The 121,703-nt window shown below is 40.3% G+C and overlaps 5 protein-coding genes across 16 annotated transcripts; 3 read left to right on the top strand and 2 right to left on the bottom strand.

The window, feature by feature from the left end:
* Positions 1–8,926: 8,926 nt before the first annotated feature.
* tril (TLR4 interactor with leucine-rich repeats) lies at positions 8,927–12,733 on the top strand. Its single transcript, XM_032580125.1, has one exon. It carries the CDS (start codon positions 9,257–9,259, stop codon positions 11,735–11,737), a length of 2,481 nt encoding a protein of 826 aa, XP_032436016.1. The 5' UTR covers positions 8,927–9,256; the 3' UTR covers positions 11,738–12,733.
* Positions 12,734–13,477: 744 nt separating this feature from the next.
* LOC116730719 (cyclic AMP-responsive element-binding protein 5-like) lies at positions 13,478–32,552 on the bottom strand. Of its 7 annotated transcripts, none has more exons than XM_032580129.1 (12): positions 32,383–32,552; positions 29,953–29,969; positions 29,791–29,857; positions 29,391–29,484; positions 27,026–27,135; positions 26,463–26,686; positions 21,176–21,302; positions 20,818–20,889; positions 15,954–16,343; positions 15,567–15,851; positions 15,217–15,325; positions 13,478–14,609 (listed from the first exon to the last, which is right to left on the bottom strand). In XM_032580129.1, exons 2-12 carry the CDS (start codon positions 29,967–29,969, stop codon positions 14,473–14,475), a joined length of 1,632 nt encoding a protein of 543 aa, XP_032436020.1. In that variant the 5' UTR covers positions 32,383–32,552; the 3' UTR covers positions 13,478–14,472. The 7 variants fall into 7 exon arrangements, with proteins under 7 accessions (XP_032436020.1, XP_032436019.1, XP_032436024.1 ...); XM_032580128.1 differs by lacking the exon at positions 32,383–32,552 and adding an exon at positions 31,900–32,336; XM_032580133.1 differs by lacking the exon at positions 29,953–29,969 and having other exon boundaries at positions 32,387–32,552.
* Positions 32,553–38,148: 5,596 nt separating this feature from the next.
* jazf1a (JAZF zinc finger 1a) lies at positions 38,149–60,284 on the top strand. Its single transcript, XM_032580142.1, has 5 exons — positions 38,149–38,642; positions 48,540–48,612; positions 52,127–52,323; positions 54,544–54,713; positions 57,387–60,284. The coding sequence occupies exons 1-5, from the start codon at positions 38,528–38,530 to the stop codon at positions 57,561–57,563; spliced, it is 732 nt and encodes a 243-aa protein (XP_032436033.1). The 5' UTR covers positions 38,149–38,527; the 3' UTR covers positions 57,564–60,284.
* A 1,653-nt stretch (positions 60,285–61,937) lies between these two features.
* Positions 61,938–90,022, bottom strand: tax1bp1a (Tax1 (human T-cell leukemia virus type I) binding protein 1a). Of its 6 annotated transcripts, none has more exons than XM_032580121.1 (19): positions 89,885–90,022; positions 88,949–89,064; positions 88,417–88,480; positions 87,307–87,521; positions 82,413–82,515; positions 81,711–81,901; positions 79,676–79,831; positions 75,410–75,558; positions 74,303–74,393; positions 74,019–74,204; positions 72,828–73,079; positions 72,545–72,736; positions 72,350–72,422; positions 71,204–71,679; positions 69,088–69,174; positions 65,534–65,720; positions 65,224–65,453; positions 64,753–64,835; positions 61,938–63,342 (listed from the first exon to the last, which is right to left on the bottom strand). In XM_032580121.1, exons 4-19 carry the CDS (start codon positions 87,493–87,495, stop codon positions 63,132–63,134), a joined length of 2,856 nt encoding a protein of 951 aa, XP_032436012.1. In that variant the 5' UTR covers positions 87,496–87,521; positions 88,417–88,480; positions 88,949–89,064; positions 89,885–90,022; the 3' UTR covers positions 61,938–63,131. The 6 variants fall into 6 exon arrangements, with proteins under 6 accessions (XP_032436012.1, XP_032436011.1, XP_032436010.1 ...); XM_032580120.1 differs by having other exon boundaries at positions 88,417–88,471; XM_032580119.1 differs by lacking the exon at positions 88,417–88,480.
* Positions 90,023–90,435: 413 nt separating this feature from the next.
* On the top strand, positions 90,436–116,225 carry hibadha (3-hydroxyisobutyrate dehydrogenase a). Its single transcript, XM_032581425.1, has 8 exons — positions 90,436–90,558; positions 92,734–92,894; positions 93,019–93,128; positions 93,214–93,335; positions 108,977–109,110; positions 109,391–109,467; positions 114,037–114,193; positions 114,939–116,225. The coding sequence occupies exons 1-8, from the start codon at positions 90,498–90,500 to the stop codon at positions 115,095–115,097; spliced, it is 981 nt and encodes a 326-aa protein (XP_032437316.1). The 5' UTR covers positions 90,436–90,497; the 3' UTR covers positions 115,098–116,225.
* Positions 116,226–121,703: the final 5,478 nt, after the last annotated feature.

Genomic DNA, 121,703 nt, shown 5'->3' with positions numbered 1-121,703 from the left:
TGACAGACAGTGTGGCAGCTGTCTGCATTTGGGGTGGTGTTTGGAGTGGAAGGGTTATAAAAAGAGATTGTTCTCTGGGTTTATATTTCAGGTATTTCCATTGTTAAACAAGGTGGATTCCTGTGCTCTCATTTAAGGAGTGTGCACTTACATAGCCACAAGGGAACACACCCTAACCTGGCTTGCAACAAAGACACGCAGAATGTGGCTAATGTTTTTCCACATTTTCAAAGATTTTGACATCTGGACAAGGTCTCAATTAAGCAGAGCAAGCATACATGAATAAAGCTTTAAAATGAAACCTGTGGTTATTTATACCACAGGCCCTCTCTGTCACTTCAGAACCCATGGAAACGTACAAAGCCTCCTACAAATTGGGTGTTACAGTGACATCTGCAGGTTCACTTTGGTTACTGCACACTCAAGGGGCTTCTATTCAGGCTGGACGCTGTAAAACTAGGAGGACTTGCAGGAAACCCAACCACTTAGAAGCAAAACGTTCTTAGTGTTAGACCCCCAGGAGTCTGGACTGGAATTCCTTCAATGACATATGTCATCCCCAATGATTCTAAAATGGACTTTGTTCCTACAATTGTTTAGCATTTTTGATTTCTTTTTTCCACAAAAAAGAAATCTCATTAAAAGAAAAGAGTCAATCTGATGAAGGTATGTGATGGTGCCTGATAGTTGAGATTTTGTTTCTCGGAAATGGTCGATCACTGTCCATACCCGTTTCACGTCACAGATGTGAAAAAGCCAGATGTGTTTTATGAGCATTTGATGCTCAAAAGATGTAATGTAGTATCATGCCACAATAGGAATCTACTGGGAACAACATAGCTGTTTTTCTCTTTTCGTGTGTCCATAATCTTCTGCTCATCTAGAGTACCCCTGATATGACTCTCGCTAGCGGCATTCTCCACTTCATTCTTGGGCATCCCACGGTATTCCCAAACCAGAAGGCATAATATACCTTGCCCTCACCCCTCTGGAAAGTCTGTGTCTACTCTGGGGTCCCCCATCCACCTGAGAAGGAGGCCCCTCAGCTCCTTGCTTGATTTTTCAGCAGTGGTTTCAGAATGAGCTCCTTTTGAGGACAGTTGACATAGGACGAGAGATTCGACTCTTGTCAAAACTAGGATCTGTTTTTTATTTTTGTTTGTTTTTTTGTTGTTGTTTTTTTTTACCACAACCATAGTTGATGGTCAGAACATAGATAAAGAATCATGAAGAACAATCTATTTGGGTGAAATACACAAAATTTAAGCCATCATGAGCTGTCACACACAAGTATCAAAGACATGGGTGACTACTGTCACATTCTTGTCATTAAGCCCCAACTGAAGCAGCAACAACATCTTACCTACACCAAAGAGAAAAATACTGGGATGTTGTTCATGGTTCAAAGTACTTTTTCATATTAAAGTACATTTTTAATTCACTGGAAAATCAAGGTTTCACAGTCTGGCTAAAGAGTAAAGGGATGTATAAGCACAATTGAGGAGATGCTACGTCCAGTCAGTTACAAACTTATCAAGTCAGTTTACCAGGAAATTTTAGACCACTTCCTTAATCCTTCTGCCGACATGCTTCACTGAGATGCTGATTCAATTTTCCAGCAGGATGTGATACCTACCCACACTGTCAAAAATATTAGCACCTGTTTTAATGGTCATGGAATTACTGTTCTTCCTTGGCCAGAAACATTGCGTGATCTGAACCCCGTAGGGAATTAATGGAGTGTTGTCCAGAGGCACATAGTAAACACCAGACCCAAAGGTACAACCTGAGCTTCCTTAACACCTCACCAGAACCACATGTTGATTGTCTTAATGTCATGCAGCACTGATACTGTCCCAACTAAACAGTCCCACAGTGCAAAAAGTTGACAGTGCAAAGGACAAGCTGCTGCAGATAATGTTATTGAGATGTACTTGTCTAATACCCAGCTGGTAGTCCTTAGTGCACCACTTTTCCTGATTATCCAGGTTTTCCTCGCAAACTAATGTGCAAAGTAAAGCACAACTACGTTTGATGCAAGCAACAATCTGGAGATAAACGGTAAACTGCCTGACACATAACATTAGTCTTACCTGTAGAGAGAAAAGAGAAATCTTCAAGTGGCAGAACTGAAAGGATTATCCCTTCATGTGTCTGCAGAGGGCGACACAGCACACCATCAGACTCAGACAGCTGCTGCTCAGATGTCTCAACCTAAATTACCCACTGACGACTGTGCTTTAATGAGTCATAAAGGCCACATTTTTCTACGCTCTTGTTACTTGTACCACACCGACTTAGCCTGAGCGGCTCTAATCCCGAGATCATGTCCATATGGGCGCTTTTGGGATCGCTTTTATCCCTCTGTGTGTGCATGCATATCTCGCGCTGCTCTGAGTGTTTAAGATCCTGAGGGTTATCTTGTGAGCGGCTCAGCAGGCTTAACATGTCAGTGCAATCTGCCATGCCAGTGTCATTAAGTGATTGAGACTGATTATGGCTATTCATACACTTTCTATCAGGGCTCTGAGTTCAAAGCGTCTGCTTTTCAATCCACACACAAGCACACCCCCACATGATCCACTATACTACACTACTTTTTCCTTTATCTCCCCCTCCGCTCTCTCCTTTCAACAAGGGCTTTGCATGCTCTGTAATTTATTCCAGATGTGGACTACCTCCCGTCCTCCCTGCTCCGTTCCCTCCATTCTTTGCTCTCCCCGCGCTGACGGAAGCTGTAAAGGTTTGCCCTCCCCTCCTCTGGTCGTTCAACACGTTGGCCTCTGTAACCAAACGCGACCCCAGGAGGTCAGGCAGCAGACACTGGAGATTTTTCTAAATAGAAATCTCAATTCCCATGTTGCATGGCACAGTGCATTCAGCATCTTTGCTGTGTTTGGTTCTAAAATCCTCTTTTTTTTTTATCCAGCACTGACCTTGGTGAAGATACTTTTGTTGTTTTGATAAGGGCGAGATCATTGTCATTTTGTCCTTTTCCGTCTGTGCTGGCCTCTTTTCCTCCTGTCTGTGATGGGAACCAGCTGGGGTGGGGGGATAGCTGAGGGGGAGCAATGGGAATGTAGATGGCTGCAGGCATGGGGCCCAGGTGTTCCTCTCACTCTCAGTCCATCATTTATCCAACATTTTGGCATGCGTGTGATACATCCTGATGGTTGTGTTATCTTCTCTGAGGAAAATCTCTTTCACCATCGTCCTCTAAGTCCATAAACACACATATCTGTCAAACAACAAACACTTGCGCACACAGTTGTACTGGATCTCAGCTTTGGAAGCCTTAGCTCCAGCCCAGCTAAGGCAGGAGCACTTAATGACTGCTGCAGCTGTTGCTCATGTAAACTTCACATCCTCTCCTTTTTGAACCTTTCCTTTCCTCCTTTTGCTGCTTTAATCCTTGCATGTACGTTTTAGCCTAGAATGGTTTATATTATATTGATAAATGTACAAATATATGCATGCAAAAATGCAGCCACATATCTTTTCTGGCATTGTAACAGGTAAGGCAGTAGTAAATTTGTTTCAACCGTTTCCTGTTCGTCGGAGGTCACAGGATGAACTTGAAGAATCCAGAGGTCCTGCGATATTTTCACTATGCCACTCACTTTGTGTAATGCACCATACTTTGATGCCTCCAAATATAATTTAAATGATGATGGATCAACCTAATGGTTTCATAGTCAAAACATGGAAACAGCTGGAGGCTCCAAAAGGACAACAATCGCAAAGCCAACATGTGACACAATGTTATTCAAATGGATAAAGCAGATAAACACTAAGCTTCTGAAATTACCCGGACCTTAACCTTAACCACAGAGAAAAGCTGTAACCATGTCTCAGAAAACCAACTGATTTAAATAAGCTCAGCAACTTCCTCTTGTCAGTGGTCAAATATCTAACCAGTATAATAATAGAAGCTCCACAAATGTTGCAAAACGTTTTGCAAGACATTTACCCAAATATTGGAGGCGGTGTATGTATGTTTTTGACTGTGAAACAAAATGTACAATAAATTAAAAACTTCAAAACCCAAGAAGCTGGCACGCTTGGGTATAAAAGTTTGACCTGACGAAGATCCAAGAAGAATTTAAAGATCGGTAATAAATGCTGTGAATGTCAAAGGTGTAATAATTTCTCCATCCATTATTTGCTCTTCTACTACTGTACATGTGCAACATACAATACAAATCAGCATCTAGGTTGTGCTACCCACCATTATTAGTGCATGTGTGGTAATTCTCTGTTTATATTTAGACTGAAAATGAATATAATGTGTGGAGTGACCTACTAAGGTTTTAGCCCTCCAGAGAATGAATTCTAATTTATAGCTGAAGGGCTAATAATAGCTAAGTCAAAAGGAGGTGACCTCATTTTCAGCAGGCTTAAAGTAGAAGATTATGTAAATTAATTTTATTTTGGTTTTATATGAAATTTTAAAAAGAACTGTCGCTGCACTGTGAGCATCACATCCACTTTTCGTAGCTTCTTGAAGCTTCACAGGCTTCTATTTTGTGAGATTATGAGGCGGTGCTGCTTTTCGAACGTTGAACTGGAGATTTGTTGTTTTGCATGGGTTAGCACAGTGAGATGAAACCAAGATCAGCAGGTTCTCGTGGTGGTTTGTGTCTATTTTTGAAGCGTCCTGTGAATCATTATGGTAGCAGACGATAAATCTGCCTGGAATTTTGCACATGTGCTTTCTCCAGATGAAAGAAAATGCCATCTGTTTCGACATCTATCTGGAAACCTCTGCTGTCTGAGGAGTGCACCGTCTCAACAGATTCTGGCATCCAAGAGCTCCAACTAAACGTGGAACCGTAGCACTTATTCTCGAAAAGATTTTCGGTCCCTGTACAAAATCACATTTCTTGTAACGCAATCTCAAAACAAACAAGTGTAATTTTTTATTTTTTTGCATAGCTTCTCACACTTTATCGTCATTTTCTTTCTCAGTGGCTGCTGATTGTTCAGTAATACCTCAAAAAACTATAAAATGTAGATACTTCCTTGTACCCATTGCGCTCCTCTTTATCTACTCATTTATGTTTTACAAAACAATATTCTATGCAAAGGTAAAAATATTTTAGATATAAAATTCTGTCTTAAACTGACTAAATTATCCTCAACTAGAGACAGAACATCCGAACTTAAGCACTATCACTGACCTGTAGCACTTTATCAGATGGTTCTATTTATAATACTCAGGCTCGAGAACAAAGAATCCATTTTGTGTGCATGAAAATCAAAAATGAAGTTGAAGTCTCAGTAGTCTAAAAGCCTCATAAGGCGTCGGCTCATTCATATTGGTGAAGCAACATTGGCAAAATGTTGACATGATTTTAATTTGTGGTTGCAGAAAGCAGCCATCCTCTATCGTTCTCTGTTGGTTAGGTTACAACAATGCACACTGACCATAACTTTCTGGATGGTGTTAACTAAATTATCAAGTTTTGTCTTCTTTGATTGCAAGATTGAAGCACCAGAAATATAATACATACCTCTTTTTGGCACAAACTCCTGTGTGCAGGGCCCAACTTGAACCAACATCTTTCTTACTGTCATCTCACCCATACTCATTGGTTTGCGACACTTTGCTTTGCAAGAAGTATTTATACCCCTAGAGTCTCCCCCCCCCCCCCCCCCCCCCCCCCACCCAATTATTTACGTTACAATCACAAAACTCCAGTGTTTTTATTGGGATTTTGCTGGATAGAACAAGCCATTTTATAATCAAATCGAAAATCTTTGAAAAGACTTTGTGTAATTACAGCAAAAGGTTCGACGAAATGTTGACTCAGGCAGGCTGAATACAAATGCACTCCACAATTTTGACATTTTATTTGTAATTTTTAAAAATACACATTTATTCTTTGTATCCACGTCATTATGCGCCGTTTTGTGTGGATTTATAATGTAGAATTTCAATAAAATACATTGAACTTTGGGGCTGCAACACGAAATAATTTGGAAATAGATCACTGGGTATGACTATTTTTGAAAGATACTGTTTGTCTATCAGCTGTCGTTGGGTTAGGACCAAAAACTAGCTCAATTGTGTGTTTTGGTTTTTTGAATGCACCACCGAGCTCTAAAAAACACACCATGTTCTCTCCAAGAATAACCAGTAAAACAATATTCCCCCCTTGTAAGAGTCATATTCCCTTGGATATAAGTTTGACAAAGTTTAATGTGAAGGAAAAATATGAGCTTGTGTGACTGAAACTTAAACTTCCTCTTCCTGCCCCAACCATCTGCTTCTTCAATACGTCTGAGTCGACTGATCTTTCTAACTCTGAGAGCTTAGAGATTGCTTGAAAATCCCTTTAGTTCCTATTAATGTTACAATGTTTCAGCACCTGAATCCCCCGTGGGTGAAACCCAGCACTCACACAGAAAAGTTGGATCCAGCAATATAAATTACAACTTAATAACTGTTGGGTATGTACATTCGTGCAAAGTTATATTAGAAACACATACGTTTTCTACCATGTTTAGAGTTTTGCGTGTAGGTTAAAAAGTTAAAACGTTTCTTCTTGAGTTTCCAGCTGCGCCACACTCCTTCCAGATTTATGTGTGCTCTTATACCTTTTACTTTGTGCTGGTCTATGTCATAGAATTGCAACAGATATATTAATGTTTGTGATTCAAAGGGTATGAATACTTTTGCTATGCGTTGAGTATTAGCCAAACACAGTTTTGAGAGTTGTTCACCACACTCCTCTCAATGGAGTCTCTCTTTATTTCAGTGTGTTTATGAATCTGGGCCAGCCCAGACAGCAATCTGCTGTCTGGATCAGCCTAACGCTGCTCTTCCACTTTACCTTCGGTTACTTTATCAACGGAACTCCTTCAATAATGCATCGTGCTCCTTTTGGTCCTCTTTAGATGCGGAAGTTACTTCTGATCTTGAATTAAGAAGCGGGACGAAGATGAAACTTTTGCTTGTTTCTCTGAATCTTGGGGACAATTCAGGCAACTTCCGTACAAAGAAAGGGACCGGACCTGCCGAATCTGGGGCCAACTGTGTTCTCAATGTGCGTGTCCCCTAAGGGAGCGAGACCAAAATGGGCCTGACAGACATTCAGACAGATACACACACACACACACCGACACACACACACACACACACAGAGAGAGAGAGAGAGAGTGAGAAAAAGTAGAAGACATCCAGAGCAGTATAACATGGATATGGTCAGACAGGAAATGACCTCCAGGCAAAAAAAGAGGGGTAGTGGGGGGGCCTTCCCCTTGGGTTTGTATTTCTATCTGTTTCTCACAGACACTCACAACTCTATAATGTCTGATGATGTGTAGCAGAAGCTATGCATGGGAATACTGCTGGCCACGGAATGTTTTCAACATGTGCTGGGAATGCAAAAACGACAAAGCAGCAACAGTCAACCAAACACATCGGCTCTGGAAACCATTGCATCACTCGTATCTGGATGGCGGTGGAAGCAGGATCTGGAAATGTGTTGCATGTGCTTGAACATTTTTTGTTTAGTTTGATGCAGCTTTCAGATGCTTTTTGTTCTCAGGGTCCCAGGCGTTAACTTGAAACCTGGGAAACTCAACAGCAAACCTGTAGTTGAAGCAATGTGTCTGTAATAGGTGATATAAGAACTGCTGAGTCAAAATAAGCAAATAACATAAACAATATTTTTTTTTAATAAAAATAAATAATAATACCAAGTAATATTACCTAAATAAGTCAAGTACATATTTTTTAGCTTGGATTATTTACTCTTAGCATCATTATATCAACTTAATAGTATCCGTTAAATATCTATGATCTGAACATTTTTAACAACACATTAGATGGAAACATTGACTTGCTATTGCACCGAATTATAGTAAATTAATATACGTTGTGTCTTTTTTTTTTCCAATCTAAATTTAAACTATTTTGCTGGGGCCAACTCAGACTCTTGTGAAGTTACTGTTGTTAACTTTACAAGAAAATGCACCAAACCTTTTTTTGATCCTTTGAGCCCTGAAACCCAAATATATACTGGATTTTACATCTCTTTCTTTTATCTTTCCATCTTCATTGAAAATCACAACTGTCTTGGTAACTAAATGATTCCTTGCACTACTTTGAGTTAGTGTAAAGTCTCAATATGCTACATTGACGTTTATGGTTGGGATGTGACAAAACGTCAAGAGCTGGAAGGTGCAGTTGGCATCATTTCTCCGAGCCACTGACTCCCGTGTTTATCATAAAGGTGCAGATATCTTGTCATTGCGAGCTAAACATCTGGTTCCGAAAACTAATGCACAGGTTGAGTCATTCCTCTCTGTCTGTAAAATTATGGACTCAACCTTCATCCACCCCCCCTCAGACTGTATTTAGGCTCCCTGCGTCTCTCTAATTCACATTCGGTAAGTCTTTCCAGCAGTCTAGCAGCACGCCTTTGTTAATTCTTCAAAACAAATGCGAACCATCTGTGCTCCCCATGGCGTGTCCTCCCCAAACCCCGCAACAAACAGACGCTTTAATGAGAGAATGTAAATCACATTACAGACTTCGAGATGATAGTTACTGCACAGCGAGCATGCAGACTAAATGAGTGGACTCTTATTGAAGGCTTTCTGCTGGGTGTATCCTGGGGGACAGAAAAACACACCTCACGCTCAACTGATGCTAGGTTTGTTTTACCACAGTAGTGGTAAGTGCTTTTTTTTTTTTTTTATTAAAAAAAAGAGAGATCAGTTTGGAGAATTAAAAAAAAATAACAATAATAAATTCAAGGGGGTTTCTCCTGGGGTTCCGTGTGAAGGAAATCTTCCAGCGTCCGCTTTGGATCACCCCTCAGTGGGTTGCGGGGGAGCGCGCGCGCTCAAATGTCGGTCAGAGGGTCTTCCGCTCTTCCGGGGACGCGCGCGGGGTGCTGAATCTCGTGCTGAAAAGAGACGAGGCGTGCACATCTGGCTCCGGTGGGGTCGCAGAGTTGCAGGGGAGGGACTTCTTCAGCGTGTGTGTGTGTGTGTGTGGGTGTGTGTGCGCGTGCTGTGTAATTCGCAGCAGATGACCACTTGGGGGGATGGAGGGTGCATTCGGGTGGTGAGCAGCACCAGAGCACGTTGGACTAATGAAAGTGCTTTTTTTTTTTTTGACGCGTGCGGAGCAAATGCTCCTGAGTTGTGCGCCGCTTTTCGGATCACGGCGTGAGTCATGGAGGGGTCGCTCCGCAGCATGACAGAGGAGCGGGGCGCCTACACCTGAACAGCGAACGTGGAAATGGATACCAGCGGCTCCTCCTTGGTGGGAATATGCCTTTTCCTGCTGTCGCTCGGTGGGTTTTCATCTTCCTCCCCGGTGTTGGATTTTTGTCCCGAGCGCTGCGACTGCGTGCATGCGCTGCACCTCCTGTGCGCCAACCGCGGCTTGCGCGCTGTGCCCAGAGCAGCCGCGCGGGTGTCAGATGATGCGCTGATCTTGAGCCTTGGGGGCAACTTCATCACGAACATCTCCGCGTCAGATTTCGCACGGTACTGTAAGCTCGTAAGGCTGAATTTGCAGTATAATCAAATAGCAGCCATTCACCCACAAGCATTCGAGAAGCTGTCCAGGCTAGAGGAGCTTTACTTGGGGCATAATCTTTTAACAGCTTTGCCTGCTGGAAGTTTACAATCTTTGAATAAACTGTCTACTTTCTATGGGAATGACAACGCCATTAAGAAAGTCCTACCGGAGAACTTCTTGAACTTGGATAATCTTGTTAAACTGCGCCTGGATGGTAACTCATTAGAGGTTCTGCAGGACTCTGTTTTCACAAATTTGGCCAACCTTCAGTACCTTCACCTGGAGCACAACAAACTGCATCACATCCACAGAAACGCTTTCTTGAAACTGACCAACCTGCGCTTTCTTAACCTGGCCCACAACAAGCTGTCGGCCCTCACTAATGTTCTGAGTTTCTCTCACCTCAGATCTCTGACCGTTTTGTTGCTGTCTGAAAATGAAATTCGGCACATCGGAAACCACGTCTTCCAAAACCTGAAGAAGCTGTCCAAGCTTTCCCTCAGTAACAACAGGATTTCTGACGTGGACAGAGATGGACTGAGGGGACTGTCAAGCCTCAGGGAGTTTCTGATTGATGGCAATGAGCTGGAGGAAATTAATGCTGGATGGCTCGACCCTTTGGAGAGGGTTGAGGTGCTGGACTTCAGTCACAACCAGCTTGTCAGCGTGGACCCCTCCGCCTTTTCCAGACTTACATACTTAAAGGTGTTGAGGTTGAAGAACAACTTTCTCACCAGTCTGTCAGGTGAGATTTTTGCCTTCAACAGCGTTCTTCAGAACATCGATCTTCACGGCAACAACTGGACCTGCGACTGTCGCCTTGAGGATTTGAAAAGATGGATGACTGCTGCTCATTCTCAGCGAAAGCTTTTGTCTGTATTTGTGCAATGCCATTACCCGGAAACTCTGAGGGGGAAATATCTGGACTATGTGAACAGCTCCCAGCTGCATCCCCTCGGGAACTGGAACCATTCCTGTAAGAGTGGATCTGGGCCTGAGGACAGTCAGGGAGGAGGCCTACGTAAGAAACTGGATGGGAAAGATAGAACAAAGTTAGATCGAGAGGGGAAAGGTGAGGAGAATTGGATCGAGCTGGGTGACAGAAATAAAACAGAATTAGGAGAAAGAGACGGTTTAAGACAGCTTAACAGAGGCGGGATAGTGACAAGGAGAGAAGGGGAGAAAAGGAAAAGAGGTGGCCAGGAAGAGGTAGAAATCCAAGGAGACCAAGGAGGTCTGGAGGCAGCAGAACCTTCTATCCTGAAAGGAAAGCAAACAAAGAAAGAGTCACGACCTGCTACAGAGGCAGCTGGTAGACGTACCAAAGGAAGCCAAAGGTCAAATGTTATCCCTAAGATTGATCCATTAGTCACGTCCAAACCAAGTCATCCAACAAACACATGGCTCACTACCAGTGAGCCTGTCCAGCCAGGAGAAAAGTTTGATCTCCTGAGGTCAGATCGAGACGAGGCACTGCCCGTTATCTCAGATCCTTGTGTGTTCAACCGACATTTCATCACCAATGTTTCAGTTGATCAGGTGACATCTAGCACTGTCACCGTTTACTGGACAAGCAGAGATAACCATCGCTACTCTCCAGGACCAAAACCAGGCCTACATGAAGTTCACTACCGGATTCTGTTTGACCGGTTCGGCAACCCGGACCGTTTCCCTCGCTACGTCTATGCCGGAAGAGATTCTCGCTCTGTGACCCTTCGCGAACTCACCTCGGGAGTGACCTATGTGGTCTGTGTGGAAGGAGTAGTTGGCGGATTTGTGTGCCATGTGGCACCACGTGACCACTGTGCAGGACTGGTCACCCTCCCCGAGGTGGCCAGCCGTCAGAGCAGTACTTCTCTAACGTCTGACCTCCAGCTGGTGACGGTGGTGACACTGGTGGGAAATGCTTTGCTGCTGCTGGTCATCAGTGGCATCTGGCTTGGGCGGAGCCTCAGAAAGAGGCTGCAGAAGAGGAAGTCAGCCGTTCACGTGCGACACATGTACTCCACGAGGAGACCGTTCCGTCCCACGGTGGCAGCGACCTCCGTCTCCACGGACTTTACCAGCTACCAGAGCAGTCGATCAGCTCGTCTTGCTCCCCTGGAGGAAGGAGACCTGATTGAGTTCCCTTGTGATCGGTTTTTAGACAACTGTGGTGTTCGCAGAGATGGCAATATGCAGAGATTCTCTGACTAAAACAAAAATACATGGAAATGCACGGTATAGAAAGAAATATTTGATTTTGACCAAGTTGAATTCTTTGGAAAAACCCCCAAAACAAAACAAAACTGTTTTTCACTGTATACACCCTGCAAAACCAGACCAGGAACATTTGTTTTTGGTTGACTCTATTTACTGAGAACAATTTCCTTCAGCTGTAACACAGCTAAGCTCATAATGATCATTTCAGACTCCAAAGGAAGTCCATTTTTTCAGACTTCCTTTTTCCTTAATGAGGCCTTTTCCTCTGTCATTTCCTTGCACCTGAGAATGTCTCAACATATGTGATTTTTTTGAGTGGATGTGTGCACATATTGGATGTTGTACCACTGATTTCAGCGATGGTGCTAGTACCCAGTTGACAGACATGATATTGTCTAATATTTGTACAGTATGTGATGAGGGCTGCTGGTTGGCAGAGAAACACCTACCGTTTGTATTATGTTTTATACATTTTGTAAAAACAACTATGTCATTTCATATTATGCAGAAAACAAAACAAAAAAAGCACAAGGAAATCAGTATGCACACTGGGTTTCCTGTGTGGACAAGTGCGTACACCTCCAGATTGCGCATAAACTAGTTGCTGGGAGCAAATGTCTCCAACAATATGCCTAAATTGCAATGGAAGCATTTGTGGACAATTTAATTATGTATGATATATTTTGTGTCTATATGTATTGATTTATTTGGCAAAGCAAAAGAAGTGTAAATTTCTATACCCACATGGGACAGGTGAAACACATGTTGGAAGAGGACAGATTTGATATCTGGACTCTGCGGTCTCTTTTTTTTAATTTTTCATGTAATGCCATACTGTAACCTTTAGGCAATCAAAGTCCATTCATGTTGGCGATACTGCTGAAAACTATTAATATTTTAAACGTCTGTCACTCAGAGCTTAAATGTAGACTACCGTTTGTATTTCAGAAGGTGGAACAATAAATCTAAAGGTTTAAAGGAAAATCTGAATTGTGTGTGAGGCTCTTACAGTGTTAATGTTAGCGAAGTCTGGCAATGGTTAGTGTCTTTGTTTGAGTCAACAGGGTGGAGTGCCTCCAGCACTTAGTCCCAACAGACAAAAATCTGTGCACAACGAAGTATTTTAAGACCACCAAAAGGTCAAAGGGTCAATCATTCAAGTTTATCTAAACTCATTTTCAATGTTTTACATGAAAGATTTGGCTTAGTTTGAAATAAAGTTTTGAACACTTACATAGTTGAATACAAATGGCATGCCAATTGAACAAAAGGGAAAACACCACTTTAAAATGTTTGTGCAACAATATATTAAGAAATATTTATGAGTGCATGCTGGAAAAAAACCTAAAACTGCTTCAATGTCTTTCGGTTACTGTGGTCACAAGACGGTGTAACCACCGAAACGGACGCTAGGGGGCAGAGTGAACCGCACAGTTCCTCATGCAAATCTTTCCCCCAAACAACCAAACATTCCATCTTTTTTCATGAATGAAAATGACATAAAACCACGTGAAGATATATATATATATATATAGTATATAGATAGATAGATAGATAGATAGATAGATAGATAGATAGATAGATAGATAGATAGATAGATAGATAGATAGATAGATAGATAGATAGATAGATAGATAGATAGATAGATAGATAGATAGATAGATAGATAGATAAAAGTGCCATTCAAGAAAGCCTGTTTACAATCTTTCCATTTCTATGGCTCTGGAACACAGATTTCTGGTTTGATTGACTTTATTTACAAGAACACATTTGCAATGTTTAAAATAACATTTTGTAAAGAAGTGGTTTACTTATTAATAAACAACTACAGTTGTATTATTCATTGAAATGATTTTTTTTTTTTTGCTTCAAAACAAAAGGCATAAGGTGTGCAACCAGCAGCTGCAAAGTTAGTTACATATAAAAATATACAGGGCCTTGCAGATGTACTCATACTCCTTGAAATTTTCACATTTCAGTACACTTTCATTGCATTTTATGAGTTAGAACCACACAAAGCTGTGTAGAAATGTACAGAGGTAGGGGAGAGATTGCATTTAGCTGTCCTATTTCTGCAGTTCTGGCTTTAAGTCTCATGGGGTAAGTCTCAAGCAGGTTTTCCTTCAGAGTTGGTTTGTTTAGCTCCCTTCACATTTCCATCAACTCTGTCCAGTTTTCTTTTTCCTGCTGAAGAAAAACATCGCCACGGGATGATGCTGCTACCACCATGTTTTTGGAAATGGTCTGTTTGGAGGGGATGTACCTTTACAAAAAGTCCCATCATTTTTTTAGATTAAACTGGGCCCGAGTAGACTCTATTTAGAGTCTCCGACACTACTTTATATAGCAGTGTCAGAGTAAAGAGGAGTAGCCTTAATTTATTTTTAGTAAAACATTTTCGTTCTCCAACCTGTGTACATAAACATATGAATAGTTTTGCCGCCACCGTACCGCTTAGGAGTTGTTTTATTAAAGTTAGTGCAAAACATGCTTGTCTGTGTTTGGATCACCTGTGAGTTAGAAGTGCAGGTTGGATTCATGTAAACAGCCCCAGATGTTTTCCTCATCAACACAAGAGTCAAAGTTGACATCAGAGTTTTGCAAACAAGGCTTGTTTTAGCACCTGATATTAAAAAAAGGGCTGCTGATGATGCCGGTAAAACAGCTTTGAGTCCGTATGGATTTATGAATCCACTCGTCGAGTTCAGCGCTATTATCTGTAGCGGTGGTTAGAGTCCAGAGAGGGGGCCGTGCCCGATGTCGGATCCGGCTGTCGAGGAGGTGGAAACGCTGTTGTGCTGGATGGCGTGTGGCTGAGTCTCAGGGTCTGCAGGGGTGGGACTCCCTTCTGGATTCACCCCTGCAGCTGGACACAGAGACATCTGTCAAAGTCACCGATAATGTTCGGGTTGTCCACTGTTGGATTGAGCTTTGCTTTTGTATGTTAAACAACCAAATAAAAAATCAACTACAGCTCAGGTCATATGAAAACATCTCTTTTTTATTCTTTTAACAACTGAATACTGTACATACATGGTAAAAAGACAAGAATAGAAATATATGAATATAACACAGGCTATCATTGCATAATAGCCGCTTGTAAATCTTTTCTTATGACAGTCAGTTAAAGTTTATGTTGGACATACACTTTAGCCTGCCTGGAGTGCGACATGAAGGATCTTCCTAAGTGTTTGATCGGCTCTCCTGAGGAACAAAAGTGCATCGCTAATATTTGGAGAATGTGGGGTTAGAAGCTGATTTTATTCCAAAGTGCTGCGGGACACAGTTTAAGGTCTCTGAATGAACAGAAGAGTGCTTTATTATAGCGAAACAACATGCAGCCATGTGGCATTCGTCTATTAGCACTATGAAGGAACAATGTGCCTGTACAGTAACCTCAGCGGTCATTGATGATGATCTGGGAAAGCTGCTGGGCTGTTAGACAGAGGTGCAGGGTAAGGGGTTTTACTCACTGGGGTACCCCTGTGCCTCCCTCTGTCGAGCAGTGACGGGACAATCCTTGTGGGTGAGCAGGATCTGCTTCAACTGGCCAACCTCTGACCTCAGTGATGTCACCTCGTTCTGGGGATGCAGATAGATCTGATAAGTGTGATGCTTTGTAGAAATATGCTTACCCGCCAAACGGGTTTTTTTTATTTTTATTTTTTATTCAGAACTTTCAGATTTTTATTTGTTACAAATTTTCACCCACTACTCTATCTTTGTCTATCACATTCAATCACAATCATACACTTTGAAGTTTATTGTTCAAGTCCGCATTCTTTCAGTCTTAGAGCCTTGCAAAACGCAAAGCATTGCTCACCTGCAGCTGTAGGTTTGTGTGCGTAAGCTCTTCTGCCTTCTTCTCCAGTGACGACACCCACAGTTTCCTCTTTTGTCGGCAGCGGGTTGCTGCAGCCCGATTGCGCTCCAGGAACTTTTGCCTGCGCTCATCGGGGTCCTGCTCAGCCGATCTTCTTCGACGGCTGCTGCCTCCTCCTGCTCCTCCTCCCCCACCACCGCTGCCCCCGCTGCTGCTGCCGCTACAGCTTGCCTGTGCTGCGTGCTGAGAGTGGGATGGTTGCATCTGTTGTGCAACTGGTGATAACTGAAAAAAATGAAAAAAAAACATCAAAAAGTAACATCTCTTTGCTTGAAAGCACAAATACAACACCAACAGAAACTGTGTACTTTGTGTAATGCATTGCACCTGTGGTGGGGCAGATAGTGCGGGTGCAGGTGGGGAGTTCTGGTGCAGGCGTGATGGCGGTGATTGGTGAGAATGAGAGTGTGTTGCGTTCCCTGACTGGTGAAGTTGGAGGCTCTGAGTGCTTCGTAGGTGTTGTGGAGGTGGAGCATGGCATCGCTGCTGGTAGGTGTGAGGCGGAGCTGCAAGCTGTGGCGGTTGATTGGGTTGGTGATGATGATGGTGATGAGGGAGGTGGGGATGATGAGGATGGTGGTGTTGCTGTAGTGGAGGGGCGTGGTGGCGCTGTGACATCATCTCCATCATGTGACCCATGGATGTCACAGGATTGTTGATGGCGAGCATTCCTGGGTGTTGATGAGAGTAATGATGCCCCATCGTCTGTTTGGGTCTCTGAGCACAGGAAGAGAATTAATCAAAGAATAAGCCGTCAGGCTTGTGAAAAAAATGTTCAAGATGCTCTCAGTCACGCCAAACAGGACATGGTGAGGTGAGCGAATCTGCATAGGTGCAGGCAGAGTGTCAGAATAGCATAGCACAATAAGGGTAAAGGTAAGGCTAAGTAAGGGTATCATTACTTCATTTGGTTAGCATTCCATATCAGTTGTGTATATGTGCAAATAATGGTAATTATTGCTTAGTTAAATTTGAAACAAACTGAATGTGAATATGTGTATTTTCATTAGAACCTTTCAGCCACAATTTTGATGACACGACGATGTAACCACCGAAACGGACGCTAGGGGGCAGAGTGAACCGCACAGTTCCTCATGCAAATTTTCCCCCCAAACAACCAAACATTCCATCTTTTTTCATGAATGAAAAAAGAGGCATATATATATATATATATATATATATATATATATATATATATATATATATATATATATAAGGAAATAAGGAAAGTTGACTTTATTAAAATGTACTGTGAGTTAATAATTAGTTCATGTAATTAATTATACATAGTTATGTCTCACCTACAAATAGCTAAAGTAAATCAATATTCCTGTGAAAAAACAAAACAAAAAAACTACTGGGTTAAAGTACATTCCTAAAGGTATTCCCTATGGTTTTGTCCTTGGACCAATTCATCTCACAATTTCTATTATTAACATTGCATCTTAGTACAATTGTAAATCCCATAGTTATACTGATGACACAGTTCTTTAGTCTTGTGCAAATTATTATTTATTTTTAAACTGGGCTTCCTATTCTTCTTATTTACTTTGAAGTGACCTGCTGTCATGTGCCACAAAAAAACATAAATAATAATGATGAATAAATGATTTATTTATTTTGATATTTTTGCAAACGTTGATCGCCTACACAAAAATCTGGTATTTCATATTTACCTTAAATCTGTAAATTATCGTTAAATCTGTAGGACGCTCTTGGTTTAGTGTGAAAATGGACATACAGTACAGACCAAAAGTTTGGACACACCTCCTAATTCAATGGGTTTTCTTTATTTTCATGACTATTTATAGGGCAAGAAATCCCACTTATTAACCTGACAGGGCACACCTATGAAGTGAAAACCATTTCAGGTGACTACCTCTTGAAGCTCATCAAGAAAATGCAGAGTGTGTGCAAAGCAGTAATCACAGCAAAAGGTTGCTGCTTTGAAGAAACTAGAATATAAGGGGTATTTTCAGTTGTTTTACACTTTATTGTTTAGTGCATATTTCCACATGTGTTATTCATAGTTTTGATGCCTTCAGTGTAAATCTACAATGTCAACAGTCATGAAAATAAAGGAAACTCATTGAATTAAAAGGTGTGTCCAAACTTTTGGTCTGTACTGTAGGTACATGCTGAACCCTTTGGGTTCAGCATGTAATATACCTATAATATATATATTATATATATATAATATATTTTTTTTATATTATTTTGAAGTGTCTGAAAATATACTAAAGGTCTTTACAAAAGCAATTATTAGATCTTGTCCATAATTGGAGTTTCTTCTAACGATCTCCAACAGTGTTGACAAACACCGATAAGACTGATAATGTGTTCTCATACAAATGGTGCCATCTGCAGCTTGATCCCTTCACACTTTATTATTCCTGTGTATCATCTGACTAAAGCGACTGTACGAGCTAAATTAAACCTCATCTCACCTTTCTCCCACACTCAGCGAGATAGGGAGAGGTCATGTTTGGAGCATGACATCACCTTCCTCCCAACTCCCAATATTACTATCTGCTTGCTGTTACACAATATTTCTTTAAGAGAAGAGGCAGTCTTTCTCTCTCTTTCTCTGTGTCTGTCTCTCTTCACCATTCAGCTACAAAAAAAAAAGGGTACATTTAGTCGCTGCCAAGGATGAGGTCAGCGAAGTAACCGTGCCAACTTTACCAGCCAGCCAGGCCGCCAGTCAAACAAACACACACACACGTAGCAGGACGGGGCATGAGTATTTCAGCTCTGTTTACTACATACAAACACCATGACGCTGGGGCTGCTGATTACATCATGGGTCTTCTTGGCCTAGATGACACACCGCTTTGATATTTCTGTCTAGAGGGATCAGTGAATGAAGACATAAAACTTTACATGAAACACTGATCCACTTGTCAAATGTTTATTTTTCCACTTCAGGTGAGTGCACTGTTACTGTACAACAGAGGCATGTTAATGCACCTCCTGTGGTTTTAAAGAGGCAGTGTCCCGTTTCACACCTGGGAATGAATAGCAGCGCCTGATAACACTTGATTGTAGCTCAACTGCTGTGCTGAGGATCCGGAAAAGACTACTGACTTTATTACGGGTGTGCTGATATGAACGAGGAGCAGTTAAGAGTTTAGGATCATACGAGCTGGCCCGGGTGAAACGTTACTAAGCCTTGCAAAAATGTTGATACTGCTTTAACTTTTCCACATTTTTTCATGTTACTACCACAAGCTTCAATATGCATCATTACGGATTTATGTGATAAGGCAACATTAAGCAGTGGATCATTGTAAAGTTACCAAAGAGTCTTCAGAAGTCACCTAATTAGTAGATAGAACTAATTAGTAAATAGGTTCCAGCTGCATGTACTTAATGTAACTTTCCCAAAACAAAGAGGGAAAGCATGAAAAAATATATAAATGAGTCACCAGCTTCCAGCATAATTTGCCACTCTTTGTCGCCACTTGCAGAATGGCTTTACTTTATGGCCAAAAGAATGGATCTTCATGCATTGACTACAGAGGCCTCAATAAATTCACCATAAAGGACTTGTAGCCTTTGCTTCTTCTCATCTTTGCCTTCAAGCCGCTGCATGAGTATTGCCCAGCTTTTGACATCCGAATCATCGTGGATGTTCACAGCCAAGGCTATGGGTTCCAGTACATGCTGTACTGGAACTATGGGTTGAAAACAGCTCTTGTATTCAATAGCTGTTTTGAATACAGCTCTTGGGTCTCCAGGTTACTAATTTTTTATCCCACTTTTAACAGGTATTTTAAGGATCTTCAACTTTCTGGGTATTCTGGATTGCGCAAAGACATTAAAAGCCAGATGTGACTGTGAAAAGTGAGATTCCTTGACTTTTTCCTCAACTTTCCACCAGTGGTGGGGCAAGCTGCAGTGACAACACTTCACGATAACTATCACATCAGCTAACTATGGAATAATGGGAGCTGCTGGACGACTATTGAGCTAAAAAAAAAAATATCCAGCAGCTACTGATTGTTAAGTAACAGACATGTGTTACCTAGAGACATGGTTGCTCAATGTCTTTTTGTTCCCTTTATCATACAGATATCTGTAATTAAGGAAATTAGCTCAAATGTTATAAGTGACCTATAGCTAACTTTTGACTTTGACCATGTTTGCAGAAAGCTAATGTTTATGTGTTGCTAATGCTAGGTAAATCTTGGTAGTTCTCATTTATATCGACAAGTTAAGATAATCAAATCAATCAATCAATCAATCAAATTTTATTTGTATAGCACATTTCAGCAGCAAGGCATTTCAGAGTGCTTTACATCATATCAAACACAGAAACACAATGCAAACAATGATAACTGGCTTCACTGTATGAAACTCAGTGTCAACCTAGTTTTCTGAGAACTCACTATCAAAGTTCAGTGAGACTTTTGACGTCTTATTCCAAACAAAATTTGGGAATTATTTAAAAAATTCCCAAATCTTTAGGAATGAGGGTTGGATGAGTTCAGTGTACCAGCTTTCTGGGAAATTCATATTTGCTTTGGGATAGTGACTCATGTTAAATGGCAGTTTGTATCTTATGAAAGCAGCCAGATGTAGCAGTCTTCATGAACTGTGGGGACATGTTTATAGCAATGATCAAACTCGATTTGTTTTCTGTCTTCTAAAAACCGAGTGTAATTTCAAGATCTGAGTTTCACCCTTGGAGGAATGCTCCATAAACTGTGACTTGTGGTACGTTGAGATTTACAGCACTGCCCTCAAATGTGCGTCAAAATGGTCTGTGGTCAGTCACGGAAAACAAAACTTCATATCATATTGCGTCTTGTTACATAAATTTTTTTTATGTATTTATAGTTAAATGTCTGTAGGTTGAGAGCAAAGTGAAACCAAAGTCAAATTCCTTGTTTGTGTGCACAAACATAACTAATAATGCTAATTCTGATTCAACATATCATATTGGATCACATTATACTTAAACTATACATATCAGATCTCACTGTTATATATGTTGCATTGTATCATATCACATTGCTTAATGTAATTTTTGTATTGTATCTTTAAACCAAGAGAGAATGTATGCTGTAAAATACTGTATGTTAAGTTTACAATCTAATTCTACCATTAGTGCATAAAGATGTATTAGCTGACATCTTTTTTCATGAATACTGATGATTTTGTAGTAGTCAAAAACATTTAGTGGTACCTGAGGAGAACAACAGGAGGGGTTTTGAACAGGAGCTGGCATGCCCATTGCACAAGACATCTGTTTTTCTATCTGATGAAGAAAAAATATTGACACAAATATTTTTGTAGCTCTAAGAAAACAACACAATATCACCTCATTATTAAAAAATAGAAATGCCTCCCGCTTTGTCACGTCCGTTTAACATCCTACACTTTCAACAAATACATCCAAACGTCAAAAATTTCAAAGACGACAGCAAATATTTATAATTCTGCGAGCATGACCTACTTGTACAAGTGGTCACCCCATCACTTATAAATAATCAATCAAGCATAGACGAAACTGTGAGCATGACAATAAACCCTCCGATACTTACAGTCATGTGCTGAGCAGATGCCCCTTGCATGGCGGGGTCTGGCAGGGTGCCAGGTAATGAGGCTGGCAGAGGTTGCCTGTGTCTGTTCCGCATTTGAAGGAGGCAGGACAGCGCCCCAGGAGTCGGCCTGTGGTCGATCACACAGAAAGGAAAACAGGTCAGTCCAGGAAGCTCTGCTCAGCTAAAGTTTCATCGACCCTGGTTCAGAAAGAGGCACAAGTCGAAACATTTATGGTCGTGTCCACATGGGAGGTACCTGCTTAGTAAAACGTAAACAAATGCTCATGACAGGATAAGGCCTTTATGACGATGTTGGTTATTCTATAGAATAAAAGATGATTATCGGAGGCCCTGTCTTTAATAGCCAGACGTTGATAAGCAACAACAGCAAAAAATATTAGATCTTGATCTTGAACATTTTTTCCATATTTTTGGAAAGTTCATCTTTATTTCTAAGCACTTACGAAAACATTCCTTGTGCTGCACAAATACCATATTTGCAAAGATAAAAAAAAACAAATAAGAAATGTACACTGAGCAAGCAGTGTAATAAAGAAAACACAAACTAAACCCTTTTTGAAACATCACTTATTTCAAATAAATCTATAGAATTTTCATAAATTGTTTTAAAAGGTTATTTTCAAAGCATATCCCTATTTCTGTGTTTGATCAGTTGTTGCCCCTAACTTTTCAAGTCTGAATTTTAACTTTAGGAAGCTTTCTGTTTGTTTATTTTTTGTTTTTACTTGAAATTTAGGAATTTCAACTGCTGAACAGAGCATAAATACACCACCACCATGACAGACATTAAAGGAAAGAATATGCTGATTCAATATTGGTGTAAAGGATCTGTTCAGTTAAGTTTCATTTTACATTTATTCTTCCTTTAAAATATTTTTCGTAGAGCAAAGATTTTATCTGTGTGGATATCTTTGGGGTGTATATCTTTTATATTTCCTACCTTTGAGATTTTATTTTTACAGGTTCCAGTAGTGAGTCAATGCAATGTAATTTAATTCTGATATGCGCCAACTGGCCTATTTCTATTGCAAGACAAAATATTCTATTCTATTCTATTCTATTCTATTCTATTCTATTCTATTCTATTCTATTCTATTCTATTTTTCTTAGGGCAAAACATAAACAAAAGTTTGTTTTAGATAACTTTTACTACTTCTTTTTATTCCCAGAAAACCTTTTGGAAAAATAGAAATAATACAAGGGAGATATAGACTATGCCATTCGGTTACTAATAAAGACAAATTAATAAAACATGAAAATAACTTTCAAGCAGCCAAGAGATAAATGTCCTTCAACATACTGCGATGTGACACGGTGAAGCAACAAATTGGATAATAAGAATTCAAAATGGGAAAGCAAGGAGAAACACACTAAAGAAAACATAGTATATTGAAAGAAGTGACAGAGTGAAAGAGAGCATGGATGCTTGGGGATCACAGCAGGGAGGCAGAACCTTGGGTGTCATGTGCTGCTGACCTAACCGTTCTGGCTGAAAGCCAGTCGGATAGCGTGGGTCTCCATGGTTGCTCTGATGTCATCGGCGAGGATGTCATTATTGAATCTGGGAATTTACGTCTCCTTTAACATACAGGCAAGTGCAGACGAACCAAAACAGCTTTACATGGCATAGTGTCAGACACTCAAAAACCCGTTTGCCATGGTAACAGGTCATAAACATCACTGGATACAGTCAGAATAATATTACAGATAACACTTAATTGGTTTCACTGACTAGCACAACGTCTGGATTGAGTGGCACTGATTTACTGCGTCGTGACTGACTGTCAGCTCTCCCTCCATACTGTCCTGTCATGGCCTGCCTGAGCCACAACAGATGTTTGCAGCTTATTTTACTGACTCAGCTAATCATCAGCAGAGATGTAGCAGATGTTTTGTTTATGTTCCTCGCGTGATCCAGTCAGATATATAGGTCAGGAGATAGGAAGATCTAAATGTCAAACGGACATTTGGGATGAAAGACAAACAATGTCCTGTGTTACCCTGCAAGTATGATGTTAGTTTGCTTCTCTTTTTTTCCTTTTCCCAATTTAGGAACAACATATCTTTTTTTTTTTTTTTTTTTTTTAAAAAGCATGTTTTAAAATAAATAAAAGGGAATTATAAGTACATCATTTTAGGTTTTCAAAAATAATTATAGAATGTAAAGGCCAAAATGTCTGTATTTTTTCAAAACCCTTAGGATTCTAATTGCCCAGCCTAAATAACATCTTTTAGAATGTGAGGCACATTTTTAAGTTCAGAGACCACTGCCTTATTTTCTAGACCTAGTACCACTGCTTTTTCAGGACCTACAAGATTATTGAGATTATAAGGTAAGACTGCTGTTCTGCATGCATGCTTAAAGCACTTTTTATTTAGCCTCTGTGTTTTTGTGATGGAGAAATATATCTCACAAATCCAAATGATGAAATCCCTTGTACTGGTGGGGACAGGTTTGCTTTAAAAGTTTATTCATTTGCTGATCTTTTGCTTTGTGTCAGCTATTTGGACACAAATAAGCCTAAAATAGCAAAGAGACAGCAAAATATACCTTCATACACAGAGAGTCCCTGGTATTTGTGGCCCGTTAGAGATCACAACCCCCTCTGATTAGCTAAAATCCGCAAATAGTTGACAGTCCCTCTAAAAATGCTTGTAAGAGCCTGTTTTGACAGTTCAAACATCAAAAACACCTTTGATATTCATTAATATGCACAGCGGAAACTGTCTTAGCACTACCGCACAAGCTCACAACAGTCGTCCTTATCTCCGCTCTTTGGGTAACAGCCAATCACCGTCAAGAAAATTAAATCCTGATCCTGGATTGACTGGTTTACAAACAGCAGCCTAGCGCATGTCAAGTAGCATTGACGCTTCCCAAGCTGCTTTTCTTTTTCAGAAGAATCTGCACAAAGGCGATTTTTAATTTGAAGTTACGTGCCACTGAAAAAATACACAAAAAGGTGTATCTGCGAATACCGAACCACAAATAAGCAGGGGTCCACTGTGTACTAGAATCAAATCATGTCATATTGTATTGTATGGCATTGTGTCATATGATATATTACGGTATGACTTTATATCTCATGATTGTTTCATATTTTATCACATGTTATTTTAGAGCATTGCAATATGGTATATAATATAGTGGAGTATTGTACGGTTTTGTATTGCATCTTCTTATCTTGGTAACTTTACTGTGTGGAATTATTGTGCGTCATATGGTACTGAATTGTCTCATATTATGCAGTACACATCATATTTAGAAATTTGTTGCAGAAGTACAGACTGATTGATTGATTGGTAACATATCACAAATTCACCACCTGAAGCAAATAAAAAAATACTCTTAAATAATGCGGAAAAACTACTTGAAATCCAAATAGGGTAATCCACAGATTTATGCTGCGCCCACAGTCTTTCAAGCAAAAGTTCAATAACTGCATTCAAATTTGTGGTTGTAATCTGATCAAATATTTTAAAAAAAAATTAACATTAAAGTTTAACTAATTTATCATGACCTGGGTAAAGCTGGACATTTGGACATGAGTTTCTTCGGATAGAACCGATATGTTTTTTCTCTCCGTTTCGTTGTTCTTATAAAGCTACCTTTGCATCTATAATATAGTGTGTGCCTATGTTCTCAGAAATCCCAAAGATTGAGTTTCTCCTGAGTTAACAAATCTAGAGCCAAACTGTCTGGCAGAGTGGGAGCAGCTGTTGGGAGCTGGTCGGATGAAAGACAGGAACCTCCTCTAATCTGTCAGTTGAACTGGGTGATAACCAGGGAGCCAAGGAAGCTGCCCAGGCGCTGAGAGACTCCAGTCTGATTCTGAGTTTTTACAGACACAATAGAGGCGGTTAGTCGGGCACCGGGGCGGGTAGAGTCAACAGGACTGAGTGGGCGTTATGCAGCGGTTCTCCATCTGCACTTTGTTCCCTCAGAATGAATGTTTGATCTTTTTCTTCCTTGCTCGCACTTCATTAATGAGGTAATGAATTATGCAGAGGAAAATGCCAGTCGCTGCCCAACAGAATGAGTTATAATATGTCAAAAACAGGAACAGAAGAAAAAAATGTGTGTATGTTGTGCACTGTGCTATGCAGACAATAAAGTACAATGTCTTGCAAAGTTTGCATACATCATAAGTTTTTCAAATTTTGTCACATTCTAACCACAAACTGATTTCACTGGGTTTTTGTATTTGTCTCTGTCTTTCTGTCCACTTTGACTCATTTCCTTTCCAGTCATTTTTTCATTAAAGGGCTTATAGTATTGGGGTACAAAGTTAGTTTTCCACTGTACATTATTTGCATGTAAGCCAGAAAGTTTAGTTCTGGTCTCACCTGAGCACCCTCATTCACATATTAGCTGTAGATCATGCATGGCTAGATCCAAAATTTAAATAGGACTTATCAGGAATTCCTTTCAATGGCCTTCTTAATATTATATTTTAATAAAGACAAGACTTTAATATTTGTAGTTCATATTGAGTTCAATTACGGTAACACTGGGGGATTCTATTTACTAATTAGGTGACCTTTGAGACAAAATGGCTGGACTTGTAGGGGGACTGGAGTAAGCAGGTACTGAATGCTAGTCAGATTTTACTTTGTAAATATTTTATGAAACCATGTATTATTTTCTTTTACTTTACAGTTATGCCTTACATCCTTTGCCGGAATTAGAAGAATAAGGGGCCCTGGACTGGGGTCAGTTTTAGAGCCCTTTCCTAAAAAAAATTAAAATAAAAAAACGTTTTACTCATGCAAATTAAAGAACATTGTTAGGTAGGTCAACCCATTGGCAGGTACAAATTGGTGGATGGTCTGGCCCCATGTTGGTTCCAAAAAAATGTGCTACCACTTCATAATTTTCAAATATTTGAGTGCTGTTTAAATTCATAAAAATCTAAACACCACATGCAAAATGAGCCCATCTGTTTAATGTGAAGTGGAAAGTTTGTAAAACATACACAACACCAAAAAGTACATTTTCGTTTTGGGTGGGGATCCCCAAAACTCAGCACCCTGGGCCCTGTAAGCCCTTGCAAAAGTCTGACCCCTCATTACATTGTGCTGATTTACTACATTTAGCCCCAACAGCATAAATTCAAGTTTGTGGTTGCAAGGTGACATAATGTGAAAACGTTCAATGATCATGAAAGCCTTTGCGAGACGCTGCAAATAAATATGATACGGATATGTCATTTGGAATACAAGTGTCTGCGTGTCTATATATAAAGCAAAGTAAAGCTATACTCACCCTGAATGTGTTAAGGTGGAGGGAGCCTGGGTGATCACTGATCCAGATTGAGAGGCGCCAGAGGAGCAGGACAGTGCTTGCTGGGCAGCCAGGCTGCAGCTGGGTGCCATCATTGGGCCATGGCCCTGGGGATGATTGAGCGGCGGTTGGGGAGGGTGCTGAAGCTGAAGCTGGGGCTTTAGATGTTGCTGATTCATACAAGACGGCCCATTATGAGACAGTGTCTGCAGAGGATGAAGCAGAAGCAACAAACTGGCTTGGATCTTTTCGGAACTGAGAGCCAGCGTCAAGGTGTGCGCCTTTGCGTTTGAGGGCTGGCTGTTTAATTTAGAGGGTAGAATGTGATCTCCTGGTTTGTCTTTCCTGCAGCAGGTCGGATATCTGCAGTCGACTAATTGGGTCTGACTCCCTTTATCACCCCTCGCAAACAAACAACCGCCGCTCAAGGCACACACCGTTACAGACTCCACAACCAAACTTGCACAGGTCTGCACTGTGTCTCGCATGCTGATGGGACTTTTGTTTTCAAAGAGTAAGAAGAAGCTAATCCTTTGTTTATGTACCTGTTTGTTATTCTCCTCTTCCTGGGCTTGGAGAAACTCCTCCTCGATCTCCTTGAACAGACCAACCTCTTCACAGTTCTGCAGAAATCGCGTTGGGGTCGGAGTCTGGTCTGAAAACATCCCACGCAATCAGATGTTAGAAAAAAAAAAAAAAGAAGAGGATTTCAATTTTTAACATAAATTCATCCCTCGCTGCCCAACTTCTCGCGGCAGCCTCCACCGTTCGAGTCGATCCATGTTCTAAAACCAACTGTCATCCAGGGTGTAGTGCAAGGAGGAGAGAGACAAGCCGAGCTCCCAGCCTGACTCCCTGATAACATCAGTCTGTCTCTCTGAGCCGTCTAAACATGCAGGGGTCAGGGGTCAGCCGGGCTCATTGTTTTGACACCAGATTTCCTGCAGGAGGCGAGACAGACTACAGGACACGGGATCCGGGGCGACGGTCCCACAGGAGGGGGTGTGGGGGAGGGATCTGTGGAGGTTAGATCCCACTCTAATGTTTACATCCAGAGAGACAGCTGATCCTATGTTAACACATCTCACCGTGTGACAGCCTTTTGACTACATAGCTTGGATATTATTGGCTCACTGGGTCATTCAATTAGTAATCACAAAGTTACTCAACATTTTTTGAGAGATCTGGCACTGACACAACTATGAATTTGTCGCGTTAAATGCATAAAAAAGATCTGCTGCGCTGAATACGTACGTTTTTATTATTTTATTATTATTTTATAACAGCAACAATGACCCTGTTTAGACTATCACAAGACAATAAAAACCGCAGGGTGACTCCATAAGGAAATAGCAGACAGAAATGGAAAATGAAGAGGTCATGAGCCAATAAAAACGACTCAAAAGTGACTTAGATTTTACAGGTTTTATGTAAATGTGTTACCTAGGTGACTCTTTAAATGACCATGGTGAACAATGTCAACGGTGAATAATGTCAATGGTGACTAAAACATTTGAACTAAAATACTCCTTTTTCATACAACTATCCTAAAGATCATTAGTTATGTTTAAAATTACTTAAAAAGATGCCGAGGGTTCACTGAGGCAGTCTAAATTTTTCACTGGATGAAGAAAAAATGTTTTTAATACCTCAAGGTGGATGTAGCATTTTGCTTGCTGCTGGGCTTACTTCAACCATTATATCTGCTAATTGGTTCATCGTGTTCGTTCGTTAGAATGTTGTGTGCAAAAACGCATGAGGATCAAAGAAAACAGTAGTTTCACATTCGCCTTCAGTGTAAAACAGAATGTTCTGTAACTGCGAGGCCTGTTGTTCCACAAAATTACATGTTATTATTGTGCTGCTATTTATTTATTTATTTATTTATTTATTTATTTATTTATTTATTTATGTTTTCAGAATAGAAAATTAATCCACACAATTTACATAAGTTTGAAAAAAAAAAAATTGGATGCACAAGTTTAAATCTATTGTTGTGAATGCTGTCTAATTCATAGAAGGTTCTAAATCCTGCATACAGGATCAAGGGCCGTATACATATGTATATAAATTTAACTTAGAATTTAAATCATAAAGGGCCAGACAGACCACACACGTAGTCTGGCCAATAACAAAGTCCTGGTGTAATTATGGTTTTAAATTTAACCATTCTTTTTGAGAGAATAGAGCTCATTTAAAGTAATAGTTTAAGAATAGCCTGGAAATTTTCCATTGAGCTGAGATCAGGGATTTGGGGTTGCCATTCCAAACCATTAATGTGTGTTTGTGATCATTGGCCTGTTCGAATGCCCAACTGACCAAAACTAGCATTCCCAATCAAAGGAAATCGGTCCAAACGCTCCTGAACAGCCAAAAAACAACAAAGGAGTGTTATCTATGAGGGGGCATCATGTTGAATTTTAAAATGTTTGGACTGATTACAAAAAAAATCTAACCTGTGTATCAAATGCTTTTTACTTTAAATATAAATTAGAGACAAAAAGAAAAGAAAAAAAATCAGACATCAATCATCTTCCTGTTTTTGTTTCTGAATCAAGCCATGTTGTGCCTAACCCGGCGTGCTTTACTGTGCATGCTGCAACATGAGCCCCTCTGTTTCGCAGCGCGGACTACCTGAGGGAAGGAAACCTGCACCGGGGTTATCACATCATATATTGTGTAACGTATCGTTATCTTTTTTCTTTTTTTTTTTTTTCTTTTCATCGAGCTCTCAGTTTATAAAAGCAGGCCATATCATAAATGTGCAACTGGTAAAAACAGACATAAAAGCCGGTTTTATTAACGGCTTTTGATGATACATGTTTCCCCTCCCATGTTGAACCGGGGAGGAGAGAACAGAACGGCACGCAAGATGCGGTCACCTCAGGGAGGTGGACGATCTGACCTCACCTGAAAAACTTATGTCCGTCTTTATTGGGGGGAACTTCAGGGTCATCTCATGCTTGTGTCTGTGAATGAACAGGTGCTCCTCTAGCTGGAAGCGCTGTCGTCCACCGGAAAGAGGAAGCAAAAGAGTCGAGGCATAAATTGCTGAAGCACATCAGTTTATCTCTCTTATCGCAAATGGCCACAATACTCTTAATCTTATCAGCATTTAAGAAAATCCGACTCCTTTGATGAGAAAAGGATGATGTCACATATCTGGATGCTATTTTTAGAAGCTGTTTTTTTTTAAATTATTATTCTTAATAGGTCACGTAGATGCGTGATTCATTTCCATAAGAACATAAAGACATAAATCATCAAACTCGCCTTTACTAGAATGCAAGTCATGCTGTGTCCTACTGACCTGAGAGCAGCCGGGGGCGCCGCACACATAAGGCCTGTCCTGTTTGTCATTCATGTCATCCACACGCCTACACAGACAGAAGAATCAAGAACAATGTGTCAATGTGGAGCCTGGCCACCGAGAAGGGGAGCAATCGTCGTGCCTCACAGGTCAGATAATTACACTGCAGGAAGAATCATCTGAAGAGAAAAATAACACAATAAAGGCAAAACATTATTTACTCGAGTGTGGAACGTGTGTGTTATGTATTTCTGCAGATGATGGCTCTGTCTTTTTTTTTTTTAACAAAAAAAAATTGTGACACATAAAGGTGGCAGCGTCATGCTATGGGAAGACGTCAATCTACCAGACTAGGAATTTATGAGAAAATTATATAAAGTGTTGCCTCATTTTCAAGTAAAAGAAAAATTGATATGAGGAGGAAAACTGCATATTACCCTAAAAACACCCAGTAAAGCATGGTGGTGGCAGCATCACACTGTGGGGAAGCTTGATACTATTATTCTGTGATAAAAAAGATTACACAAAGTAGTGCGTTACTGTAAAGTAGAAGAAAAATCCTACTTTTTTTTACTGCGATGCCGCCAAATAGAACTTTTAAAAAATTAATCGTCTTGGTGTTTTTGGAAAACACTCTCTGTGGAGGAAAACTAACACTGTAGATCACCCTGAAAACACCGTCCCCATTATGAACTATGGCGGTGGCAGCATCATACTGTGGGTACGCTGCCACGGCGAAGCAGCTCAGAGTTGTTGGAAGTGTAAACGAGGCTCCAATTGTGAGCGAAAAGAGGTCGTATATGTGCACCCCAAATGTTTTAGAGTGTAAAAAAAAAAAAAAGGAAATAAAAGACTGAAATTTGGATTTCTACCGTAACAAAAGGAGGAAAAACCTTCAAAGCCGTAAGCACCGCATTCTGGATATTGAAGTCCTACAGCTTTCTGAGCCGTAAGACTTTTCACGGTTACTGTGCAGTGATGTGTTGCTGAGTGTAGTGCCTCCAATTATGCTTTCACCGGGTGCTCAGCTCACAATAAGAGCGCTGAAAGCACGAAGGCATACCGGGGCTTGCATCAAGCCCTCACAGGATGAAAGCATCAACACAAACGCGGGGCAGAGAAGATCACTTCTATCGGAGGGGCGCTATAAGTTTTTGCTAGTCCTTTTCTTTCCGTCTGACAGCAGAGGAAGAAAAATTGAAGTCTCCGGCATCAGGTGTAACCAGACGAGTTGAGTGTCGATGTAAAGGGGAAAGAGTGAGAGCTCTTGAAAACACGAAAGCAACAGAATATGCCTCCATAAGTGGTGCAAGGAGTCAGAAAGGGGTGGATGGGGGGTGGGGAGGAGGTTGGAGGAGCAACGCAAGGGTGATGGAGAGGGGAATGGAAAGGGCAAGGGGCAGTGACTACGGGTGGAAAAAGAGGCAGATAGAAGAAGGAAGGGTGAGGGAGGGCCACACTTCAGGGCCTATACACTCCTGACAGGTTTGAACCTGCCTCAGCCCCCATTTTCCAACCTAAGGCAAGCAGAGGTGACTTCATAGGTGCGTGTGTGTGTGTGTGGGTGTGTGTGTGGACGTCTGTGAGTACACACGAGTTACAAAATACGGCAAACAAGTTCACAAGGTCACGACAACAGATAGAAAATGGGCAATTTGCACGATCAGCTGAAGGAAAAAGATTACATAGCTGCACACCGACAGGGACATGAAGCATAAAAATTCTCCACTTTAGGTTCAGATCCTTGAACTTGTTTCAATCTTTTATCGCAGCGTCACATCAAGCAGTACTTGCATGAGATTATAGCAGACTCAGCACATTTTCAGCAAAATCCTTCTGTCAGAGTGATTACATCACTGCAGAATGATGTCATACACGCATAAATCCTACATACAACAACGGCCAATATGTTGCCACTTTAAGAGGGATTAATTTGAGTTCTGAGTATACTGGCAATCATTTTCCCAAACATTTAAGACAAATAAATCAAACGTTATAGTCCACCGTTTAATAATAACAAATGAAACAAAACACATAACTTTTAGTAATTTTGAGGATTAAAAAAATGTAAATACACTGTTCAGATGCGTTCAGAATGAACCAACTTACTGTCTTTTAAAGTTTCCATATTTGATTGAATCTGAAATTGAGCCGAGCCTGAGGTTCGCAGTTCATTCAAATCAAATTCAAGCAGTTGGTTCCGGCCGGTAAATCCAGTGTCAGAACAGGACCATGACCCGGTTCCGTCCCACAGCTCACTAAAAACAACCTGTTCAGAAAAACAAGCCCGGCCGGCCGGCCGGCACAGCTGTACGGAGAGTGCTGTCACACCCCCCTAAATAGACACGGAGCGCTCAAGCCCGTCCCGCTTGCTGATGAGACTTCACCAGGACACCTCGCCTTACAAAAAGTCCCGCTGCCGGTAACTTCTCCAGCTGGTTTTCACAAATGAACGGATAAATTTAGTCGACATGGGTTTTTGCCGTCCCGAGCCGCGAAGAGCTCACGAGAGAGCCGAGACCGGCGCCCGCTGCCGCTTGTTGCGCGGTTTCCAAAAGTTTTTTTGTGAATGAAAAGTAGACGCAGGCTTACCTACAAGTGGAGAGAGGGACGAGCGGCGCTCCAGAGAGGAACCACGTTGGACTGGAGCGCGATGACAATACGTTCTATTTACAGAAGCATTACATCACCCCTCCCGGTGACGTCACGTGGGATTCCTGAACTTCTAAATCATTGCGGTCCCGTACGGAGCGAAGGATTGAGGAGGAGAAAGGGGGCGGGGACAGGACGCGGGCCGGTAGGGGGACGGAACGGAACGGGAGCGTGCTGGCGTGCATGGCTCCGCCGACAGACAGAAAGGGGACAGACCGGGAGGGCGCTTTTTTCTTCTTCTTCTTTTTTTTTAATGTCTAGTCTATAGTCATTACAACTTGTGCGTTGACCCACAAAACGGTTTGGTTAATGGCTAAAGAAATCTTTTAAAACCATTATTATTATTATTATTATTATTATTATTATTATTATTATTATTATTATTACAATGTAGTCTTTTTATGACCAACATAAATAATGCATAATTGAATATAAATAAATAGCAGTAATGAATTATTGAATGAAGAAAAGAATGACCTGTCCCCCATCTTCTCCTGACTTAAATCCCAGCAAGGTTATTGGATTGGTCATATAATGCATGTTTACACAAACAGTCACTTTAATAAGCTTTTTATATATTATATAGTAAATAAATGAGGGGTGGCATCAGCCATCTTCTATGATGTACCATGTTGAAGCAGCAGCTATCTACGGGTGAGAGGAAGTGATTCCTCTCATACTTATACACCCAAATTAGTATGTTGTTTGTAATGACTGTACAGTTTTTATTTCCTTATACTGTTTCTTACTTTTATTTTGTGTAAATATGCAATGCTATATTCCCAATCTTACTTTAACTTACTGCTGTGATTTCTAGTCTTGGGACAATAAATAATTATTCTATTCTATTCTATTCTATTCTATTCTATTGTATTCTTGTTATCTGAATGTCACAAAAGGTGTCCCTCAAGGCTCTGAACTATGCCTAATACCTTTGCCAATTTATGTAAAAATTAGGTCAAAAATGATCATGATGCATCTAATATCATACAAAGACAATGTCCTGATGTTTGATCATCTGCAGGTTCAATTTGACACTATTTACTCTTATAGATGCTGAAAAAAACTAACGCTATGCCATTTCCAAGTACAAATTGCAAATTCACTGTACGTCTAGTTATAGATGCATTGATATTTTAATTAATGAAAAAAAGCATTTTAAATTACACACTGAACGTAATTAGAACAAATGCAAATGATAGGGTTCATTTATAGAAATAGGTCCTATTTTTCATTTTAAATAAAGAAAGGACTTATTGAGGTCACATTTCTACCTCACACTGGCCATGTTAACGTTATCTGAATGATCCTGTTTAGCTCTTTGCAGATGTTAGATGTTGTTTATCATGAAGCACTGAGATACATCACAGGATGTACCCTAACCTCTAACCGGCCATTGCATGTTGCATTTCTTGTTTAGATGGCCTTGATTCTCTATAAACAATCCTCTGAAAAAAAAAACATTTACTATCACTGACACTGTCACTTGTATTTACTATCAATGCATCTAACTTCACTATATACATCAGACTCTGCTTACAGGCTGACATATCGCGTTAGTGTTTCTCCAGTATGAACTGCCTTCTCTTACAATTTTAAGGACAGTGGATGGTTGTTCCTGTCTTTGATGTTATTCTTTGTGTCTCCTTCTTTAATTGAATATTTTCCATTTATTTGCCTATGCGTCATTTCCTATTGCCCATTTTAATAATGTTGTTGTTGTCTGTGACTGTTAAAACATATATTTCTATTGACAATTTGTCCTCTTAATGACATTTACTTGTAAAAGGAAAGGTTACAAAAAGTCATTGGCTGAAACAAGATGGAACTTTTGAAATAATTAGGAGAAGATTTCAATCTGCCTTTGGAAGGCTTACTCTAAGGATGGAAATAGAATCTTAAACATTTGCATTGTCAGTTTTATTTTTCCACCTAAAGAAGTTAAATAACTTAAAAGTTGTATTTTATGTAATGATTCTGATATGTTTAAGCTGCTATATTATTACTGCAGGAATTTATTAAATCAATAATTAATAGTCCTGTGAGGTGTAGAAAAACAGATAGTGAGAGAACCATGAGTCCCTCCACATTCCAAGTACTTCTGCTGATTTGCTATTTCTTATATACCTGTATGAAACAGCCAAAAAGGACTACAAACTGCTAAATATGCATATGATTAACAATTGTCCATAAAACATAAAAGAATGTACAGTAGTCATAAATGCTGTGTGATAAATGATGTTCCACTTGAAGAAGTTTCCCTTTAACACAGAGTTTCCATTGATTCACAGATTTCAGTCAGGCTGTCTAACTACTAATAAGTAGCCATTTTTTTCAAAATGTGTTTTTATGTGATGCTATATCCTACCAGCACATTACAGCATCAATTAGTAAAAGGAGTTTACGCTCTTTGTAATGAATCACATCACTGAATAACACCAGTGCCATGTTTGGTCAGGCTTTCCGGAGCTCCAGCCAGGACAGGGCTGAGCACTGGGGTATGGTTTTGTTGTGGTTGTGCTGAAGAAAAAAAAAATGAAAAAAAAGGAAATGGACCGGCCCTAACTGACTCACCATCCGCCAATCATTTAAAGCATGCAGATTTCCCCCCCACCTCCCCTGGTGCCATGGAAACTTGAAGAAACAGGAAGTTGTGATGATGTCATTCTGTGTTTTGGGCTCTTCCCTCATGTGGACGGCGAACCTCGGAGTTTTGTTTTCGGCGCAGATAAGGGGAGACATTTCACACCACGCGCATGCTCGTGAAGGGTGCGCAGTCACGCTGCAGAAGTCTCTGACGGCAGCCGGGAAGTCTGCTGCCCCTCGCAGCAGAGAAAGGGATAACAGCTGGGATAACAGCTACCTCCATAACTCAGGACTGCATATAGGCCACTTACCGTCTGGCATCTTCACCCTGCCAGGGCTTTTAACAGCCAGCCTGAGAGCTTTAGAGAGCTGCCTCATCGAAGCTTGAGGTCAGAATAATTGTACAAATACAATACTTAAGGCCAAAGGTCAAATCAAACTGACTGACGTCAGATTAACTGTACTGCAAAGCATACCAGTAAGTCTAACTCTAAATAGCAAACAATTCTGAAAGAAGATTCATCCTTTGCACTTTTTAGCTTTACTACGTCAAGACTTTAAGGTGAAGCTCAAGCTCACTTGTTCCAGTTCTTTTGTGTGTATGCAACTGGAAACATTTTCCAGTTGGGGAAAAAACTTGGTTCAGCTCAAAAATACCGCACAACACCGCATAGTACTTATGAATAACACTGATCTAAAATAAATATTTAAAACAATACATAGCACACAGTGAACACTAGGACTACAGACAAACTACTCGTTTTACTTCCTAAAATATGTAATATAAAAAGGAAAGAAATATCAGAAGCAACCCTTCATGTCACTACTCTCATAGTTTGGGTCAAAATGTATGGAACTATAAAATACTACTACAAGAAAAATTAGGGTTTTTTAAAAAAAAAAAACAATAAATAAGCATCTATATACGTGTGTCTGTATTTAGTTTTGTGCGTGTTTTTTTTTTCATGACATATTTTAGAAAATAAGCACACTACATTTGCGCAAAGCATATTCACTTAGAATTGACATGTAAGAGTATCATATTTTTGGCACAAATGGAACTCCATAATGCATGCCAGGAAGCTCAAAACCTCTCTAGTGGGGCTGAAATAAGAATGGTGGGGGGAAAAAAATGTCTTCACATTGATATGAAAGATTAATTGGCAAATTTCACAAATGCATTTTGCTGCTGCCAAGGGGGCACAAAACCACTGATTGGGTTTTGGGATCAAAAACATTTTAGCACAGGGCCAGATTGGTTCGCATAGCATTTTTCCATTAATAAATGAAGTCCTCATTCAAAAACTACGTTTTGTGCTGTTTGTACTCAAGTTGTTTTCATTTGATATAGAGATTTATCGAGTGACTTGAAACTCGCTCGTTTGGCAAAAAAAAAAAAAAAAAAAAAAAAGCAAAAACACAAAAAATATGTGTGCCTGTGTGTGTGGGGATACTTTTCATAGAAGTGTATTTTGAACAACTTCAGAGTTGGATAGTTAGATTATCAATAGGCGTGTGTTTGTGTATTTGTTTCAAACAACACAACCTTGTTAATGTTGGCAGAATTCTTCTTTCTGTTCGCGCCGCCTACTGACCTCAGATCAGATGATGTCATGCGCCACGAACCCACCCTGCGTGTCTCTCCCTTCTCTCGATTACATTAGCAACACATGCGACCACTTCTGATTTGCGCAATGGATCTCTGCAACTGCGTCACACTCACGGAGCCTATGTCCCGCGTGTGTGTAATGAGTGTGTTTGTGCCTGGTGTGTGTAAGGGAGCACATCTGTGATGAAGCTGATGAAATCACTGGGTTTCTCTACTGTACATGTGTGAAGGACTGTTCTCTGGTGATGTCGTGTTGTTTTGTGGGTGCACTTGCTTGTATTGCAATTTGGTGCAACTTTGAAAAGGTGTTTGTACATTTGTGTCTCATATGACTGTGTAAATGGTTGGCAGAGAAGAAAGGCTGAAAAAAAGAGTGTTCCCTGGTCTGGAGGTTATTTGCTGAAGTCATCTCCGCTGTTTTATGACGGTCTGTTTTAACGCTCGATTAACAAACCCAACAGAAGCCAGCTGAGTCTGGCTAGCTAAGTTGTTGATGAGAATGACATTCTCTTTTCTCTGGGAGAGCCACACACATAGCATCCTTCCAAAAAAAATATTGGTATCCCTCATCCAAAGATGCCCAAGCCTCCTGTACTAAACTCACGTGGTCTTGTAGAAGGTCACCGATTATCAAATTTCCATCGGCGGGAGAATATGCTACAATTGCCCTGGCGTAGATGTTTAATGGGAAACAGAAGCCCATTCGTCTTAGTGTTCCCAAATAGCAAAGACATGAGTACATGCCAGACAAGAAAGCCAGATGTGTGTTGATCTTCATAGGTCTGGAAATGGCAACAACAAAACATCTACTTGCCTACTTTGCAAGCAATAAATAAAACAGAAATGGTAACAAACTTGCCACTGTTAGAAGGAGAGAAGGATAGTCAAGAAGGTCAAAAAAATAATGTCTAAACTTCATTTTTGGAGAATTTTCATACCAGGTTATTATTTGGCCCTGCAATGGACTGGCAACCTGTCCAGGGTGTATCCCACCTCTTGCCCGTTGACCATAAGGAACTGAGTTGTATTTTTGCTGTCTCCATGTGTTTCATGAAAGGACCAATGTGGAGAAGGGGGTTGTAGTCAACCTACCTGTGTTATGACTCACCAGGCAGTGTAGTCACAGCCATCTGCTAAACTATATAAGAGCATGCGTAACAGACAGAAATAATGTCCGAGATTATGTCAATCATTTTTCTAGGAATAATCGACACTCTTTGCCACCATTTTTATAACTGGAAAAATGTTAAAAGCAAATGACATATTATTCCTGGTATTATGGAACTAACTTGCAAAGTATTTAATAAATTGCTTAAAAAACTTTATAAGTCCAGTGCATAAGTTACATTACTTTATTTTTAGTAAACTAATTACTTTATGAAATAGATAGCACATTGCATTTGATATAACTTAACATTTTTGAGATGATCTTCACGTTTTGCTATCTGTTTAGCAAATTAGTTATGAAAATCTAGCATTGCAGACAGAGGTAAAACAGAAAAAACAAAAAGATCGTCGAGATGATTTCTCCTTGATTTTCTCATTTCCTGTCTACTCAGTATATCAGTAAAGCATGAACATCTGCTCCTCCGACTGTAGTGTCTTTTGGTGCCATCGGTGATTCAAAGCTGTCTCTGACTCCAACAGGTAGGCACCACCGTGACGTAGCCTGCCACCAGCCACCCTTCCCTCCCTCCACCCCCACCGTCACCGCCAGCCTCCCAGCTGCGTCCGCCGCTGTCCTGTCTGGCCCCGGTGTCTGCTCCGCGCTCTGCCCCGCTCCGCTCCCAACCCCCGGATCCCTGAAGCCTGTGCCTCCTCGTTCACCATCCCGGCTCCCGGACCTACCCCCCTCTTCCCACCCGGTGAATGCGCCAGCGACCGTAAAGCATGACGGGCATCGCCGCCGCTTCTTTCTTCTCCAATTCCTGCAGGTTCGGGGGCTGCGGTCTGCAGTTCGAGTCTCTCGCCGAGCTCATCGTCCACATCGAGGACAATCACATCGGTGAGTTGGGGCCGGAGGGGGAGCGGCGGAGCCATCCAGCTAGCACTGATTTGCTAGTTAGCGTCCTAGCCAGTTAGCTTAATGCAGATAGGCTCGGCTTTGCATTCCGCTATTCCTGCTGCTCTGCTCGTCGTCGAGGTTCGCGGAGCTGCTCGTTCTTCGACATCTTGGACTTTTATTTTTATGTAACAAAATGCTTGCTTGTGTTATTGACTTGTATATTTGGTCATTATATGGGGGTTGCAGAGAGAGCCGTTACTCGGACGGAGCTTTTATAGGCATACCTAGCATCCTGGGCAGTCGGACAGCGGTTTTTCGGCTAACACACCGCTGAGCAGCAGTCTGTTTACATTTGCAGGCCTGATGATGCAGAGAAGCCGCAGCTCATCTAGCGGTGCTCTCGACTGAGTTGCGGAAGAGTCCATCACCCATTTTACCTGATATTTGTCGTTGAAGCGTCGCCTTTTATGCTACATCTTATCTAAATTATTGTCACTTACCAAGACTGTCACTACAGTACAAGTAACTTCTGGAATACGACTTGTTATATGATAAAGCACAAGCTTCAACTTGTTGCTCTAAATGCAAATGTTTATTTGACGTTAAGCCCAAAAATCTTATGGAACGCCAAAAGTGCCACAACCAAACACATAAGGTACTAAAAATATTAATATATCAAAAATACATTTGTAAATAAGTAACTATTTAATCTGAATAAATATATTTATTTAGCTATATTTTAAAAATAAATATATTTAAATATACATATATTTAATCTGCCTATTAATGAAATAATTTCATAATTAAATAAATTCTGAAATATACAATTTCAAATGGATTATACACAAAATGTATTATTACTAATATTATTTTTCCTTTTTTTTTTTTTTTTAGCTTGTTTGCTATTCTCTCATACACACATACAATATGCACTACCTCCCAAAAAAGTAACACTCTCCAATACTTTGGTAGATCTCCTAAAGCTTTGATTATGGCACACACTTCATTATTTCTGCAAGTTTCTGCATTGTTACAAGATGTATTTTCATCCAGAGTGGCATTAATCTTTCACCAACATCTTCTAGAGGAGATCAGTTGGACAGCTGCGCAAAATTTTTCAAGCACAGCTTAAGGATTCTCAATAGGGTCTGGCCAATCCATCACTGAAAATGATGCCTCGCGCTCCTTAAACCACTTTGGCACAGATTTAGCGTGATGAATCCTGCGGTTTTATCTTAGAATCATCTAAGCAGTCAGTGAAGAAGAAATGTATTGATAATATAATCTGGTCATTCGGTATGTTCAGGTAGCGAGCTGACCTCATTCTTTGGACACTTTGAGTCCAAAGAACTACTGCAATCCCAGATCACAACACTGCCCCCACAGTTCTCTTGGTATTGTGCATATAGAGAGGCTCTTAGCTTTGCTATTGAACAAAGCTGCGTGGCCTGCTGTTGTTATTTTAAAATTGATTACACCAATGATGATCATTCAAGATTTTCTGATCATATATCTTGTGCAAAGATGATGGCTCCCACGTTATTATCCATAATGCGATTGGCCAGCCTGCACAGCATGTAAACCTCAGACAAATCAGCTTTTCACCATGCACCGACTTCCTTTTCATTTCCACACAATTAAATAAGTGAATAATTAAGTAGATCATAAATCGATTCTTTAATGTCTCGTGAAATGATCTCCATTGTAAATAAATGCATGCACATTACAGTTAAAAGTAATTTGCTGCAAGTTAACCGATCAGATCTTGAAATCTATTTGTTGAGCTATTATATCAGTTTAAGCAATTTATGGTGGACAGCAAAAGAGCAACTTTTAGTTTTCTGTTATATTGTGAATTTTGAATGCATTTCAATTTTCAATGCAATATTTACTAAAATGTTTAATGAGTCATTTCTCTCAGAAAATCTTGTAGTGTAATTTATTAGTTTTTATTATTCTTATTATTTAATTAATGAGATGTATGCAAGAAGTTTTTGGAATGTTCATTTATTTAATGAATTTTGTCACTTTTAATTCGTGGTGCACCAATAAATCGGTCGACTGATTGATCAACTCCTTTTTTCTTTACTTTTCTGTGATCGATAATCGGTCGATACTTGCATGTGAAACCGATCTTGTCTAGCTCCACATAGGTCTGAAAATCAGCCACTGTCCCCTTTTGCTCTGCTTTGAGAGAGGGCTCACCGACAGACCCGCCCACCAGTTCACGTCCGGACATGCGTGGTTAACAATAGTCACCCCACCGTTGCAAACTCAGTGACTATGTCACATTGTCGGTTATACAAAAATCAGTCTCGGCCAAAATCTGAATCAGCAGGTCAGGCGTTTTCAAGATTGATGGGCCAGAAAACTGCAATCGGTGCACCCCTACTTTAATATCTACAGGGTAAACAGCCAAAAACTTGCTGATGGTAACAAAGCCATATGTGTGCAGCAGCTGTTAGAAGAGGTTCAATACATTGCTTGTTTTTAATACCTAGATTCAGCCTTTTCTTTTAATTATATACCAGAGAAAACGGCAATAAGTAACCTGCAGTGCTTGTTAATAATTAATTAACCTCTTCCAAATCATAGATATAGGACATAATCACCCTGCATAGCAGATTAAACATAAAACCGCCCCCCAAAAAAGTTGCACTATGGAACCATTAATTGAGGTATAAATAGCTTAAACAGTGCAGAGCGCATAGAAAAACGAATCGGGTCTGGAATTGTTGTTTGTGGCATGCGTCCATCTTCAGGAGGCCATTTGTAGGAGGTGAGGGGGTAAAATGGATGCTTCATTGAGCCAGTCTCCATGGCAACTGGCAGTCTAGGCTCTGTCGGGGTTGGGGGCAGCTTGTTGGCTGAGTTATGGCACACCTGCTGTCTCACTGACAAAGAGCTCTGCAGAGCCGCCAGCGGTGGCGATGACACCCGACATGATGAAGAGGTTTGGACTGGTCAGAAGTGTAAAAATGGGATGGACTGTCGGTGATGGTGATTAGAAGTAAAGAGTACAGCATTCCTCCAACTCGCCAATTATCTAATTAAACATAAACGCCGGCAAATATGCATAGACATGCTATTTTATCAGCCCACACTGCCCCATCTGGCTCTCAGTTTGACCTTTGACTCTGACCGTCATCTGAGCAGAGCAACGATTTACTAGCCAGATCTCTTAGATTAATGAAATTTGCGTCTCTGTTCACTTTATTCCACAGCCGGTCATCAGCAGTATCATGAACGTTTGCAATTTAATCAACATCGCTGATGCATTGGCGGGTACGGGGAGCAATCTGACAAATAAGGGGACGATTGAGGCAAGAGTGTGAGAGAAGAGGAGGTCGGTGACATCCGACTATGCCCTTTTTTTGAGTTCTAAAGTGGTTCAGTGGTGTGTGTGTGATCAGGATCCACCATGACATAAGCCGATTTGATCCTCCTGACGTTCTCATTTGAGATGTCAGTGAAGCTGTTTAAAGGCCGGCGCGTAACGGATTGCAGTGATTGGAAGCCGTCGGTGCTTATGGGGATTATGAACAGGCATGCAGAAGCTGTAAATCGGTTAGTTTAGGGGTTGGCACTAAGCTCGCTTTAAAATGTGTGAAGTAGTCAAATGGGACTTAAGTCAGGGTGTAGAAATCACTGCTCATCTGAACCTGAAATGTTTTGTCTCTGCCGCCCTCTAGTGACAGGGCATTAGACGTGGAGCTTCTGTAAAGTCTTGGGATTTTTATTTTCTCTTAGTAAGGAAAATCCATTCATGGCGAAGTTTTGCCTTTATCCTTTAATAGTTTTCTTTAAAAGAAAGTTGACAGAACTCTTAACTTTGAGGCTGTAAAAGTTTGGAAACGCCTTACTTCTGCCTCTGGTTTGAATAATCTCACTTTTGAATTCTTGCCGTTCTTGTCATTGCTAGCCAGCAGCAAACAGCCCAAATGAACCCATTGTGCACCTTTTCGTGACAAAAAAAAAAAGAGTTAATTCAGCACTGACCTCATCCCGGCAGAGAAGACGGCAGCTGTCCAATGACATACACCTCACTCCCCCCCCCCGTTTCCCCTCCTGCATTTTTAGATTACTGGAGGAAGCGGCTGAGGTGATCTGTGTTTACAGTGTGCGGTTTTTAGCTGTTGTTTAACGCTTTGCGCGCTGCGTCTAGGTAAGGCCTGAGGAATGCGATGATGTCAGGGCTGCCGTGCCCCTGTGCACGACTGCAGCAGGTCGTGTTCTCACCTGCACAAGTACGTACCTGCCTGTGGATCCAGTTGAGGACAAGGAGAGGAAACTGGGATTAAAAGAGTGACACTGGGAATACGCTGGAATTCTTGAATAAATTGGGTCTTTGGTGCAAGCAAACCCTGAACCCGCCACCTTTATTGGGACAGACTTGCACAAAGATTAGATTTTAAGCATGAAATGAGAATATTTTGAATTTCAGACAGGTGTACATGGGTGTAAATATGCAAAATGAAATAAAAAATGGCAGAACTTTTGCCAAAACCAATTGTGACGTATGGAGGTGGTAGCATCACATTGTGGAGCTGTTTTGTTGCAGGAGGAACATAAAATACAGTAGATGGCACCATGAAAAAAGAACATTATGTAGAAAATATATTGAAGTAACATCTAAAGACAGTAGCCAGGAAGTAAAAGCTTGGACACAGATTGGTGTTCTAATTGAACAATAACCTTAAGCATCCAGTCATAGTAGTTATAAAGTGGCTTAATGATAAAGTCAGTGTTTTGGTGTGACCATCACAAAGTCCTGATCTCAGTCCTGTGGAGAAGTTGTGAGTTTGTAAAAGCTGAAAAGTCGTGTGCGAGTGAGGAGGCCCACAAACCTGACTGAGTTCCTCCAGTTCTGTCAGGAGGAATGGGCCAGAACTCCAGCAAGATGCTGTGAGAAACTTGTAAAAGAAAACTCAAAAGGTTTGACTCAAGTCATACAGTGTAAGACGGCTATATCTGATACCGACCAATATGTAAACCTTTCAATTAGAAGAAAGCTACACAAGCTAAAAAAATGTTTATCACCGTGACTAGGTTTTCAGGCATAAAAAAAAAATAGAAATCATTTTGGTAATTCTAGCTAACCTAAAACAAGAAAAGCTTAGTCTGATTTAACTTTCAGTGAGGGAAAAAGTGTGCATGTGTCTTTATTCGGCATATGTAGCCATCTGGTTTTAAATCTATATGTGCAGCCGCCATATTGGAATGTAAACTTGGCCTTGTCTGGCAGCCTACAGCTTTCTGTGTGTGGATTTTGACTTTGCTGTTGTTCTGTTGGTCTCCTCAAACTAACACACAGTTCTAGACAAATGGTCATTATGTAGACGTACCACTTTAATGGTAATAAGTTACTTTCCCTTTGGGTTCAATAAAGTCTTGTTTTTAATTAAGCTCAAGCGCTCCTCTTTGCTACGAACTCTGTTTATGGTGGCAAACTGAACATGGTTCCTTATTTAGCCTTGTTCCCTATTGGACTTATTTAAAGCTAAAATGTCACATATTGTTAAATTCCTCAATGCACGGCTAAGAAATATTTAAACAAATTGATCAGAATATGGAAGGTTTGGTCTTATGTTTCTTGTTAATTAAAAACATTTCAGAGGTTTTGAAAATATCAAGCAGAAACTGAAATGATGGGATACGTTCCACCTTCTAAAATATCTTTTTTGCCCTTTGCTTTTATACAACGGTAGTATTCTGTACAGATGATAAAAATCTAAGCAGTCCACGATCGAAATGTTTGAAAACATGTAAATATTCGAACACTTCCGGTTTACATTTTTTTAATGTAATGTTTTATATAATTGACAGTGTTCCGTTTTCTGAAAGCACAGACAACAAGCAAGATTCCCTGTAGGGGGCGTCTCCTGAAAATGAATTTAATCATTTAGTCCCAGGCTCGGTTGCCAGGTCGTTTCCCATCCCACCTTGTGGAGGTGTGACACAGGAAGGAGTGCATGTGAGACCGTGTGCTGCTCACCATACTTCCCGAATGACCTGCAAGGGTGGAGCAGCAGGGCAATTACTGGACTGGCATCTCCAACTGGAATCTGCAGACCCCCTTTTTTCCACCCCACACACACACAGGTCCCCATGCACACACCGGTCCCACACATTAGCCTTTCAGAAGTCACAGGGCCTTAGAGCCCCTGAAAAACCTCTAGGAAGTGTAATTACAGAGAAGTATAACTCCAGCTCCCCACCCTCCCCCAGTTCCCCTCCTGTTCTCCAGCTCCTTCTCTCTTCTCCCTCCGTCCGGTTGCCTGCTGCTCTGGAAACACGTTAAAAGGCTCTCTGGGGCTTAATTAGCGGGCTACACAACAAGCCGTGCATTCTTGGCCTGGTTTGAACACATGCGAAGGTAAAGGCCCATGTGCACAGACCGTGACACAATTATCACGCACTAATGGCGGTGATCACCAGGGGGCAGCAGTGTTCCACTGGTACTAGTTGGATCCTGGTGTTGGGGGATGGGGGGGAGGGAGAGCATCTATGGCTGGGATTTAAAGCTACATTTAGATTCTGATATGCATGCATTATGTATGTGATATAAAAGCACAAACAAGCTCAAAGTGATGTATTAAGAGTTGGGAAGCTGAAGCTCTTAAGATGGGATTTTCAAATTTAAAAACTCCTGATCCTCCAGCGTCAGGATCAGGAGTTTTTTTTTTTTCTTTTAACTTCCTGTCCTGTTAGGTGAGTGGAAGTCATAAATTTGGTGAACATTTACTGCTGCTGCACCTGGTTCACTCCTTTACCACCATCCCCTCTTTCTCCACACACATGCATAAACGCTTCGTCCAGGACCCTCAGTACCTTGGGCATCCGAAGTGATTAAAATCTTCTTTCTTGCCCACTGTTTTGTCCCGTTCCCCCAGTACTTTATTGCTCCTGGTACTTTGAAAACTGAATCGCTGACGAAACGGTTTGGTTAATCATGTTAGACAGATTTATTTAGTCATTCGATTAGAAGCAAAACATTTATCGGAAAAAGTTTTCATGGAAACCCCCGGAGGCACCAGGAAGCATTTAAGTCATTGTTTGTGAAGGGCATGGTTTAAGTTTGGACTTTAAAGATGCCATCCAGTGGTGATTTTTTTTTCCCCTCACAAATGTCCACCAGAAGTATAAATGTAGCTTGGTAATGATGAATGAATTTACATTAGAATTTCAGAAAATAGATTCTTGTAAAGCACACCGTTGGAAAAACAAAAACTGGGAATTTTTGCTTTGCGCATATTTTGGTGAGCGACATCACAAGAGGCGTATTATTGGAGCGGATAAGCTATCTCTGCTGCATTTTGTGTTTTTGTCGCACAAAATACAAATAAACTTTGTTCAAAAACCCCCTGGCCAAACTTTAATTAATCTTAAGAAGTCCTTTTTTCATTTGTAGAAAAATATTTTTTTTTTGTTTGGCTCTGTTATCTTTTAATTTTTTTTATAGTGATTGTAATGCTTTTAAGATGTTCTCTTCTTTTTTTTTTTACAACCGTTGTGAAATGCCCCACATCTTATCATAAATTGACTTTATTTTATTGGTCTAAGTTACATTTTTTTTTCTAGTTTTGTAGTGTGACATTTTCCTCTTCATTTGAACTATCTTACTTATTTAGCTTCTTCATTCTTATTTTCGATTTTCCATTTTGACTTTATCGAGAATGCCGGTTAGAAAAAAAAAATCTGATTGATTTGAAGAAATTTGATTAAAAAACATGCAAATTCAGAGGGGGGGGGGGGAAACTTCATACAGATTCACATTGTCATTCTCAAGGAACTGGGATCACATGATGTCATCAGAGGCATGTGTACATAACAGCCTGCCTTCTGGAGAGTATGTTTTAATAACATTTTTAAACAAAATAGCAAATCAAATCAAAGAACTAATCATTATTTGTTTTTCTCTTGGTGATAAACTATATCTCAAGTAAGTTTGCATAATTTTACAGAGAAGTCTGGCTTGCAGGATTAAGATGCAAGCTTCTCTTGGTGACGTCTCACGTTTGGCACTATACGTCCGGTTGTTGCCTGCTCACTACCTAGTGTGCAGATCACTCTGGTGTTGAGCAGCGGCTATGATGGTTAAAGCTCAGCTATAAAATACTTTGAGAGACCACCTCTGTGGACCACCTCCCTTTTTAAGAGTGTACAAACGTCTTTGTGTTCGCAAATCTATAAGCTGCTTCTTTCGTCTCCCCTGGCTTTGCTCCTTCTCTAGGGAGTTGTGGTTTGTTGTTGTTGTGCAGCGGAAAGAGCAGAAGGGTGTGCGTCTTTCCTTGCCCTGTTGTTTGCTGGCCCTCTTTGGTGTTCTCCTGCATTGTGGGAAGTCTGCATTTTTTTAATTATGAGGTGTGAAAGCCTGAAAACCAAATGGGTGTGAAGGCCAGCACACAGAGCAGTGGGATTAGTTGGAAGGAGCGTCCAGGCGTTCTTAGATTTAGATTGGGATACATCTGCAAGCCATTAAATATGCAGCTAAAAAACACTCCTAAAGTGCTGCACAAAAGTGTTGATACTTGTTTAAGGTTTTTTTTTTTTTCTTCATTTTATATTATGACATGAAAATCACTGTACTTTAGTGGAATTTTATGTGATTGGCGGCAAAACAAAGTAGTGCATAATTGTGACCTGGAAAGAACGTGAAAAGTGGTATGAACTTTTGTTGTGAATTGGCACTATATAAATAAACCAAATTGAATTTTTAATGTGTATAATTATTTTTTTATTATTATCTGAAAAGTGTGGGGTTTATTTGTATTCAGCCTGTCTAAGTCAAGCTACATACATGTTGAGACTGATATTTTTGCTCTTCCACATTACAAAATGGCTTCGACTCCCTGCGATTGCTACAAAGGATCCCTTTTATGTGATTCTGGACTTTGACTGGACCATTTTAACGTAGCCATATGCTTGATCTAAATTATTGCATTGTTCCTCTAGCTGTGTTCCTCTAGAGTCTCGGCACTGCTCTCTTTATGAGACCATCTCTTATCAACTTCCTTCTCCCCACAGCATGGTAGTTCCATCACCATGCTTTGCTGTGCAGGTGTTGTTTGTTCGACAATATTGTCAATGGACGTTTTTTCGTTGCATATATATTTGCCACTCGTTTTTGAATTTTATTTTTATTAAAAAAACAAACAAAACCTTGATAACCATGTGTAACTTTCTTTCAATTTTCAAGTGCGCATTTTTTTTATGTTGGCCTACTGCATAAAATCATAATAAAAACACTAACTAGAGGGTGTAACATGGCAAAACATGAACACTTTTGCAAATGCCTTGTTAGCTGTAAATAGTTAAACTCTCCTAATTGTTTTAAACTTGGCTCTGGTTTTGAACGTTCCCCTGCTGAACACTTGATGGCACTGGTAGTTCACAGTTGCAAGCCACCAGCAGTGAGTTCCTGCACACACGCTCCTGTTTTCCAAGGATCAGGAGGCTGGACTTTGAAGTTAACAGTGCTAGCCTCAGGCACAGGAAGTTGCCTACTGTTGTGTTACTGACTTAGCAAGTCCGTTGGAGAGGAGGTTAAAAAAAAAAAAAAAAAAAGACCTGAGCACGCCTGTTGACTAATACACCACACATTCATCACTGACTCCTAGCAGTCGCTCCGATTTTCCTTTTTGTCATATTTTGGCAGCCAGTGTATCTTTTTGGGAGGGGGTGGGGGGGACATTGCTTTTAAATAAAGAGTATTGATTCCCTGCTTAATCAAAGTATATGACACTAATCTATCATAGTTATACATTAATACAGTGAAGCCATTGTGGGAAGCCTCCAGTTATCTACAGAGCGTGCCTGGGAGGGAGAATTAATTGATGACACAGTGTTCCTCCGGGAGCAGAGGTGATTAATCCAATCTGTCCTTTTCTGCCGCAGACACAGATCCGCGGGTTCTGGAGAAGCAGGAGCAACAGCAGCCCACCTACCTGGCCCTAAGCTACATCAACAGGTACGCACAGTCAATTACTCAAGTGCGCATCTAAAGAGGGCAGCATTGCTCCACTGTGAGAAATCGGCACTCATGCGTGCACTCATGTGACTTGGGAGATCTCAGATGAGTTATGTCTTCCCATAGCACTGACTCATCCACAAAACGAGCGCACAAAACCGCACGAGATAATCACTCTTGGCTCCCCAAGCTGCCAGAGGCAGCTTTTCAGGCTGCGTGTGTGTTTTTCTTTTTTTTTCTTTTTTTTTTTTGTGTGTGTTTGTGTGTGTGTGGTGAACCAAACTGTCACATCATACTTAATACCCCATCAAATTACTACAAGATGCAACTCTGAGCAGATTATGATAAGACAACGGAGCGCAGACGAGGGAGGTTTGTTTTCAGTCATAATTGCTCCAGCGGTGAGGTCGTAAATGTCATCCGTATTTATTGTCCGTGGTGTCAGGACAGCTCATTCAGTGGCTCAGTTTTGTTTTATGGCAAAATATGTGGTTGTCTCAAGGTAAAAGCAGAAAGGGAGATGAGATGAAGGCCTCCAAGCTGTTGCTGTTGTAACAGATGGGGGGGGGGGGGAAGTAAATCAAAGCGTACAAACAGCTGGAATATTGAGGAATTTGTTATTGGTATTTGGACGTCATGTACGTGTTCCCACCAAAGGGTTTCTGGGGGCGGGGAGGACAACTGACTAACAAACCCACCCACCACTCCCATCTCCACGTGAGTGGTTAATAATAGTCACCCCACAGTTGCAAACCTAGTAACTTTTTTTGCTATTCTTTGTATAAAAAAAGTTACTGATGTGGCCTAGTTGTTAGGGCAGCAGAGAGAACCATAGGCTGCCCCCCCCACTATGGAACAGATTTACACTTCCAGGCTCCACAAGAAAGTTATGGACATTTTAAATGACTCTTCACACCCTGGCCATGGTCTCTTCCAGCTGCTGCCATCAGGCAAGAGATACAGAGCAATAAAAACCAGGACAAATCGCCTAAAAAACAGTTTTTACCCGATGGCAATCATGGCACTAAATTCAAAGGCATAAGAACTTCTGCTCTTGACACCACTTTGTTAAAAATGTAAATTCTGTTGCGACACCTCCAGGCGCTGCAACCATCTTCTGATGTCTATTTATTTCTCATTTTGTACTATTTATTTCTTTATCTTTTTTATGTATATGTATATTGTATATTATGTATATACACATAACCTGCATTTTAACTCGAGTCGAGCAAATCTCAATCTCGTAATCTGTTGATGACAATGACAAATAAATCTTATCTTATCTTATCTTAAATGAGAATGAGCAAGTTTTTAAAATCAGTGATGGGCCAGAAAATTGCAATCGGTGCACTAATTCTTTCAATTATACGAATCACTAAATTGATTGTTCAAAGTATCAACAATTAACACACACACAAAAAAATATCGGTTACTGAAGAAGTACCTGAACAGGTTTTGTATACGTCTACCTATTGGACATAAGATTCCTATGAGAAAAAAAAAAAACTTGAAAAAATTCTGTATTCATCTTATATACTATACTTACACCTCTCTTAATTTCTATATTTCTTTTTCACCTTTCAATCTTTATCATTTCTCTGTATCTTGTATTTCCTTACCAAACTCAAACTCAGCATTATACAGTTAAGAGGTGTATTTCCCCTCTGACAGCCAAACCATGTGAAAAGTGTTTTATGTGGTGATGACTGGATAGTTGCTGCATGTCAGGGCATGAAGCACTTGGTTTATTTTGTATACTTGGACCACGTGCAGGTTAGTAAAGGCTAGTAAAGGTTTGCCTTGAGCGCTCGCAAGCCGTGCAAGCGGAGTGGCTGACTGTTATATTTGACCCGCACCAAATTTATTTTGCGGTATTTTTCGAAAATTAACCCCCATGTAAATACTGGAGTGATTCCGCTTCCAAATCGTCCAGTTTAAGTGACGTGTGGCGCACGCGATCCTCGCCGAGTTACAAAAATGTATAGGCGGACAACTAGGCAACTCGACAGCATGCAAGACCACCGCATAGGTACGCATGGCTTCGTTTGCGCTCATGAGTGTCATTTTTTTTTACGTTATTGACTCATATTCAAAGAAATTTTATGTGAGAAACAAATGATAAGAAAAGCAAATGCAATGAAAGTAAAATCTTTCATAAATTGTGGCATTTTACAGCACCCACCAAAGCTGGGCGCTTTTACATCACCCATCTTTTACAGCCACCTCCCCTTTTCAAAGTTTTGAAAGATCCGACGTTTAATTTGCGTTCAGTGATTAAAATTGTTGTGCCTCGAGAACAATATGGGTTTTGGATAACTGTTCTGCTGAAAGACCTAACGATGACCCATTTTCAATTTTCTGGCACAGTTGTGGAACATTTTAAAATAAAACTTTGGTGAACTTCACCGGATTTTTATTTTGAAGTGTCCTGAGTTTTAATCCAAAAGACTCTCTACCATACTTCACAGAAAGTTCTAAGCCTTTCAGAAAACCTATAAACACATCAGTCAGTAACTTGCATAATGCTTTAACTTAAAATCCATTGCCCCCAGCTGGGAGTAAACATATCTTTAGTATCTTTAAGAGATGATCGGGAACAGATAGCAATGGTTTTACAACTTAATTGTATGCTCATACGATAATTCATCACTGATTTACGTGAACTCAGTGTATTTCTATCTCAAACACACCCACATACAGTCGGCGCATGTATATGGGTACTACATTAACCTGGCAGAGATCTTACTCAACGTGAAACTGATGAAGCCATTTTGAATGTAAAACAAGGTCATGAAGCTGTTTGTTATGCTGTCTTCAGATATGCCTATTGTAAAAGCATTTATTTACATTTGGTCAGCCACAACCGTCGTGGTATTTTGTTGGGACTTTAAGCCTACATAGTGTAGTTCATAAATGTGTGTTACATAGTTTGAATAATTTTTTTCTAGAATTATAAAGTCATGAGGGAGTTCTTTCGTTCCGTTTCACAACAATGCTCTACTTTGTGTTGATCTATAGCATAAATTCCAATGAAACACATTGAATTGTGTGACTGTGCTGTATGAAAATCTGAAAACGTTGGCGCTATGCACATACAGTCGTATTCAGTAAATTAGAATATACAGTACGTCCCAATGAGTCCCGTGTCAGATTAAAAGTACCTTTTGAAAACAACAACCTTTAAGCCGGAATTAAACATACTTTTCATGAAGCCCAGGTTTTTGTTTTTAAAAAGTTATTATTTTTTTTTTTTGCTCTGATCTAATGTCATGTTTTCATTAACTGTTAGCAGAAAATCATGATGACAAAGAGAAATGAAGGTGTTAAAATTCATCTATATCATGTGTTTCATTTGTTGATAAATCTACTTTTCAATAAAATTCAAATTTTTCTGAATGGATCTGTATTTGTGGGAATGTATAAACATTTCTCAATACAGAGGTTGTGAGTTTGCAGATTTTTAAGAATAAGAAAAAAAAAACCCATGGTTTTGTGAACCTTTGTGTGTCCTCAGGTTCATGACGGACGCAGCACGCCGCGAGCAGGAGACCATGAAGAAGAAGGCCACGCCCAAGCTGTCCCTGTCGATCACAGGCGGCATGTCCCGGAACAGCACGGCCACGCCGCCGCGCCACACCAGCGGCAACCTGACCCCTCCCGTCACGCCCCCCATCACCCCGTCCTCCTCGTTCCGCAGCAGCACGCCTACAGGTACGGTACGGAGCGGAAGGACGAACCGGTTGCTCGCGATGACGACGGACTGAGGCACGCAAAATTGTCCCTTTGGGGAGTTCACACTCAGACTTCTGGTTATGCTATAGGGAGCTCGTAACGCCAGAGGAATGCAGCTCAACCGACGACTCCGCATTAGTCAGAAAGCAGAGCTTTGCAATACACGATGACCTTTAATCACTGCAACTTAAAGAAATGATTTGCCGTCATTAAAAGCAGCCAGATTGAAACGCTGGAGCAGGAGAAGTCTGCGGTCAGGGTGGAAAGAGGAAAATCCAACCGCTATCTGCTGCAGAGGTGTGCGTGTTGTTTGTGAGTCGACTTTAGTGGCTCCTGCAGCGAGCGAAGCAGTCAACACTTTGCTAATTACACAGCAGCTGGCCTGCTCTGCATTCACATTGGGGCTGAGTGTTGCACAGCCCAGGAGCAGATGTCTAATTCCAGGCCGAGCGGGTCCAAGCGCAGCGTTAGGTCTGCGATTACACACCGACACGCACGAACCCACACCCTCTTTCAACATGTGCCAAGGTGCCATCCACTTCCTCATGCTGAGGTGCAGCATTTCCTGTTCCATGGTGGTGGTGGTGGGGGGAGGTTCACTGGGTCTGTATGTTTGTGTGCCTGGATGGTTCAGGTATTCAGATGCATCTGTGTGTGTGTGTGTGTGTGTGTGTGCTTGCAAATGGAATGTTGTGCATAAAGCGTTTTTTCCCCAAGCTGAGCAGTAGGGGATCCCTCCCACTTAATGATTCCTTTTTCTGTGCCATTCTCTGCATTTTACCTCACAGGCACTCACACCCAGACACCACATTTGTTTTTCCTACTCGTGAGCAAAACTAACATCTGAACATCTGAGAGTATTGCTAAGAAAGAGTCACACGCATAAGCATTTAGGATGCCATAAATGCGTGTAATAAAGCAAATGCAAATTCTTGATTTATTTTTTTGTTGTACTAAAGCTTTTGAAAACTACGGTCTGTCTTGCTAAAGTATTTATACCCCTTGCACTTTTCAAAAATTTTCCCCCTTGACCTCATTCTGTTTTATGTCGGGTTCTGTCCGATCACAGATCTTTAAAAAGCCTGACCCACCGAGTCTGATTTTGGCCGATACCGACTTTTTCTTTTTTTGTCTGAAAAGTCACTAAGTACAGTGACAAAAGTTGCTAAGATGGCAACAGTGGGGTGACTATGGCTGTCAGCCTGCCCTCTCTCAAAGCAAAGACAGAGCAAAAAGATGAGATCGCTTTTCGATGAAAGTATCGGCCGATCGGAGATTTCCCAAAAATAAGAAAATTGGGGCCGTTAATTTTATTAGGATTTTTTTGCGATGGGCCAACACAGAGCAGTGCATGAATGTACGATGGATGAAGGAAAATATATATAATAAAAAAAGTCTTGTATGAATTAAAATCTGAAAAGTGTGGCAGGCTTTTTAGTCCGCTCGACCTGAATGAATACTTTGCAGAACTGTGTTACGTGCAACAACAACAAGTGACGAGACTAAAATTTATGCTAAATATGTCTAACTCTCAGAATGAATTGTCTGTAATCATGACTTTTCGCGTCTTGCTACAGGTTCTTAACTGGACTTTGTCTAGGCCATTCTGACACAGAAATATGCTTTGGCTTAAACCATTTCCTTGCAACTTCCTGTCTTCTGCTCCATTTACCTCCCCACCAGCTTCAACCATGCAATTCCTTGTTGCATACCCACAGCCACAGCCTGATGCTGTCACCACAATTAATCACCATGGAGAAGGTTTTGGCTGCATCTGACCAGAGTACCTCCCTGCCATGGTTTGTGGCCAGCTTTACGGCTTTCTTTCAATAATTACTTTTGTCTTTTTGGGCTGGAAATTCACCTTCATGAAGGAAAAATGCCCTAAATGCTGAAATGGTCATTGAAAATCACCCAAAGCATGATGCTACCACCACCGTCATGGAAATGGTGTGTTCAATTTGATGTTAGTTCCCCATCAAACAATAACATTTGATGCATTGGAAAGTGGCTTAAGCTGGATTTTATTTGTGCTCGGCAGGGTAAAAGGGGCTCAATACAGAATCTCTCCTCCAACATAAAATCCCAACCTAGACTTGTGCTTGCAACATGACTAAATGTGAGAGCTTTTGCGAAGCCACCGCACCATGTACCAGCTACCAGATGACAAATGTTTTTCTTGTTCCCCGGTGGCTCCAGGCAGCGAGTATGACGAAGAGGAAGTAGACTACGAGGAGTCGGACAGCGACGAGTCGTGGACCACAGAAAGCGCCATCAGCTCCGAGTCCATTCTGAGCTCCATGTGCATGAACGGGGGAGAGGAGAAGCCGTTTGCCTGCCCCGTCCCCGGGTGTAAAAAGAGATACAAGGTGAGGTTAGATTCATAATTCAGGCCCCCGTCATAGGACATGAGCTCTCTGCCGCGATTACATCTACACTGCTTCTTTTGTTTGGGTATCACATGTCGGGACGGATCGCTTGGAAAGAACCCAGAATAAATCCAGGCTGTCCTGATTGGAATCAGTGATAAATATATCACGGCGGATTTGCTTTGGTTGATATTTATCGCAGCTCGTAACAAGATCCCTCATTCAGCCTGCTGTCTCGGCGTCTAAATTAATAGACAGTGTTGGATATTACTCTTTTGTGCCCCATTAAAAGGGACAAGAAGGCAATGTGGGAAAAATCCTTATCTGGGTACTGAAATGGCCCCCTAGAGCTAATCGGTGTTACCTCACTGCCACTAAGCTAGAAGAACTGAGTTTAACATGTTTCCTTCTTCTAATTAAATATATTTTGGCTGATTTTGGGAACATTTCCATGGTGATAAAGCAACACTGGGAGGAAATTAATTGGCAGGCAGTTAAATGTACTTGCTCTGTTATTTGAGGACAAGTCGGTGGTAATTCTTCTTCCATTTGGATCTCTAAGAGGAGACATGCTGGGTATGAGTCAAGAGTTTGTAATAGGAACACATTTTTTATTTTATAGGGATATTAATGTAATGCACCTACACAACAAAGTGTATTATTGTGAAGTGAAAGGTAAATACAGCAAGGTTCTCAAATGTATTGTGAAATATAAACTTGAAAAGTTTCACGTTTTAGTATATCTTTTGTTAGTGGCCCAAATCCAACTGGGAGTTTGTCTAAAAAGTCTTAGTGATCTTTAGACTGAGCTATTTTTTGGGGGGGGGGAAAAAAAAAAAATCACAGATATTTTCTTCACTCGAACTCACTTAGGAGTTATTGAGTTAAGAAGGAAGAGACTGCAGACCGGGTCTAGAAAAAACCCGACCCGATCCCGTCAGCATTGTGTCCCAGCCCGAGCCAACAAGACATGTTATTTTAATTAAGATTTTACTGCTTTTGTTTCCAGACCACCATTTGAGTAAGCACTGAACAACAGCAGTAAACATCTCCCAGCTCCGTTTTGTCGCTTGTTGTAAACGCATGGTGAGTCAAGTACAAATCATCTTTGATGATGTGCGATTGATGGGCGCAGAGCAGGACGAGGCGAGGCTGCGTGTGTTGTGGCCAATATGGCCCCGCACTCAGTCTTTGGTACAAGGGGGAGCAAACAACTCAAAAACCCAAACAGCAAAGCAATCAGGCGCAAGGTATTTTGTTACAAAAAAAAAAGTCACAAATAGTGACTCAATAAAACAGTCCTCTTTCTCTCAATAAAATCCCGGAATCAATAATTGTCTTTAAACAAAAGTCATCAATTCGAGGCCACGGGTTGGGCTCCGCTTCGTATGCTGCTCCTGGTAGGGACGATCCGTCTGCAGCGCTCTCTTTTGCCGATCCACAGCTGACTGCGTGACGCTCCGGCACCGCTCCACTCTTCGGCGTGCCACACCCTTCCTCGGCCCAATCCATCTAAAAGAAAGGGCAGGAAAGCGCCAGCATCCCCGCTCCAAAACTCCTCCGGAAGACATATTTCCTGCCAATACTCTCTGATCAACATGGGGCACTACTTACAGGAGCGGGCAGAGGTTTTCCTCTGCCCTGATCCTCTGTACTGGGCCGTCTGTTCAACTCCCGGTGTTCTGTGCCTGACGTACGGGTTCCGTCTGCCCCTCACTCCGCAGCGTGTCAGTCTCCGTGGCCCACAGAATCAGTCTTCTTCCTCTTCCATCCAGGCTCCTTTTATTCCGGCCTCAATCGGCCTCTGCTGACACCTGTATGTGCGGCCAATTAGTGCGCTCCGCCTCTTAGACAACCACCTTCAGTCCAGTGCGCTTGGATTGTTAAAGGGGAAAAAAGAAAAGACAAGCCCCAAGCATGCAAAGCACAACAAAAGTAAAAATAAAAACACAATCGTATTTTCCCCTGTACAACACGTGCGCATTTATTGTGCGTTGCGCTGCACTTGTTACTGTCTAATGAACCTTGGCACCTTACTTTCTTTCTTTCCTCAACAGGGTAAGCTGTTCTTTCCTCTGTTTCCTCTATAAGTAGACTAACAACCTTCCTAAAATAATGGCCTGAGTTAAGTGATTTTGGCACAAAAAAAAAAAGTATCGCCAGCCCTTTTTTTCCAAAAGGTGCTTTAGACAAAAAAAAAAAAAAATCACTTTTGGCAAAAATTACTCCTTTTTTATTATTTTCAGAAGGTGAGCATATCACGCATTTTTGTTTGGTTTTCTCTGTGCTGTATTACGGGCTTATTAAACGCGCAACAGAAGCAAATAATTTCCTGTCGCCTTCGGGTCAGACTCGGCCCATAACCCTAAACTCCATGAGGAAATACAAATTCATGGCACTCTTCTGCCATTTTTATTCATGCAAATTTCTGGAAACCACGTCCACTTTTCCATTTCTATTTCAACTTCAGAGTCTTGGTGTGTGATTTAAAATAATCTAGCTATTATTGGTAATAATGTAGCCACATATTTTAGTATTTCAGTTTAGATGTAGCCTCGTATTAACACGATTGGCTTAGAAAAGCAAACTTAGCCAGGCAGGGTTTCATTTGTAATGAAGCTAACTGGTCAAATCTTTCTGTGCCCTTCCTGCCTCATCCTTGTTGTCGACCAGAATGTGAACGGCATCAAATACCACGCCAAGAACGGCCACCGCACGCAGATCCGTGTGAGGAAGCCCTTCAAGTGTCGCTGTGGCAAGAGCTACAAGACGTCGCAGGGCCTGAGGCACCACACCATCAACTTCCACCCGCCCGTCTCCACAGAGATCCTCCGCAAGATTCAAGGCTAGAGCCCTGCGCTACCAGTCAGCTACCCTGAAACATTAGCCCTGTCCTGACTCTCCTCATCCATCCCAAACACTAAAGGATCAAGTGCATGCTTTAAGTTGTTTTTATTTTGTCACTTTTTTTTTTTTGCATCCATTTTTGCATTCTTCTTTTGTCCTATCCAAGTATTATCACTTGTATTTTTTGGGGAAAAAAAACAAACAAAACAAACTGTGTATCTTTGTAGTATTTTTTTTTTATTGATGTACATTTGCACATTCGTATATGCTATCATTTTGTATTTAATTTTTTTTCCTCAACTGTTTTACTTGCATAAGGTGCTAGCTGTAAAAAAAAACAGAAAGAAAAGACAAAAACACAAACGAAAGAAAAGCGGAAGAGTAGTGGGAAAAGGAAGCGCGAGCGACTCCTGCCCTCTGATTTTTTATTATTTTTTTTTTGTTTGTTTGTTTTTTCTCCCGCTCGTCCCTGAGCAGGAAGAACGCGAGCCGGGCTGTTTCGAACGCGCCCCGTCCGCTCGCTGCAGAGTCCCCGCCGAGCTTAAGTCTGTGCCTTCACAGCTACTTCTGGGAGTTTAAGAGCAAGAGTTAAGTTATACTTAGAACAGATATATTGATATATACGCAACAGACAAATATGTATGTGTACATAAAAAAAAATATAAAAGTATTCATGAGCATATTCATAGTTACTTTATTTTGAAGCTTTATTTTATATATATATTTTTTTTGCCAGTGTTTTAGAAGTAGTGTTGTTTTTTTTTTTTTCTGTGTATCTGTAAGTGTTCATACTTACAGCACATTGTCATTCACTGACAGCCCTGGTAAGGATGGGTAGAAAGCCTTCAAGTAACCAAGCCTTCTTTTGCAGCAGCATAATCTCTTAGACAAATGCAGACATGTCTGAACTTTTAATCCAAGTAGTTATTTAGTGGGGAAAGAAAAAAAAATCTCATATTGAGAAATACTTGTTTACAAACTTACCCTTGCTGCACTTATTAGCACCAACGCTGCATGCTGTGCTGCCCTCCCTTCTTCAATAATGTTTTCACTTTTTCCAGGTCATCATCCTGTTGAAAGGCCCATTGATAACCTAGTTTTAGATTTTACTTGAGAAAATCTTTTTGAGAAAAGTTTTAGAAACTTGAGAAATATTTATTTATGATGCCATGTGCTCAACAAGGTTGCCATAGTGATTGTTTCAGGCCAGATCTGCAGAGATTTCTCATCTGACCCACTAGATGAGTCTCAAACAAACCAGTCGGCATGTAGACGCCTCCTAATGGTCGTTAGGGAGACTTGATAACACCCAAGTTGTTTTTTTCCCCCTTTTAAGTTTTTTTTCTGACTTTTGTTTTGCTGCTTTTATTTGCAGTAGAATAGACAGTAAGTGGGCAGAGAGAGAAGCTGCAAAGAACGCCGGACAGCTGCGTCGGTGCACACTGAATCAGGAGTGCACCACTTGCAGTTTTCCGGCCGATGACCGATCTTTAAAAAGCCTGACCAGCTGACTGGGATTATGGGCCACTACCAATTTTTTTTGACTGAAAAGTTGCTAAATATAGCAACAAAGTTGCCAAGTTGGTAACAGTGGGACGAGTATTGTTAACTGCACATGTGCAGAAGTAACCTGGTGGGACTGGCTGATTTTCAGACCTTTGCAGAGGTAGATGAGATCAGTTTCTCATGTTAAGTATTGGCCAATCGTCCTAAATTAAGGAAACTGGGGAAGATTTATTGGTGCACCCGTAGTTTGAGTCCAGTTCCAGATTCATTAGTTGACTTGATTATGGGTGTAGGTGAGTTCAGGAGAAAAGCTGCTGCTTTCTAAACATTTCCTGACTTTTTGAGATTTCCACATGAAATGGCATGGTCTCTTGTCGTTCCCATTTTGAAAAGTAGCTAATAGTGTCATTACTTTTACACCCCCAGGAAATCAAGAATAACTAAATAAAAGTTCAACACTAGTAAGCTTAAAACAGTGAAGTGTGAACTGCGAAAATGCTACATTATTTATTGTGTAGGAGTGCCAATAATTATGGATTTTGTTAGTAGTTCTCTCCTAACGTGTTTTTGTGTCCCCCACTGAATGAACTGACCCGGATTAAAGACTGGATTTTGCCGAAAAATAAAATTGCGCTGCTGCTGCAATAAAAGCTGAATTTCTCTAAAGGCTTTTTCCGTTTCGCTATCAGAGGCACTTGATTTCTGTGTGCTGTATTTGCTGATGATCTTTTTTTTTTTCTTCTTCCTTCGTTTTACACATTCTAAAACATTATTTTTAACGTCGATCAGGAAGAGACCACGGCCGATGTTTGAAGCGTTTCGACCGCCACGTCGAGAAATTCAGCATTTCCCTCGCTCATAGTGCCAGAGCTGCCGCTCCACTCGCTCGGCCTCGAAAAGCAGGCCGAGCATCATATAATGTATTCCAGTTGCCAAGAGCTTTTGTTTTCTTGTTTTTGTTTCCATGATCGTTGCCAACAGCTCTCCACTGCCAAACATTGACCATACCATGTGCCTGACGGGAGGGAGAAATGGGAGGGGGGGGGGGGGGCTTATGATAGCGGTTTTACAGTGGAGGTCGCCAAAAGTGTGGCAACGGTTGTTCTTGTTCATCGCGCCTCCAAAGTGTGCATGGATGAATGTCTTCATGCATGCTTTCAGAAAAAAAAAAAAAAGAAACAGAGGTTACATTTGTATTTAAGAGATTATCATCTACAACTTGTCTGTGTGTGTGTTGTAGAGAGCAGCATTCCAGTCTGTCTGTATGGGTGTGTTTTTCAAGCAGTATCTTCATCAGCATAGGGAAGTGTTCCTGTACGTGTGTGTTTATCAGTGCTCGGGTGTTTCACGTTTCCTTTGCCGGATCGACTCGAGGGACCGGATTGTCACGCTCTCTCATGTTTTACTCTCAATTACCAGAGTTGAGCAATGTAGACTCAATCATTCCTCTCATACAGACTTTATATTCCGGTCAAGGCTCCGAGTTTGAGCCGTTTCTCTTCTTCTTGGATTCCAACGACACGCACTCCAAATCCTCCTGTTTGCAAGTTTCTTTTGGTCCAGCTCCGGGTCACGCCACCCGCCTATACTAACTGATATACTGTACTTGGTGCGCTGCTGGACGACCAAGCACAAGTCTGCGACGACAGATTGGAGGAAGTAGAGCAACGGGCGAATGCCGAAGAGGACGAGGGGATTCGGGAGGGGTTCAGTATACCATGTACAGTGAATGTAATGTAACACGTGTCTGTCGTCAAGTGCTTTTAAATTATATTTTCGTATGTAACATGGAGACCAATGTTTCCCTTTTGTATGGGAGGTTTAAACAGGTTCTGAGGAAGAATAAGTTGTAGGTGATGTCAAACTGTCTTTCTATATATATATATATATATAAAAAACAAGCTGCTTCAATGTAAATGACTGAAAAAAAACAGCAAAATAAAGTGAAAATCCCCCACAGCTCCAACTCATTCGCTTCTTGCTTCCCCGAATAAAGAAAAGCAGCAACAGTCACGTTCATTTAGACAAGCGTAATTTATTCTTAAAGATCTTTTCCACTTACACTAATTTCCAGACATTCTCACATGAGATTAGCGTTGGGACATGAGATGTACACAAAAAGGGGGCCGCTAACTCCTTGAACCTGCTCACATCGCAACAGCAAACTAGGTGTATTTTTTTTTTTTTTTTTTATGTCATTTTGGGGGATTTTAAGTGATCGACCAACGCAAGGCAGAGCAGAATTGCAGCATTTATGTACAGCCCCATTTACTTTGCTACCCCTAAATTACGTTCAGAAAAAGATCCGGTCAGAAGAGACAAAACTTCAACGTTTCGACCTGCATGGAAAACTGAGATTCCCCCACAACACACCGTCCCCCATGGTGAAACATGGTGGTGTCAGCATCATGCTGAGGGAATTTTATACCTATTGGGAAAATACAGGATTGTGATACTACTGGGGATGCATCAAGAACTGTGTCGGCTGATGCTAGTCATTTTTTGTTGAAGTATCGGTCCGATACGATAAACTGGGCTGATATTAGCAGCTGATGTTTATTTAGATTTACCGTTTGTTTCATGAGGAGGTTGGCCATGTTGTATCTGTCCAGTCATGTGATGCATTACAGCAGCATAAATATTGGATATCGACATCGGCCCAAATTGTTCATATCGGTGCATCCTGACTTGGTTTTTGCATTCGTTCCCACAACTCTTCAGTCCAGTGTTCACTGAAGGAAGGAAAATACTATTTTCTTTCCACTTCACAATTATGCGCTACTTTTTTTATTAATCACATAAAATCCCCCCCCCCCAAAAAATACATTAAAGTTTGTGCAAAATGTGGAAAAGTTTAAGGTGAGTGAGTACTTTTTTTTGCAAGGCATTATAGTTTGTGAAGCCTGGATGCAACACTGTTAACACTGCCGTAACAAGAAATTAAGAGACACGAAGCTCAAAACACACATTTAAATGACATGAGGGCAAACAGACCTGCACACAAAGCCGCGACCTCTTCACAGTTCTAAGCTTAAAAAAAAAAACTCAATTAAAGTGTCTATTGGCCAGAAACATCCACCACCGCTGCTTTGTGATTGACCTGCGAGAAAGTGCACAACAGGAAGTGAAACGTCCCCCATCCTGTCGTTTCATTGAGGAAGATGAAGAAGGGCGACAGCTTGACGACGGTAAATCGCCACCAGTCTTCTATATACAGTACATTCGGAATAAAGCCTTATTTAGTGGAGTCCGGGAGAACGTAGTGTTGTTGTTGTTTTTTTCTTTCTTTTTTTGTTCCGACAATCTGACATCTTTGCAAAACACTCAACAGGGAAAAAAAAACAAGAGAATCTTTACACATTCAAGTGTCTCACTCTGCATGTACACTTTTGTCGAGCTTTAAATTCAACTGAAAGATGATGCTTTTGGCTGCTAATATGGCAAACATGACACTGTTAGCATTATGCTTCCGCAAAAAAACAAAAACAAAAAAAAAAAATCAAATTGTTTTGGCAGAAAAATAGTCTCTCGTAAACTAGAAAAATCCAACCTTTATTTTTTGCTTTGATACATTTTACCAGATTCTTAAGCTTATTAAACATTTTTACAAGGACAGGGAAACACGTGGAGGGTGTATTAACTTTCTTGGATTTAGCTCTGGAGTTAAATCTAAGATTTTTTTTTTTTTTTTTTTAGATTTTATTCCCCCCTCAAACCACAGCTTTTGACTTTTTTAACAACTACCTCAGTTAACAGGAGGGAATTTTGTGATTCAGAACATAAACATGCTCTTTAAAAGGTGCTTCATTGGGGAAAATAAAAGTAAAAAGCCGTGACACTTCTGCCAAATCCTGCCTCACTCCCTGTTCCTTTTGAATAAATGTTTCGGCAGATCCACACCTTTCAGTCCGTTACCCAGTCACAATTACATTCTTGCAAACCATTTAGATCGCAAAAAAAGTGGGGAAAAAAAAGTGCTAAATATCGCGTAATTAACAAAATAAAGCAATACCTGGACAACATATGTGTATCTACACGGCGTGTCAGAATTCACCGCTTTGCCCCTCACTCAATCTGCTCAAAGTTGAGGACGTTGCCGTCAAAGTGCGTGAGGACGTGCCTCTCGAAGAGCTGCTGCTGGCAGTTGAGGGGGAACTGCTCGGAGCAGACGGGGCATACCTTCCAGTGGCTCTCCACGTGCTGCTCGAAGGTGCGCTGCTCGAAGTGCGGCGGGAAGATCACTTCGCACAGCGGGCAGCGCTTGTGGACGTCCGTGCTGCAGACGGAGGGAAGAAAAAAAAAAAAAAGAAAAGGCATCATCTCAAAAATTGGAAATGGAAAACTAAAAACTCATCGCCTGTTAAACAAAATATTCCCAGCATGAAGACGTTCGAGAAAAAGGTATAGTCACAGTGGAGTGATGTAGTGAAATACAAGTACTTTGTTACTGTACTTCAGTACATTTTTCATGTTTCTCTATTTTACTAAAAGGGGAGGTGTTGCGTAAAATTGACGTTTTTGAGGTTTACATCATGTTACAATGTTATTCCCTCATTTGGAGATTCTTTCATGCATGTTTGAGAAATCCTTTAATCTCCCATGGCAACCACTCAGCTGTGCAAAACGGTTGGAGGTACCGAAGGTGCATTTCCTAATTTTTTCCGCCTCTGAGCAGCAGTTTCTAGCTTTCGCCTCACAAAGCAGCCCTCCCCTGTGACTCCCCCACTAAGCTCCTTCGGACTAGCCAGCAGCAATTAGCAAACACCTAGTGGAACTGAGCATCTGCTGAGCTCATTATACTATCTACTTCTCAGTACAACGCTGGTAAAAACCTTGTGAAAGGGTTTATGAGGAGCGATGTTGTGATGACTTTTAAATGCAGAGTTTCAGAAATAGCAGCAGTTTTTAAAGAGACAGAGGCCCAATTTCAAGGCCTTAAATTAGTTAGTAAAATTTAACATAATTACTTGATTATGCTATAAAATGGCGCTACGTGCCTGGAAAACACATAATACTGCCTCTTTTAGTAGATTTAATCATGGGCGTTTTCAATTTTTACTGCGCTACATTTCTATAATGTGTTGCGCTACATGTTACGTTCACGTCACATTGCGATTCCTTCCTTATTTGTTTGTTGGTATTTGAGTTAACAGGTTCAAAAAGTGACTCACGTGTCCCAGTTTTGAAAACTGTGTCAGAGAATTTAAATATGATTTACTTGAATGTGTTTACTGCCGTTCAAACAAGACATTGGTTTTGCTTTGTGTGAAATCAAAACTTTCAAAGGTATAATCACTCCTCTTTTTTATTTTGCATAATGACATTTAACTCTGCAGGTCGTCCTTGAAATTCTAATGCACAAAATCACAAGTCCAAATGAAAACTCTGAGTCACAGAGGGTAAACAAAATAAAAACATGCATTATCTACATGATTGTTCATTGAAATGGCCCGACATTATAGATGTATTAAAAGTAATATGCATACAGTAGGTACACCTAATAATATTCTAGAACATTGCATTATGGAATACATTCAACAAGTACTTTTACTTTCAATATTTTAAGTAATTTTAAATGCAAATACTTTATTTTACTCAAGTAAAAATGCTAGTGTGGTACTTTTACCAGAGTACATTTATTATTATCAATATTCCTCTTTTCTTCTTTTACCGTGGTTTTTGTTACCTTGAGTCAAAGCAGAAGCTGCTCCTCACTTCACTGCGTCTGCTGGACTGATGGTCACACGGCTGCTGAGCTCTGTCACACACCTTCAACACACAAGCAAACACACACCCACACACACACCCGCACACCCACCCACCCCCACACACACACACACACACACACAAAAAAAATGGTGGCGCATTTAAAACGAGGTCCAGCCTCTCTTCATTAATCTTTCTCCCAAGCTCTTTGGGAGCGACATTAATTACGGCTTAATGCAAATGAACTTAGTGCTGTGCTTTTTAAGAGAGGGCTGTATTTTCCCCTCTGTGAGCGATGGAGAAGCCCTCCAGAAACAGAGACGGGCAGCGGAATTACGACGGGAGGGCAAAGGCTGGACATTAAACATTCATGTAGCTGAAATTAACGCTGTGAGAAATGATGTTCTTTAGCTTGTTGCCATGTAAAAGATACTGCGTTTGAGATACAAACCCAAAGCTGAAAACCTCGTACTTTTTGCGCCTCCTCTGCTGGAGCCTCCATGTTCTCCGGGGGAGTGGTGCTGCGGGACGGCTGGATGCAGACTACCTCCTGGTCCCAGCCTGGAGCTCCCGGACCGGGGCTGGGTGGAGACGCCGGAGGTGCGCAGGGAGCGGTGCACAGCGGCGCTTCGGGTGGAGGACGGGAAAGATGCTCAGGGGACAAGACGACGTCCGCCTGGTCTACATTGTGGGAGAAAATGGAGGTTTTATAGTCCAAGCCGCAGCATGGAAGAGGAGGAGGTGCAGTTTCCCTCTCTTACCTTTAGATGTGTCGGTGGAGTAAGGATTGCCGTACTGCAGCTCCGCAGGCCTCTGTGGGACGAGTGGTGGTGGGGAGGGGTCCTGTGGGTAGGGGAGTGGGTAGCGTAGCACCATGGGCTGCTTGGCCTCGGCCCCCTGGACGCCGGCCTCCTGCTCCCTCTGTCTGGATTTGTAAAGCTGGAGTTCCTGGGCAGGAGAAATCATCCAGGCAGTGAGGGTTTAATAAATGAAATCATGAAATCAGAAATGAATCAAAGTTTAATAAATGAATTAACGTGCTCCAGTCTTATTTGTTGATGGATGTTTACAGCCCTACTTACTATGAAATTAAAATGAAAAGAAAGCACGGCTGTTAAAAGAGAAACACTTTGTGCCTCGCAGTTTCTGTTACAGAAGAATTACATTCGTCAGTGAAATTCTCATTACAAAAAAAATAATCAAAATGGTAGCTTGAATTGCAGGCGGGGGCCACACTAAGTTGTTGCAAGGGCCAGGAAAGAACCTCGGACCACACTTTGGACACCCCTGGCTCTCTGAGACATGATAATCAATTTTATTAATGTTTTATTCTTTATTTCATTGTTTTTGGTTGTTGTGTTTTATTTCAGACATTTAACGTGTTCTTTATAAAATTAAAGCTTATTGGTCTTGCATCATTATGCAGTTATTGTACGGATTTGGGTTTTCTCTGTGGGTTTATTTTGGGTTTCTGTGTCTTTTGAGTCTCCGTGCTGCCCTGTCTGCCCCTTGAGTGTTCCCAGGTGTGTCTCGTTCAGTGATTACCCTCTGTGCATTTAATGCCACCTGTTGTCTCTGTGTCTTTGTCGGGTCCTCGTCTCGTTTGGCTTGTCGAGTCTGTCGTTTTTTGGTTCAGTTGTTTTCCAGTTGCTACCAGCTTTGCGCTTAGTTTAGTCAGTTCACCTGTGCTGCCTGGATTTCTGGACTTTTTTCATCATTAAACTACCATGATGAGGTGGTGGTGCGTCTGCCTCACCCCCTCTCCACCGCACAAATCATGACAGATATAACTACATTTCTTGAAAATGGTCTCCTGGCAACAGTATTATCGTTTATCGCAATAAATACCGGGACAATTTATTGTCCAGTAAAATTTGCTCTCATATGCAAGACTGCATGCATGTTTGTGAGTGGAACTGTGTTAGGCTGTATCAAAGTAATTCTTTTTAAATATTCATTATTCAAAACAGAATTAAGAGCCGTGCATCACTTTCCCTTCATTTCACTTCAGTTCTCCACTGCTTTGGGTTGGCCTATCACATAAAATCCCAATATAAAAGTCTGTAGTTGTAATCTAAGTTTCCTTTTTATGCGTTTTAAATTCTCAACACAGAAGGAAATTTATTCCACTTACTTTACTTTCTTGTTTTCTCTTAGCTGTCCACGTTACATTTCGTCTCTTTTTTTGCAAGATCACGCAGGTTGATACATAAAACATCACGTAAACAGAAGCCTGATCAAAACCCATTTTCAGCTTTTGGTTAAAAGTAAATGAAAAAAAAAAATTGAAGAAACAGATACACTTTGAATTTATAGTTCACTTTCCCTAAACACTGTTTTTGCCCTTTGTGATCATATCTGAAGCAGGAGCATTAGTACCCTACTCATTACTGTAATGGGTGTCACAGTCTGGCTCCTTTCTCTGCTCTGGCTCTCGCTGCCATCCAGCGCCTCCTCCCTTTCTTGGCTTTTAAAAATCCTCCCTGACCTCCTCTCCTGATGACTTCATTAGCGCGCTGCTATCAAGTTTAACATTTAAACCAGGGTTGGGAAGGTGAAACAGACACGTAACGTGGCATTTGCACTGTCTAATGGAACTGTACCGGCGGGCGAAAGAGGCAGGAGTAGCTGTATAAATTAGTGGACGGCTGGCGAGGTTTGAAGGGGGGCTGGAGGGGATCGATAGAGCAGAAAGTCAGACGAAGCACAAAAATGGTCGCATGATTGAAAGAGATCATTTTTACTAGAGAGCCCACGTCAATGCAATGCACGGCGACAGCAACAGCATCATTCCTATCTCTCTCTATGGGAGAGATAGGCAAAAAAAACAACAAAAAAAAACTGTTAAAGACGGCAAAAGACTTGAGATGGTAGCGGAGAGTCACCTAGCAACAGATCAATATGTCTCTTCGCTAGTCTGTACCAACATTATTTATGGAAGCCATTTTATTGTTAAGTATTGCCATGAATTGAGAAGATAAAAATCTAATGTGCAAAGTTTTGAAATTGTCTATAATTACCTGAAAACGTCTATCCGCTTTAGGCCTGTTGACACTTACAAAATATGACAGAATACAACCCCAGATGAAGCCAGAAAAATTAGCCGATTCTAGACAATTACTTCAAAGTACAGGCGCCGATCGATCCAAAATATTGCTAATATTGATACCAAGTCGGTATGAGTATTGGTTCAATACCACTGTGGTAAAATCAATCATTTAGTTTCAGATTCATAGTCAGTGAAATGTAATTTTTGTATGTTTTTTTTTACTCTATTGTAAAAAAGAAGGTTTTGATATTGCTGTCAAATGTGTACAATTTGTTTTGTTTTTCTGTTGTTTCTGTTTAATAAACAGAAACGCCTATAAACTTGATAAAAATTCTGTCCTAGGCTTTAACTAGATAATTCATAGGAAAACCACAAAGCACCGAAAGTTCAGAAGTCTCATGATATATAAATTATGATTATTTATTATATTAACGTGGTATCTGATTGATACCAAATCATGCATTATCCGGATATGCGCGATATGCCTTAAGAATAAAATCTGATGTTTTTAAACCAAATCTGATTTACAAATTTAATCTATTTACAAATTTAATCTTTTTTTTCCCTTAAAAACATTACCAAGGACAGAAAATATCTTTTAAAAATGGCTTTTATTTCAAGAATTTCTTCTGTGAATCGACGTGACTTCAAAGTCGGAAAAAAATAATCAGACGAACAAGATGGTCGCTCTTGGCTAATATCACTCTGGACTCTGGAAACCCATGGTGCAATGGAGGAAAAAAAAAAATCCAGATTTTCCAAAAATGTCATCTTCAAAGACAGAAGATTCGGATGATATATGAAATCGATTTTGCCCTTACACCTCTACTTTTAACTGTTAATCGTCAAAGTCGGTAAAACATAAAGAAAGGACAATTTTGTACCTGAAAAGTACAAAAAAACACAACTACAAAGTGTGAGGGGGGCAAATGACAAATACCCAGACAAAACCCCTCAACATATAGCCAGAGCTGAGAAGGAATGGTTTAGGTTAAAGTAGGATAATGTTCTATAATGGCCAAGTGAAAGGCCAGATTTAAATCACATTAAGAATCAGCAGCCAGACTTGAAAACTGATCCAGCTTTCCGTTTGATTTCAGTGAGTTTGAGTTTACTTTGTGTTTGCGTGCGACATAAACTCTTCATATTATCTATTGCTATTTGCCGTTTGTTGCTATGTGACAAAATGCAAAACAAGAAGAAGAACCAATAGCAGCTCAGAACTAAACAGAACCAACATACTGGCTCGTCCTGGTGCCGTTTTACCTCCTGCAGCTGCTCCTTGTCTTTAAGAGCCTGGGCAAGGTTCTGTTTCAGCTCGGACACCTCGATGGCTCGCTCCGCCATCTGCACCTAGCAACAACACACACACACACACACACACACACAGACAGACAGACACCGTAAAATCACTTCAAGGTCACCACAAAACGACACCACCCTGTGGTGTCTAATAAGGCATTCTTTCAATGTTCTGAATGCTGAATAAAATTCCTGGCAGGAACACTTTCTGCTAGATAAGAACATTTTGTCACACTTCCAGTTTGTGTCAACCGCTGAGCGAGAACATCCGCGTACCAGCGAGCAGGTGAGTAATAGTGCACGACATTTGCCTCGTGTTTACCCTGGAGTGTTGTCAAGTGCGTTGGGGCCTACTGTAAAAACCCACAAGTACGGCCAAAGAAAGCAGATATGCACTCTGGGGAAGATGGAAGTGGGTCAGGGAGATCGTCATAAATCCCTCACTTTCTAACAGAACCGACCCTGTGGGATAGTTTACATCGCTTGCTGCTTGCTCTCCTCTTATTTCACCCCATTTCAAAGGTCTCAGATCATCCCGCTGCTGCTCTCACGGCTCTTTTTTCTGCCTTGTGTCTATCTGTCCTGATTTCATCACCCTTAAATTCTGTCTGCTTCTTTGGCTCCTCCCTTTAAATGCTCTTTCATCTCCTTTTGCCTTTTCTTGTTCTGCCCTCCTTTCTTGAATTTACGGCGTATCACCCCCACACGCGTGTCTTTTCGTTTCTCTGTGTATTCCTCTCCCCCTGTCTCCATCCTCTGGCTGACTCATGTAAACAGCCGTAAAGCACAGCGTTCTGCGGCGGACTGTCTCTTCTTCTGCTCTCGCTCTGTTCGGACTCCTGGGGCCATTAAGAACAACCCAGGGCCCAGGGCGGTCACCTCAGCAAAGGAACTATATCAAAGTGAAGGGAGAGCTATATTTACCGCCTGGATAAACACACACTCACTCACCAAGAGTAAGTGCCAGTCAGACGAAAGAGAAGAGAGCCCCGTTCGATAATCTGCTAACGTGGCACGCAAACTAGTGCGAAAGCAAAGACTGGGATTAAAGTGGAAAAAGGATGAGACGTTTACATTTTCAAAATCATTTAGATGCAAAGATGAAGGAAAGCCACCTCGTTCATATTAGTTAGAAACACTGAAATTTTGAGGTTGAAGACCTCAAAATAAATTCATCTTTCACTGCGGCGGTATAATCTCAAAGAAAAGATGTTGAAAAATCATTGAATTCAATAAATGATTCAGTTGAGAAGAAGAATAAAATAAAAGTTTATGAATTAATTGCTCTAACAAAATTTCCAGCGTAATAATGATTGGTGAGCCTAACAACTCCTTTAAAACAAATCCAACTTGGACCCTTTTTTGTATTTACACTTTACATTTCAAGTTGATCGTATTTTTCATAGCTTAATAATTCTGGGTTAAAATGATAAATTGCTTTAATTATAAATTTAATGAGACTTTTTCATGTAATATGTTTTTATGACATGACACTAAAAATACCAGTCGTATTGTTTTAGATCTATTTTTTTTTTGTCATCAGTTTACTTAATTACTTTTCCCCCCCATTTTCAATAAGTTTCAACATCCCACAGAGAGAAACATATCCATCTTCTTTTCTGAAAAGGTTTTATGTCTTTCTTTATTGTAAAATCTAAAAACAAAAATGGGGATATTCAAAAATTTCCTAAAGTAGCCTTTATTAAAAAATTTAAGTTATCATTTCTTTTAAAAGGTCTTGCAACATTTTCATCTCCATACAATTCTTAATTAGCTGGACTCGAGGCAACTATGGCTTCTACGATGGAAAAGTTTTCAGACTCCTGGTCTGGTTATTTGGGCCTTTCTTGTTTTTCTGGGGAGCAATAATGATGTAACACAGTCAATAATTTGACTCAATCAGTTTACCAATTCACTCTGGGTTGTTTGATTACATTGGAAGAGTTTGGAATGACCTGAATTAGATTGCAGATTACCACATATGTACCAGTTTGTTTGGATTTGCTGCTGTATTAATAACCTGAACTATTTGAGACAAACGGAAGGACAATAAGAGCGATGCTGTGTGCTCCTGTCTCACTCTGAATCGTCCCTCCTCATCGGCCAGACGCTGTTTTAGCGTGTCGTTGATCACGCACTGCTCCCTCCACTTCTCCTCCATCACGGCCAGCTCCGCCTCCACCGAGCGCGTCTGCTCCTTCTCCGCCTCCGCGGTGCTCCTCCCCTGCGCCTCCAGCGGCTCCCGGCCCCCCGCGCTGGCCCTCGTGTCCGCCTCGCTCCGCTCCTCGGCCCGCAACCTCTCGTCGCTCACCTCCACCCAGCTCGCCATCTTCAGGCTCTCCTCGGGCAGGTTCTCCTTCTTCTTCTTCTCTTCGCCATCTTTTTCCGTGTCATCTCTTCCAGCCGCCGCCGTGGACTCCATCGGAGACGTCTCCACCTGTTTTTCCTCCACATCTGTGCCACTGTAGGCCTCGGCAAATGTGGATTGTTCGTTTTTTACTTCAGGGGTGATTGTCGTGTCTGCTGCTTCTTGTAGAATTGCACAAGTAGGATTTCCTGCATTAAAAACAACTGGTTTAATACATAATATAAGGAAAGACTCTGCTGAGTAAGTTAGGTAGACTGAGGTGTTTGCCATCAATCCACAAAAGAATCATAAATCTCAACACGTTCTGTTGTTAGTTAACCATAACCATAAGATAAAAAGAACTTCTAAGCATCTGTTGCAACAAAATTAGAAAAAAAACCATCAACACAGGATGGTGCTGCTACCACCAGGCTTCAAAGTGAGGATGACAGCTATACTTTTCCATAGAATTCAAATTGTATTGACAAATTCTCCCACCTGGGCTGCCCACTGTCAGGTGAATCTGTACCCAAAAATCAAAAATAATTCACTCTATGAGTTCTAGAGGTAACTGCACAAAATTTTATTTAAACGTAAAAGGGGTCTGAATACAAGTGTGCGTGTTTTTATCTGTAAAACATTTAAAAAATCCATGTAAAAAATGTTATCCACCTCATAATTACGCATTACTTCGGGTTGCTCTTTCATCTGGATTTCCAATAAAACACGCTGAGCTCTCTGGTTGTAATGTGACACAATGTGAAAAAGTTTAAGGGGTTTGAATGCTTTTACAAGGCAATATAAGCCTCTGTGTGTGTGTAGGTGTGTGTGTGTGTGTGGGTGTGTGTGTGTGTGTTTTGGTGTGTGTAGCAGTGGTACCCTCAGTCGGAGACTCCGGACTGGAAACCAGCGGCTCCTGAGTCGTCTCTGTGGACACGTTTTTCTTTGACTCCTGCAATGAAACAAAATGAACTGTTGATTTAAGATTTAAGGGGAGGCGGTTAGTGAAGCAGGCTGGCTGTTCTCTGTGTGTGTGTGTGTTGTTTGTGTTTTTTTAATGGCTTTTAAACACACCATAATAACACCTTGTGACTCCGCAGTACTGAGCTTGGCCACCTGCCTGCGGAGGCGCTGACACTCCCGGTACTTCTCCTTGTAGTGCTCGGCAGCCATGTGGAGGCGCAGCTTCAGCTCCTCCACCTCCCTCTGAAGCTCCGCCTCCGCCTCCGACACCACCGCTACGCCGTCGCCGCTCGTTCCGACGCCCTGGGATGCAAAAGACGAGATCGGTGACGTGCGCTTCGCATTTGATCCAGATCGAGCGTGAAAGTAACAATCCCGAGCCGGGGGCACCGACCACCTCCTTGCGAGCGGTGCTCCTCATCCGGTCCAGCTGGGTCTCCATGCGCTGGCACTCGGCCTGAGCGTCGGCCAGACTGGCCCGGAGCTTGTCGACCTCGATGCGGGCGCGGTACAACTCGGTCATGGTGTGGTCACGGGTGCCGGCCGAGTCCCGCAGCTCGGAGGCGAGCAGGGCGGCCTGCTGTCGGGACGCCTGCAGCTGCTCCTCGGCCTGACGGAGCTGCTCGCGTAGGCGGCCGAGCTCTGCCTAAACGCGTAAAAGAAATATTAGTGTTAATCAGATTAATTGCAGTCTATTCACAATTAATCACTGTGCCTAACTTTGTGAACTTGAAATATAAATATGTACAAATATGTTGTGGTTCTTGCAAGAATGGGGTTGTGGGCAAGTCTCTCCTCCTGCTGCATTCCAACAAATTGAAATGCAAGAAATTATCTTTTTTGTTGTTGCTGCAGAATGGAGGTAATGTAGTCTCCCAGTAATCAACAGCAACTAAGGGAAACTTACTCCACTACACACGCACACACAAGTACACAAGTAGTAACAAACTTGTTCGGGGAACCACTGACAGATGAGATACATTTTATTCTCTAGTTCTTGGGTTTCCCACCCTTTGTGGTGGCACCCTGGGCAACTGCCCATATAGCCCTTATGAAAAACAGTAACTGTATGAATGTTATCAGAATCTAAAGATAGTCAGTTTTCTAGGTTTTATACTTAGGAAGGTTTATAGGACACAATTTTGTTTTGAACAGTAATCTTAGAAATGTCCCTCTGCATTCCTATGGAGCTTGCGTGATGAGGTGACAATCGTTGTCCTCATCCAGCTGAGCGACCGGCGTAATTTGTGCATGAGAAATTTCAAGCTTATACGTGCAACTGTATGCAACACAAGAAAGCTGAAAAATGTGCGACCTCTGTTGCTGTCTGCTGTCGCATAAAACGTTCATCTTTCGCTGTTGTGTTGCCCCTGTGTCAAGTCCACAGCGAACTGCTGTGAACTCGCTAACCCTTCGTGGGACAGAGGCTTTTAGGTCAAAATAATAGTTTGATTAATCTGCGTTGTGCAATATCAACAGGTTAACATTTTCAGATTAATCGCATGTGTTAATGTTGACGGCCCTAAGCCGAAATGGCAGCTTGTGTCACATTTTAGTCCTGTTTTCACGCCCTGCAGTGTGAGACCTTGTCATGTCTGTGCTCCAGCAGCTCCCTCTCCAGACTGTCTCGCTGGGCGACGCAGGCCCTCAGCCTCTCCAGCTCCTCTTGGAATTGAGCGATGGTCACCTCCCTGTTCAGCTCCACCGCCTTCAGCATCTGCAGCTCGGCGCTCAGCTTGGTGTTCTCCAGCTCGGTGCTGCGCAGGTGAGCCTGTCGCGGGTCCCGAAGCAGAAGAGAAACGTTCAGACCGGAGACGGAAACAAACGCCTCCATAGCTTCATGATGTGAAATGTTGTTTTTTTTTTCACCTTATAAAGATCTCTCTCATCCTTCTCATTCTTCAGCTGGCTCTCTAGGGTGTCTCGCTCTGCTGTCAGCTTCTTCAAACGGTCTCGCAGACTGCATTAGAAAAAAAGTCTCTGTAGTATTAATATCATTGTACAGAACATACTAAGGCTGGACGATATGGTCTAGAATCAATATTATGATATATTGAGCAGTTCACCTGGATAACATCAAATGGACAAAACTGCATAACAACAAATGAACAATAACACCAACCATCTACTCCCCCTCCAGAAGTAAAGAATGTGATAGGCCAGCATAAATACTTCACAGTAATTGCGGTTTTTCGCAATTATTTTTATTGGCATTTAATGGTTTTAAAACTATAGCGTCTGCAAATAAATGAAGAAAATATGTACTTTTAGTTAAGAGTTATTGAACAAATAAGCACAACTGAACAAGTTTAGAAGCATAAAATAACTTCACTTCCAAAGTCCTAATTGAACCCAATATATTACCAAACGATTGATGGCGCAACTTTTTTTTAGGGGAAATGAGACCTCTTGTGTCATGGCGCTTATTTCATTAACTTAACCCTCCCGAGGTCTACAGAGATGGGGGTCCCCACAAGCCGACCACTCCTTCTGATCGTCGCGCAGCTCGCGCTCATACTGCGGAAGGGTTAAGCCGTGCTCCCCTCGCGCTTACTTTTCAAAATAAAAACTCACGTCGCATTTTCAGGCTGCTCCCATGCAGTCTTATCTCGATCAACTGTATGGGCGCGGCTTCGACATTTAAATTTTTCCACATTTTCTTGTCTCTTTTTCGCTTCTTGCTACTGATTGGATGGGGTGCAGTCACGTGACTGATAGACGATACACGTACCGCGACGTCTAAATAAAAGATATTTATAAACACCTAAAATGCCGACATGAGTCGATAATTTGCTATTTATCGTCCAGGCCTAGCATACGTAAGCCACGCTTGCAACATAACATAGTCGAGCTGCTGTAGTTCTTCCACGGACTGTACTCGAATCATTTTGACAGAATTGGTTCTTTCACCATTCATATCTGTACAGTGTGTTCGTCTCTGAGCTAGGTGGTTCCATATAAGGATTCTGGCCTCACCAGTCCAGCTCAGTCTCCTTCTGAAGGCCCCTCTGGGTGACTCCCAGCAGGTCCTCCTCCAGCAGCCGGACTCGGTCTTTGGCCTCCGTCAGCCTCCTCCGTACTTCTTCCCTCTCGTCGGAGAGTCCCTGCGAAGAGCGCAGCAGCTCCTGGGGGGCAAAGAGGCGGCCAATCAGAGCAGCTGATACAGCGGCTTCAACTTGACGTGGTGAAGTTTTCCATGCTAATTAAATATTAACAAATATCTAGTAAATTACAGGTTTTCAACATTCTGATATACCCAGGCTTTAGGCCAAAACAAAATTTTCCTGAATCAAAACTCCAGATTTTTTTCAGAGGTTTACACATTGATTTAGTTAGCTTTTAAATTTGGCTGGGTGTTAAAGTGCTATTTCACAATTTTTCTTGCCCTTAGATGGGCCCTATTTTAAAATCCATAATGCTGTGTCTGGACTGGACAATTCAAATCAAAATAGAGACTTTGCAAAGCACAATTTACCTTCGGTGATTTGACAGTGTTTTTCAGAGTGAATTTAACAAGCAAACTTTCTGATAAAAATTCTAATTATAGATGGTATAGAGGTCTAAAGAGTTGTGTCTTTTTGGTTGAATGGGTGCGAATTTATTTGTGGGGTCTCCGTCAGAAACTGGAAAACCAAAAGCGATCAGTGAAACTTAACAAACCCAAACTCAAATCTCATTTATTTTTTATTTTAAGAATGAATGTGATTTGAAGAAAAATAAAATTAAAAGTCATTTACTTCGACAGAAACAGCAAAAATTTTACTTTGTAACAGTAATACCTACAGTTACTGTTACAAGGAAATTTGACTTTTTAAAATATTAGATTTTTTTTATATATATGTATATATACTGTATTTATACTATGAAGAAAGCTTCCCAAGTGGAGAGGTCTATTTTGATAATTATGTAGTTTTTTTTTTAAATATCTAAAACAATATTGGCAAACTGCTGGCATGACCTTTCCTGTTCTATTTACAGATTTTCCTCCACATTGTTGTTCTTTATTTTTCAGCATTTGTGAGGTACTGTGGCAAAACATGAAACTGCTGCTGCTCAATTACTCAACAGGTTGTTGCTAGGTAACCAAACAGTGAGTTAGTTAGTTGATACTTGGCTCACAGTGGGGTAAGGCCTTCCCTCTGCCTACCTCTCCCAGAATGCTGTGCGGTTCTGGATCGGAGTTCAGTACTGAATATTCTGTCAGATGTATTATCTATTGATATTGCTTACATGTATATCACGACATATATTGCCTTAGTTGTACATAATTCAAAAATAGAAGGAAAATGATACAAGTTTTCAACATTTTTTCACAAATAAAATCTGGAAAGTGTGGTGTGTATGTAGTCCCCCCTTGCAAAGTCACGCAAAAAAATGATGCGTTACTTTGCGTTGGTCTGTCACATAAAAGCCCAATGAAAACATCTGAAACTCTAAAAGGAATATGAGTATAAGACCCTGTAAGGAACACACAGATGGAAAAAAAAAAAAGCTTTAGCTAACAAAAGAAAACATGAAGTATGTTTTTTCCACATGGTGTGTGCTGGCTGAAGAACATCCTGTTTAAACTTGCTGCACATTGCTACTGAATGACTTTAAATCATCAACGGCTAATATTAGAAGTGACAGGACAGCATAGCTTCTGCACACGCCTTTCTTTCAGAAGCAAAAAAAAAAAAAAAACACACCTACTTTCTCTTCCCCAATACACACACATGCACGCACGAAGCTACAGCTGCACATTAAAAGGACATTTAGAATGTCAAACCCAGACGGTAACAATCAATTCAACATAGATAAGAGTCCAAATGCACCCATCGGTGCACACTAAGGCCCCGTCTCCCTCTGGGCTTGGCTCTACATGGATCGCTGTATGATTTTTTTTACGGCTGGCATTTGGGAAGCACTTTAGCAGTGCATAAAGACCTTATAAAAAGTGTAGTCGTAAAATTAGCAGCCACAAAATATGTACTTATGTTTTCATGTTAAACTCAAAGGGATATTTTCATCGGGAGAGCCACGAGCTGACGCACCCTCCAACAAGTCGTATATCCACAGATGGACACGGCTGTTGAATGAGAAGCGGCACAGTATTAACAATGTGTGTGTGTGCGTGTGTGGGTGTGTATGTGTGTGTATTACCATTTAAATTTATGGCAATTTTGTCCTTCATAAAATAAGAGCAGCAGGCTAACTCAAAGCAGCCTGATCTCAACTACAGTGGACCTCAGGCCCGGGAGGTCCACCAGGGGGCGATATAAGACCAGATTCAAACTTTCAGAGCTCTTGGCAGATTTCAGTGTTTCACCTCTTTCTGCCAACCCCTCTGCTCTCCTAAAAACTGGAACCGGTGCCAAGCCAGTTCTCATCAACTGAGCAATGCAGCAAATAATAAAAACCCTACATGTGACTCATCCTGGGAAGAGGGAAAAGATTGACAAATGTCCAGGTTACAGATTTCCTATTTTGAAATGTGATTCAGTCTCTGACGATCTATCCCCTACAAAAGTAGCCCTGGAAGAGAAATAAAGAGGCGAGGAAAAATAGTAGGAGACCGGTGGCCGCCGAATCGCGTGACTGAGCTGTGTTTGTCCCTGAGGCTGGGCAGGGCTGTTTTTTCATAAAGGCGGTTTTGTGGACTACCCTCCTGTCATTCGGCACACACAGACTAAAAGGGTTTTTGCAAGCGGGTGGCATAATGAGCGTGTGTGTGTGTGTGTTATGTGCGTCTGTGAAGGCAAACCCGAGGGGCCCCGCTGGCGTGCGACCTGAATGCGAGCGCGACGCCTTGGTGCGCGCGTGCGTTTGACGTCATGTTTGTTCACTCTGCGGTCGAGATGGCATCGTCGCTGACGCCAGATGCCCGGGAAAAAACTGTGTCCCAATTCCGTTCTGGACCACTGAGTCAGGTCGTTAAAGGAAGGAGTGGGAGGCGAGGGGGGCAAAGGGGAAGGCACGCAAACACACACACACACGCTCACATAGCAGCAGTTTGAAGTGTGTCTGTCAAACATGGACGCAAATTGTTCATAAATGTGCGGGACTTTGAAGTTTTCAGGTCAATGATCGCTGACGAGGACGCGGCTACTAGCGGGAAGTGCTAGCGGCGTCTGGCTGTCCGTATACAAATCCCTGTTAAAAAGCCAAGGTTCGGTGGCTTCAATTTTTTTTTTTTTTTAAACCATTTTCCAAATTCGGTTTGGCACAACACTTCTGCACAATTCAACTGAAAATAATAATAAAAAAAACAAATCTGTTGAATTAAAACGTAGGTGTGATCGGCCAGAAAATTGCAATCGGTGCAATCCTATTGAAGAAGCTGCAAATAACCATCCAAATGCTTACACTAACACTTTGTACCAATAACTAACTACTTGCAATTGTTCAGTTCATTAACAGAAGAAAATATTGCACCAGGGCGACAAAACAAAAACTAGATGTTTTCCAAAAATAAGGAGCGGAAAAAAAACCCCAGTTAGCTCTAGGACGTTCTGTCAACCTCTTGTTGTGTTCTGCATGTGAGAACGTCACCTCTATCGTGTCTAAAGCAAGGAGTTGCAGAACTGAATAATTTTCTTCCAAAGAAAACACCCAGGCCTAATTTGTGACTAAAATTTTCCTTTGTAGGACAATGTTATGGTCTGATGAATCCAGACTTACCATGCCCACAGCTAGACAATGTGGTGGCATAATCAAAAATTAACAAAATCTTGACCAGAAAATCCCCGCGGTCACCAGAAAGGGGGGCTCTGGCCACGAGACGCCTTGGCAAATCTAGCGAGGTCTGAAGAACATTAGCAAGACACAGCTGGCAAATACTGTCAAATCGAGAAAACTCAATACTGAAACTGAATAGAAGGGTACTTCAACAAAGTTCTAGTTTAAGTGTGTGGGAACTTGCGTGACCAGGTCGTTAGGGTTTTTCGGTTTTTTTGTTTTTTTTTACCCCCTAATAGCTTTGTCTGTTATTCATTCTACATGATAAATGTGATATTAAACTTCTGAAATGATTTACTATGATCTAAATGTTTTACAACATAAAAACCTGGACTTTTAACAGGGGTGTGTACACTTCTGAGATCCACGGCACACACAAACACAATGAAACTGTCCCACTTTCGGTCTCAACATCATCTAAACGGCTTATAATTTAAATGAGTGGTTATGCACGCAGACGCACACAAATGGTGTGCTTTCGCTCGTTCGGTAACATTTTAGACCACTCCGCCTCGTCTGTCTGACCTGGTTGTGTGTCCGCAGAAGGCAACATGTCTCCCTCTCCTGCTCCCTTTCCTTGACCAGTTGCTTCTGCTCCTCCTGCAGCTGTTGTTTCTCCTCCTGTAGGAGGCGCATGGCCTTCAGCAGCTCCATGCGCTCCTGCTGTGTCTCCTCCACACGCTGTCAGACACAAGGAGACAAAACAACCATAATGTGGCGCCAGTATCTGGAGATTTAATGTATCTTTTTTTGTTTTCTTTAATAGGTTCTGTGAGTGTCATGGCAAAGAGACTCTCTAAAACATTCAGTAGTGACCTTTATGGGGTGTAAAGGTACGGCATAACAGCAGAAAGAAACAAATGCCAAAACTGAGATTTACTCATTTTAAATTGAAAATAAACCTTGACATATTTAGTCCAAAACTGAAAGGCATCTTTCCTGGTATTAATATAAAACAATAAAAGTGTTTGTTTCAATTCATTTTTCATACTGAATGAAAGTCCTGAATAACATCTCCCAGTGTGGAAATTCAAAATACACACACCGTAGCAGCCAAAATTTATGACTTATATCAAAGAGAAAGAATAAATACGCAAATAGCTTGACATAAAACACTATTGCATCATTATAGGGCCTGCCAGATTGCACCACTTGCTGGGTAAACACAAGCTGGAGGGTCTTCGACATCCGGCATATCAGTATTACAAACATCCTTGCATTCATTTGGTGTGGAGTGCTTCAGACAGAAGATTAATCGACTTATTTCCTATTGTGGACTCTATAGCAATAGAAACACAAACATTTCAATTTTAACTTCTAGTACCCATGACAACTATGTACTACTGAGGGAGTACACAAACATACAGTCACACATATCCTTATATGGCAAAAATAAAAATCAAAAATCAAACATATGTTCCCATCCCTGTGGCTCAGTGTTGGTACAGAAAGCTTAGTGTCCACACAACACACATAATGTACAGAGTCTTTCAAAAATTTGGCCTACAATTTTATATAAACAGAGCCAGCAAGTTGTTTTTGCTCACTTGTGATCTCTGTATTTTGTGCAGCGGCAATAACCAGTCCTATAGCAAACTCTATCCTTTGCTTTAGTTACATGTAAAACACTCCACATGCTCTTTACATCTTCTTTTTATGTTCTGCAGATACTCTTGCACAAGCTAGAAAACCCTTTTATTTCCACAAATTAAAACTGTGTTTAAAACAGTGTTTGTTCTTTAAAACATAGATTATGGGTGTGGAATCATCGAGTTTATGTTTGGCAAGTTTTAAAACTAGCAACAAAAAAAATAAATAAATAAAACGAGAAAAGAGAAAGTAAACTATCCCTTCAATTTAATTTTGTACAGACAGCAATCCTTGAATTAGATGCCAACGTAAACATTATTTACAGTGCATGGTCATATCCTCTTATATTGTACAACCACAAGCTTCTTGTGTTTTATTAGGATTTTATGTGTTTGACCAAAATAATCTCATGCATATCTCTACTGTGGTTCTGAAAATGCTTGAAAATTAAAAATAAACAAGCAGTCTTCAAAAGTGTTGGCATGCACATGGATACACACTACAGAGGGTGCCCTATCCTCATTGACTGGATCTACCGAGACAAAACTGGTAATTCATTCAGGCACAACTGAACATATCTCTTTATAATATTTTGCCTCCCATGTAAGAAATTGTGCCCTGGAGAGTTAGGCATATTGCTCATATGTTAAATACAGAAACAAAAAAAAAAGCAGCTACTAAAATAACATTTTATTTTGTAACAAAAGAAAAAGCCTCAAAATGGGCCATTTGAAACACAGTGGTGCAAAAATCTCATGCCATTCTGCCACCCGAAAAGAACCCGATTGTATGAATGCAGCAGAAGAGTTGGACTGATTCAGTTCCGAGGGCCGAGGAGCTGAAATGGGACAAAGATATACTGCCATGTGTCTGCTGCTGCCTAAAAAAAGCAGCTGATGATGTCAGAGTTGACTGCTAGGAGGTCAAGAGCAGAAAGACCAAATATAAGCAACGGTCGTGTGTGGTCTACCTCTAGCAGCCCGGTCTTGGTGGTAACGACCAGTATGTCTGAGTTGCTGTCTTCCTCTGTGACAGTCAGCAGCTCCTCGGTGGGCGTGGCAGGCCTGAACTGGAAGGGCGTGCTGGCACCTCTGATATCCCCCGCGTGAGTGACATAACAGAACTGGTAAAACTCCCCGTCCGATTTAGGGACATAATAGCCTGCGAGGGAGCGAGAAATAGGAGGTGCAGTATTAAAATCATGTTTTATTTCCAACCTGTTTTGATATTAATACAAACAAGTGTTTCTGTCTATATTTACAACAAGTCCTCCGCATGCTGACACATCAAACAGCCTGTATTTACTCTGAGATTCAACTGGCGCTTCATACTCTCCACTCGGAAACGGAGCGGCGTTGAGAAGAGTCGAACCAGTAGCCGGCCGCTTTTACTGACTCCTAAAGCACCACAGTGTGAACTCATATTTTCACTGGGTAATATCTGACCATTCCAGGTCCAGTAAAAACCAGTCCGCAGACCCTCAGCGTGAGAGTGTGTGTGTGTGGTAGGAGAGGTGCGTGGGTCCCAGGCCGTCGTTTGCGGTCGTTCTCCCTTATTAAATAAAAGTGCTGGTTTTTATATGCACCGTAAAATGGAGGAGTTACTTTGGAATACCCAGGCTCTGTATAGTGGTTTCAGTAATAATGTATGTGTGGATCTCTTGAGTGCGTACCTTGAAACACAACAGTCCTGTGCACAGTACTTCCCGGCTCGTAGTTCTCAGGCATGGGAGACCAAAGGAAGGTGTAATAATCTCTGGCTGTGCTCCAACCAACCTGGGGAAGCAGCGTGCATGAAAAAAGATTTTAAATTTTTAAAACTCATACAGTCCAAATATTGATTTTTTTTTTTTGATACGTGTATTACTTTTTACTTTTAAAAAACTCTCTGAAGAACTCAGCTCTACAAGTTCTTTTCTTCAACCAATAACAACTTTAAAAGCGTGGCTTCATGTATTCACGTCCCTTTATTTCAAATAAATAAAGAAATCCAGGGCAAATGCCAAGAAGTAGTGCACCAATCGATCGGCCCCAATTTTCTTAACTTCAGCAGATTGCCGATCTGCCAATATTTACACGAGAAACCAAACCATCTATTTCCACAAAGGCCTGAAAATCAACCACTGCCCACTTTTGCTCTGCTGTGAGAGTCTGCATGTGCACGATAAACAAAAGTCACCCCTCTGTTGCCAACTTAGCGACTTTTCAAACAAATAAATCTGTATCGGCAGGTCAGGCTCATTAAGGTTGAGTGATCAGTCAGGAAGCACCCCTATTTAAATCATAGCATATCTATGCGTTGGAATGGCCTAGTCAAAGTCCAGACCTAAATCTAATAAAATATTTGTGGCAAGAAATAAAAATAACATTCAGTGATGCTATCTGGTCAAGACTAGCATCACTGAATGTTAGTCAGTGATGCTAGTCACTGACTAACATCAGTGACTAGTCCCTCCTTACTTACTCCTTGTAAGTAAGGAGGGACCTACTAATATACAATTATTTTGTGTTGCACATACAGAATAATTGTATGTGTAATTCTAGCCAAAGGTGGTTCAGCAAAGCATTGATTCAATAATGCTGAATACATGTATGTGCATGCCAACACTTTTGAAGACTGCTTGTTTATTTTTTAATTTTCAAACATTTTCAGAACCACAGCAGAGATATGCATGAGATTATTTTGGTCAATCACATAAAATCCTAATAAAACACAAGATGGTTGTAAATTGTCAAAGTTGTAGGCGAGGAAGGATGGATGAATGGATGGATGGACAGACACCTGGACTGAAAGATGGACGGACAGGTGGATGGAGTAACTGTGCCTCCATGGGAAGAGTAGTGATCATGCGATAAGAAGCGCTAGTGTACGTTGCTTTGATTGGTCAGTTTGACTTTATAAGTTCAGTCAGTGAAGAATAAAAAGAAAAACAGGAAAAAGGAGCTATTGTTTTTTTTCCCGGAAATAATTTCTTGTTTTCTTAAGTCAGTCATGTACCACCAAATGTTCAAGTTAAATGTTTGGCACAACTCAATCACATGGTCCTATGAAATAAAAAAAATAAAAAAAAGTTATATAAAAATATATATTAAAATTAATATATAGAATAAGAATTATGTCTTACGATTCAATGACATTGTCTAGTTTCCTATGAAGGAAATAGGATGGACAAAGTCATTGCACGGTTCAATAAAAAAAATATATATCTAAATATCCTGCTGTTAATATCCTAGCTAGCTAATAAACAATTACTTTAATAATTGATACAATGGAAAACAGTTTTATTGAAATGTTGAGTTACTTACACCAATCCCATAAAAGTATTTAGACTTTCAAACTGTAAATCAACTGAACTACGGGAAGCATTTGTCATAAGTGTCAGTTTTAAACGCATTGTTTCCTTAAACCTAATCACTGCGTTTCCCCACCCCCATCATCACATAACACACATCACATCTCTGCTGCAAAGCACCAGTAGCAGTCAGCGTGAAGTCCTGCGCCAAGAACATTCTTTTCCACCTCCACCAGTGTCTCAGGCATGAGCTCGGCGCTTCGATGGCCTCGCGCCAGCCTTTGCTTGTGCGGTCATGTGTGTTTGCACAAGACAGAAGAGAGAGGAAAAAAAAGGCATCAATAATTTTGCTAATTGCAGAGGTGAGGTTGACTGACGTTTGCTTAGACGTGGAGTAGCATTCCAGGAGAGGAGTGATGTTATAAAATAATCACAGGCAAGGCAGCTATCAATCACTCAAGGCCAAGTGAGAGGGGACAGCGTGATGACACGTTAATTATACGCTCACGCAACGGGTTTCTCCCTGCCGACCCGGCGAAACATGCCGCAACTGAAAGCCTTCTGGGGTTTCCTTTTTGTTTGTTGGGAGTAGTGTGGGAGTGGGCGAGTTAAAAACTTGGAAATGTGAGCGGCAGTTCTAAAATTTATCCCCCACAAAAAAGAAAAACACACACAGAAACCAAACGCTGGGTTATAGAAGCGTGTTTAAGATGTACACTGTCCATGTTTACCGTGTACACACAGCATGTGAATACTGCTGGAGGGCAACACCGTCCAGGAACATGTTTGTTGTATCAGAATCCCTGTATCAATGTGCTGCATGAACACTTTTAGCCACTAGGAGGCGTCTGTACTCAACTTAAACCAACCGTTCATGCCTGCTCTGAGTCATGCTCACAGCAGATCTCAGCTCTGCTGCTTAGTCTGGCTCTCTCACAGGTAGCGCATGAAGATGGGATGGGAAAGAGGAAGAAAATATTCTGTCCCTGAGTCAGACCTGCGAAAAGTTTTTGCCTCTGGGAAGACATAAACCTTCATGCTAAAGACTAGTATTAACAGCTTTGGAGTGTGAAAGTCAACTGTAATCAGTTTTGTTTTAAAAAATTCCCCAGCGTCGTAACTCGAACTGAAACTTGCTGGCATAGCTTAAAATGTGCATAATTTGTGAAAGATTTTCACATTTTTATTTTTTTTGGAATAGCGCTTCATTTACAGTGCCTTCTTTTTGTACTACTTGAACTTTTTAACATTTTTGTCAGACCAACACAAAGTAGCGCTTACCTGCAAAGGGGAAGCAAAATGATAGATGGTTTTTACATTTTTTACATACAAATCTAAAAAGCACGGTGTGTATTTGTATCCACACAATCCCATGGAACCAACTGCGGTCAGATGTCATTTAATAATTAAAGAGATAATCTTAGTACAAATCCAGCTGTTCTTAAAAGGCCTCGGAGATGTGTTAAGAGAACTTTAGTGAACACAAAGCATCACAAAGAGCAAACACGGACATACACTGGGTTATAAAACAATTTCCCAAACACTGAGCATCTCAAAGTTTTTTACTCAAAAGCTAAAAGAGCAGGAAACAACTACAAACTTCCTGATGCATGGATATTTAACTAAGCTAACAGGCTGAGTCAAATCAGTTCCCACGGATCAGGTCGAAGAATTTGAAAACAAAACAAACATTAGGATGCATTCACACAATAGGCACATGTGATCAGATGTTTTCATGGCAATCAGAACCAGGCAATTCCGATCTTTTCACCCCCAACAATTCCGATTTGTGCCACTCTTGTGTGATACTAACTCAGATATGTATGCAACAGTTTTTAAAGCGTCTGCGGTCAGAACGGTCGCATCGCATTTTGGCCGACTTTTACGTCGTTCGACTGCACATCCTAACACACTTCTCCCTACAGAAGTTGTGGTTAATGCTCAAAAAAGGCTGTTGCTATTAGTTGTGCTTTGTTTTTTTCCTGCTGTCCTCCGTCTTGTTATGATCATGTGACAATATTGCCGGCTCCCATTGCTGAACAACTTTAAAATTGATCCATCGACGGCCATTTTAACTTTCGTAAAGAGTGTGCTTCTTTGTGACGTCTACCTTCTTCTACTTCTGCGCATGTGCATTGCTTTAGGGTCTTAAACTGTTTGAAAACAAAAATTTTATTGCGATCACATTTAATTTGTGCAATGAATGGTGAACCCCCCCCAAAAAAAACAAACTGGAATTGACCCAGTCAAAGTCCAGACCTAAATAATTTAAAGAATCTGTGTCATGATTTATAAACTGCTCTGTACAGATGAGCTTAAGCTATTTTGCAAAGAATGTGCACAACTATTAGTAGTTATGTGTGAAGTCTGTAGAAACATGTGGTTTTACAAAGTATTTACATGAGGAGCTAAGGACTATATTTTCCTTTTCCTTTTATGTAACATCTATGCACCACTTTTTGCTATTCTAGCACACTTATTCCCAATAAAGTACAGTAAATATTGTTTTAGTTTAATGGGTATAAAGACAGTGACAAGACTTTGCAACTATAAAATAAAGTCCTAATGAATGCAAGAAAGACAGGCATATACGTCAAAGAGGATTAAAAATCTACGGTCTGTTTGTTCCCTGACATGGAGCTCTGACCATCAAACGGGTTTCTTTAGCATGATTTACCATAATTACATTTTCCAATCCTCAAGTTTTTTTTTTTCCAAATAAACTCAGCATCTTTATTCCTTTTTAATTGAACTGGTGGATTTGAAGTCAGTTCTTAAAACTACGATAAAACGTTTGTCTTTTGTCTTTACGAGACATTAAGTTTCCCGCCTCCCATTTCCTGTTAATTACGTGTGAGATTTGATGGCCCTGATAAAAGAGTCCAAGCAGAGAAGGGGAAATGGGCTGATGGAAAGTCAAAGGAAAGGGAATTGGGGGGCACATGTGAAATGATGGAAAGGGAAGGGGTCTTAATAAGAATCAGAGTGGGTCATAAAGAGGGCCAAATGTGGGCAAACAGCCCACCGTGTATACTCTTCCTTGTTCTGCCTGCAGAACAACCACACCAAAGCTTGCGGTAGGTTTTCAGGCTTGTAGTGACGAATCATTACTGTCGGGGCGGATGCATGTGTTAATGTGCTAAGTGAAAAACTACGGGCAATTAATGCAACCCTAACACTTGTTTGTACCAACAGAAACCTGCGTAAATGGCTGTGATTTAAAAAAATTATAATTTGAACATTGAGAGCAAAGTAAATTGCATTAATCGAATACCTTGAAAATGCCCACCCAGTCCTTGGGGTGGGGAGTAATGTAAGGGGTCAACGTGTAACGGCACTCCAAGGGGGCCTGTGGTAGGAAACTCTTCCCTACGTTCTGGAAGATGACATGAGCGAAGTTGGATGTTTCCATGATGCTGACGCTGCAGCCAGGAGACGAGTCCACCACCTGGAATGATGACATGCTGCCCTGCTGGTCACTTCATTTGCCTTGAAGTGAGAAAAACAGAAGAGAAACAGTCGGAGGAGATTGTATTCTTTTCCCTTCACACATATATCAGTTTGCAGAAGTCTTCAAATCTTTTGAATCGTTGTCACTTTATAGCCATAAACTTCAATGTATTTAATGAGGATTTAGTGTGGCAGATCATCAGAAGACGTTACTGGGGGTCTGTTCTCAATATGCTTATAGAGTATGACATTTATTTATAGATGTGTGGTGGACCACAATTTCGTATTTTCTGACTTGACTCTGTCTGGTACTGTTCCTATTGTTTGTGCTGCGGATAAATACTTAGGACGCTATGTATCTGATAATATGGCTTTTCAAATGAAATGCAAAATCATGTATGCACAAGTTAATATGCTGAGATGTAAATTTTGTACGTTCGTTGTTCCAGTGAAAATTGGGCACTTTAAATAAGCCTATTGTCTCCCAGTGTACACTGGCCATTTGTGGAGGTGCTGCAGAGAAAGCAACATTCAGAAACTCACTGTAGCATTGAAGGGTGGAATTATTTTGCTGCTTAAAATGCTAAGATGGAACAGTGTAAGTCAAACGTTTGTTACTGTTGGTGTACCCACTCGTCATGCTATATTGCAGAATCTCTTGAGTGTACAGTTGACTAAACAAATAGTGTAATTGTGTCCCTGACAGATTCTCCATTTAGCTCAGTCATGTTTTATTCAAAGTTCTGGAATCATTGGCGCTTTAGCCTTCATGTAGATTTGTGACATTGTGGATTTGATTTGATGCTTTATTTTAATGTTTCACTATGGACCCATATGTGTCACTAATAAAAGGTTCTATAAAATATTGACTCGTCCACCATCTTGTAACCATATATTCCACTTCTAAAAGGTAAATTAATAAAAGGGATCTTACTCTTCGGCAATAAAACAGTTGCAATCGTTTCTTAATAGCCAAGGGTCCAGACCCTCTGTATGAACTGAAGCATAGAACAAAGGGGTTTTTTTTACCAGGCCAGTGATAAACAAACATTGAGTAAGAACAAGTCTTTACAATACAGGGTTTCCCCCAGAAAACCTGCATAGCCCGGTGGTAGAGACACTACGCCAGTCCACTAGCAGCCCGCCGTGTTTTTGTGTTAAAAAATGTTCAAAGTTACAAAAATTCGGAGGTGCATATGTTAGGATCATAATTTGGAAATAATAGCATATGAAACCAAAGGGGAGCCCTCACACCCAGGTCAATGTGCCAACTATTAAACCGTCTTTACTGCCTCTGTTACTTGTAAAAAATATATATATATACATGTATATATATTTAAAATAAAAAACTTAGCATGGTGGGGGGCCAAGTAAAACCCGGTGGCCCACCAGGCTTATATTACACTGGGAGAAACCCTGCCATAGCTTTTTTTTCCAATCAAAGTTGTAATAATCAAATGTATTACCTTGCATGTGTAAACTGTTGAGTAATTTCTCCTCTGTGGCTCTGAGGGAGTTCAGTCAAGTCAAAGATGATTTCATGGTGACACAAAGTTCTGCTGCTTTACCAGGAGGTAAAAGGCTGGAAAATAATAATAAATATGGTGATTTTGATATGAAAGACCGTGTTTCCATTTCTCTATTTCCGAATAGGGATCTTGAATGAAGTGTTTGATAACACTTCATTAGGATATTTCAACTGATAGCATCAGTTGAAATATATCTATGATTGGATTCGATTGACCAATTTTCTTTTTGTAAAGTGCCATAAACACACAACAGCATGTACTTTCATGCACTTTTTGAGCACCAAGATGGATGAATGATGGACTTAAGACAATAAGATGGGGAATAAATCTGGCAATTAAAAAAAATACATGTAAATTTTCTTCATTGCATACTTTTTCAGACTTGAAAACTCCAATACTTTTCCAAACTGTGTAGGAAAATTGTAAAGGGAAGCTCAGGTTGATGGTAAAGAAACAAACACTTGTGAATGTATGCAGCTTTTTGGCACCCCTGTCATCCTGTAATTTCACTCTGGAACCACAAAAAGGCAAAACATTCTATCAACGCATTACATTTTATAATGACTCCACCCCAGGAATAAACAGGGTAATAAATATTATGCAAGAAATGCACATTTCAAAGCTGTAACGTTACAGACAGAAACGACGTGAGATCCACGACCGAGCAGCTAAAATACACTTCGGCCGAGTGAACTGTAGCTAAAGCAACCTAAGGCTTATCTCATTAAAGGTGGCTAACATTAGCTTGTGGACGGGCCATGTTGTGTCAAGTCACTACTCGCTAGCTAAGCATCATCCTCTTAGGGCGGCGAGCTCGATGACACATGACACACAAACACACACGAGCCAGTTTAGCATGAAAATAAACCTTACCTCTATTAAATGGCTTGTATTTGTAAAGAAACAGAGACTTTCTTCGTCGTATCTCTGTGTTTATTTCCCCCCCACTCTCAGCTCTGACGCTGATGCGTCTCTTCCAGAGAGAGGGAGAGATGATGATGCTGAGCTGCTGCACCAGTGATGCTGCGAGGGCCGGTGGGGGGAACCAGGACACCCCGACTAGAAACAACGACAGTATATTATTATCATTACAAACTTTTACTCTTTATAATAAACTTAGAAATTAGCTTCCCTCCCCCATTCATTCAAAATAAAATACTGCACCATATGGTGTTTTTTGCAACTATGTACCGTCAGCTCCGAGGTAAAAACACAGCTAAACACTTGTGTACATCTATAATCCTATATGCATGACCAGCGATTTTTCAAAACTGTAATTAATTCTGGATAAAGTAGCAAAAGTATACACCAAAGGGCACTTTCAAGCAAAATCACAGGATGTCCCGCCTTCGCTTTTCTCCTATTGGTCCGGCTAACTGATCCGGCGCTGCTATTGGTCCAAAAAGACACTGAATCATAACAGTTTACTGTGGCTTTCCTGGCTTGACAGCTGTCACCAAATACCGAGGTCGAGGTGGAGAGAAGCATGGCTGCGTTGTTTAGAGGCTCCCGGAGTATATGCTTCAGGTGGAACAAGCATGTCTTCGGTAACGTATTCGTTTGCGTTGTGACGTAATTTCCCCTTCATGGGAATATTCTTCAGTGATAAATACAAATGGAATGCCCCTTACTTCAATTTGTTAGCTAGCTTTAGCCCTTAGAAGAAAGTATAAAGAGTTGGAGTCCTCGATAATGTTGCAGCTCGGACACAATGTCCCTCAGTCCATTATGTATTTGAATACCAGGTGTGCGCACAGAGATACAGGGTCCATACCTGCTAATAGCAAGTTGTTTTAAAACTCTCTAAGGCTGAGCTTTATTAGGTTTTAAATGTCACAAATGCTTAAGTTTTACTGACTGTGTGCAAGAATCTTTGCTGAGCGTTTGAGTGCTTGAAATCCTAACTCTAATTATAGCATCGAGTACTCATCACTAATCACAGATAATAAAAAAAAACTGTTTGTTTTTTATATTGTAAAAAGCAAAAAAAAAATGACCAAAAGCTTTTACATTTAAGATGTCACACTTGTAAAACTAAGAATACTCTTTTCGGAGTTTTGACAAGGTGCAAATACTGTATATAAAGCAAAAATCCCTGTCTGTAATATTTCAGTATTGTACTAATATCCCAACAGGCTTCATAAGATGGCTTTTTAAGAGTAATGTATGTTTATTTTAAACCAAATCTGAAATTATAGCTGGAATAATTTATTGCAGGGTATTTCCTAAAATAAAAATATCACAGTATTTACTATATGCATAAACAAAGTGTAAATAAAAATATTCTTAACTAAAGAATATTTGATTATAATTTGATTTTCATATGTATGCTTAAGCTAAAATATAGAATAATAAACAGTCACTAAATTAAGTACCATGTTTCAAATGCTTACTGCACAGTAAATAGTTCCTGTTTGGTTGTTCTTCTGTTCATAGAGTGAAATTGTGAGGGGAACATGCTAATATTAGCTGGTCCGTTGGTTTGTCTGTGTGTTTGGGTAGAGTCTGCAGCAGGGTGCTGCAGTCACGCTTGCTCATCACTTGCCAACTGCAGTTTAAAAATGGTATTGTCAAAACAGGACAGATGTGGGACTTTTCACACCATGACTTATGTGTTTTTCACAACCGGAAATATTTCAAGACACACAAGTTTGTTTTTCTGGCAAGGAAAGGAAAAGTGTGGTCAACCTCTTGGTCGGCAGCAACAGGTTTTGGAAACCACTGCTTTTACTCAGCTTTATATAGCTTGAGATGATTTTGGTTATTAGACCTATTTTTTTTTTCTGAATCTCAAGGAAAGGATTCTAAGCCAATGTAATGTTTTGATCGTATATTAGCTGTTTTGGAACTAATTTTGTAAGACTTCATAGACTAATCCTGGTAACTGGCCCTTGCATAGTTGCAAGATTGCAACTGTGTGATTCACAACATTATTTTGAATATCTCTTGGGGTGATTTAAAGATAACGAATGTCTTGCAAATCGCAAAATGTTACTATGACAACTTAAAGATATTGTCACATGCAGCTCAGTGTCATACAGCACTGCGTCAATCAGACAAGATTTTAAAAAATCAGGAGAAATTTAAGTGTGATGCAATGCATACTTGGAGTTATTTTTGTTGTCCACATTGTGCTTAAACAACATACCGACTAGGTTGAAGACCTTATTAAGCTATTTTTGTTGACAACATGACCTTAGTAAATTTCCATAGAGTTAGTCTGTTACTGAAGCAACACTCAAAGTTTAAAACTTCAAGTAAAACTTGACAACAAAATCACTTGGCAAATTTTGATGGACATACATTAGTTTGGAAATGCTTTGAAACTATAGCGTGACGGTATTTACCCAGCATGTTGTAAAGCTGGCTGAATTTACTTTAAGCTCATTGTTTGGGTATCTTTATCCAGGTCTAATCCTTTTTGTTGTCTGGCTGATTCACCTCCGGTTTCCAGTCTTGTCTGATGGATTTTGTCTCACTGGACTATATTGTGAGCTAATCTGGGCAGAACTACTAAAGGCCTGATGAAAATGAAAGGACAAAGACTTGCTGCAAAATGAACACATTTCTTGTTAAATATATAGCTGGGAGGGAAAACCCTCAGCTTCTGTGTGGTACTTATTCTGTAATTATTTGCTAATCAGAGAAATCCCTCTAGACATTGGAGACCAATGTAGTCATCATTACACTTAACTTCATTGTTAATTTTTCTTTTTTATTAGGATCAACAAGATCCATGGCCTCAAAGACACCAGTGGGCTTTATTGGTCTGGGAAATATGGGAAGTCCCATGGCCAAGAACTTAATAAAAAATGGTTATCCTGTAATCGCCACTGATGTCTTCCCAGAATGTTGCAAAGAGCTGCAGGACTTGGGTGCCCAGGTAAGATGTTGTAAGTAACTATTAAATGTCCATGCAGCAACATATTCTTTGAAAGCCAGCACAACTCATTTACTTCAAACCGTATTCATTTTGCCCTCATGATGATAATGAATCTGACATTTAGGTGGTGGATTCCCCTGCATACGTGGCAGAGAAAGCAGACCGCATCATCACAATGCTGCCATCTAGTCCAAATGTCATAGAAGTCTACACGGGCTCTAACGGCATCTTGAAGTAGGCAGATTCTTGCTTGATTATGATAATTATAATAAAAAAGCTGTACCTGTAATGCAAGTGTGATCTGACTAACTTTGCTCAGGAAGGTGAAGAAGGGAACGCTGCTGGTCGACTCTTCAACAATTGATCCGGCTGTCGCTAAAGAAATGGCTGTAGCGGCAGAGAAGATGGGCGCCGTCTTCATGGATGCTCCAGTGTCAGGAGGTAAGCGTTTGTTTATAGCGCCTAATTAAATACATTGTTGTGATCCGTAAAAGTTGCATTACGTCATCAAATTTCAATGTATTTTGACATGTAATTCTAATGTTGAAAGGAGAGGGATAGTTATTTTTTTCAACAAATTTATAAGTGTGGTATTTGTATTCAGTCTTTTGTCTTTTGGTGAAATTGCAGCTACTTTGGGAGAGATATCTGAACCAGTGATCAACATCTAAAACCAAAAATCCTTATTTTTGTCTTCTTTGTCAAATTTAAATCTTGAAAATACCCTGATAAAATATATGCTCCCAATTCTCCCTGGTCAGGAGCCTCTATTCTGATTGCCTAAAAGATTTGCAAATTGTCATTAATTTGACTTTTGTTTCAGTAAAAGAGGAAAGACTTAAAGAAGGTCAAGTCTAGGAGTTGTTTATCTTTGTACAATAGTTTCAAGTGATGAGTTTTGAATGTAGGTGGAAGATTAAATGACTACATTTTGTCTTGTGTCATGTGAAGTAGCTTTATGCTTCTTTCAGATGCTTGTTTTAAACCCAACAGAGGTGCAAATATGTTGGAAAAAATGGAAACAAAAAAAACCCCTTATGTTCAACACCAAATGTTTTTTGTACATACTTTTCTTTAAATAGCTTCAATGATGGTGATGATTTTAACAACCTTTTGATTGTCATTTTGTCTACTTCCTGTTTGGCTTGCAAACGAGTGATATTGTGCACCACAACAAATGTGGGCATAAATGCACAACACAACTGCCCACCTATAAAATGGATGTTAGAGCAAAAATATTTAGCTTGAAAGTGAGTTCATACGGCTATGATTCATTCGAACTGTTGTCTGAGTGCACGCAATTGGAGACCTAGACCACTACCCCACCCAGGGATTTAAAAGTTCTCTGTGGTGAACACACTCTGCCTGTTAGCCGCAGCAGTGGTGCATGACTCCTTGTGACAAATTTGTAATTCAAGAAGAAACAAAAAGTTTGCCAACATTAAGGTTGTCATTTTTTTTCTCCGGGTATGACCAGCATTGTGACTCTGATGAGGACAGGCATCAGCACCCCTTTCCTCCAAAAAACATAATACTTCAATCATAATACTTTATTTTAGAGACCCATAAAGTTACGGTGTAAAATATATTAAAAGTGAATGAAATCACATGACTGTTTGGCTTTTTTATACATAAGAGGTAATTGTTTGACTCGTGAGGGTTTAACAGCACGACAGTAATAAAGCAGTCAAACCTGTTTGCTGGCCCTAAAAATCTTTTCAAACTTCAGCCACAGTTGGGATGGGCTAAGTGGCCTTAAACATTTATGATTATATTTATTGCAATAATGATTCACCAGTACATCAGTTACATTAAGCATGATAATTGTACCCATAAACAGGATTCAGCAATTGCACTCATTATTTTTTTAATTTTTTATTTATGCATTGATGCCCTCGTGTAAAAGAAAAAAAATACTCAAGCCGGAAAATTAACAATCACAGTTGTCAGTTTTTTTTATGTTTGCAAACATATTCTCTTAGTTATTGTTATCATGACAGTATATAATTTTTTCACACAGTCATTTTTTGTCTTGGTAATTGTAAAAAGTATTTTATTCAGCAAATCCTATGATTCACATACTTGGATTGGAAAGGAATTTAAAATGTTCTAACACAGTCTATCATTCACTTAGCTCAGACACAGAAGAAAAGACTATGTGTAATTGCTAATAAACATGCTGATGGAACCTTTTGGACAGAGCATTTATTGATGCACATTAAAAATGTGATTGGGACATTTCGTCAGAAGTTTTGGACCCATACGAGTCAGACAAATGAAAATCAATGCCTTTTCTTAATTGAGGAACTTCATCATGGTCGCTTTACTGGTGTGGCTGCTGATTCACTGCGCAAGTTATGCGTTGTACTGACTATGTGCTTTGACTCTCATCTTTCAATTTTAGGTTGTTCAAGCAAAGATTATATTTGTTGAATAATCCAGGGGCCAAAACGTGCTTCGAAAAGACACACTTTTTTTATGAGCGAGGACAAATCAGTCTTCTTAATTTTTACTAAGTTCCTCCAGATTTTATTTGCAGCAGGAATCTCAGGCAAGTAAGAGTGCTCTCCCAGTCCTTTTCTGCATGGCCATTAAGCACCAACACACCATCCATAAATGGTAGTGCCTTCCAATGTTAGAGGAGCATGGAACCGAAAGCCCTTTTATTCAGGAGAGCAATGAAAAGGCTGATTGTGTTTCATTTTTTCAATATTTATATGTACTCAGGCTCTAAAACATAATGATTCTCACCCGTTAAATGCATTGCATTAATGTGTCTGGGTTGAAATTTTGACTTCCCTTATTTTAGAAAGCAGCATAACTGTTGTAATGTTGAATTAAATATCAGTGACAGCATTAAGCGATATTGGGATCTTTTTTAAAAGCTCATATATTTTTGTATTGTTTGAGTTTCATCAGGATGGTCAGACATTGAGCTTTAAAACCATAAAGGCAGCGATTTGTGACAGTGTGATGTATACAAAAATTGACAGCTATTTTGGTAAGTAGCAGGTTGTGTGAAAAGTTAAGTATATGACCCCTCTGCCTTGGATCTGAACTCCCTTATACTCTTTTTGTATATCTAAACTATATTACCTTCTGGCTTAGTGCTTGGACATGGGTTGTAATTACGAAGCAGGCCAGCCAATGTGCCCTCATGAGGATTTTATTGCTCCTTTGACCAGGGGTCTTAAAGGCAAGGTTAAGGTTTTAAGTCCTCATTATGTTGGCGCTGTCTACTCGTGATGGCTCCTTGACAGAGCACAGAATCACCAGTCGTCCTTAATGGGCACAGCCGCTGTGGAGAATCCTGTGTCAGGACTTTTTCATGTTGATGGAGCCGTAATGGCGGCTATCCCATGTTAGTGCCTTTCATGTCAGATAAAGAGTCATAAAGTAGAGAGAAACTGCTCTCACATGGAGAGGAGGAGACGAGAGGAGGGAGATAAGACATGAAGGGGATACATCGCAGTTAAGCTGTCCATCCACCCTCTTCTCCTATTCTTTCTCTTTTTCACACACGAGGTTTCTGCTCCCTGGAACTCTTTCAAAACTAGTAGCACTGATGATTTATTCTTATTGTCTATCCCTCACTTTTTAACTCATGCACAGTGCATGTCTCTATTCGCATAAACACAAACCTAGCCCCTTTTTGGTCTGTTTACCAGCTGGCGTCTGGAGAACACACCGACTGCAGTTAGAGAGATCAGAGCCTTAAGCCTGTTACTCTCCCCATTACACATGCACTGTTTACATACTACAGCCAGTCCACAGTCTGTGTGTGCAGCTCTCTGTGAAGGTTCCTCCTCCCGAGTCTCCTAACTAAACCTCTTTTACTAGCCTGAGATGACCAATGATTTACCTGCCTTCTCTGGTTTCTGCAGCCAGCACTGCAGACACTCTTAGTTAGCATGCTCATGTTTAGCCTGTAGCAGTGTTGTAGTGCTTAAAATACTTAAGAAAGTATTCAGAGGTAAGTTTTGCTTTTGGGATATGTGATTTTATTTCTTATATTTTCCATATACATCTTGTTGAAAGCAGAAATACCAGAGGTGGGTACAGATTTACTGCGTGGATATTTTGTTACAGAAAAGAATTTATTCATTCAGCCCTCTCTAAAGAGATATGATGGTGTGACATCAATAAGATGACTCAGACCTGTTATTAAAGTATTTTTCTGTGGATGAACACTGTGGAAAATTTCCCAGAGATGAATCCCTCTCCATACCTGCCCCCTCCCTTTTTATTGTGCTTCTTATTTCTGGATGGAATATGTTGTTACATGCTTTACTACAACCAGGAGATGGCACCCTACCCAAACAGGGCACTGTCAGATCAGTTTGACTCGTGTCTACTTACAGCACTGTGCTAAAGTATCCCTATCTCTATAACTATTTTCCATTTTCACATGTGGCAATCACAAAACTCAAAATATTTTATTGACCTCTTATGTGATGGACCTAAAAATTGTTTGTGGAGATAAAAGAAAAGCATGCTTTTTTTCTTTGTGAATAAAAGTCTGTAAAGTCCAAATTACATTTTTATTCAGGCCCTTTTTTATCTAAAATGTGTAAATGAAATCCAATGGAGTCAAATCACTTGGGTGTAAATAGTTGACCTGCATTCTCTGTGAAAGCGGAAACGTCAAAACAGGTATGAATACCTCTTAAAGTGATGTGTAGGCATTTAGTTTGGAAACTAAAAGAAAAAAAAAAAAAGTATGATCAACAGTTTATAAGCTAAAATACTGTTAGCTTTTGGAAGATTTTTTTTAATGCATTGTTAACGGATCAACATACTGTTATTAGTTAAAGTTTGATTGAATCTTCCTTCAGGAGTGTGTTGTCCAATCACAGCTGGTTTAGTCCTCCAAGAGAAAAAAAAATGAAACAGGATTATGTTTCTATGCTCTTCAGTTGTCTAAGTCACACCCTGTAGTCTTGTGGTTTCTGTGTTTTTTTTTATTTTTATTCTAGAATTTATTTTGATATGAAATAAATTCCTCTTTGTCTTCTGTGAGGTGGCATATTTTATGCTGAAGTCTGTTTTGTAGGTTTTGTGCGTCACTAGGGGTTTGGCTCTCAACTGTGGGATCTAAATTGCAGAGTCATAACCCCTTTTTTTAAAATGAGGGTAATCAAAGAAACTCACTTTCTTCTTTTTCTCATGATGCTGGTTTTCCATTTGTCCACAGTGACCAGCGACTTGGCTTCAGATACACAAGAGCCAGCTGCATCCTCATGGCCCAGACTCGTGAACAGCCATCTATTTATCTACAATGCCTTGCCAGAGTATTCATACCCACATGCACCTTTTCACTTCTTGTCCTGTTGCAAACACAAGCTTCATTTTATTTAGTAGACCAACACAATGTAACTGCAGAATAGAATAAAAGAAAGTATGTTAATCCAAGGTGTAGTGTGTAGCTCCGCTCAACTGCTTTTAGTTTAATCAGTTCAGCATCATGAAAACAATGGAATATGTTATAAAACAATATCACAAGCTTTAAACATCTCACACACCACTGTGCAATCCATAATTTAAAACACTGGAAGGGCATTGTACAATTGGAAACCTTGCAAACTCACCTAAACAGGAAGGCTATGTAGAGAATTATTCAGAGAAGCAGGCAAAAGACCTGTGGTAACTCTGGAGGAGCTGTACAGATCTAAAGCTGAGGAGTGAGAATTTGTCAATGACATACTGTCTTGCACTCCACAAATCTGGCCTCTATGGAAAAGGTGCAGAAAAATGTCCTGTTTGCAGGTTTACCACAAGCCATGTAGGACATGTAAAGATGTGGAAAAAAGTGAATAACCCTGTCCATTTGGTGAAGCATGCTGGTTATAGTATATTGGAAAGATGGATGGAGCGCATTCCAAAGAAAACCTGCAAAACACTTGAGATTGTACCTTTCTGGAGGCGAGCTACACTATGCATATCTACAGCTGATATGGGGTGGTTGAAATCAAAACGTATCCATGTGTTAGAACGGTCCAGTCAGAGTCTAGGCTTATTTTCAATTGGGTATTTAAGGTTGGACATAAAGATTTCAGTCCTGAGATAGTTTCTCCATAATTCAGTATTGAGTGCTAAATAGATATCTACACAACGCTTAATATTTTTTTACATGAATTAAACAGTTTCCATCCTTCCAGTGAGGTTATCTTCATAAAAACATCATTCTACAACACTGCAACAGTACCATCCACTCTCAGATTGGGATCTTGAGATTAACTTTGTTTTTGGCTTGCTAATGCTTGTGTGGACACACGTCTGCTACTGTCTGGTCTCATTAAAACTGTCCGCATGCAAAGCTGCCCACAACAAAACGAGCTCTGATGTCACAAGCTCAGGGTGTTGGCACAGCATTGGCAAAAAAAAAAACAAAAAAAACGCTCTGTCTAACAAGTGGCAGGGTCGTTAGCGGTAATTACCCAAAATGCCTGTGTTTGTGTCTGTGCCCATGGTGGGCTGCCGCACCGCTAACGCTCGAAGACTTTAAAAAAGCCTTAAAAACCCTTTTCATTACGTTTTTTCCCAGCACTAGGAAAGTAAGATATCAAATGAAAGCAAAAAGGTTGTTTGTGAGGTCTCCTAATCTTTAGCAAACTCCCTCTTTAGGTTGAGTCCAAACACCATTCTAATCATATCTGTACCACATCAAGACAACCCAGATTTTCCGATATGTCATTTGCTGACAGTCTGAACGTCATCCTAAAGCCTGTAAGAGCTTGTTCAGGCTGAGACTGGCACCAGTTGGTTTGCCAGTCAATGCCTCCAATATTCTCCTTAGACTGTTCCTGTATCCAATCCCACAGGCTTGAAGTGTCATCTGAAAAGACATCAGTCACGGAATGAAAATGTTTATTTAGACTATATCAATTTGATCAATTCCAGTAAATATAAATCATTAATATGTATCAGACTAAATGAAGTAACTTTTTCCTTGATCTCAAAGCTAAATTAAATCATCTGTCATTTGTCCCACCATTTTCGAAGCCAATAATTAACTTTTACACTCTTTTAATACTCTATGAAAACTGTGACGCATTTCAAACTCATAAGAAAAATATAAGTAACTAACAATTACTTTTATTGTATAATATCATGTCCTTGTTTTAAGGACATCTTGTTCCTTACGTTTCCTGAGTAAATTCTAAATGTGGAATTTTCCCAGAAAGTATGTTGGAACCGTAACACTTGATTTCAAGAGTTTTTTTTTTTTTTTAAATACTCTTGCCTTATCACTCAGTTTCATTGTTTTGTTCACTTAGACAAAACAACGAAATAGAATTGAATCTATTTCAACTCGGACTCAAAGTTATGACTTTTACAGTGATACCAGCTAGAATCCAACATATGTCTTTTACATTATAAGAACTTCACTTTCTCTTTATCCCAGTATGAATCTTTTTGATACTTGCCACAATTATAACTGCTCTTAAACCTTCCTAATCTATGGTGATAATCTAATTGTTTACAAAGATGAACCTGGATGCATGCCTGCTGTTTATTTGGATTATACTTAGCCTTAAGCAATCATTTTAGACAGGCAAGGGGTGGTACAGTTGCAGTCTGTCCTGGCCAACCAGTTTGTGTGAGCGTCAGTTGTTCAAAGACGAGATTAGCATAACAAGCCCGCTACTGACAGGTTCTGACAGAGAGGTTGGAGTGAATGGATTGTGGAAGAGAGGAGGGTGTAGGGCGGTAAAGTGACCAGGGATGGGAATGATAACTGGGCAGTAATGTGGGGGTTCTTGCCTATGCTCCAGATGGAGTTAGACCCACAGCAGCTGGGGGGCCCTATAACTTTGCCCCTTTGTCACCCGCTGTGTGTGTGTGTGTGTGTGTATAAACCAGAAGTCAGCTGGCATATGAGTTAAACATTCACTGACTGTCAAGTATAGCATTAACCTCAGACTTTATGTCTCTCATCAAGAAAAGAGGACCAATCATGATGTGCGTGTGTAAAAGTAGGAGCGTATATGTGTTTGTGTGTGTCCTCTCCTGCTAACAGCCTAATTGGGATCATTATTAACTTGCTTTATCCTAGATGAGTCTCATTGGGCCAGGGAAAGGATTGATTGCAGCTTTCTCCCGCTCTCTCCGGTACCTGTCACTTGGCATTGACCAACCGCTCCCCTATGGAGTAGAGCAGTTACTGAAGATGATAATGATAATAATAATGATGATCATGAGAGCCGACCCAGTAGTCGATACATGGGGCCTGCAAACATGGTTGTAGCAAGAGCTTTAATCCAAAAGCTCTAATTTCTCCTAAACCTTTTCCTCCTTTCCTACTTACCCTGTCCTCCTCCCTGTCCCCAAACCCAAACTTTCCTCTGTGGGCCAGTCGCTCAAAGGTTCTCATGGAGTATTTGTGTGCTGAAGTCGGTTCTCATGGCTCAGTGCTCGTTAAGTGCAGTCGATAAAGAGCTTGTTTTTAACGCAACAGAGAAGCATTAGTAAAGTTGGCAGAAAAACAGTTGAAAGTGCTGATTTTTTTTTCTTTTTTTTTGCAGGGATGCTTGTGTGTGCACAAGTAATTTTTGGTTACAGCGCAACCTCGATCCACATATTTATTCGATATCCGCTGTGTGTTTTACAGGGCCTATTTGGGATTTTAAATTGTTTGAGAAAAAAAAATCTGCGCTTCGGTGTAATTATAATGGCGGACCACATGAGGCTGCAGTGTTGGTCGGCAAACATCCTACCATCCTACCAGCTCAAACAAGCATTCAAGCTCCATTCGCTCAAACATAGAGTACATCATAGAAAAATGCCAAGGCCCCTTTCTGTGTAAATATGAGAATGTTTCAGCAAGCAGGCATTCTTGTATATGTATGTGGTTAAACAAATGTAGCAGCAAACAACAGAGTATAAACTGGACTATATATTTAAATATGGTTAAAGCCAAAATTATTTAGATTCCAGGTCCAATAAAATGATTTTCATTCAACCAAGAACTGCGTTTCTGAAAAGAATTCACCCTTTTTTTCAGTTCACATGTTTCTATTGTGTTTTAGTTTTGGTTGAGTTGGTGATGTCATAAACTCTAATAAAGTCCCCAATTTTAGGAAGAGAATTGGGCCCACAGGATTACAAATCCTCCACCATATTTTACTATTCTTTAACTCATGATGAATGACTCTGTCTTAGGGTTATCTGACAAAAGCACTATTAGGAAAATAATTTTTCCTGGAATACTAGCTAAGCAACTGGTAGGCAGATCTTATGGTTGTTATGGAGATGTGAAGAAATGAGTATTTTGCATTTTGGAGTCACCAACAATAAGATTTAGAAAGATTCTGTTTTTTTTTTTTTTTTTACTTCCATGGACCATAACAATGTATGGTCACTTCACAAACTTGGGTTCACATCCTGTCTTGTTTATCACTGTTCCATTTAAACGTTTTTTTAACTATTGTTTTAATTACGGACTTGTGCAAGTTTAGGAGAACAGCAGTTTTTTTTTTGGAATTAAAACATCAAGACAAATGTCCCTTACTTGAATGATATGTTCTCTTGTTTCTCCCTTTTTAGAGAAAATGTACCTCTGGGTCACATTGTACTCATACCTTTGATACACAGGAAGTCCTGATCAACTAATAAAAGTACAGTTTCTCTATAATAGCTCTGCTCGATTTGCTTTTTGGGAATCATTTAGGGTTCCAATAGGTGTCGCTCGGAGAATTTTGTAAAAACTGATACATCACGATTTTTTTTTAACTTGAATAAATTCTTTCAAGTTAAAAAGTTTTAGTTTTTCTCATTTTCAGTGTGACATGCAACTGCAGTAATAGATTAATTAATTTTTAAGAGTTTATCATGGTTTTTAACAGGTGCTCCAACAAGGAGAGTTCTTGAACGCTATATCATGTGGCATCCTTCTCAGTGTAGTGTAGTTTGTGCCGCCTTGTATCCAACAAATCTACTTTAATTTAAACCTGCCACCAATAAAAAGTGGCTACTGGTTTTACATGCTCCTTATAACTCTGAGAGACAGCCTCAGAAGCTCCAGATGACGTCTTATTGGCTACCAACTGTGGAAAATGCACCTGTTCATGTTGCACATGCACACACATATACTTTCTTTGTACATGCACCACTTCAGAGAGAGCAGAATTTTAAAAGGTCATGCAGCTGGCATGAATTGCTTTGGTTGATTCCTTTGCGAATAATCAAAGAAGTGCTAATGAACCTGGCATTCATTACAATCAGACCAAACCAGAGTTGTTTCTGTGATGTTCTGTTGCTTTCACACAACCAGTTTGAATCTCATAATGCTGTCATTGAAGCCTGCTGTTAAACATCTGTCCTATTAGAGTTTAACTTTGGGACTGTTAACTTGATTTCCCTTAATAAGGGACTTCAGAGCTTCAAGCTATCTTGTATGGGCCACACACAATCCTTGACACATAAGAACATTTTATTGCCACTTCCATTTTTTCCACTTAATTCTCCTAAAGGAAATTTTACAGTGGGTCTTTATTGGTAGAGCAGCAATCTTTTTTTGTGGCTTGAAAATATTGGAGTTAGATGGCTTTTTTTTCAGTGATCAAACCCCATTAAATAGTCAACTAAACATTTCCCACTGCAAAAGGGTTAAGTGGAAAAAGTGACCAAATATAGAGAGGTTGCTTTCCCAAGAGATTTTTCTCCCCCAAGATTTTATTTTATACGTCTCTGCTTGAACTTTCTTAATTGTAGCTATAATTATATTTTGCTAGCCAGATGTTTACATCTATTGTATGAAATATACAGTTTGTTTTCATTGATGTTAACTCAGGCTAAACCTTTTTTGGTTTAGGTCACTTGGGAATATAGAATCTTTTTTTTTCCTCAAAATTCCTTAATAAGAGATTTATTTAATAAATTATCTTTTTAAAATCAGAGGTTTGCATTTTGTAGCATTTCTATTGAACTGAATTATTTGAGGAAGACTTTGCTATCCTTCTGCAAGCTTCCAACAATAATTTGTGGAAATTTTGGCCCATTCCTCCGGACAGGACCGGTGTAACCCAATCAGATTTTTAAGTCACGTCACTCATACACACCTTCTTAACTCTTGCCACTGGTTTTCTATGCAAATGAGATCTGGACTCTGTGATGTTCGTTTGAAAATGTTTACTGTTTTGTCATTAAGCCACTGGTAACTAATTTGTTTGTATCCTTCAAGTCATTAGCCATTTTAAAAACCCACTTGTGTCTAAGATTTTTATTTTCGATATGTTGCTTAATCATTTCAGCATAATGTTCCTTTGAAAAGTGCAAGTCCTGCTACAGCAAAACACCCACACAACATAACGCTGCAACCTTGATACTTCATAGATGGCATTGTGTTGTCAGGCTTGCAGTCATCCTTCTTATTCTCCAAATAAAGGCACTGATTATGGCCAAACAAATTATCCTATAGTTCTCTTCCTGATATCATGGACAAATTTTTTTTTTATTTTATTTATTTATTGTTATTTATTGTGTTTCATCTGTTGCCTAAAATACTTGCACAAATGTGCGTATGTATGGATATTATTTAATTTTTTTTTTTAAAGATCCTCTTATATTTTATTCTGGCATGAAAAGATTGTGTTAATCCTAATTTACCTAAAATAATTTGATTTAATGTAAATTAAATTTGGGGAAAAGAGTCATTTTTATAAACCATTTGGAAATGTCTTTCAGCCATCATCATGCACACAACTTGCTTTCTTACTATTTCTTAGTATTTTATTCTTCTCTACAGTTTCTCCACATCTCTTCTACTCAAACACTCTCTCTCTTATACATGGACACACACGCGCACCCGCCCACACACACACACACACACCACCAGTCCTCATCTCCTCCCCCTAGGGGGCGTTGTGCAATTGTGCAGTGCTAACGATCCAGGACTGTCACTCCTGCTGGGATGGATGAGCCAGCAGACCCGGCACTCAGGAAGCCTCATTAGGATTCCTCTTTAATCCGTCTCTGACAGGACGGGCCCGAGAACGGGACCCCTCATGAATGTACAGTGGAAGCACACACAGCACATAGACAATACCTGAACATCTCACGTCTCTAATGCGTTTGAGTTCGTGCACAATGAGCAAGCTCTCATACGCTTAAAAATGCCGACACATACACACACATACTGCTATGCTAATGATGTCTTATTCTTCCACCTACAAGGATCTTCCATCATCCCAGTGTCACTCCTTATAGAAATCCACTACAGATCATAAGAGCTTATTATGGGTGATTAGTTAATTTGAGGGAGGGATGCTGGGAGGTAGAAAGAGAAAGATCGTTCTCCTTCCTTACTGTCTTACTCTCTGCTTTACTCTCCTTAGTGAGATATATTGATCAGCGCGTTGACTGTGTTATCAATAATCTCCTCTTTAGTCATCTGCAAACAGTGATCTGCACTAATGAACCTGCACAGTTGTCACACAGCTCTGTGTGGGTGTGTGTTTTTGTATATGTATTTGCATTTGTGAGGCTCACCGCGCAGAATAATGACTCGGAAACAAAATAGAAATGCAGTGCCTTGGAAAAGTACTCCAACTCATTTTAACACGTTCCTATCGCAAACATCAATGTATTTTGTTGGGATAGTATATGGCAGGAATGTACAATTGTGAAATGTATAGAAAATAATGAATGGTTTATAACATAGGCAGAAGTAAAATTCTCAAAAAGTGTTCTGAACTCTGATCTGTTCTGATCTGGTGTTTATAAAAAGAGCAGCAACACATTTGATTTGGCCGTGCCATTGCAGGGGGGTTGCGGGAAGCGGTAAAAAAAACAGTTACACAAAAGTGTTTCACTGTAAAGATGGTTTGTAGTTTGTTTCGTTGCAACCTGAAGTGTGAAATAAACTTCAGTGGAGTTTGAAAACAAAATATGTTTATAGGTTTATGTCTGGTTGAACGATGTGTGTGCCCAGTTGATTTTTTTTCCTTCTTTTTTGGGTGGGATTTTATTGTAACCCATAGGGGGCCCAGAAGAAAATCTTTGGGAATTACTGGAATAAAGAAACAATTTAGTTTCTTTATTCCAGTAATCAGACGACAAACTTGGTCTTGTGAAACCAATTAAGTTAGCTTAAAGGGCAAGTATTAAGTTCAGCTGGACTTTGTAGACTGGTTACAAATGTAATACACATTATCATACAACAGTAAAGGATGGGGGGAAAAAAATCTATTATCTGTGTGGGCCGTATGTTTGTATTATTGGGTTCTGTGATGACCTTATGCTAAGCACATGTTAGCTTTGGCCTATAGGCAGCTGCTGCAGCATCGGCTTTGAGTTTCATTATATGGCCCTAATGACCTGTTGACGGCTCATCACTGACAAATATGCAGATACTAACAGTGGCGTTGTCATACACTTGAGAACACCACAACTAATTAAAGCGGTGGATTGGGGGAGGGGTGTATGTTTTTGTTGATGGCAGTCAAAATATGTGTAATAAATCCCCTCCTTTGTTTCCTCTGCACTAAAGTCCATCGTTTTGTTCGAGTACTGTAATTCCTTTTTAATTATTAACACTCACATTATTAGGTTTTCAGTACTTGGAGGCCTTTCATTAGCGCTTCATGACACCCTAAAGAGAAATTTGGACTCAATCTTCTCTCCGCATCATTTTTGCTCTGTGTGAAACAAACTAAACAGATTTTAGAAAACGTTAATCAAAGAAATAAAATGTAAATTGGTCATGGCTATGGATAGGAATAGACAAGATAACAATATCAAGGTATGCCAATGTTTTAGCAAAGTTTCAAGATGGAAACTTTGCTGGTTTCCATTATACGTTTTCTTTGTGTTTTGAAGTTTAATGAGATGTCAACCAAAGTGACATAAAGCACAGAGTAGTTAAGCACTGCCCTCCCCCCACCCGTTGCTGTACTCTGCTAGTCAAATGGCCTGTTTTTTTTAAGAACCACTTTCAAATACTAATTTGCAACCATGCTGCAGTTCCTTTCTATGCAATCTGTTATCAGAAATGTTTCCAAGTGAGTATTTTGACCATATTATCACTTTTAGGCATATTTTGGAGCTGTAAAAACTTAAATGCTTAATTGTTTTAAGCACAACAGGTGATGCATATTTGTGTGAGGAGGGAGAGTATGACCTCCGAGTCAGACACCAGGAAGGCGGAGGTGAAGTTCTGATATGGGCTGGTATTATTTAAGATAAGCTGACTGGACCTTTTCAAACTGGACATGAGCTCAAAATCAACTCTCAAACCTTCTACTGGTTTTTAGCCACTTTCTTCAGTAAGAAATCTAGATCTTTTAAAAGTTTATGATTTTTATGCAGGGCAATGGTCCATCACATGTATCCGAGTACAACTCTTTTCCTTTTTTTAGGGTGTGGGGGGTACCACTGGAGATGGGCACCAGCACCCCTCACAATCCCTCTTGGGATAAGAGGGACGGATGGATGTTTTTAGAGGGATGTTTTGAGTTGTTAATGATTCTCAAATTAACAGATACAAGCTTTATATTTTTCATTTAGTTGCATAATATTTCAGCATATTAATAGTTGCCCAATAGTTATATATATATATATATATATTATTTTTTTTTCTCCTGAGAAAATCAAATCTTAACTTTTACTTAAACATTTGAGTTTTATCAACATTTCCAGATTAACAATCAGCACATATAAGTAATCCTCAAAAATAAGGCTTAATAAGCATAAGAGTTGTGCACAGGGTGCAGATATTGATTAAAACATCTGTTATCCAAGCAGTGCGCCTATAAACCACATGGAAGGAGTAAAAAAAAAAAAAGGTTCCATCCAAAATTTGGGAAGACAAAATTAGGGAACAAGTTCTTTATAATCCATGTGAAAAGTTTTCTTGGAACCTTGATTAGTTTTTTTACTCAAGGCTTCTGTATGGTTTCTGTTTGCATGTGTTTGTTTTAATATTATTTTTGGGATAAACTCTTCCACCACAGCGTTACTTACAGTCTACAGTTTCAACAATAAACCTGTGAAAATTATTTATTTTTTTTCCTGTATAAAGGACCCCATTCAGGGAAGCATGGGGTGGGATTGCCTCGTACAGCATGACATGCTCCTTAAGCCATCAGGCATGGGGAGGGACGCCTAATTGAACATGATAAAGTGTAAAGTTAATTACCCCTCACGCCTGTCACTGATACACCCAGGAACGAGGGGTGCCCTCAGGCCCAGCTGTTTGTGTGTACGTGCCGTGAATAGTGTGAGTGAATGTGAGAGAAGAGGGGTGACGAGACAAAAGGCGAGGGTTCCCACGAGGGCTATGCAATGGATGATGGCAACAGTCGCCTTTAAAAGATAGCTCAGTCCCTCTGGTGCGCCGCTACTTAACACGTCTGTCTCATCACGAGTGTCACATGGGCATCCAGAAAAGTACAAAGGTGGCATTAAATAAAGCATTACCATTTCATTTTCTTTAAATGAGGATCTAAATTTGCTTCCTGCCCAGATCTTAATTCACAAAAATCCAAAAGTCGTATTGAGTTTTTCGAGCCAAGTTTCTATGTGGTGTCAAAGTGTGAATTTAGATTTAAGTATTTTCTGTTCTCAATAATTTTGTACAAATATTAATGTATTTTATTCTACATAAGTTAATAAATTTGCATGCAAAATGTTAGTATGCAAAATGTGTTATCTGGTTAATTTAGGTCTTCCATTAGTAAGTTATTATTTTAATTTTAAACATACCTAGCTGCTGTGCTTGAGCTGATAAGGTTTAGGTTTACTGTTGTTTTTGTCTCACAATAAATAAAAACAGTTAACCAAAAATAAGCATTGTTTTTAAGGCTGGAACACCTCTGCTAATGTTTTGAAAACTAACTTAGAATCAGAAAATTTGAAATGGAAAACTATTTTCAGAAATGTAACATTTTGCACTTCATCCATAATATACCCATTTAGCCCAGTCCAAGTTGAAGTAAGGAATTTAGATTGGTATATAAACTCTGTGTGAAATAATCTACATGATGTGTGTTTGGCTTGATTGTCTTGAATCATCATGCCCACTGTTGGCATTATTTAGAAATTGTTTACCTCCACCGAACTAAGTGTGTGGTGTCTTTGATTAGGTGTTGGAGCTGCCAGCATGGCTAAACTGACCTTCATGGTTGGTGGACTGGAGGAAGAATTCAAGGCTGCACAGGAATTATTCACCTGCATGGGCGCTAATGTCATCTACTGTGGACAAGTTGGCACAGGACAGGTAAAGACAACTGCTCATAAACTGAGTTGAAGACATGACTTGTATTGGAAGCTGACAATGTGGGTATTTGTGGATAGAGGAGTTGTTCATTTTCCACATGTGAATGTGTCTGAGCTTAAAAATAGTTTCCTGCCGACTAAACTGTTAGTCTGCATGTACAATTTACTTTAAAATATTTTCACATTTATCATTATGTTTTCAATAAACAGGGTTTTTGTGCTTTAAGTTGTGCAAGCCTTATGCATGCATCAGGAGTTCCTTGTCTTTCTTAACCCTGCAGGCAGCAAAGCTCTGCAACAATATGCTGCTATCCATCGGGATGATTGGGACTGCAGAGACCATGAACCTAGGCATCAGGTACTTGAAGCGAATGCTGACCTGCTACATTCAGTGTTACCTGACTCTCACTTTACAGAGAAAGGCTTGTGCAGATGAAAGCAGATGGGCACATTTGTGAGGACTTGGCTTTGGTCGTTATGAGTGTTTCGCAATATAATAACCTGTAATAAAAATACCACAGCTTGGATCATTATGTTAGCATTCCTAGTAGGTACATAGAAAAACCAATTGGTAGATGCAGATGGCCTTCCTCAGCTAAATCCTGGATTATGAGCAAATAATCAAAAATAATTGCCCTAATAAACATTTCATGTACATTTAGTGTAAATACAATTTACTTTGATACAGGTTTGGAAATGTGTCTGTGTGTTAGTGTAGTTTATGGAAGTGCAAAGGGGTCAACCACTCCCCAAGTCCAAGCAGCCCGCCTCTGTTAGAGCAAGACGGATGAGGGGGTGGAGCCGCAGTCTGATTTACATCTGCTGATGGAGCGTTTGCTTGAATCCTGCAACACCCTCGCCACTGAGCGGCACCTAGAAATCCCATTAGTACTCATGCCTCATCCTGATGGTGTCTCCTAGACCAGGTGCCGAAGGATGATGGGATATGAAGTCTTCAAAATGAAAGCCCTTTTTCCACTTGACTGAGGATAGATAGATAGATAGATAGATAGATAGATAGATAGATAGATAGATAGATAGATAGATAGATCTCAAATCATTTATTTTGAAACATTTCTTATAAAAATTTCGATTCATCATCTCGATAAATTGCAATTAATGATGTTCAACAAAAGCCATACTGAGAGTGTTATTGGAAATTTTATTTTTACAATTTTCTCCACTGTTTGTTTCACGAGAACTTCAATGAATATCCGCAAGTTCGAAAATATGTTTAAATGCAATTAGTGTGCAGCGTAGTGATTTAAATCACACATCTGGCATCCTGAAACACTTATTTCAAATGGGAATGTTTTTCAAGAGCAGCATTTGTGTTTGTGGCGCTACGAATGTTGTGCTATGCATTCATGCCCATACAGTTAACAAAAAAAAGAAGAAATAAATAATCTTTAATTATCATTTTTATTATTAAAATAGCAGTACCATGAAATAACGTGATAAAAATTTAAGTCCATATCACCTATATATACTGTATATACTTTATATATATATATATATATATGTATATATATATATATATATATAGTATATATCCCTTTTATGTGTTACTGTTACTACTATTACCCTTTTATGTGTTTGTTTTTAATTGTAAAAATGTGTGTGTGTGGGTGTGTGTGCGCATCCAGGCGTGCACGTGTGAGTGTAAATGAATTGCTCTTTGCACAGTGCAGCTGTGTTAGTGCGCCTGATTTATCTGCGCTGAGACAGAGGAAGAAAATTGGCATGAGCAGCCTCACATAAATCCCTTCTCGAGGCTTCTGAAATATGGAAGCGTTAAGCGAACAACACAGATTTACACATTGCCTCACTGTCTTGGAAACATGCACTCTCACACAGATTCTGATTTATATCCAAAACACATTTTCTTGTAGTACAAGTTCTCTCGGTGTATGTCATTAGTGTTACTGTAAATAAAAAAAGGATTTGTTTCTGCTCCATCCCATCACAAAATGAATTATCTTCATTTCTATGAAAGAGTGACTCATATGCGGTCTTGATAGTTTAAGCATACAACCATTATGTGGCCATCTATTCCTCTGTTTCTCTCTCTTCTTACTCCACCTTCTCCGGGGCTTTTATTAGAGAGCTTGGCAAAGTCTGTCATCATTTAGAGAGAACTCACTATATGTAAATCTCCCAAGCTGCATTGCAGCCCTGCCTCTTATGCAGTTAAGAAGCTCTCGTAGGCGCATGTGTGTTCAGGCACACAACAGATTCAGTCCAACATGAGGCAGAAAGAGAGCTCACAGCTAATTTATAGGACAATGGCAATAACATTTTATCATGCTGAACTCGGGCCTGATAGAGCAGCCATTTCCTAATAGGCATTTGTGTGTGTTTGTGTGTGTCTTCTTATTTACTCATGCTAAAAAATGCACATGAAACACACTCACACACACACACAGTTCTTTTCACAGAGTTAATTTGTCAAAATCAAATGGAAGCTCTGGCTGTCTCCAGCAGAGCATAATGTGCACATAGTCCACGGAGTGGCAGCGCATGACAATTATGAACACACACATTCCCAAACCAATAAGGCAACCATGTTGTTTTGAATTTATTTCTTCTTTTATTCCTATTTTTATCACATCTGGCTTATCACTCCATTCATATTTGATTTACTCACAGTAAAGTAAAAACACGTTTTAATTTTGTTTCATTTTCCTAACAGACTGCAATTTTTACCTACATTGTGATGGTCTATCTTATAAAATATCATTAAAATAAACAAAGCACCCTGTACAGTTCGATCTTGACAGGATGCGAATACTTTTTCACGATACTTAAAGAAGCTATAAATGTTAATCTAATTGAGCGACAGTGTCATTTTAGCATAGAGACATACATCCACAAAGTGTTTGATGCAAAAGCCTCATTTGTATCTAAAAGAAACCAAAGCTCATAAACGTCTCTATTTGCGAGAACACAAGTACAAATACATCTCACACTCTTCTCCAACGAGCTACTGAAAGATGGTGAGCATATGTTGCGATAAAGATTAAACATCAGCAATAAACACGCTTATTGTCTCTATAAGTGGGATAGTAAACGTTTGTCTGTGTGTTGGTGCTCGTTAGCTCTTTAATGAAATAATAAATGGGGAACGGGCCGGGCTTCCTCTCATGTGGCACCGAACGAGGACGAGAAGCTAATCATGATGAAACAGACACTTAATATCACTGCTGCAAATGAACTCCACCTGCCAGCGCTCCCAGCTCCTCAGAAACCCATAAACACCCTCCCCTCTTATTTCCATCTGTAGCTCCATCTCCTTTTTTTAATCTGCAGCAACATTACAAGGCAACACGTTCGCGTCTGTTTATCCATGTCGATCTTGTTAAAGCGTGACATGTCCTCTTCTCCACGCAAATTACCACAGGCGAAGAGCAACACCACAGCGTCAGCTAATAACCACAGCTGGGTGTGTGCGTGTACGGGGGTGTGTATGTGTGTGAAGGGAACAAGAGGGGAACATCATTGATTTATCGTTAACAGAGGACAACAGCTCCCCGTCAGCTTCTCTGGTCGCCGTAACAAACGATCCGTGCGCTCGGACCCGCTTTATTGTAGCTCAGCCAGTAACCTTTTCAGCTGCTGACCCAGAACGCAGGGAGGGACTGCCTGTTTGCTGGGGTGTGTGTGTGTGTGTGTGTGTGTGTGTGTGACTATGTAAGTGGAAAGCTGAACAGAGGGGGGAGACTTGGATGTCAAACATATGTCCCCAAGAGTCCATAGACGGGAAGGTGTCAACTTGGATGGAGAGGGGGGAAGGAAGAGCAGAGGACAAGCAGAAACGGCGAGGCATCCGTTAAGGCGTGTAGTAAAAAGGCTGAGTGAGATTACTTTTTACATCACAGTCACTGATGCCACATTTCCAAAAGTAGTGGTTAATAAAAATAAAAATTAGAGTGTCTGGGAGAAAACATAAGCAATGAAGGGGGAATAGAGAGACAGAGAGACTAACTCCAATCCCTTTTCTTAATTAGTTACTAGACAGATAATAAAACTGTGGTTGTAATGGCAGAATGAAAGCCAGGTGGAAAAAGGGAGGGAGGGCTGCTGGCTTTAAGGACCTATGATGGTTTAATCGTCATATTGAGAGCAGAATGGAGTTACAGGCCTGTAAGTAACAATAAACTAAAACAGCTAGGACTTGATGTGGCCAACTTTACAGTGGCCTTTAAATCAGTAATTTGCAAAAGCTGCACTCCACTGGCACACTGAATGCCCGAAACGGGCGCTACGGTTACACCCTTGCTGCTGTAATGGTTGGCACTTAATTTTTCTGTGCTTTCTTTTCCTAGGTTTGGCCTCTCTTCTTTTTCTTGGTAGCTTTTTGCCGCTCATTATCATAGTCCAGAGATTTGCCCTCATGCATCCAAGAAGTCTATTGCAGCATTTTGGGCAGCGGAGCTAACGGTTTGCCTTGAGATATGACGGCAAGGTTTACAACTCCCCTGTGCTGCTTTACCACTTCTCTTCCTCTTTCTTGGAAAAGAAAAGGTTGATGAAGGATAGTTCCATTGGTGGACATCAATACTGCATTAACCAGCATTGCAAAGGCTTCAGCTATTAACACTGAGGAATGGTTAGTGCCTGGCTTAAGGTTCAACTGAGGTCACTGGAATCACCAGAAGACAAATTTGTACTCGCTTTGCTTCTCACAGCCCTGAAAATGATCCCTTTGGCTGAAGCTCGTCTACTCCAAATAATCATTACTCCAATTTTCTGTTTTAGCTTTTCTATTTTAACTCATGCCAAGTTGGTAAAAGCTTTAAAAGAAATATGTGATAATATATGTTATGAAAAATGTTTTATCTTTTCCGAACTATTCCTTTTTAAATGAATTTATAAGTCAAGGAATTTAAAGAGGATAATGACTGCTGTTTGGTCCATCCTGTTTTAGATTGGGTTTGGACCCCAAGCTGCTTGCAAAGATCCTTAACATGTCATCGGGTCGCTGCTGGTCCAGTGACACATACAACCCCGTCCCTGGAGTAATGGAGGATGTCCCCTCAGCCAACAACTACCAAGGTGGTTTTGGGACTACTCTGATGGCCAAGGTATTTCCTGTCTTTATTGTGCGAGATTTTGTTTCCCGATTCTTTCTTACAGTTGCATCAAATTATTATTTCTAGATCTGTATCATCTGTCTTTTTGGACTTTTTTTGAGCCTTTAAGAACAAATTGATTTATTGTTTTAAAAAAGAAAAAGTTGGAAATTAAAAGTTTGAGCAGCTTTGAAAAAGTTGAACATTTTTGTTGAACTGGACTTGTTGAGTTTAGCTTGAATTAAAGTGTTGCTGAACAGGCTTGTCATGGCAGCAGGCCTTTTACTCACTATAGGTCTCCAATCCACATCACTACTCCACATTTTATCTCTTTTCTTTTTTTACATAGTAAACTACCTTAATATTTTATGTTTTCCTTCAGTGGTCTACTTCGTATTTATCTCCAAGGTCCTTTTTCTGCTGAAATGGACCCAAAGATAGTTTTGGGAGTTCCTCAAAGACACCTGTTGGTGCCACTTTAATTGACACTACAAACTTCCCTTGGGTAATTTCTTACATTAATATCTTTCTCCACCCAACTGTTATGAGAATGATACAAAGATTTTATAAATCTTTTACTCTTGATGATTCATCCTAACTTGTCAGAGGTGACTTTCTGGATGGCTAGTAATTAAATAATGGCAATTCTGATATTGTTTTATTGTGGTACTTCTTATAATTATGTAAATCTTGTATCTCATTTACAGCCATCATCAGTAATCTTTCTGACTCTGTGTTTTACTTTTCAAATGTACAGGATCTTGGCTTAGCCCAGAACACTGCCACCAACACAAGGACACCCATCCCTCTGGGTTCCCTTGCCCACCAGATCTACAGAGTCATGTGCTCTCGCGGCTACGCCAACAAGGACTTTTCATCCGTCTTCCAGTTTCTGCGCGAGGAGGAAGCACAGTGAATGGAGGTGGAGCATAGCTGACAACACAGCTATGATGGACCGTTACTCAGACCTCAGAACCACGCACCCGAGTGTCCCTTATCCTAGTATTCTCAGGAGAGACTAAAATGAGGCCAAAATGCTGTGTCTTGACACCTCTCCGCTTGTTGTCAACTCCCTCTCCTGTACCTGAAGAGATGCTAAAATTTATTTTAAAATGTCTGCTCCCCAAAAAAATACAAAATCTTGGTTGAGCTTTACTAAAACACAGTGTACAGTAGCTGTAGATTTACATGCAACTATGCAACTTGTGTACCATTTCCTGGATGGTTAAAGAGTGGAAATGAATCAGCGGTGAAGCTCCAGCATGTTTTGCTAAATGTCTGTTACCTGTATGACCTAACCCCGACCCTGCAATAATGTGGACAGAAAAAGAAAAAAATAACCATACTGCTACTAATACAAATGCAGTTGAAGAAATTACAACCGACTGCAGAGGTTATGACTCTGTTATTACCCATATTATACCAAAGTTGCCCAAACTTGAGGCTCGAAGTTTACTGACGTTCAATCACGTTTCTTCATATTATGAAAGGAAATTTAATTTAATACCTACCTACATTTATATATATGTTTTGAATTATGAATACACTACATTTAGAGTTGTTTTAGTTCATTTTCGACTATGCTGTGAGAAATCTTGTTTGTGCTTTGTTTGTTGCAGTGCAACATTTCAGGGCCCTTTTGATACTGCTAAAGAATCTCTCTGAACTTAATTCTTTACTCCGCTGTCTACATCTGCCCATTGAGCCGTCAGAGTATTATTTTGTGACCAATGATGTCAAAATTTTAAACATTGTTTCACTGCCTAGCACTTTCTTAAGCCCACTGTATCTTCACCCTGCCTATCCCATTTTGTCCGATTCAACTGTGTAAATTGTCCGTGAGGAATGGTTTCTTCGTGCTGTGAGAATTTGTACATAATTTATATTTCATAATGTTGTGCAGCATTGAAGTATAGACTGTTACTTTCTTCTTTTTTTTTTTTTAGAAAAAATGTCATTCTAGTTTCTACAGTATGTCTTTAATCTGTGAAACAAAATCTCAGTCACACTGCAGCAGAAAAATAAAGATATTTTGTGTATTTGATTTTATTGTAGCATGTGTTTTGTATATTTGAAGTATTTTGTGACCTCTATTAAATGTGTCACATATCATTATCATAAGACTTACTTTGGAGGTTCGAAATTATTGTCACACTTTGACATAAAATATATTGTCTTTTGGGAATGAATGATAATCAGATATTTTACTTTTGAACCATTTTCATAAATACAAAAAGGAGAACAACAAAGACCAAAACAAACAGTTAAAATCACAACTGGGAGCATTTATTTAAAGTGTTTATTTTCTATATTCCTAAAGCTTCTAGCTAAAGAATCTATGATTAGAATATTATATCACACCAAACAAAATGAAACAGTTTTCATTCTGAAATCTGAGCCTTTTTTAATACCCAATATGTATTCTAAATTGCTAAATATGACTGTTTGGCAATTTTCAAACATAGTGTTCCCAAAGTAGATGAGGTAAAATCAGCAAAAAAAATGTGCTGGCATTAGGATTTGAGTGACTTTGATGAGGGCCGCATTGTGATGGCTTGACAAGTTCTCATGGTTCACAGAGGCTGGCTCATGTGGTCCATTCCAACAGCTACTTTTAGCAACGCACCTTGGAACAAAACAAACATGGCTCGAGAATAGTCTGAGAAGCAACATTGACTTTCTGGTTTTGATTTGACTCCCAAACTACCCAGATCTGAGACCCAGTCATCTGTAGGCCGTACTGGCCAAAAAAAAAGTTTGATACATGGAGGCCATATCTTGTACATTGTCAGATTTACAAAACTTACAGCTAACATATTCGTGCCACATGTAGCACCACACCTTCTGGGGCTTTGTGGAGTCCAGAACCTGGCAGGTCAGGGCTGCTTTGTCTGGACAACGAGGACCAACAACTTATTTGGTCATAATGCTATGCATTACTGATGAATGTATGTCGGTGTATGTATTTTACCCCAGCATCGCACACCTTAAATTTGCAGCTGATGGCACTGACATCTGTCTCCTCAGTGGGTTTCTGTTATTCCTTTTTACTCCAAAACTCTTCAGCAGGCATGCACATAAAGCTTAATGTCAGCCAAGGAGAAATGGCAGCACTAATCTCAGAATGATGCCCTTATTTCCATCATTACAATGAAATGAGAGGGGAAAAAACAAATGTGGTTTTGTTTTATTTTACACGCTTTTTTCTGATGCCGAGTGCGTCTTCGACATTTTATGGAGCTGCTGTTGTCTAAAGTGGCAGTCGCAGCGTTAGCAGACTGTGGCGAGCCGTTGGTGGCAGGAGTCGTGTTGTGGGCTCATGACTCACTCTGTTATTGTTCTTTGGGAAGTTATGCACTTGCCTCAGCTGTGTTCTTTGAAAAATTATGGTTTTGCTGTCTCTAATGAAGGGGAATTACTCATGTAAACTCATGTAGACTTGGTCTTCCTGTCTGATTGCTTTTACCTGATGTCACTTTTCAGGCATTTTTTTTGCCGTCTTGGCCTTTACAAACAATAGACTTTGGTTTTTCTAAAGTGGAGTTACGCCTCTGGCTGGGGCTACTGAATTAGGTTGTGTAGTTGATTCATATTTGGGTCTTTTAATTTGCCTGTGTTTTATAGCAAGCTGCTGAGCCGGCGGTTTCCTCATTAAAGGACACATGAAAGCAGACTGTAAAGGAGAAGTGGTGAAGCCGGTCTCTGCTGACGTCTGAATGGGATGCTAGAGACAGACCGAGTCCCAAGCCAGCCGAGCCTCACCCTCTTAGCCTGGCAGCCAGCGGTGGGACACCAGACGCACCACAGTGACTGTGTCGACACTAGGACACAACACCAATCTCATGTCATTTTAGGGGATGACTTGTTCATCTATTTTTGGATCAAAAGTGTGGTTAATATTTATCGGAGATATTGATAACCAAAAATGATTTGCATACTAAATGAGCCTAAATTTAGAAGTGGCAAACCCAAGTGTCCAATGACGCCAAGGCGTGCCAATGGAGCCTTTGACCCATTCTTTTTCAGGTTTAATGTGTTCTTCTATATTTTCAGTAATTCTCGATGCCAAAGTTGTGATTTACCATAAGACCGTTCATTCAGAGCTTACAAAATGAAACGGGATTTTTAGGGATGGCCTACGGGTGTGTGTCATTGCATTAACTCTAGTCTTACATTTCATTTTGTTCATCAAGTTTGAGAAAAGTTATAATCTTAAGTTAAGCTTGTAAAATCCAAGTTAGGCTGCACTGTATGATTGTTTGTATCAACATCTGGTTTGTCCAAACAACATATAATTTTGACAAGCATTTACTGAGCATTACCAAAGATAACTAAAAGGGATGCACGATTAGTTATAACAATCAACGTTAGGTTGTTTAGTTTGTTTTAATTCAAATAAAATATCACGCGGACATCACCGTGTTGCTTACGCTGCAAATGTGTTCAAGTTACATGGCATATGCTATGTAAATATATATTTACCTCATCTGATCAGAGTGCCCTTCTCTACATCTTGCGACTTCTTTCAGTCAGATATGTGGAGTGCAGAATGAACCATTTTTCCTGTCAGCAGACATCCCCAAACTGAGCTGTGAATCTCTGCACCTCCTCCAGAGTTGCAGTCCCACTTACGGGGCTATGGAGCTGCCACTACATTTCCATTTGTGTCATACTTTTTCCATTTTCAGCCAGCAGACTGAACAGTGCTTTATGAGATGTCCAAAGCTTGGAATATTGTTTTCTAACCTCACTCTCATTTCTCTTTGTTGGATCTTCATGATCCTATTTATTAACTAACCTCTGGGGTCTTCACAGAACAGTTGTATCTATACTAAGATTAAATTAAACACAAACAGACCAACACTTTTATGTCTTCTTTAGGCAATTGTTTGCACTGGATTTTATTTGGAGGTATCAGAGCAAAGTATAACACAAATCCATATGTTTCTACTTTCTACTGTGAATTCTAATGTGTGAAAATGTGGAAATGTTCAAGGGATGTAAGTCGTTTTTCATAGAACTGTTGTAACTCTGCTACACAACTACTATCCCCCCCAATGAAATACTAATAAGGACTTTACAGACATATTTAGCTGCTGTTGGCTCACTGTCGACATGACAGGTTTGGTGCTGACTCTCCTGTCTAAAATGAAATTATCTTCACTAATGAACCTTGGCGGAGTCAGTGACTCAGAACAGGGGAACGATGTCTACAAAACAGGAAGAAGACGTGTGGGTGTTACGTTGATGTGCCGACGCTGTGGGTGTGGATATGAGCTAAAGGGCTAAATGGGCTGAATATTATTGGTGGGTTCATGCTAAAGACATCAAGGCCACATTACAACCCAGCGAGACAGCGGCTCGTTACACATCGCTGCGTGAGCTATAATACCTGCTAGATTGCAGCCACTAATTTAGCCGCACACCACTTAACGTGCGCTTGATATGAATCACGGGGTGCTTAGAGGAGCCTCGCTTCCCTCCCTGCCCCCATGACCTCCCCGCTCTTACTTCCTTTAAGAGCAAGTCGTTTAACAGACGAAGGAATACACCAGCAGTTATAATGGGGGAATTATGAACGCTGCTCGCTTGGCTATTTATCACAGCAGCGGCTTTCAAACTCGAGGCAGACTTAAGCTCTAAACTGCCACTGAGGAGGACTCAGAATGTGGAAATATTAAAGCCTACTGGTACAGGATGATGCATTCATAAAAAATGCTGCAGGAAATTTGACAAATCATCATTCACCGACATTTATGTGGTCAGTTTCACTTGTTGATAGCTGAATGAGTGGATGAGGAGTTCAAGTCTGAATACAAGCTATTCACTTGTCTAGAATAGTTTTTTAAGTCATTCTTTTTATGCCATGATCTACAGATCTTTTCTCCCTTTTTCCTTTAAGAAATAGAGAGATACTAAGCTGATTCATGTGATCCGATTAGTCTTTTGAGCGATTACATAAAGATGTTTAGGTGTCAGATCTCACACGGCTACTGGAGGTAAGTTAGCAGAGCATAAAGCAAAATGGCAGAGGAGCTGCTGTCTTTGCCAGTTGGCCTTTTGAAAATGTGTGGACTGAATGTGTTTGGTGTAAGTTGCTTTCTAGGTGAATTCTGGTCCATTATGTCTTCCTGATGGTGATGGGTTTGTTTAGTTCTGGTAAAAAGGAAGAAGGTAATCTATTTGGATGAAGGGTGAAGTCTTCTGGGTCAGTTCTTGACCATTGTTTTCTCTTGTCTTTTTAGCTGTCTGAACTAAACAGATTAAAAATGCTTTTATGACTTGAGTTAATAAAACTATTGAATTTTACACGACTTTCAATCCACCTTTCAGAACAAAAGTATCAGCAGCACACTGTGCAATCTCCTGATCTGTGTTGTCTGCTGGACATGGTTTGATGTCAGTACAGCTAACACATTTGCAGATAAAATGCTGTGATGGAACAAGTCAATTTGTGTTGGTGGAAAATAGAAAATGGAAGCAGTTCGGTTAACTCGCACAAGTCGTGAAAGAGTTGCAGTCACTACCACCAATATAATTAGGATACGAGTTTACCTTTCTGACTCGGGAAGTTAGTAAGGTGAAGCAACACACTTCAAAGGACTCATGAAAGAGAGGAGATAAGTTTCCAAGAGACAGAGATAAGGCAAAAAGGATTACAGAACCACTGATGAAGGTATTACCTGGAAGACCAACCCATTGCTGTAATTGACAACATAGATTTTCACTACCCGCTGAAGCTGCTGGAGCCACAGTACACTTTAACTTTCACAAACTTTCTTCACAACTGAGACCCATTCTGAGAAAAATAGGTCCCCATCACTTGAGGTGATCTCACACCTGAGCAATGCATGCTGGGCCGATGACGCAGGTAGGTAATGCTGGATATGAGCCTATAAACAAAACACGAGAACTCAAGTTTGTAGAGTCTGACAAAGGCATCCCACAAAATGTCTAGATTGAGGCAAAATGCCTCAAAGATTTCATGTGCCACTACACATGAGATACAGTATATGTTGAAGTAAACAAACGTGACTCGTTACCTGTTTTATTTTAATTGAAAGTGGAATCTGTGATTGCAATGTGGTAAAAAAACATAAAATAGAATGAAGTATAAAATATAAAAAGCCATGTGTCTTTTCCCTTCTATTTGTGAAATTTACTCATAGATTTGTGTCGCTCTATCATGCAAAGTTCAAATGAAATACTTTGAAGTTTTCCGTTCTAACCTTTTGTGAAAAGGGTAAAGTGGTATGATGAGTTTGTTAAGGAACTGTATTAGCTTACAGCTAGCCTTTCAGCAATATGAGAAAACAAAAATACTACATAATTTACAATCCATCCATCCGTCCGTCCGTCCATCCATTTTCTTTTTCTTTTGTTGTTATTTTCTTGTTCTCCTTATTTCTGGTTCCATCTACAACATTTTCCCTTTCTCACATTACCCCCCCCCCCCACCACCCACACACACACCTACCATCGCCAGTGACTAACGGCAGCCTGCCTGCTCCATTCATCATAC

This window comes from Xiphophorus hellerii, chromosome 13 (genome assembly GCF_003331165.1).
Source record: "Xiphophorus hellerii strain 12219 chromosome 13, Xiphophorus_hellerii-4.1, whole genome shotgun sequence".
NCBI lineage: Eukaryota > Metazoa > Chordata > Actinopteri > Cyprinodontiformes > Poeciliidae > Xiphophorus > Xiphophorus hellerii.
The sequence above is the reverse complement of the archived record's forward strand: the minus strand, read 5'-3'. Positions and strand labels throughout refer to the sequence as shown.

Excerpts from the sequence above, each read along its gene's own strand:
- LOC116730719 (XM_032580129.1), bottom strand. Across the intron at positions 27,136-29,390 it reads GACGGACATAAGTTTTTCAG|ACCAGACTCCGACCCCAACG; the intron begins GTGAGGTCAGAT and ends GGATGTTTTCAG. Across the intron at positions 16,344-20,817 it reads CCTCCTGTTGTTCTCCTCAG|AGACCCAAACAGACGATGGG; the intron begins GTACCACTAAAT and ends TCCTGTGCTCAG.
- tax1bp1a (XM_032580121.1), bottom strand. The coding sequence starts at position 87,495 with ATGTCATCATTCCAGGTGGTGGACTCGTCTCCTGGCTGCAGCGTCAGC. Across the intron at positions 75,559-79,675 it reads TTCTGCGGACACACAACCAG|GAGCTGCTGCGCTCTTCGCA; the intron begins GTCAGACAGACG and ends TTTGCCCCCCAG. Across the intron at positions 72,423-72,544 it reads AGTCACAAGGTGTTATTATG|GAGTCAAAGAAAAACGTGTC; the intron begins GTGTGTTTAAAA and ends GTTTCATTGCAG.
- tril (XM_032580125.1), top strand. The coding sequence starts at position 9,257 with ATGGATACCAGCGGCTCCTCCTTGGTGGGAATATGCCTTTTCCTGCTG.
- hibadha (XM_032581425.1), top strand. The coding sequence starts at position 90,498 with ATGGCTGCGTTGTTTAGAGGCTCCCGGAGTATATGCTTCAGGTGGAAC. Across the intron at positions 93,129-93,213 it reads GGCTCTAACGGCATCTTGAA|GAAGGTGAAGAAGGGAACGC; the intron begins GTAGGCAGATTC and ends AACTTTGCTCAG. Across the intron at positions 109,468-114,036 it reads ACCATGAACCTAGGCATCAG|ATTGGGTTTGGACCCCAAGC; the intron begins GTACTTGAAGCG and ends ATCCTGTTTTAG.
- jazf1a (XM_032580142.1), top strand. The coding sequence starts at position 38,528 with ATGACGGGCATCGCCGCCGCTTCTTTCTTCTCCAATTCCTGCAGGTTC. Across the intron at positions 38,643-48,539 it reads CATCGAGGACAATCACATCG|ACACAGATCCGCGGGTTCTG; the intron begins GTGAGTTGGGGC and ends TTTCTGCCGCAG. Across the intron at positions 52,324-54,543 it reads CCGCAGCAGCACGCCTACAG|GCAGCGAGTATGACGAAGAG; the intron begins GTACGGTACGGA and ends CGGTGGCTCCAG.